The sequence below is a fragment of the Magallana gigas genome, chromosome 4 (genome assembly GCF_963853765.1).
Source record: "Magallana gigas chromosome 4, xbMagGiga1.1, whole genome shotgun sequence".
Classification (NCBI taxonomy): domain Eukaryota; kingdom Metazoa; phylum Mollusca; class Bivalvia; order Ostreida; family Ostreidae; genus Magallana; species Magallana gigas.
The window spans coordinates 14,796,181-14,918,076 of record NC_088856.1 but is presented as its reverse complement, the minus strand read 5'-3'; the positions used below and the strand labels follow the sequence as shown (position 1 = coordinate 14,918,076).

Sequence of the window (121,896 nt, the reverse complement as noted above, 5' to 3'; positions counted from 1 at the left end):
TTTCTTCTTCATTTTATTTGAATTTAAAAATGCAAAATCTAATCTTGAATTTTTGTACGCAGTATAATTATGACTTTGCAATAGAGAATTTGAAAAATAAACAATTAAGAACCGTTGCTATGGTAACTACATGTAGCTGAAAAATAAGTTGGTAACAAAGCTTATCGGATTGTTAATGAAATTTTAGGCATATGTTCCAACAAAAACAATCACTAAATTTTTCTAATATCAGGAATTACAGCATGTAAGTTGCATAGACATTTAAAAGGGTGTAAACATTTGAAAATATCCCATTTCGACTTATTAAAGAAATGTAAAAAAACCCGATTTTAAAAAATAGTTAATGGTTTCCATTTTAACATTGTAAAAGTATTGGTTTCTCGATTAATTTTGACAATAGGACAAAGGCTGTTGATGTCTTTGAAAGTTTATATTAGTTGATAAAGCCTCCTAATATGGCTTTGAGGTAGTATGGTTTGCTATGTTTCCACCTTTAGCCTCGATTACCATGGCACCCTAGCAACCAACGTTTAGTGTCTGTTTGCGTTTTACACCTAAGATTGTCTATGTATGAAATATGAAGAAAATTGGTGACTATGCGTGGCCAGAACTTATAAATAAATCAGTGATTTTTATAAAGAAATTGATGTTAGTTGTGACAATCAAATCATTGTTACATATCAGTTTTATGACGTCATAATACATGGCGTCACAATCATCAAATGTGTGAGATTCCAAGCATGCCGTTTGGAAATTGGCTAATTCGACGGATAAAGCAACCGTTTCAGTGCTGTTATAGGAAGAGCACGGCAAACGGTTCTGCTATCAATGTAAGTAATCAGCACTAATTACACATCTGTAACTTTTATTTGTCATAATGTTTAATTTTCAAAATTGAAGTTAGTGTGGAAAGGGACCAAAAAGTATTTAATGATTTCAAAGGTTATCTTTAGTGATCATTTCATTCATTAATTTTTTGTTTAAATTGTACTTTGATTTTTTTTATAACAATACTTTTTTCAATGTTTTGTTTGAATTCGAAGGTAATAGAAAAATACAGAAAATCTGGGAATATTTTGCTTGTGGAAAACGGTCATGGCGTAAGGAATATTTTGGTATTTCATAAAGAACTATACAGGAGTGAGAGGGGGCTTATTTACACCGGATATTGCGCCACAAATCGTGTTCCTGTGGCATTCAAGGTCGTACCCTTGACCCATCGCGACAACCTTATTGAAGAGTATATGATAATGCGGTTTCTTTGTCATGAGAACATTTTGAAAGTCTGGGCCCTAGATTTTAGCGTCCGTGGTCACAGTGCAGTCATGACTATGGATGTGGCTCGGTGCGATTTATACGCATTGATAAACTTAATTGATGAGTACGTACCTCTTCTACAGCTAGACAAATGGATGGAGGAGTTAATATCCGCGGTCAACTACGTTCACTCGAATGAATACGTTCATGGAGACTTGAATTACAAGAACGTTTTGATCACCGAAGGTTTATGTATCAAAATAGCCGATTTTGGTTCTGCCGACAAGAGATCTAATTTTAAGTTAACCCGCTACGACCCTCTGTTTGTTCCGCCGGAACTAAGCTGTCGACTATCCGAACCGATTCCGTATGGTTACGATCCGCGTCTCATAGACGTTTGGAGTATTGGGGTACTGATGTTCTATGCGCTGACCAAGCAGCCCCCCTTCACGGAAGTAGTGACTAAATCCGCCACGGACGTCCACGGAAACTGCCCGGGGGACACGCTCCTGTACCAAGAGGACCGGGAGCGCTGTAGTGTCCACTATTCCATTGTTTTGAGTAAGCTGATGGATTTCAACGTAAAGAGGCGACCTCAACTCATTCACGTCATTAACCAGAACTACTTCAACCAACCACTAATCCAGGACCAACTTGTTGCGGAGCAGATTTTTCAAATGTTTAGCTAGATTAACTGAGTTTGAAATTTTTCATTGTACTTCAATGCAAAAATTGATTCACACGTTAACTTTATAATTAAAAATTTCCCCTTGGCAATGCAGGCACGTGTTAACACAGGCACCAACACGATAAACGTTTTCATATATTACCTCACTGCCACTCTCTCTGTAGTAATTGCTACCCTCTCCCAAATTTACATCTAGGTTAACAATGAATTGTTTTATCACAGAAATATCTGGAAATTAATATGAATTGACATAAAGTAATGATTGTTTCTAATCATTTTTTTTTCATTTCGAAGCAGCTGTTGATATATATATATATATATATATATATATATATATATATATATATATATATATATATATATATATATATATATATATATATATATATATATATATATATATATATATATATATATATAGGCATAGTAATTCTGTTTATGAATAACAAGAATTACTCATATTTTTGTCAACATCTTTATTGATAAAAACAATGTAACATTTACTTGTGTTCTGTATTCTAGCTCTTACAAGCACTAGGAATATTCAATTAATGACTGAATATGTTGAAACAACATTGAAAAACAAACTGTTTGTAAAAATGTTATCCCAATCAACGTAAAACGTCATTTTAAAATGTTATTTATAAATGCAACGTAAACAATCATATCACTTTTTGACGTGTTAATACAACAAATTTACAAAATATTATATATATTGACAGCTGAATGTTGATGTTTACCCGAAATAAATATCTCAACGACATACTGATATTTCATCGCAAAATGTGTAAATGATGTCATATATGTAGCGAGTTGCGTCAAAAGTAACACACATACTTCAAAAGTTAAAACACACGCTCGCCGCTGTAATAACACATGTAAATGAACCCAAATTGAAAGAGGCGTATAAATGTAGAACTTCATGTAAATCAAGGGACATGTGTCTGTGTAAATCAAATAGCACACAAAATGAAAACACATACTTTTTTCTACTTTCATGGATCACACATTCAGCAAACTAAACCTTACACAAACATTTTCACACACGCATAATAAGAGCATGACTATTCTTAAAACATGTAAAATGTCACAGAACAAGTTTTTGTACACGTGAGTAACAAAAAAAATATGAAAGACCGGGTTTGCTTGGTTTACAGTTTAGGAGTATGAAAAAGGTTGGGAGCGATTCAGTGTGGGTGTGGCGCTGAGCCGATACTTTTGATCACATTATTCACGTCCTCGTAAAGTGGGTCACCGCTCTTCTCATTGTCCTCAAGCCTAAAAAATAATACAATCATATACTAAGACCAAACTAATACCAATTACAAAAAGTCACAGGGATATAACTATGTATGTAGAACTGGTCTACAGGAGGTTAGGTCATGTTACTTGGTAGAGCTCGCTTTTGAGCTTACTCTCACTTAGTATGCAAAAGGAATATACAGTGATATCAAAATTAAGTGAACTCGCGTGCAAGTTTTTTCGCCACAGGATCAGGTTTCTATCAATCATTTGCAATTAGATGAAAACAATAAATAAATGGACGAATCCTCGATAAAGTAGCAAAAAAAGGCAAAGGGGCAATAAACATTCATTTCATATATTGACATTTTATCACAGTTGTTGCTTAAAGAGGACTCGAGGGAAGTTGTCATTTAAATACTGTATTGAACACCTTCTAAAAGAAGAGCTTAATACATGTATATGAATATATAGGAATATACCCGAGTTTTAAAGGTTAATGAGTTTACTCAACAGTGTAAATTAGAGTTATAGCTGAACAATTCATATCTCAACATTTTAGGAAGATTCAATGGTGAATATTTTGACCATCCAGCCTCCTTAAAAACAACTTATCTTCACTCTAAGGGGTAGAGCCATTGGTTACTTTGTTCTTGCCTTAGTTTCTGGACTTACCATTTTTTACATGCGATGAGGAGCCATCTTTTAGCTTCTTGTAGGCCGTAATGATCGAATACCCGAACCATCTTTTTGAGGTAGTCTTTTTTCAATGATGCCTTTTCTCTACCCATAATGAATAACTGAACAACAAATAAAATTTAACTTAAATTACTCAGAAAGGCATTAAACGATTTTCTGAAAGTTATTTTTTTTTATCGAAACTGCGTCAGAATATATACATATACTCTCTGTGTTCACCAGGAATGATTTCAAAGAAGTCAAGTATCAACTGATTTTAATTCTCATTTTTCTTAAAAAGCGGAAACAGCTCTTTCTTTATTTTTTACCGAGGAAATTCACGGTTGCTAAATTTTTGTGGACTTTGTGGATACTCTTCGCCAACGAATTAACATTCCCAACGAGTTATGTCATAGAGTCTTTACATATACACATGTACATTACAAGTATTTATATGAAGATACGAAAATTTAAAGTAAATTGATGAAATTACACGCAAACACATTTAATGAAATTCACCATCCTCAAAAATTCAACACCACGAATTTAAACTATTCTAAAGCAATCAATCAACAATTTTGACTGTTACATTTAAGTTTAAATTAAATAAATAAAACTACACATTTTTTGGTTTTTCGGGGAGAACTAAAAAAGGGTCGTTACAAACCTTGAGCAGTTTCTCATCGAGCCCCTTGTAGCGGTTGCTCGCCATAACTCGCTCGACCTCTTTTTGAGTGAGACCTAGGGGCTCCATGATGTCCATCTGACTTTTGATCATGTCCACCAGTAGAACCAGGAACTGGTCAGAGAGAGGGGGTGGGTAGTCTACAGGTGAGACCAAAACCCTTAATAAATAAGCTAGTGAACCTAATTTGCGATGAACTATCAAATTTTTGTACAAAAAGAGAGCAATAACGAAAATTGTTTTGCTTAACATTAGATAATTTGAATCAAGTCCTCAGAATTAAAAAAAAATTTCAATTTCTTCTTAATTTTCTATTTTATACCAATTTTTTCTTCAAATATATTATTAGCGTAAATTACTGGCAAACAACCGATAGTCCATGCGTATATATTTTTTTATTTTTCAAATGTTTTATCTTGTGCACAAACTCTATTTACCCCCTGGGTTCATCAGGTCGGAATTATCAAAAGCTTTTATTGCCCATCTGTAGAACTTGGTCTTCTTATTGTCCTCATTAGATATCCTGTTATAAAAAAACAGAACTTACTAAACATTTTTATTATACTTAATCCACCCAAAAGGTGTCAAAGTTTAAAGCTATGAAAAGGAACGTCCTTGAGAGGGATATTTACCATTCCCGGAGGTCAAGGGTAATGACGGTACACAGATCCTTCCTCCCTCCCTTGGAGAGTGCAGTGACGAGAACCGGAAGTCCCAGGTCGTCTTTGGTTTTACACATGTTTCTCCACGACAACAGAAACTAAAATTTGAATGAATTGATGCATGTGTATTTGTGTTTTCTGAATGATAAGTATTAAGAATACGACCATTACTTATTTTTATTTCGAAAACCTGATATAATCCTTGATTTATGAATATTGTCGCATAAAGAACATCCCCCCCCCCCCCGAAATAAGAAAAAAAAACAAATAACACAAAAGTTTGCATTTAGGATACATGGGGGAATTGTTGCATGTGCCGAGTACTTACATGCCAGATAAGTTCGTCCTGGGAGGGACTATTTTCCGTGACCATCCGCTCTATATCGGCGTAGTTCCAGCCCATCAGTACAGCCACCTTATACCATTCCTCGTCCAGCTCCTTACAGAGTTCCCGCAGGAACTTGTCATCAGTGAAACCTAATCAAAACCATTGCAGAATAAATGAGATTATAGTTTAACACCGTTGGAGGAATGTTACAAAACTTTCTAAAATAAGAATTATTTCGAGAGATGCAAAACACACTTGTAAATTGAAAACGAATGCAATAATTAAACTCACGACATTGTATTATAACTTTCTTTTCAAAGTAGGTTCATTCCAATCTTCACTATGTGATTTAAAAAGAACAGATTTTTTGCTATTTTAATTATGTTTGGGGAATAGAATTTTTTGTGGTAAAGTTGATACTCCAACACTTAGCACGGAATCACCACCCATTTGTAAAAAAAAAACCTATAGTTATACAGTAACGACCAATTGTTTTAAAACGCACCTTTAAAAGAAGGGTCTCCTTTCTCACTTAAGGTAAAATCAAAGCTCTTCTGTTTCATGACGGCGATGGAGGTACGACTGGTGGGTTCACTCGGCCCGTCGTTCGGAATCAAGTTCCTGCTGGGGGTGATAGCTTTGGGTGCGGGTTTATGAGAAGGCTTGGGAGAAGATTTGGGAGGTTTCTGAGTCTCCACAGGGGGAAGAACTTCATGTACTTTCTCTTCCTCCTCTTCCATTTCTTCTTCTTCTTCACCACCTTCCACTTCCTTTGAAAGATTTATGGGTATATTTGTAATGCTTTTTGTTTTCCGTTTGACCTCTCCAAACTGATCCGGATCCGGGTTTGGAAGGATTTTCATCACTTGAACTTGTCCGGTTACTTTTTTAACTTGAGCGGAAGTTTCCACGGTAAAACATTGGAAGTTCCGCCGCCTGGCATGAAACTGGAACTGTATATCCTCCGAGTCTCTCACTAGCTTGAGATTTTTCACAAACAGAATGAACTGCTCTCTGGATTTGATTGTGTACGACTGGGATTTCTTGGGGCGCTGATCTTTAAACCCTTCGTTCAGCCAGAAACTTTTGCAATCATCAACTCTGTCTATCGTAGCACACTCTATGGCTACTTGGAAGGAATCGGATTCTTCCAGTCTTTTGGACATGGCGACAAACGCTACTGTGTGATCCCTCTTACGTGCCTTCTGAAACATGGAGTGAACCTGTGGTCGAAGAGTTTCAAAAGTAACATCCTTTTTTGTTTCAACTGCAACTTTCCTGAAACGAAATTGCAAAGAAAATTCAAAGTTAATTCTTTACAAAATAATTGTTAAATTTTGATTCCTTTCTGCCAAAAAACCCTTAATTTATGAAAGAAGTGCATGAGATTATTTCGAAAAACGAGTTTCATTTCAGATACTAGTAATTCAATAAAAAAATAGTTGAATCATAAAATAAATTCAAAACCCTTACAATGAAAACGTCCGTGAATCGAATGAAATAGCATCTTTGGTCACATTACATCTTGTATCTAAGAGAGTCCAACTGTTTTCACTGATGTCGTCTATTTCATATACGTTAGAGGTAAATATCTTAATGGTTCCGCCTACGCCGTACTCCTCCGGTAGAGGGAGCTGGAGTTGAACATCCTGTTTGGGACCCACGTGATTTTCCGCTTCCACCCGAACGAACGGTGTAATAGAGTACACATCCTTCATCTCCGAAGTCTCCAAGATATCGGCGTTTGGTGGTTCAGTAACCTTTACAAAATTAATTTGGTTGTTTAATCCATAATGCGCAAGTCAAGTTTTTTGTCAACTTAAAATCAAATGAGATTTATTAAACAAGTGCAGTTGCTTCAATTTTATATTTGCCCACAACAATTTACCCTATGAAATCAAATAAAAGGCATTGGGGAAAAAAATCCTTGGTTAAAGTTATATCTAAGCACTCTATGCTAATTGTACTAACTTGGAAAAATAGTTTTGTTGGGCCCTCAAACGTTCCCTTTGGTAAAATCAGCTTGACCTTATCATTGACCTCTGACGTAATCGTGACGTTATCACTGGTTGCTGTAAACGATTCTTGTTTTGTACGAGCCACAAAAACAAAGGCATTCAGTTCCGGAAGATCAAAAGGTACCTCACAGTAGAATACCTGTAATTCAATATCTATATATTTCATCATATCCAATATCAGTTAGTTTAAAAAAAATCTTTACTATAAGAACTTAAACCTTGTTTAAATTCACCAGAAACATTTTTAAAATTCCCATAAGGCTCAACAAAATCTCAACATACGCGTTTATGATTAAGAGCAATACAATATTCTGGCAAAAATACCCTATACACGGTAGTGCATCTCGGAAGAATCTTTCAAATTTTTATATGCAAACCAATTGCGTACCTTGTCCTTTTCAAATACTTTTGAAACAATTAAGGCGTGTCCCTCGTTGCTCTTTAGAATCACTTCCTCTGTGCTTAATGGCTTGCAATATATAGGCACCGTGAAAATACACAGAGTTTTGCGTCCCTTTCTCTGAACACGGTAAGTGATCACATCACTTATGACTTCCTCTGACGCGCCAAAATTAAAACTGACGTCACAAAAATCGATTGGTTGTCGTCTGCACATCATTGAGAACTTGTCCCCGACAGCACCCGAGTTGAAGTCGATCGTAATGTCTAGTCTATCACAATATGTCTTTGCACCTCCTATTATTTCAACTGTTTGTAGCATCATCTCTCTAGATTTGAAAGAAAAAGGATAAATGAAACGAACTGAGATAACATTGTCTCGTGAGTTTGCATTATTCCCTATTTTAACAGTATTTCGTCATTAAAATTTCTAAATGAAAATACCAAAATGTAGATAGATAATATGACGACAACCCTCTCTAAAATTTAATGAAGAAAAAAATGAGGTATATTGAAAAACAATTTTCAACTTTGGTAATGCTGTGAAAAAGCCCATTGATAATAGAACCATATTAACAAGAGCTTGGACTTTGGGTAGTTGTGTCAATCAGCAGTGTGACGTAGGCTTGTCTATTTCATTGTATCCCACTCAGCCATGGCTTTTTGAAATCAACAAGATTTGTCTGGCTTTTGAGCTAGGACTACCAGTCGGTGTGTATTTCGCTTGAAGCAAGCGTCATTTTCAACTTGTTTTGATGCAAGAAATAGATAGTTACGTCCTACTGAAAGTCCAAGGTCTTGTTAAAATGGTTCTATATTAAATTCCATGCATTAGCAATCATAACAGAGTTAAACAAATTTTAAAGGTGGCACACTCTGTAAAGATAAGATTGTTCTCACCCCATGGACACATTCGCTGCGGCCGAGCTGTTCATGGATAGCAAAGTACGCATCTCCTTAGAACGACACACGATGTGGGGCGTGCGTCCTTGCTGTGAAAAAACCCCCCAGAATACAACATAGATTAGATCTAAAAATTAGTAAAGAAACAACAACTTTTACTAAAGCTTTAGATTCTTCTTTAGTTAGATGATTCAGTTACGAAACTAGTGACAAAACCATAGCACATCATAAAAAACAGTAAATCTTACTTATTTTAAAAGCTTTGAATAGTTTGTACATATACTGTATTTACATGTATCAGAAAGAATTTCAGAACGCATACTTTGTTTTCTTGAGATTCGAAAGCGATATCAAAAACTTTGTTTTGTCAACATTAGAAAGATTGTCCTCGGGAAATACATGGGCTTTAATTGACCTTAGTAAGAAACTAGCTATACTTTTTAAAAGTCAAAACTCTAAGTAAACAGCCGGATATTAAACAAGGTCATTTGGAAAGACAGTTACAAACAATAAGTGTGTGATAGGAGGAAAACGGAGCGAAATGCCTACCTATCATTCTTACCTTGTCTTTAACATTCGAGTCAGCGCCGCTAAAAATCAGAATCTGAACACTGGACAGGAAGTTCTTGGCCACTGCGTAGTGAAGAGCCGTTTGGCCAGTTTTCTAATCAATAGAAACAATATAGACACAATCAAATTAATTGTTCGCGGTTTGCGAAAAAAAACTTTAGATGATATGCATTGCCTGTAAGTTCTTATCATGTTGTAGTTTTATTTTACGCTAATTGTCAGTTAACTAGTCTAAACCATCTTTTAGTGAAAATAATTAATCATGTGACTTACAGCATCCGGGTAATCTAGTAAGGCGCCATTGACAGCCAACATCTCAATGACCTCCACGGCGTCTTTCTTGGCGGCAATGTGTAACGGCGTCTGACCATTCTACAAACAAAAACAAAATCATGTTGAAAGTAATATCTTCAGAATGTTTCAGATCACACTGAATTCTGTAGTCTGAGATTTTACAGAGATTCTGTACCTTATCGATGGTGTTGGGTTGCGCCCCTCGTGACAGCAATGTGTCCGTGTTGCTAGCGTCGGCGTTGTTTGCACAGTGATGTAAAGCTGTTTTACCATTCTGTAAAATGACCAGATTCCAATGGTGTAAACGAATACACAAGGGTATTAACTTCTAACAGAAGGAAGGTATCATTGCACAAAAAATGTAGACCTTGCATGATTGGAATTCATCAGTTACAAGTAGAACATTAGGCGGCTCAATTTTACTAGTGTCTGTGTGTATCCCTTATTTACGAATTTTCATCCCCAACAAATTATGGAATTATCTGTATTAATTATTCAGTCATGCTTAAAAACAAAATCATATTTTAAAACCCTAGATGTACAATATTCATAACCCATGAGAGTTGGCCCCCGTAAATTAAAATGATTCTTCAGAATGAGTACTGACTTCATCTACAGCTGTGAGGTCCGCCTCGGGAAACTCCGCCAAAAGTCGGGATAACAATTCCGTGTCGTTCTTTTTTGCTGCTTGTAAAATCTTAAAAATAATACAACATTGTGTATTAAGGATTAATGTTTGAATGGAAGACAGAAAGAACGAAAATGAAAGATAGATAGATAGATAGATAGATAGATAGATAGATAGATAGATAGATAGATAGATAGATAGATAGATAGATAGATAGATAGATAGATAGATAGATAGATAGATGCTATGAAGGATTGACATTAAAATATTTTGATCTTTTTATTGTTTTAATAAAGCAACTGCTTTGTTAGTCATGAACAATTAGTCTACCAGTTGTCTGCTGAAAACGTCCTGATATTTTTCTCAACTCTTAACGAGATTTACACACTCACGCAAAATTAATCAAAATCAAGTCTAACAAATTAACAACATCATAATCAAAACGGAAATATGAAAACGAAGATGATTCAGTTGTATGAAATTTTAGGGAGGCATTGAACATTTCAATTCTTTCGTGATAAAAATTTTCAATTTGTTTTTCTTTCACATGTTTCTGGTCAAACAGCGTAGCGCTTTTGGTAAGACATGAAGTTTTGGTCTGTAAGTCAAGCTTTCCATAATTTTTTTTAATAATGTTGAAAATGGTAAAAATTGTAAAATGTTAATACCGTCGTTATTTTTTTCAAAAGATGTACTCATATCCAGATTGATATCTCTAAACGCCTCATGCCACCTTAAAATTTACATGTTCAACTTTACAACAGGATTTTTTTAAGTAATAAAACGTTAAAAAAACACACGCTACTACAAAAAGCAAAACTGAAATGAAATCATACAATATATGAACTACATATCAAGCAAAAACTTGAAATGACCACAGCAACCAGATACCAGTTTCGGGGCCAACAGCTGACGATTTGAGGACTTCTTTGAATCATTCTAAACGAATTTAGAATTAAATAACCTGTTTAATTTTTTACACATGCGTTTCATTCTTTTTACACCTGTTTGAATTATCACGGATACACAGATGCATTCTGTACCGGTAATCGAAGGTATTCTAATAAAAAAAGAAAATAAGGAGTGTGTGTTTTGGAAAAAAAAGTATCATTTTTAACACTATCTTACTTGATGGTAGCAATTTATTACATTTTTAATTCATCAATGCTACACGTAAGTTCCCTGTTTATATGATACATTACTGTTAAAATAAGACAAGTATTTTGGCCAATTTTTCAATACTAGACGAAAGCAAATTAAAAACGATAAACAAAAACAACTAAATAAAAAAGACTTCAAGCACATCCATCAAATGCAATTTTTCATTTATCAAACTAAAGTTTTACCATGTTTGAAAATCGGAATACAGTATTGTATGCAAAACTTTAAATATTTTCTTAAACACAGGCGGAAAAATTCAAGTAATACTTTAGACCAGTTCATTGTAAAAGTAAATGTTTGCTTTTTAAATATGGAGAATATAGACTCTGAATAGCTTATCATTTGAGAACTTTGATTAAAAAAATATCAAAAGGTGAATTAAAACGACTAGAAATCATCGCAGTCCTTCTTGTATAGTGTTCATAGTGGGAATTTTAAATGCTTTGAGATTTGATCGTTAAGAATGCTAATATAAATAGGCATTAATTTCGCCGACTTACATGGTTAAAAAAAAAGTCTGTGGTTATCATTGACTGACCAGGAACTTAGAATCAAATGTTTTGTTTTAACGAGAATCGTTTTTATATTAACTTAATCATGAAATACGATTCACGTTAACATGATCTATTTTTGAAAAGTGGCACATGTATATCCTCAAAAGAATTGCACAATCTAAAATAAATAGATAACACAATATGAGCAGTATACCATTTGAATAAAAAGTTTTAGGGAAATATATTTATCTCATCCAAAAATTTGTGAAAATGATACGTCAATAGAACGTCCTACAGTACATGTACTATGATGTAGTTGTACTGGCCCAAAATGATAACAGTAGAGATACATTATTGGTAAGTACTCTAAATCTTACCGTACCTTTTTCTTGACCTCCTTAGCGAGTGACGGGGATTCCGCTGCCCTCACCGGGGTTCCCCTGGCCGAGTCTATTTCCAGGTTAAAGCTGGACTGCATGGACAGCTGCGAGCCCTTGGCGATTGACGGGATCCGGGACAGACCCCCCACGGATGACCCCGAGACCGACGAGTCGCGGCGGGGTCCCATCTCCCCATTCTGTTGGACACTGAAATCCAGACACAAAAAATTACAAATCTTAGGTGACAAGGCCTTCTACATAATAATGTATATAACAACATGAGATCCTTATAATGTCAGAGGGTTTTCTGTTGCACTTTAATATACGATATATCACGAGAGGTGTTCAAACTAAAATGAATTTCTCAAGCACGTGAATACACAAGATCTAGAGGCTGTACAATTTTTACTTCTCCAGACTATTGCATTCGAAGAACCCCCTTTCTGGATAACAGTCCAAATTACTAAGGCGCCTCTAGTTTTAAACATGCTGAATAATAGAATATTATTCGAATTCGGTTCTTAGTATTCGTCTTTAGAGAGTGTGTGTGAGTAACAATGACCAAATCGAAAAATCGTTTATTTCCCTCTCTATTTGGCTGCACTATGTGCAGTGCATGTTTTGTTAGTCTATGGTATTATTTCTCGGGTGTTTAAATATTGTTGACATAATGAAGGGTTTTATCTCCAAAGAAAAAGTTGTTAAAGTTAAACATCAAGTGCCTTGTAAACACCATTCAGAATTAATGGTGTATCATTTATAGCTCTTGTTGGGTTAGAAGTTGTTCATTTTTTTTATGACTTTCATCGACTTCAACGTGAAATAAAAAGTCTTTGACAGGTGGGAATGGGCTAGCATACTTAAATATTGATATGTATGTTTCTGTGTTATATAGATGGAGTGTAGAGAATTGCAGTAGCAAACATTTCATATGTTTTAAGATAAATGTTACTGTATTTCAGAAAATTGTGAAATACGATATAATTTAATATTTTGTAAGATAAAAGAAGCTAACATAAGTCAGACTGGTAGATAAACAATATACACTACTAGAGCATACATAAGTAGTTGACCTGATCTTGTTGAGCACTGGACTTTGTCAAAATTGTTTACAAAACGTATTTTGTCGTGTGTATGTTAAATGTCCCCATTTGAGTCCTTAAAAGTATGTTTATTCAACATGTTATTTCGACACAAATAAGCACATAGCACGACATGTTTGCTCTGTATGTGTGTGTGTTTGAGAGAGAGAGAGAGAGAGAGTGAGAGAGTGAGAGAGAGAGAGAGGAGAGAGAGAAGAGAGAGAGAGAGAGATTTCCTACCTATTTGTACTAGGACTTGGACTGGGGCTCGGAATGGGAGTACCGCTGGGACTGGGGGATATTGCCAGTGACAGTGTTGTAGACTCTAGAGAGGCATGGCTCACAGACCGATCCCTGAAATAGTCCTCATGCTCAGAAGATCCGAAAGAACTCACAGGCCGTTCCCTGTCTTTAAATCTATTATTAGTTTTTGTCTTTTGCAAATACATGCTTCATTTCAGTAGATAAATCCGAGTTAAGACATTACATGCATTAAATCCGATTGTCTTAAAGCAACCACTGCAAAATACTTGCACAATTCCGTAGCACCAAGATTGTGTTATGAAGCCATCACAGGTAAACAGTGGGTTTAAACTTCATAATTCTTATGAAGTCGGATTTATTTAAAAACTTCAAATGGTTTTAAACTCCCACTATGACGTCAGGGCGACATTTCGCAAATTTTCTACACAATATACAGACAGTCGTGATTTTTCTTTGTAAGGAGCTATTTAAAAGGACGACTGCACGAATGTCTGAACAGAAGAAAGTACGATTTTCGTTGATTTTTTTAAAATAAAAAGCTCACATATTTACTGTAGAGGGTCCTTAGAACTATCAAAGTACAACTGTGAAAATATCGAAGATGATCCATTTTTACACCAGAGACTGGGGTTGAGATAAGGCTTATTATATATCATCACTTACATGATTACACTTGACAAAACAGTGACGTCAAAACTATAGAGATGTGCAGATGTTTAATACATTAAAATCGCCACCCCACGGGATTATTCAAACAAGGATCCGCCTAAACAACGTATTTAGAAGGTCGATCTTACAGACTGTCTCCGCTTTTTGACCCTCTACACCCGCTCTAAGTATTTACGCAATTAATGATCCCAAATAAGTATTATTAGTCAGGTCAGCTATGTTACGATTCAAATGGTTTATAATGAATGAACATGAATTATATACATGAGACTAGTAGGATTAGAGATTTTAACTAATGGAGTCAAGGTCCTACATTATGGTCAAATATTCAAGTAGCTAGCTTTGTACTGGAAAAAAAAATCTTACACGGGAAAAAAACCAATGTGCAAGATCAAGCATTGAACTGCCAATTTTGTTTCTCATAAATGTCAGTGTTTTTATTGTTTTTTTTTTGTTTTTTGTTTGTTTTTGTATTGGCAGCAAAATTTGTTTGTTAAATGTTGCCTCGTCCTATTGAGAGTTAAATATACCTGTCATCCTCCGTTCCCAATGACGAGTTATCTCCCGTCCCGTTCTGCATTTTGTCCAGGCTGTTCTGACTAGCACGGGAGTATCCTCTCTTCATAGACATTTCTGGTGATCTTGTTAAAAAACCAAAACAATAAACAAACCGTGTTTGTCAGAGAGAGAGAGAGAGAGAGAGAGAGAGAGAGAGAGAGAGAGAGAGAGAGAGAGAGAATTGTTTCCATTATTGTAACAGCTGTTTTTTCAAAAATAATTTTATGATAGTTTGTCTATTTATTCAGAATATACTTTTTTTAAAAACATTTTATTAAAATAAAACGTATTATTTATGATTTATTATACACAAAATGATATTGAAAACAAATGCAAAAATTTACAGCTTTTTTTCTTCATTTTTCTAATAAAACACTAAAGAATCGGATGTTGACGATAAAAATACATGTAAAAATAATCTAAAGCTTGCATTACATGTGAAAATATATTTCAGACGATACAAATGTAAAATGTAGTGAAGCACTCCATCTTATATTCATCGGTTTCTCAATATCAATATGAACAAAATACTGAGTTAAGGAGTATTCGAAAGAAAGGTCAAATGATTTAATGTCATAACGAATGTGATAATGTACAGACAGACATGTTTGAATTAACGCCTGTTTATTGAGATGACGACTGTCTGTTGGCTGATAAGATCTCGTTATGTTAAAAAATTAGCAATACAGTGGGACGAAAAACAGTTGAATCTCTAATTCCATTCGATACAATAGGACAATTAATGAAAAACACACTTAGGTGACTCTATGGACAATTGACAGATGTTTTAAAGTTTGTGTAATAATTAAAATAGGTATGGCATGGCATTAAATTGTACGTTACTAGATGAACTCACTTTGCATAAAAACATAATTTAATCGTATTCATTTTCAACAAAATACTTAGTATAAGAATGAAGAAAGAATGTGATAATGAACAGAAAAATATGTTGATTTCATATGCTTGTTTGTTGTGTTGACGACACCATTTGTATCACACATTGAATCGCTGCCATTAATCTTCTGGACAATGCACCGAAACAAATGTCTTCATTTGATAGATATCGTTTGAGTGGGAAAACATGTATTATGAACACCCAAATTAGAAAGAACAATGGGATGAAAAACAGTTCAAACTGTGACTTCGTATGATCCGATTGAACGAAAAATGAATAATACATGTTCTATTTCACAGGTGTTTCACAGGCACCTGACGTTATATAAGGAATAAGGAATCATTCTTTGAGTATTATGAGGTGATAATTTTGGTTGGGGCGTGATCAAATCCAATAAAGCCCGAAGGGCTTTATGATAGATTTGATCAAGCCCCGACCGAAATTATCACCTCATAATATTCAAAGAATGATTCCGTATTACTTATATTTATATAATTTTAAGCCATCGTACAATTAAATCTTTAACTATAAATAAGCAAACCCCGCCGGCGCCTCCATTTGGCGTCATTTGTATTATGGGTTATAAAGTACAAAATCGATACGTAGTGTTATCACAGACAAAGACAATGGACGATGTAAATATATATTTTTCACATAATAAAAATAAGTACCACATAACTAATAATACAAACGGTACCCATCAACGCCATCTTAGGTTTATTTCAAACTGTCACATCAGGTGGAATTTTTGCTTAAAACTCATGGGGAAAATTATTCTGCAGTAGATGCAATTGAGGGGCGATTTTTATTAATGACAGGTGTGGACGCATTTGATTGAATCGGTTGTAGGCTTAGATGTTGAATGACCGATCGGGAGACGGAGGGAATCGCAAAATAATTTTACCGATGAGTGTTTATCAAAAATTCCCTTGATGGACAGTTTGAAATAAATCCAAGATGGCGAAGATGGGTGCTGTGTATTATTAGTTATGGGGTATTTATTTTTATTATGAGAAAAAATATATAACGATAGGTGCATGTGTCGTGATACTATAAATAATTTATCGAATTTCTATTCATGCATTTATTACAGTTTAATTAACGGATTAACATTCATCAATATTGTTTTGCATTTACGGCTTACATTTATATAAAACAGATTTTAAGGTTTTCGCGAATTTCCTACATTAACTTTTTCTAGACTGGTTTAACGACCTCCGGTCGTCAGCCATGTTCGATAACTATAGCTAGATATGCGTTTTTTTTCTATTTGTACCATAATTTCTGTCTTTATATACACAAATTAATCAGTCTTCTACTGTTAATATTACGACCAGTCATTCAAAGAAATGCTTGGTTTACTGGTTCCACGGAGATCTACTACATATAGATAAAGATTTCGAGTCGCAGATAAGCACAGGTACAACTTTTTTAAAATTTGATATCATGATATCCATCACAGGCAAATTTGCAATTGCTCTGTAAAATGCACGGATACCGTCAATAAATTTCTTTTTAATTCTTTTCATCTATAAAGTTTGGTGGACAAATAATATTTTCATGTTAAAATTGGCTTTGAGGCTGAGTGTCATGTTGTAAATTTTGAATTTACTGGGTAGGTGTAAATATAAAATTTACAACATGACAAATTGCCATGTTGTGAATTGTATTTACACCCACCCAGTAAATTCAAAATTTACAACATGACATGAGGATAAAAAAAAACTTAAATCATTTTTAAAAAGTTAATTAACTAAATTCAACAAATTTTGATATGAAATTAACACTTTAAATGGGCTATCATTTTCAAAACTCTGATCAAGTATTACATTGCGTTATAAATCTATTGATTTTCTGTGTTGTTTTATCAGAATTGACCAGGTTTTAACACGAAGTTTTGAACTGTAAGGTTGAAATTAATAGATTTTTTAAAATAGCACTAATTAGGTCAATCGCGTGTGTGATATCGATATTCAATGACAAACAATGGTAGGTGGAGCGTGACATATTCTATATCATGCCCCGATCGGTTGGACCATGCTGACAAAATGCTTAATATGCCAGAGATGTCCATCAAAGCGCGAACAAAGCTCGATACGTTCTTAAAAGATTCTAAAAATTAGGGATAAAAAATGGGGTCGCAGAGTTCTGTTCAATGGTAACAACTATTATTTTGTCCACAATGTGGTTTTTTTTGGTGACGATTGTTACGTTTACACCGTGACGTCACCGGGTTGGATTGGGCAACTGTTACAAGTGACGACACAAGCTATTGCAAATCAATCATGCAGTTAAAATGATTTTGGACAAATATTTTTTTTTCAAAATATTTCTCAATATTAATGTTATAAATGTTAATATTATTTGCCTTTGTTTAATCATCTTATTCATTATAAGAATTGGTGTGAAATACTTCACAGTACAGTGGCGTCGGAAGCAAATTGAAAGTGTGTGTGTGTGTGGGGGGGGGGGGGCTAGACTAATATCATCAGAAATCTTGACAAGAATTCCCAAAATCATGAAAATCCTAATCCGTGCTGGGGGAGCGGGGGGGGGGGGGGGGGGGGAGGAGGAGTATACCTATAACTCAAATCTTACCTACCATATTTTCCCCCCAATATTATGAATTTCTTGATCCTTGGGGAGAGGGGGGGGGGGGGGGGGGGCTAGTGTTCCTTTGAATATAACTTCAATCTTACCTGCCAAAAACAAAATTCCAAATCATGAAATTCCTAATCCGTTGGGGGGGGGGGGGGGGGGACTACTATACCTATGACTCCAATTTTCTTTTTAAGGTAAATTTAAGAACTCTTTCGTTTGGTGCAAAAAATTAAGTGGGATGCTGAACCCTGCATGATGCTATATTTCTAATGGTTTGGTCTAACTTTGCACCCCCCGGTTCCAACGCCTATGCAGTATCTATATGGTAAGAATTTATTTTCTCAATGTTAGTCCTCCTAGAGATAAAATTTCCTACATCTTTAATTTGTGGGTTTTATCTTAATCATTGTACATGCAAACTTTTTTCGAGGAGAATATACTTTTATTAACCTTGCATTCAAAATGTAATATCATGGTTTAAATAACAAAACTGTAGAAATTTCAATTCTAAAATAAAAGAACGTTCATTTGGTGATTCATTTAAATACCCTATTGTAATGTCATATGACAGTGAAACGTGTCTAAAATCACGTCGCATCTATTAACAGAAAGAGGCTTGACATTTAACTTACCTTTCATAAAATGTGCGCGGAAAATGTTTTTATGGAGTTTCCATTATTTCAACACGTAAGCCCTTATACAACATAGAGATGATCAATTAGTGGCATTATCCCCCACACTTGGCCGAGACACTTCTCTACCTCTGTCTTTAGTTAGTAGCACAGTACCGTCGCTCTGTTAAACAAGTTCATTTGTTTCGCAATGGTGGCTTCAGTGATTCTTAAAAGAGCCCGCGTACATTGAAACTAACACTCGGTATTAATCTTCTGATACATATCCTATTTCATATCATTTAATGAGCAGTGGAGAAGAACAATTACTAGACTGTTATCTGATTGTAGGTCTGGAACATCTTTGAAGTATGTTAAAGGGCCAAACCTTGCGAGCGATTGAAGCCTCACGTTATTGGCGCTCAATTTGTCACCATCCAAAAAATGTTTAGCATGCATATTTTAACGATCAGTGGGTCATTCAATAGTTATCGTCCTTAATATTTCCATCAATTTTTAATGATGAAATATGTATCAAGCTAAAAGTTTTCTAAAAAAAAAACTTCGTAAAGAGAACAAGAAAGCGCAAACAAGCGCAACTTATTATTTTGAGAGAAAACAAAAACCTTCTAATCTCAACACACATTAATACCCATATGAACATTGGCATACGATCAACTATGCTATCAAACCATCTTCTCTATCTTCTACAAACGGCTTGGAGGTGGTCCATAAAACTTGGACCAATCTCAAATCATAAAAGCGGTAAAAAACAGTACATTTTGACCAAATCTGTTGCACATGATACTCAGTTTTAGTTTTAATTTTCCACGTAACTTAATATTCATTTTTTAAACTTTATTTGTATATCGTTTTCTGTCATTTGGATGTTTTCGCTAATGCGTGTTAGTCGGTTCCGATTTAGTCGAAAAAAAAACTTTTAACGGCAAATAATTATTATTTGGTCCAGCATGGTTTTTAATCATAAATAAAGTGTTTTGAGTCCGAAAAAAATGCTGGCCTTCATTAAAATGGCGTTAAGTAGGTAAAAATGGCGATTCAAAATTGCGGACAACCAAACATGATCATAATTTTCTCTTAAAGTCTTTTCATTATTAAAAAACAATAATGAATTGATTCAACAAAGTATTTATCATACCTAAAGTGTGCTAAGTATGCAAAAATATGCTGGTCTTCCCCAAAAGGCGTTAATTAGGTCAAAATGGCGATTCAAAATGGCGGATACCCAGATTTAATAATTTTTTCCTTGAGATTTTCAAATGGGAAAACTGCATAAGAGAAACAATAACAATTCCGCTCAGCAAAGTTTTTTTTTTGCATAATTAACTAAGTCTGAAAAATATGCTGGCTATGACAAAAATGGCGAATATTTGGTCAAAATGGCAGTCAAAATATTCGATCGACAGTCAACATTTATAATTCTCTTTTAAAGTCTTAAAAATTGCATGAGGAAACAAACGATTATAATTCTGTTCAACACAATATTTTATCATATCTAAGGTGCGCTTAGTCCAACAAAATGTTCTGATCTTTAGAAGATGGTGGTAAATCGGTAAAAATGGCGGACAGCCAAATATCATCACTCCCTCTAACAGTCTCTTAAATGGAAAAAAAAAATGACAATAAAAAATCATGAATTGGTCTGATGAAATGTGTTGGTCTTCAGGAAAATGGCGTTCATTTTGTCAAAATGGCAATTCAAATTGGTGTATAACCAAATTTTATTAATTTCTCTAAAGGTCTCTTAAACGGGAAAAATGTTTGAGTATCATAATTTCAATACTTAAATTGTAACTTACAATCAAATTTGAACAATTTTACCAAGAGAAAAAAAAATCCACTAGCTTTTTATTAAGAGGATGGTCGTGAGACTGTATTGATCTCCTTCAGAAAAAATATTTAAAAAAAAATTGCCTAAATTTAAAAGGTAAAAAATATGGATTTTTTTCTTTACTATATAAATAGTAACAGCGAAACAAATCATGTCTGAGAATTTTAATTGTTAATTTGTTGACCATTCATATACGTTAATTACACAATCTTTTTTTGAATGATGAGTTTGTGATTTGAAATTTGCAAATATCTATACACTGCAAGTTGGCACGTTTACATTCACACATAAAAGTCCTACAACCTGTGGGGCAGTTGCAAGCTATCAAATCTAAGAAAGCTTAAGGTATAAGATCATAGGTCATTATTTCCAGCAGCAAACAACTATCACTTTAATTAAACGGAGGCTGTATAACAGCCTCCGTATATTGTGATTGTCTTGCCAGTGACGTCAAATAATGAGGATTCCCTAAGCACCATCTAGCGGTGGACGAAATACTAAATAATTATGAGATTCATGCAATGAATAAACATGGTGTGCTTCTTCGTTTGTGTATTATCAATTAATCTCCCGCGGAGACGTATCTTTCTTTTCCACCCTCCCCCCCCCCCCCCCCCCCCCCCGCAAGTGATTTGGGAAGTCAGTGTGTTTTACCAAGCTGATAAGAGTGTTACGCGTGAAAAAAATAGATAGCATTGACATGAACTCTTTTATATGATACAAACAATAGCCATAATATATATCATTAAAACTGGTACCATGTAACTGAACTTGAGTTCTCTGCAAATTCAAAATAAATAGCAAAATTAAGTTCATGTGTTTATTGTGTCCATAGTCTTAACCAGAGAGAGAGAGAGAGAGAGAGAGAGAGAGAGAGAGAGAGAGAGAGAGAGAGAGAGAGAGAGAGAGAGAGAGAGAGAGATATTTCTGCTGAGAAAAAAGAAGTATACGAATTAAACTTTAAAAACACTGTATATATATATATCAATCTTTAATTTAAACATCACAAACCGTGTGTAGAATACTACATTGTTAGGCATGGTTCCTCTCTCTTTACTTGAAATCAAACATCACAAACAGTGTAGAATACTTTATTTTTCGCCATACTTTTCTCCTTACTTGAAATGAAAACTATTAGAACGAAACTTTCCCCCTTATTTTGGAAAGAATACGTTTTGCACCTCGCGCGTTGATTTGATTATAATTAACAGGAGTAACACGTGGACTCGGACCTAAACTGCATGCTAGATTCAATCACTCTGTACTGTATTCTTTTGTGGATACTAAATTTATGAATACATGTATATAATATTAGTATATTTCAAATGAATGTACGTAAAATTACGCCTAAACTATACCATGTTTTTAAAGTTTAATCTCTCTCTCTCTCTCTCTCTCTCTCTCTCTCTCTCTCTCTCTCTCTCTCTCTCTCTCTCTCTCTCTCTTAACGATCATAATAAGAGAATATCTGTATCGACGACACTCAGTAATCAAGATACCTCTTCTGTTATAAAAGGAAAGGGGGGGGTAGGGGTGGTTGTACGGTTAGACGAAGTAGTTTGCAATTTAGAGGCTATCTTTTGTCTTGAACAGGTGTGGGTTTGCAAGTCACTATACACAGGAAATATAATGATACTTAATCTAATTACACAAGAGTAATTCGAGTTGTATACATGTACAGTTTCTCATGTTGTTTTGTGATGCAAAATAATTTCCTCCATCCTTTTTTGTAAAAAATTAACACCTTTAAGTAGTAATGTAACAAACTTATAAGGTTAAAATAAGAGAACAATAGTTATTATTTTGATATTATTTACCTAACTCTGATGTCAGCCTTAAAAAAATATCCTCGCGCAATAATACTAAACTGCTTTGCGAATATTTTAACAATAAGCGATAAGCGCGCTGTTATTCCTTAAATAAAAAAAATCATTTATCCATAATTGATAATTTTCAAAATAGACCATTACTGCATATAGCATTATTCCACGCATATTCATGAAATAATTAACATCTATCTGCTCGAAATTGAACCACCTGAGCCCTTCATCTTTGTACAGTAAAACATCACGTAACAAATAGGTATGTTGCCATTTTTGTGACTTTATTGTTTAACCAAATTTGGTTTGAAATAATCAGGAAAATGACAATAGATGATTATATAACAATAATTAATAAGTTTATAAAATTAATCATAAAATTGTGAATATTTCATTCTTTATGCCATAATATTTTACAACTAAAATAATCCATAACTCCCATTACTGATGTAATCAATGATGTGATTGATTAGATAATTTATGCAAAACATAATCCTTGTGGTCTGAAAGCGCCATGTACTTGATTAATTCTTATTAAATCAAGTTCAGACCCCAAGGAGGGAGGGAGAACATTTTAAGTGGCAAAGTGCATTCGTATACCTTTAAATATGGACTAATATTTGCCAGGATATACATATGCCTTACCACATTATAAGTTATCAAGAAATATACAGTCATATGTTCCTGAATAACAGTGTCTATCCGTAAGTTCACAGTCAGTCCTTGCTCTTTCTATACTAGTTTAACTGGTCTAATATAACTTTTGAATGCATCTGATTTCCATCGACCTAAAAGTCTAATTTTGCTGTCACTCATGCCAATGTCCGCACAGTGAGACGCCATGCCTATCTGGAAAGAATGGCTAGTAATTCGGCTCATATCCAACTTTGCAAATGATAGACATTTTTTTGATACCCTCGAAAGTTTATCCCTAGAAACTGGAATATTTGGTATATAACAAAAAAGTGGCCCATTTTGTACTCCTCTTAACTTAATGTAGTCTTCTAGGCATTGAACTGGACAATACTTTTTGTTACTTGCAGAGTGAATAGTGAGAAAAATGGTTTGCCCATGTGATGTTTATATGTAACAAATTTGATAATTAAATGATCTTGCTGCCTGGAAATTTGATTAAACTGAATTAAATTTTTGTTAATTACCTTTTGACATGATGTTATTTCCCCGACTCTCAAGAATCCATTAAAGGCCAACAAAAACATTGCTCTAAACAAGGCCTTTTCAAATGCATTGGAAACTGTAACTGGTAAAAATTCACAAATTTGATGCAAAATAGTTTTTGTAATAGGTATTCTTACATCTTGTGAAGGTTTAAGTTTGCGTGTTGATAAGAGCAATTTTTGTATATTAAAAAGGACGAGCATGGATCCCCAAAACTGTTGAGCTTATGGATGTAACTAATAGCAGAGATGTATGATGAAATAGTTGTTGCAGCATAGTCCTTTGAAAATAGGTATGCAACATAGTACATGTATACTAATATGTGTTGCTTCACTGGAAACTCAATAATTAATTCGTATTTCTCGGCAAAATCTTTAAAAACTGTCCAAGCATGGGAGTACGAAGCTAATGAGGAATTAGTAAGGCTCGCATCAAATAGTCTTTGTATAAATGTCACCTCTTAATTTGGAAATGGCGGTAGTGGAGCCCCCAACAATTAGAATTACGTTACGAGGTTTTACTTTTTCAATAAAACTCGCATCCTCGCGGAGAATGCCCGAAATTGTGCGACCTCCCACTCCTCTATAAAATATCCTATAATTTGCTCTTAGAACAAGATCCTCACAGTACCTAACATCCTCATTACTTACTAGGAATTGTTGAAAGCGGCGCACAATAGACTGACCCAATATAAATACTTTATTGGGCTCCATCAGTAAAATAAAACAAAAATATAAACCTTACCGCTTTACAGTTTCAATGCTTAGCTATCGGCGTCCTGAAAGAAAGTAAGAACCCACGCTATTAAAATGAGGCTCCCAAAATTTTATCGCAGAATAAATTCATTGGTTACATCCGGCGATGTTGATTTTGTGTCCATATATGAAGATGCTGTATAACTTTGACAATACCGCAAGAAAGATAACTCTCGCGAACTTAACAGAAAAAAATATTTTAAAAATCATTTATTGTCATTAGTTTTATTTCCTCCAAAATGATGCCTCCGTCTGATAGTACTTTGATTTTTTATCTCATCTCGGCTGGGCATGACAATACAGGCATGCTTATATATGACTGTCTCCTATCATTACCTTGGTGTGCTTTTGTTTCATAAGCAACGTAAGGCATATCCTAATTTAGAGCATATTCTCGGGCTCTTTGATTTTAAAAAATAAAGGAAATTAAACCATGTCAGTGGACAATGTGTCTTGGTTATGCATATATAACTGAGGAACTTCTCGAATTCTTTGATTTTTTGGTCAGATATTTCCTCTTCTCTTACTTGTTTCTGCACACTTCATATGTCGATTTTCTCGATATGCTGTAGAAATAAGACGTTTTGTCACTCCATATCAGCGAATGAAATGAACCATATGCTAATTCGAAGTTCGAAGAGACTAGAAAAGGGAAACATTTTCTCTACAACAGGATGTTTATCGTCTTTAAAGAGCTTCGAACATCTATCAGCAAGCTTAGTTGTGAGGATATGTTGCAAATTGACACTGGTATGGTCTAGCATAAAAAAGAAGCCTCAACTTTTCCTCTGAATAATGACGCGCATTGCTTTTTATGTACTTCTATGCTTTCCTTAGCACATTTGGGCCAAACACATGTTGACAATTTTGCAAGAGGTTTAACGAAGAAATAGGCAGCTTGATTCCTTAATCAATTGTCCCTAATAATGTTAAAAAGAGTAAATTTCTTGGAGTTGCCCAAAAATATTGCGCATTCTTATTACTATATATAAAGCTGAACGATATGATGCTTTCGAGCTTATTTGAAACCCCCCAGAAAGGTTTAGGAATAATTCGAATATAGAAAAGGATAAACGAAGAATGTTTAAATAAGACATACGCCTTAATAAGACAACACTAAGAAAATTAACATTTTTTTAGTAAAAAGTTTTTTTTATTCGTCAAAGCGTTCAAGTCTAATTTGTCATGTGCATATGTGTATAATGTAATACTTACACATTTTACCCCTCTAAACGGCTTTAACAGAGAATTATGAAATCTGGCTGTTGGCCATTTTGAAACGCCATTTTGACCTAAATAACGCCATTTTCGAAAAGTTTAAGCATATATTTTCAAACTCAGTATACCCTAATTATGAATAAAAACTTTGTTGGACCGGACTATACTTGTTTTTTTTTTATGTTTTTTCCTTCTGAAATAGTGAAATAGAAAGTGAGGAAATCTGGCTGTCGGCCATTTTTTAACGCCATATTGACTTACATGTTTTTTTTTTACGCAATTTTCGTCATAGCCAGCATATTTCTTCAGACTTAGCATGCCTTAATTATCTTGATAAACTTTGCTGGACCAAATTATATTTGTTGGTTTCATGCTTTTTCCCCATTTAAGAAACTCTAAGAAAAAAATATGATATCTGGCTGCCTGCCATTTTGACATAAAAAGCACCGTTTTAGTGGAAACCAGCATAAATCTTTAGACTTAGCAGGCCTTTTTTATGATTTAAACATAGGTAATCATAGATTACTAAGCTCACCGAGACGGAGCATCACCCTTATGAGACATCACCTTCATAAGACCACCTTTATCATTTTATATGAAAATCATACTTTATGATCTTGGATATTCATGGATTCTGTTTTGACAAAATATCGTATATCATCTGATAAAATTTTTTATGATAATCATATGTTCATATGTTAATCAATACAATGATATAAAATGAAATATTGCATCATGTCATATTTATAATATATATCATATAATACAATAAAATACCGTAATAAACAATAATGAGATATGATATTGTAACGTATGATATGACATTGTATTGTGTTATACCTTATTGTATTTGATCACATAATACAATATCATAAAATATAATACAATATAGTATTATATTACAATATCATATTACATAATACAACATAACATTGAAACATGATATTATATTGTATAATATAGTATGATATTGTATTGAATGACACTGAAACATATTTGATACATTATATGATATTATATCATATAATACAATATAATTTGATTCCAACATTGTATCTTATCAAATGATACAATATTATGTGATAAAGTAAAATATTATAATTTAAAAATACATTATTATATTATACATATTGTATCATATGACACAATAATATATATTACAATATCATATAATACAATTTCATGTGATATGATAATATATCATATAAACCAATATCATATCATACAATATCGTATGATACAATATTATATAATATTACAATATCATATACAATTTCATGTGATATAATTCTATATTACTGAAACCAATATCATATCATACAATATTGTATGATACAATATTATAGAATATACAATATTGTATCATAGTATACAACATAATATTTTGCAATATCTTATGTAATTGTATCATGTGATAAAATAATAAATTAAAAATACAATATAATATTATACAATATTGTATCATAATATACAATACTATACATAACAATATCATGATACAATATCATATAAAATATCAAAAAAATTGATACAATATCATATCTTATCGTATAACTTTTTAAAATATAACATAAGATATCATATTGTATCATATCAAACAATATTGTTTCATATCATACAATACTATATCATAGGAATCATGTTATATCATTTATCAACAAACACATCTATCTATCGAGCTGGTTTGAGTGAGGTAGGAGATTTCTTTAGCATCCTTGATAATGGAGATCAGGCTCTGCATTTGAAGCAACCTCTGCATTTAATTTATAATAAAGTTAAATCAACTATGCAAGCTATCATCTATAAAACATGTGACCTGTTCCAAAAAACTAAACCTCATCCAGCATCCGAAACCTATGGCTCAGATTCAGCATTCAAGCCCATCAGGTGCATTGGTATCATAAGACGCATCATCCATGCAAGTTTGGTGAAGTTTGGACCAGTAATAACCAAGATATCATCATCAGAGGGCACTAGCAATTAAAACCTTAACTTCCTCCAGCATCCGCAACCTATGGCTCAGATTCAGCATCCATGCCTGTCAGGTGCATCTGTATCATAAGACACACCATCCATTAAAGTTTGGTGAAGTTAGGACCTGTAATAACTAAGATTTCTTTTTTAGCATCCTTGATAATGGAGATCAAGCTCTGCATCTGAAGCTTCCTCTGCGATTCATTCATATTACAGTTAAATCAACTATGCAAGTTTGAAATAGTACTATCATCTATAAAACATGTGACCTGTTCCTAAAAACTTAACTTTATCCAGCATCCGAAACCAGACTCAGCATCCAAGCCTGCCAGGTGCATCAGTATCATAAGACACACCATCCATGGAAGTCTGGTGAAGTAAGGACAAGTAATAACTAAGATATCATCATCAGAGGGCACCTGTTTCAAAAACTTTATTTAACCAGCTCTTAAAACCTTAACCTCCTCCAGCATCCGAAACCTATTGCTCAGATTCAGCATTCAAGCTTGTCAGGTGCATCAGTATCATAAGACGCACCATCCATACAAGTTTGGTGAAGTTAGGACCAGTAGTAACTAAGATATAATCATCAGAGGGCACCTGCAACAAAAACTTTAACCAGCTCTAAAAACCTTAACCTCTTCCAGCATCCGAAACCTATTGCTCAGATTCAGCATTCAAGCTTGTCAGGTGCATCAGTATCATAAGACGCATCATCCATACAAGTTTGATGAAGTTAGGACCAGTAGTAACTTAGATATTGCTATCAATGGGCACCCGCAACAAAAACTTTAACCTGCTCCAAAAACCTTAACCTCCTCCAGCATCCGAAACCTATAGCTCAGATTCAGCACTCAAGCCTGTCTGGTGCATCAGTATCATAAGGCACACCATCCATGCAAGTTTGGTGAAGTACGGACCAGCAGTAACTAAGATATTGCTATCAAAGGGCACCTGCAACAAAAACTTTAACCTGGTCCAACAACCTTAACCTCCTCCAGCATCTGAAATTTAGGACCCAGATTCAGCATCCAAGTCTTTCAAGTCCATAAGTAGGTCCAGATGCATCATCCATGCAAGTTTGGTGAAGATAGGACAAATAATAGCTTAGATACAGGACCTGCAACAAAAACTTTAACCAGGTCCGGACGCCGACGCCGACGCCGACGCCACCGCCGACGCCGACGCCGAGGGTATAGCATAAGCTCTCCTTGACTTCGTCTCGGTGAGCTAAAAATTTGATGAACAGACTTGTTTGTTTCTCGCTTTTTCTCCATTTACAAAACTAAAGAAAAAAATTATAAACACTGGATGTCCACCGTTATGAATCGCCATTTTTTAGATAATTTACGGCATTTTCTTGAAAACAGCATATTATTCCTGAATGATCACACCTAATTTATGATTAAAAAACTTTCCTTGACCGAATATTCATTGTTTGTCTCGCGCTTTTTGTCCATTTAAAAAATAAAGGAAGAATTTACAAAATTTTGTTATCCGCCATTTTGATCTAACCAACCTCATTTGTAAAAGTTCATATGTTCTAAGACTCGGCACAAATTGGATATGATGAAATACTATGCTAGACCAATTCATAAGTGTATGTAATTATTTTTTCCCATTGAAGAGACTTTAAGAGAAAAATTTTAAGATTGGGTGTCCGCTATTTTGAATCGCCATTTTGACTTACTTAACGCCATTTTCATGAAGGCCAGAATATTTTTTCAGACTCAGCATACTTTAATTATGATAAAAAACCATACTGGACCAAATACTAATCATTTGCCGTTAAAACGTATTTCTAGAGCCTTTTCTAGAAATCAGGACCAGACTATGTGGAGAGGAACAAAAAAGATATACTTTGGAATCATTTTTATTCGTGGGGGCCGATGTCCGTGGGTAGCCAACATTTTCGCTGGTAGTGTAATCGGGATAATTTTCATATGCATTAAACAAACGATTGTGCATATGTTCATGGGGATGTAAATTCGAAAGCCACAAACATTGGTCCCCTACGAACGATGATTCCACAGTATCCTCCTCTAACTTTAACAGGAATCGTCTTCTGCTTTCTCATTTATTTGCAAAATGTAAAAATTCCTCACAAATTCTAATTTTGATATCTATGTAGTCATTTGATTGAAAAAAAGATACAAATACAATCACGTACTGAACTAGCATCGAATTTATACATAAACGACCTTAAAAGATCAAGATATAAAGTTGAATTAAACCCAAGGTTTGAAAACCATACATTTAAACCCTCCACCTCCACTGTTCATGAATAACTTTATTTTGAACTTTACTTTTTAAAAAAAAATCTGCGAATTATTAATACAATTCAATAAAAGTAAAGGCAACGTAATTAATTTTCAAGCATTGATGTTGTACAATAAAAGACTGCATTTCAAAGTTTATTTGCTGGTGAACTTTGCATATTTTCTGCAACACATTTGATTGTGTTTGAATTAAGATGCAAATACGTGGTTGCAGAGTTGCAAACAAATAACAGAGGTGTACAAGAGCTTTTTCTCTCGCGATTGGATGCTTCACTCGGCCGTTCACTGGTTACATTGTGATTCATCAACATGCAGAAAAGGAAGGATAATTAATGAAAATACTTTGCTACAAATAAAATTAATTGATCAAAGTTAATTACAACGGCGTCATAAATTAACTATACCGATATCAAAACAGGAAATGACTTTGTTTAGGTCAGTAATCGGGTTCCTGATCAGCATGCGGGGTGTTTTTCTGTCGTTTCATTTAAACAAAAGAAAAAATAATTTTGCGTAAAATATCGGTTATGTTTAAAGAAATCTTTATTTATCTATTGAAAATATAATCTGGACATATATGCTATCATTAAAAAGACCACCCTCTTCCACGATATTATATCGTTTGAGCTGTTGAAAACTGATTTCCTTGCTGAAATAATCAAAGAAGAAACGGGTCATTTTGAAGAAAATATTCAATAGAAAAAAATGTAATGAATATTTAACATGGCCGTCAACGGGATGTAACTCCTGCAACTTACCGTGAAAACCATCTAATTCAATAGCCAAGTTAACATATATGCGGTTTTTGTCTCTTTTTAGACATCTTTACATTAGTTAACTATAACATTTTGATCGATCGATCGATCGAGAGAGAGAGAGAGAGAGAGAGAGAGAGGCTAGTTTATGCTTTAGGTTTATATTCATTTTTATAAGGAAAGTGCTTTGGTTGGTGCAGAAATGTTTGTAGCTTTGAAATCTACTAAATCTTTATAAAAATAGCAGCGGTTAGAATGTTTTGAACAAGCACGATTTCTTGAATCAAGAGAAGCAGCTTTATAAATAGCAAGATATCAGTTATCAAATTCTTTTCAAAGCTCTTGAAATCTGGTATCTTAATTGAATGAAGTGATAAGGAACTCCTTACTTTTGAATACATCATTAATCTTAAAGTGTTATCAATATGTAATGCAAGGAGTAATATAGCTTTCGTTGTGTTTTAAACACATGTACTAAAATAAATGTATAGAACGTGTAGAGGACATTGTACAACGACGAAAAACGTTAACAATAAGATTATACTTCATAAAAAAAAAACCAGGAAAAAAATCAACATTTACTGAACCTGCCAATTGTGTAATTATATTTATATATCGCAAACAAAAATACCAATTCGTTTTGGATTCATGATTATCAACTTAAACATATATAAATTATATTAAAAAAATTAAAACAAATTTGATTTCTGTATATGAACACCCTAAAATTGAATATATATCTTTAATAAAAAAAAAATGGTATTTGTGGGAGACCAAGAAAAATATACATCTCTTGTTACCTTATTTGTTTTCTTGGTAATAAAACAAATACTAATATAAAATTTAAGTCTTATTTCGAGTGTATGGCCTAATTTTTTTTCTATGTCTACTTACTAACCATTGTTAAATGCACGACATTAAATACAATGTAACTCAACTACCACAGTATGTCCTCTCGCAACATTAATCAAATTCTGTTAACTTTATTTTCAAAGACATCCATGAATACATTTTTGATATCTCTGACACAATTTCAAATAGTGTACATGCGGGTTATTAATCCAAATTAAAAAAAAACAACGTAACAGATTCTTTAATTAAATCATTAATGAAACAGTTGTTCAATGAAAGATCAAGTTTCAATATATATGTGCAGTAATCTTAATTAATTTTATCTATGTTTTCTGCAACGCATTTGATCTTGTTTGAATTTAGATGCATAAGCATGGTTGCTGAGTTTCAAACAAAAAGCAGAGGTGTATACCGAACACATGTTTGAACGTACAGTGAGTGTATACGTATTTCCTGTCGCGAGGGGATGCTCCACTCGGCTGTTCTCCTGTTACATACTGATTCATTAACTTGCAGAAAAGGAAACAAATAATTATACGTTGCTACAAATACCATCAAATTCTGTCTGATTAATTATAGTTAAGCAAATCAGCGTCTTTAAAAACAACCATGTCGTTATTAACACAGGAAACAGCTTTGTTTAGGTCAGCAAATTACAAAATTTGGTCGTTTGCAAAAAATAAAATTTATTTTCTCTTCAATTTTGGTTTTGATTCAACGGAAAACCTTTACCTGCAAAAATCTGAACTTAAATCATCATTTAAAAATAACCCTGTCTCTACCGGTATGTGGTAGTTTGAACTGCTGTAAACTAGTATCAGGTGACAATCAATAAAAAACATTAATTATCAATACATTTGTTTCTCTGTTTTGTTTTGTTTTTTTTGTAATTTTTGAAAACGTCTATATAACCCTTTCAATTGAAGTACATCAATTCTAAATAAATTCAATTATCAATTTGTCGCCATACTTTTTTAGCTAGCTATACAAAACTAAAGTCGCTCGGTTGGTGATAGGAGAGCCAGACGTAATCACATCACTACATATTTTCAGCGTAAACTTGTACTAAGACCACTTAAACAAACCCTCAGATATTGATGTAATATCTCGAGATATCTGACACCAGATCTCAAATAGTGTATGCTAATTATCAAAACAATTCAATAAACGAAAAAAATTATTTTTTAGGAATTGATGATACACAATGAGAGGCCGAATTTCAAATTATATGTGCGGGTAATTTTAGTGGCATTTTATTTAGTTAAATAGAACTTTGTAAATGCATGAACAAAGATAACAAATGGTAATGACATCAAACAAGAATGATTTATAGAAAATTTCTACGCAAAATAACAGGAAGAAAATACAAAGATTTTAAAACCTGCTAATGATTGGGATCATGCATGTCTTCACAGACTGCGGTGACTTCTCTTGACTAAGAAAGAACTACAACTCGTACAACCCTAGATACATTTTTAAAGTTGTTGTTCTTGATAAGAACAAAGATCATTTCGAGTGCATGGATAAGAATTGGTGTTGTATGTGTATCATCCAATATTTGTCCAACGCACGATTTGAATTGTTTCAATAGCCCTATACTGATCAAACACGAAAAACTAGATAAACTATGATAAATTCATCAGTGCAACCTGTCAAGTATATTTACTCAAGTAATGTGTTAGTTGATAGCTGGGACAGGGGAGATAGAACACAATGCAGTGGCAATGACAATCGAGGTCATTGGAGGTGAGAGGGATAGGACCATTGTTACAGTATTATGTGGAAGAAATGTGTAAAATATGAACCTTCGTTATGCCTGGGATGATATACATTCATACTGTCATCATATTACTTCATCTTCATTACCGCGTGAGTCTCGGGGAGCTTATGTGTGATTTGGAGTCAGCTTGTGATGGAATCAGAGTAAGAAACCTGAGATAAGAAAGAACGATGGACAGTTAGATATATTTACCGTTTGATTCCGTTAAGTTGTCTATGATTTCTTTTTATCTTTAGATATGCAGCAATTTCGTTCATTAAAGAATACAACTTAACATCATACACACAAAACTTAGACATAACTGTATCTTAAACTTCGACCTTTTCAGAAAAAATATTATTGAAAGCCCTAATTGCCAATGCGGATTGCCAGAAGATTCTTATCATTTGTTTTTTGGTTGTAAAAATTATATCAATGCACGAAATGAATTGTTTTCAAACCTTTTGAACTTAAATCAAATTAATATTATTAATTGTCATTTACTTTTGTGGGGAGACGAATCTCTGAGTGTCAATTTAAACCAACATATTTTTTTAGCTGTTCAAAGATTTATAAGAGATTGTGGCAGATTCGTGTAACTTCAATTTTACTGCCTAAACCAAATTCAACAGAACTTTTTATACATGTACGTTTGTTCAATAACTTAACTTTATTAGTAATATCCATTTCTATGTACTTTCCATTCTAAACTACTATACAGTTGTAAATTGTTATACTTGGTAAGAACCTCGTAAGTTGTAAGAACTTGTGTTCGAACCATTTGTATATGTTTATACAATAAAATATGTTCAAACCAGAATACAATCTACAGTTTTAATCCCGAGTTCAATATTGATAGGTTATCAAATTTTTATCGAGTCATCATTCACATGAACTCAACACTCTTACGGTTCACACACGTGATCTTTTTTTCCGATGAGATAAAATAACAAAATAGCAATCATAACTAATATTGTTTTTGCAGGAAATTACAACCTGTACAGTGACTGAAGATCAACCAAAACCCATAAAAGGTCTATCTATCTATCTATCTATCTATCTATCCATCCATCCATCCATCCATCTATCTATCTATCTATCTATCTATCTATCTATCTATCTATCCATCTATCTATCTATATATCCGAACCTCAGCCTCAAAGTTTTTTTCTCATTATAACAATGTTATTTATCCTTCAAACTTTATAAATAAAAAAAAAATAATAAAATGAAACGTTTTGTTGGTACCCATGCATTTTACGAAGTTATTGCAATGTTGGCCACGATGGATATAATGGAATAAATATACAAGAAGAGATCAAATTTAAAAAAAAACCCTTGGTGTAATATTAGCACTATAAGACTTATTAAATTTTTCTTTATAAAAGACTAATTAAAAAGGCACACTTATGGTACGAATAAAAAATTCCGGATAATTTTAGAGTGGGGATCGGAGATCGTTATCTCTTTACGGTAAGGACTTTATGAATTGATCATTTAAAACCTTTCTCCCACTACTAGACGTAAAAGAAACAAACTAAGTATATGGTTATGATGAGCAAGGGTACTTTTATGAAAGATGAAGAATTTAAAAACGCAACAGGGTTAGGGGTTGTGGCATTCAGATGGACCAAACACACTGTTCATGTCATAAACATGTAGTCAATAAACATTGTACATTTTTTAGACGTCTTCTCCTATGCAACTGGGCATATCGAAGGCAAAACAAGTGCATGGTTAGAATTTACACTGAAGTCTCAACCAAAATTGTGAAAATCAGGGCCCCTGATGTAGGATAAGCTTTGAGATTAATAAGACTTAAGTGGGTGGAATAATCGTGGTCATTATAAGACAAAATTAATCTCCTTTAAGAGGATCGCTGTAAAAATATGTAGAAACAAAGTATATTATAAAACTAAAATACTAGGAAATTTCCGTTACTTAAGAATTATGTATGGCATAAAAGACCATACCTAAAAGTTTAAGGAAGATCGGATGGTTGGAGATCGCGCACTTGAATTTTTAATTGAATGGCTATTTGTTTGTATTGAATCAGACATCACAGAGAAATTACTCCTTACGACATGAGTAAATTAAAAACCATATTCTTTACTTAAATTCATTTTAGTTTATGGTCTTTGAGTCTGATGTTAGAATAGGGCACAATTTGTCATATATAGTGAGCAATTTTTTAATTTTAAAATTAAAAATCTAAAAAATATCCATTAATATTCTAGTTGACATCTAACAGGCAAAGTATCTTCATTATAACGTTGAGCAATGTATTATTTATGGCCCGTGAACAATTGTTGTTGTGTTATAAAGATGCCTGAAACTACTTCTTTAGTACTTTAAAATAGGAAACGATGAGTCTGACCTACAATTTGTGTGAAGAAGTACTATGTAGAATTGATAAGATTAGTTTTGCCTTTTGATTTTTAGACATACCATACATCTATAGTGCTGGGACAAGAGTTGCTGAGCCAAGGTGTCAGGAATTATATTCAACATTTTCTTCTAATAAAGAAACGAGTTTCGTAATTAAATGGAAACCACCTCGTAAGTAAAACAACCTATAAAACACACTTTCATTTGATCCAAAAATTCTCGATTACGTGATTAATTAGTCATTTAAAATAGGCTAGCTTAATTACTGAAATAAAAAAAAAAATACCCAACCAGTCATGCATTTTAATTGCAAACATCAGGTTAATATCGGTGTTTGTATCCCCCAACACATCCGGACTAATTAAAGTTTTTAAAGGGTATGCTTTATATAGAAGTTGACAAATCATTGAGTCAAATTGTTACATATGCCCCATCCCTTTCCTCAGAAGTTGTTTGATGTACTAGTAATTCATCTTTACATTTTACACCGTTGATGCTAAAACGCATAGAGATTTATGTTGTTTAATACCCGTTTCGTTTAGGTTGACAATATTTTCAAACCTAATCCAACTATCATTACCCTTTTAAAGGTTCTTCATACCTGCAGGGCTTCTCTATCCAAATAGGGGACAGTCTGCACGGAACAAGGTTCAGGCAATATCGTATGGATCTCAGAACTGATCAGAAATGTTTGAAATATGAACTGCAGGTAATTCAAAGTAAAAGTATTTGTTCCCTCTTTTGTCTTTAAAGACACGCTTCTTTAAAATATGTGTCAAACCAAAATGTTGAGCTATGTCATCCACCCCCTCCCCTCCAAAACAACCCCCCCCCCTAAATCCAGGTCACTCGTTTATATATTGCGTTTGCATTTTGTCAATAAGTAACTAAATCTTTAAATTTATTGAATATAATATCAAATTTCTCTTTCGATATGAAGATCAATCTCTATCATTTTATTGTTGTTTTAATTCAATGCATTTACGAGTATAACGATTTGAATCATCTGCTGATTTGTCTTACAGAGTCGGACATTTGAGCTCCGCTGTAACTACACCGGGTATTCTCCACGTCTTGATGTTATTCTCACCAGCCTTCCAAGGTTGTACAATGTACAAGGATCAACAGATAATCTTATGTCTCTCATTCTTCCAGTTAGAGGTAGTTCTCTTAAGACTTTACTCGAAAGGTTAAAATTCAAGAATTTTTACTGCTTCTTCATATTATATGAACTTTCAGAAGCAATATTACAATACCACGTCTTTATCAAAATGAATTTTGTTATGTTTTGACACGTTTTCAGTTTACAAAAATCTTCATCAACAGTATTTATAAAAATTCAAATGATTCTGTTCATGTAATCTGCCCGAGTGTTCTTGGGTAATAATATTTTTCAAGTTTGACTTCGTGTTGTGGGAATTTTAACGTATCGTAGTGTTTGGTTTTTGTTTCAAAAATGCACATGTCTGAATAGAAAACAGGCAGAACTGTATTTATATTCAAATATGAGAATAGTTTTATTTTATTTTCAAGAATTAACGTTATTATTGTGTTGTAATGTGCAGAGATCATTGTTTACCATTAAATATCTATATCCAGGCGCAAATCAACAGTCCTTCTATCTGAACAAATCATGTGAATTGACTGTCGATGATTACCTGTATAAGATAGAGTTTGAGAAAGAATGTGGCACTACACTATCAGCAGAAACCAAAGTTTCAGCGGAGACAGAGAACCATTTACCGTATACACTTGGACTTGTATGCACGGCATTTGTCGTTGTCATCATCATCGTAACTTTCCTTGTCGTCAAGAAAAAAGTCGGTATGTTAATTTGTTAATTTGTCCATAAATGCAAACAAAAGAGAAAAAAGTAGAACAATTCTAATAGTAAATCATACTGAGTAAAAGAAATGTAACAAAATGCCATAAATGCTTAATAAAATAAAAATCCACAAGCAATAGTAATTTGAATATCGCTTGAAACCTTGGTTAACCCAGGAAGGACATATAAGTATAGTAATTTTCAAACTGAGGATGATGGAACTATTGTTGGGTTCTAGCAGGTGATTGAGTTTTGAATCTCTATTCAATGTAACGCATGTAAACACGTCTCCGCCCTCCCCAGCATTACCTTGCAATTATCTCATTTGATATAGTAATAGATATGGTTTGGGGTGCCTAAAATCTTACTAAAACAAAAAATTATAATCTAGTGACAAATAACTGTTGATGCAATTAATAGTGATAAGTCCTTTAACCAAGGGTCTGATATACAGGCGCAATTGAAGTAATTAGGCAATAAAAGTAAATGTTTAACACTTGCGAATTTAGAATTTTGTAAAAAAGAAGTAATACTTGAAAAATGAACGCGTCTGTTTGTGTTTACATTCATTCACTATAATGTATGCCTTGCGTAGAACACATATGCATTTTAATTTAAAAAATAAAGTCTTGGTACAAGGGTGTATATATATGTTTGCTCCATTTAAGGTTTCATTATGAACGTGTTTTCTACGAACACAGGTTTCCTGGAGAGCAATAAACATATACGCCAGAGTGACGGAAATACGTGTACACAAAGTTCCCTAAAAATACAGGATCAAGGTTTGAAAATATTTCCCTGTTTGTATTTATTTTTAAATGATAACATTTCATTAGCTATTTTCCCTAAATGTTCTACAGTTGTCACGATTTCACAAACAACAAGTAAATTGAACAAATTTTCACAATGACATGTAACTGGATCATCCCAAAAATAAAACTTCAGGATTGTGTAGGAATTATGACAAAAAGAAATAAATTCAAATAACATCCGTTGATGAGCAAGACAACTTTCTTTTGACATCGCTATCAGACAAATAATATATCGGTATTTTTAAACAAACTAAGCAAATGTATAATCTAAGTAACTAAACTTTAACAGAGAATGGGCTTAAATACAAATTTAAAAAATATATCAGATTGATCAATTAGGTATAGTAACTTTGATTGGATAAAAGCTGCACGGTTTTTAAAAGGTTCCAAAGTAAAAAAAAAACAAAACATCGCATCGTAGGATATAAAACACATGCTAAGTAGCAGTAACTGAATGTTGTCTTTCTTTTAATGGATGTCTTGCGCACTGACATTTGGTTTTTATATAACAAGATCAGTTCTGACACAATACTTTTTAAAAAAATGATATCGATGGATATTTATGGCACACAGTTTCAAGAAATTGTAAGAAGTTTGTGAACAGGACAGTTTACAATATTGGGATACTTGATGCAGACCTGCAGCGCTAAGATAAATGCTGCATGACAAGTCAACGACCCACAGTTTCCAAAACTCCAAGACCCACCATATGCAAAAAGTTTGCAAATTTGGCTAGTGCTCTACTTTTGGACGAATCATCATTTATGATTTCTCAAGCTGCACAAACTCACCATCATCATTAACGATAGAAATATTTGTTATCAAAAAATTCTTTGAATAGTGTAATACTGCTGTTTTATCTAACTTGTCTCTGAAATTCATGAAAAGATATTTTCACCATCCTAGCTTATAATGTGAAGTAGTGTGTATTGTTTAGGATAAATGATTTAAACATACTAAAACTTCAATGGCATTGATTAATCACTGAATGAAAGGATCGTTTAAACAAAATTGAAGCAGTATTTAACCATGCATTTCATTAAAAATGAGAAAAAAGCTTTATTTTTTATTTCTTTTTATTTTTTTTACAGAGTCTCTCAACAATGGTGAATGTCACTGGAACTCTTCAGGATTACAGCATACCAATCCAGAAAATACAGTGACCACTAAGACTTTACATAACGAGTTGCTTAGATCATCGGGTTCTCAGGCATCCATAGCAACACAAGACATCGAATATTCAATGATAGAGTTAAACTTTGGGAGTCCACTCAATAATCTGAACAAATAATATATCCAACTTATCGTGTTTTTCATCATTTTCATGTGTTAAGGTTGTAGACACCCGTCGATATTGACGTGGATTAAAGAACATTATAATCAAAAATTCTTTATCATTTTAGAATTTATAAAGGACTATCTAAAATGGGCCCCTAAAATGAACATTGGCATTTTACTGTAATTCTTTGTTTTATTTGTACAAATATACATCTAAAATTTTTTTCATAATTTTCATTTTGATTTTAGTGCCCACAATTTAAAAATATGACATCATAAAGTTTACCTTTTCCCGCAATTTTCTCATTTTTAGCATAAAACGGCTTGTTTTGAAGCAGATTTTCTTTAAGGAAACATTGAGCGACTGCTTGAACAAACAAAATATTTTCACCAAAGATGTATTTGTTCATTACTTATAAGTGACAAACAGTTCGTTCTTGTTCAAAGAGTCGCTCTATATTTCCCATTCGAAAAAAGATAAGAAAAATGTAAATTATTGATTGATTTTGATTGAATTATAGAAATAGTGTCATTTCTGACGTCATATACTGCAAGTGAGTGCATACAAATCAAATAAATAGGTGAAAAACATATTTCATGTCAACTCTTTTATAAATTAACACAACAAATTAATGTACCTGAATCATTTTAAAAATAGCTAATTATGGGGGCCAAATTTGACTAATATCATATATAGTTCTTTACAACCCATTACGCTACGCTGTTAGGTAACAATTTTGCAGGTAAACAAATAAACAAAGTTAAACTTGATTTTATTGTTAATTTCGATTACGTCACATCACATTATGGAGGTGTCCCCTACCACCTAAATTCTTGAGCGGCATTATTTCGCACAACATATAATCATTAAACTTTCTTTAAAGAAATAAACAAATAAACTCTACCTCAAACAAAGCAACGTACAACCTATAATATTATAGGTTTAAGTTGAACAATTGCTGTTAAATTTTGTCGGTAAACCGTCGGCTAATAAGTGCATATTTTTTAAAAAAGATTCTTGTAAAGTTACATGATATCCTGAGCCGATTGGTATATGATATCTTCCACATTGACGTCAAAATTATTCCTTCTCAGTAAATTTTAAAAATTATATTTCTGAATAATTTCAAAGCATTCTATTTAAATCTTTTGCTTATCTCCAAATAAAATGCGAATCTTAATAATTTTAAGACCAGTAGTAACCTCTTACAGAATTTTTTTTAATTTTTTAGTTTAATTAAAGGTCATGACGTGGATTCTAACAGGATTTCATATCCTCATGTCGATCGTTAAAGGTTTTATATTGCATGCTAATTAAGCGTTAATCGTTCTTTGCAATTGTTTTAACATTGGGGCAATTGTATAATAAATCGGTCTTGTGAACAAATAGTACAGATTGTTGTTATTACAAATATCAATGGATATACGTCTTCTCTAAATACACGCTTGGGTATAGATGTGTGTGTGTGTGTGTGTGTGTGTGAGAGAGAGAGAGAGAGAGAGAGAGAGAGAGAGAGAGAGAGAGAGTGTGTGTGTGTGTAATTTTCGAAAAATTAAACCACACAAAAACAAACGTTTGGTGACATAACTGTGTAGGCATAATGAGGAAATAGTTGTGTCCTTGTAGAAACAAGGAAGGTAAAAATTCAATTTATGAAGCAGTTGTGAAACATTATTTTGACATGTTCTTTTTTGAATCTAGCTCCACGAACTGTTTTGAGAATGATACATCTTAATGCTAGAAAAGGTACGTTTATTTTTGTTGTAAATTTTATGTAGTTTGAAAAGTTTTTACTCTTTGATAAGATTTTCCATAAATTGTAGATTCGAAGATGTAATGGTCATTTCGTTTTCGATGTTGCTTCATTTATTTTAGTTTTTTACTCCAGTCAATCCTATCAAAAACGAGCACAAACAGTACAAAGCAAATGTTGTTTAATCCTTGACCAGTTCAGGAGTTGGTCTTTGTGCCGTTTTATTTTCATATTGTTGCAGTCTCGAGCCATTTAAATGTATCAGTGCAACAGTTAGAGTCATTGACCATTATACATTTTATATAACAGTATTTATATAACCCAATCTTATGGCATTGACTATTGCAAGTAACTTCTAGATAAAATTAAATTGCAACGTTTGGTTAATCGTTTTATTTCTCGCTAGTCTATAATGATAGAATGGGAAGAAAACGCCCTAATATTATAATTTGTAACCAATCATTACAACTGAATATCGTAAGTTTGTTTAAGATAACAAATTAGTTTTTTGTTTGTTTGTGACTGAACCAATGCTATCTGAAAAACACCGAACAAACCGTATAAATTGCGTTGTATATTTATTTAGGATTTGCATGCAGCTAAACATAACTATTGAGTGACTCTTAATGATTGGTCAAATAAAAGAAATAAAATTGTCTTATCTGTTTGTGTGAAGAATTGAAGGATTCGTAGATAGGATCAATGTTAAGTTGCAACCTCAAAACAGCTAAATTGATATATTTTATACTAAGACAGGGGGTTACTGCACATGTTTTTTTTAAATAAAGAGATTTCATATCCGGTAATTCCTTATTTTTTTATAATGGCTACTTAAAACACTTGTGATTTGAAGTATATCACGCACTCTAATACGACACCAAACTATGTACTATTACGTAATTTGTAGAATTCCACTACAAATGCTAAATTGTAATTAAAAAAAATATATACAAGAGCCTCTCACATGGAAGAAATGTAAAGTATTTAAATGAAAACTCTAAATAAGCTTTATATATCAATGTCTTGAAATTTGTTTAGGTTGATTTAGATTGGACAAATCAAGAACTGTTTACCACATGATGGTCATGACAAGCATAATAAAGCGTATTTTTACTACTTCTGTACAAAATTTTAAATGGTTAAAAGTAAAGCCTAGAGTTAAAACCAAAATTTCTCAATATTTTCTTTGCACAATATTACACGATTTTATTCATAAAATAGCGGGAGGAAGAGTATTTCTTTGGTTGCGTGTCTATTTTTAGAATGTTGTAGAAGTACATCTGTTAAAATTGTAAGTAACTGATGTATTGTTTTAAATGTTTCATTTTTTTAGAATCTAAAATGAGATGAGATGGCAGCACAATTTCTAGTTACGTGTGAATATTGCGAACATCCTTCAGAATGTTTCTGTAACCCATGCCAGAAACAACTTTGCACAAACTGTGTTTCATTTCACATCCAACAAAAATCAGAGGATGGTCACGAAATCGTCTGTAACACAAAAAGAAAAAAGAATTATACGTTTCATAAGTGTAAGAACCACACTGGAGTCGAATGTCAAATGTTCTGCAAGACATGCGATGTTCCAATATGCCCAAAATGTGTTGCCGCCAAACACAAATCGCACGATTTGATTGATCTGGAGGAGAAGATAGATAACGTCTCTTACTGTCTGGATAAAGAACAAAATAATTTGAAATACTGTATTAAACCTTTGTATCAGAAAATGATTGAACAAATCAAGTATCGCATTACAACCGTTCGCGCTCATTTCAGGTCATTGTCTGATACCGTCACACAACTGGGAGCCAAGTGGCATCAAGTTGTTGAGGACGTTATTGTTGATATCAAGAATGACTTGATGCAGATGGAAATTGACCAGCTAAATCTGTTGGAGAAAGACAAACTTATGCTTCAAGAAATAGTAGAACAACTGGAAAGTACAATCAGAGAAAATTCGGATTTAGGCATATCAAAGAATAGAGCTAAATTATTGCATTACAATTCTGAAATGAAAAGGTACAGCACTATCCCTCCCATAAAGGACTTTACTGCAGTGGATTTTCAACCTAAACTACCTGAAAAAGACACGTTGAAAGACTTATTTGGAAGTGTAGAAAGATTCCGCATCCTTGATTTGCCAGAATACAGAGTACCATACGATGTCCCGCAGAAATTATCCAAATGTTTGCTCAAACACCCTATGCTGATATCTCTGATAGAGACGGGCTTTGGACCCGACGACCAAGGAAACAAAATATACGACCTTGTTGCTACAAGCCACGGGCGTTTCTGGGCAACAGGATACAGCCGAGTACTGAAATTGTTTGACACTAACGGTAACTTGATCGATTCAGTAACACTGAGTCACAAAAGTTCGTACATTGCAGGAATCTCAGATGGACTTCTCGCCTACAGCGACCAATCGGACAACACGATAAAAAGGATAGAGTCCGACGGAAGTGCGAGAACCTTTGTCAATGCTGGAGAGTGGGTTCCAAAAGGATTGGCTAGCTTCGATGGCAGAAGCGGTCCACAACTATTTGTATGTCTTCACAGAAAGGAACAACACAAGGTTGTCAAATACAACAAGGAGGGTCTCAGCGAGCAAGAGTTTCTCTACCCAGCAGAACACCACCCGCTCTACATAACGATAAACAAAAATGGAGACATAGGCACAACTGACCATCGCCAAAATTCAGTAGCTGTTTTGGATAAATTTGGACATCCCCGTTTCATGTATACAGGAAACAGGGAAGTGGGGAAGATGAAGTCGTTTCAACCCATCTCCATAGCTACGGATTGCTTCAGTAATTACCTTATTTCAGACTGGGCGAATCACGTCATCCACCTTTTGAACGGCGACGGCGTGTTTCTACGAGTGATAGCGTTAAAGCAAAGCCTAAAAGAACCACGTGGTCTCTGCATCATTGGTGAAGGATTGCTAAGCGTCGGGGAATGTGCAACTGGAGCGATTAAAGTGCTCAGATATTTGAAAACGAAATCTGATCAGTGATAAAGAGTGAGCAGCTGGAACAATGAGAGTGAACACGTGGTTTGTGATTTTGATCCACCTGTTGATTAAAAAGAGCAAATGCTAAATAATCAATGAAAAAAATAACCCCAACAAATATTGGTTTTATGAAACATGTTTTACAGAAAACTTGAAACAATCGATTTGCTTTATGACATAATATAAATGTGTCAACTAGTCGTTGATCTTCGAAAACAAATTTACAATGCTTACTTTATCACGGATATTTCAAATCATGATTGTATTTGTATCCCTAGAGTGCTTATTAAGGTGCTGTAATAACTTTGTAACAGTATCCCTTGTCTGACAGTATTTTTTTGGCAAGTCACTAAAGGTAAAAACGGGTACACTCGACAGATGGATGTATTTTTCTCTCAAGATCAGATGCACAGAATTGTTATTACTGAAGCGCACAAAAGCGCAGTTATTCCCCCTGTCACTCAAGAGATACAACATCCTGATTGCCACTTGTCCATCAGGGGCCGATAACTCCTCTTCGATTGGCGCCATTCTTGTATCCGGAACTATGATAAATGCGTCGTTGGAACGAAGTAAATTTTGGACATCACTTACATTCCTGTACAAGTTCTCAGCATTGTCAGAATTAACCACTGTTAATTGGCAGAAATTATCAAGTTGTGCTTTGAACATTTCCATTGTTAAAGAACTTGCTTTTGACAGGGGGTAAGATTCGTTCCCAGAGTTCATTGAGTCTTCTTCGGAAAGTTCCAATAAAACTACTCTCAAATCTATAAAAAGTGATGTTTTTTTTAATAATGATAATATATTTAAATATAATATGAATAATGTAAGCTTAAAAATTATCTGTATTCATCATTTTTAATGGTTTAGAAAAAAAACAAGACAAAACAAAGTAATGACATCGTGTCAATGAAGCTTTTATTAAGATTTGTTGTATACCTTGATGAGAAAATCTAACATTATTTGTATTTTAAGTAATATATGGTTTGTGAAAACTGATGTCTTTTTAAAAAAAAAAAATAACAAAAGTGAAAAAAAGTTCCAGTTTAGTATAGGTTTGTTGAAGTTTTAATTCAAAAAGCATTTTGATAAAACTAATATTTCATTAGTGAAATTCTTTGCTTAAACAATAAAACATTGTTTTTAAGAATAAAAACATACGGTATGATAAACAGATCAGAATAGAGCTTTATGAAATAAAAGTCATTGCGAACCCCCCCCCCCAAAAAAAAAAAATATTACAGGCTAAACTAAAACAGACTGTTCAAATATGAAATTAACCATCAAGAGGGCTCAATAGTCATGGCCATTTTTAGACTGTATAATTATATCTCCGTTTGATGAAGAGCTGTGTATAATTATATTAAAAGATACCCAATTTTAAAAGGTAAAAATGTAATTTTTAAATAGTTCATAACTAAACAAATCTCATATTAAAATTTCATGTAAATATTTTAGGTTTTTGTCGACCACTTAGCCTCCTAAACGTTTTTTTTAAATTAATTTTTTTTAGGTCATCACGAAGCACGTGGTGTAGTGGTTAAACATTATTTTTATTTGTATATGTAAGGAAAACATTCTATATATGTCGAACAATTATTCCGCATTTCTGTGTATTTAGATTTCACATCCGATTTACTCGCGAAACGTAGAGTAAAAAGGAATACAAACAGGTTGGGACCAGGCATAACGCGCCATCGGCTCAAGCTGATCGAGGACGCACACGGAAACACAGGCAATGTTATTAGCGCACATATAATATGGTACAATAGCTAAAGTTTAATTAAACATCCTTGCAGTCATCATCAAAGGCTTTTGAATCATATGATTTCTCTTTTGTTCTGGGGAAGTTAATTACATTAACATAAAAATCTAATCTAAACAAAAGCATCCGATTTTTCTCACGAGAAATATCTTAATTAAGCCATTGTACAATGTACAATAGCACGCGATATTTATGATCAACATCCGGATTTATTAGTATATCAGAACAGCCTGCAGTTTAATAAAAGATACAGGTATTAGCATTAATATTGATTTCTGTAGATAAAGGATACCACATATACCTGACATAACTTCCTTTGCGTTTCTTCTATGGCGCAACCGAGTCCTAACAATCCAAACCAATATAGCACAACAAACCACGATGCCGACGATGGATAAACCATACTCTAGCTGTTCATTGGGATATGAACCACCATCACCTGTTAGGACAGCAGGGGATGTTGTCAATGGCTCTGTGGGGAAGCACCTTTCGTAAGAATCTTTAAAGGACAGAAAATATGCTTCAGTATTTAGAACATCTTATGTATTAAACTTTGTGCACAGCCAACAAGATTTCTAGTTAAGAAAACGTCTTATGTTGAGTATTTTTGTTTTCTTTGTAAAATACATCATGGAATTTCTTGAAAAACTTGCAAAATGAATATACAACACTCACTTATCATCTGAGGCAAAATATGGTTTAAAAATCCCCACTTGAAATCAATATGCAAATGACCATGGCATCGGGTGGGGGAGGGGGGTGGCGGCAGAGGGCATGGCCCCACCACTGTTTTTGCAGCATTCATTTTACTTCAGTTTACAATTTAGTCATTAAATTTGGAGGGAGTTGCACCCCCATCCCACGGAATAGTATTTGGAACAATGGCGGATAATGTTTTTTCGGATAACTAATACTAGTACTTACGCAATTCCAAAACAGAACAAGGAAAACCTCCTGGGGATAGAAGAACCATTATTTCCTGTAAAAAGAGAGAAACAAATTGACATATACTATAAGTATCATTCTTGTCACCATGTAGCCTGATAATGCATTAAGATAATATGTACATTATACAATAATATACATATTAAAACGTACATGATTATTTTCAACAATTACTAATTTATTTTCAAATTACCAACAATCCATTTGTAACTGGATGACGCACTTGAACTTCTGTCTCGCACTTCTTCAATGATGTCTACAAAAAGATCAAACGTTTACGAACAACAAAAACTTTTTAAAAAAATGATAGATCAAAACAAACGATTCTCTCTCTCTCTCTCTCTCTCTCTCTCTCTCTCTCTCTCTCTCTCTCTCTCAGATTATTCATACTTGTAAACAACTGATGTCCCATTGTTGGTGTTGCGTTGTCCGAACTTCAAAGATGGCGGTTTGGTGGCCTAAGAGTTTCCAAAACTCGGTAGGGAATAGGAGCGTAATAGTAGCATTGGCGGTACAATTGGAATCAAAAGAGGCGTGTACATATCCTTTAAAGTCACAGACAGCTTGCAGATCTGTCAATTAAAAATGTAATGTTGCATAACGATAGTTTCTCCTCATACCGCTTTGAAAATATACATGTATGTACATAAAAGTGGTTATATCAGTCCGGTTTTTTATAAGGGGTAGTGCGAAGGTTGCTCAATATGTTCAATCATGTAAAGTGTATTTGTGGAGGGATAATGATACAAAGGGTCGCTTCTTTTTCGAGTTTAATAGCCGGAAATTTTTATACATTTATTTCTTATTATTGCTTGTAATATCCAGCTTGTTCAAAGCTTTTATTTCTTTACAATCGATAAAACGTCAAGAAAACTGAAAATTTGTATTGATTAATTGACATTTTAAAATATAAATAACTTCCAGCGGAGTCATACGAAGGGACGAACAGATGGAAAAATATATTTCATGCCATATCTTCTACCAGATTTAAACTATATCAATTGTTAGTTTTATTGTAAATATTTCTTATTTGTTTTAAAATACATAAAATTGTTAAATATCAACCTTCGAAAGTATCATTATTAGAAGAAAACGCATAATAATACAAACAAGTAGAGAGACATTATAATAGATACATAGTTTTGTTTCATATCAATATAATACAACTTACGAAAACAACAAAAGGTCAACATGCATTGACAGTCATAACCCTTAGATGAACATATCAGAAAGTCTCAAGTTTGCATTTTAAGCTTCATTTTGAAGTCTAAACCTAACGTAGAAACTCTTATGACTGTCGCCCCAGCTTTTATTATTTGATGTTTTAAAAAGATTATTCATAAAAATGGGGGGGGGGGGGGGGGGGGCAAGAGTCGGGTAAGTCTCGCATCATCTATACCCAAGCTCAAGATGCCTAAAAGTGTACACTTTTTAGTAAAAAGAGCCCCGTGGACCTTTAATGGTCAATCGTTTACAATATTCACAATTTTATTTACACATATACATGTTTAATATATACATCATACACAATTTATTTCTACACCTGAAGTATGAAATGCACAGGAAATAAAAGTAGAACATATATTTAATTTAATATTGCAAAGTAACAATTTGCCTTGTAGTTTTCAAAATGAAGTTAAAATTGTTTATGGACGACAAACAGCAATTAACCCTAAGAATGATACATTTTCACTATTCGGCCATAATTGTCCCATCCTCTTCCCAAATAAAAAAAGCCTCAACTTCTGCCCTATTGTCAGTATATTTTAGAATTAAAGAAAAGGACATTATGAACATACAATCATGCAATAAAATAATGCAATTATTTTATCTCCCACAACTGTGTTAGTACAAATATTATTTAATCAATTAATACCATATGTGGCCCCATTGCCTCTACCCAAGGGTCGGTAGCCCCTGCCCAATCGGTAATGAATTTCACAGTTTTGATAGAGAGCTTCATAAATATCATAATCTTGCATTCAGTTGTTTAACCACTAATGTGGAAGTGGAAAAGAAGATTGTCTAAGATTCAAAACATTTTCACTACGGCCTGAACCTCTAATACAGGGGCAATAAATTTCAAATTTAAGGTAGATGGCAATTGCTTGGAAATTTTTACTTTCAAATGCGCTTCAAAAATGAAATGCACCTGCGATATGCCAACAGCTTTTGTAGTATCACAAATCGTGTATATTCCATTGTTTCCCTGAATTTTGAGACATTTACTTTGAGTGTTATGGTCACAGATCAGCTTATTTTGCTGCAACTTTGACGCACTCTGTGCCAATCAGAATGTTTCCTCATCTAAGAACTATTTCAGATGATACCTCATCAGGCCCATAAACCCCTTACAAATTCAGTAAAAAAAAATCTAATTACCGAATAGCGGAGTTTCGTGCGTACTTTTAATTATTTATGCTCTAATTTCATCAATATTCTCAGCCAGTTTCACAACCATTTAACAGTGGTGAACCACTGGTTCTATTGAAATGAATTTAAGTTTAAAACTTTGTGGACCTGAAAGGTATTGAGTACTAGAGATATTCAGGAGTATCATCATCCACGAAATCGTACAAAGAGTTAATTGTCGCGCTGTCCTATAATAAAACACAGTACACATCGAACAGCCCTTGTATATGTATGACTATGCTTAGGAAACTCAACAATATGGTATATTTACATAATTTTACCAAAAAAGAGGCATATCTTTGTAAATTGACAAGCAGCATTTACACAAGATAATTTATGATCACAAAAGCATACATACAATGCACTGCGATTGGAACTATGTTCTAAGTAGATAATGTTTTAATTGGGAAGATCGGTCGGTCATAAGATATCACTTACCTTTATGTGGGAAAAAGTAGGTATTTGTGAATGTAAAAAGTAATGTCCAAAATAGAAGGATACATGGACATTTTATCACCATTTTAATTCTCTGACGTTAAATAAGTGCACATAATGTAGCAACATTTGAAATGTTAAACCCAAATTTATTGTTTTATCTAGCCAACCACCGAACTATTTGAGCCATGCATCTCTTTATTCAAAATCCTTTGTTCAAATTAAAAATCTTTTGGAAATCTTAAATGATTACAATGATTTAAAGGTCAGGACGCATATAGCTGTCACGTGTCGTACGGGTGTTACAATGTAATGCTTCTTCTGCATAAAAGTATCAGCGATCAGCTTGAGTGGATACCATTGCAGATGTTCTAAAGATAAACACTGCAATGGAATTAGGCTGAAGCATATCATTAGCAGTTCATTTGCAGCTCATTTATGGGTCAACTATTCTCCAAAGATACCTACCCTTAGTTTTTATTTGCTTCAAAACAAAATGTAAAAAACATTGCAATTTTTGTTGGGGCTTTTTTTGGGGGGGGTAAATATCATAGATGTCTTGTTTGTAATGCACGTTCAAATGTTTAACGTTGTACCGATTTTGAAATCGTACTTTTTTCCATTGTATCAGTAGTCGACGAATTTGACTTAAAAATGAATTTAGGTCATTTTGAACTGTAATGTTTCAGCCTCAGTATTCGCAATGGAGCGTTGTACAATTTCAATCAGCTTAACGGAGAACATTAATGGGCGAACACGTTACTGGAAAGTTAAAAATACCGCAGGGGTCATCAATGCTAATGATTTGTATAAAAAGTCGGGGTCCTGGAAACGCGAGCGTCCAGAAACTACTTTTTCAAAATGCTCAAACAACTGTCAAAAATACAGCGTGTAATCATTACTGTGGTTTCATCAATATTCGTTGAATACCAATTTTCGTGGATTTCGTTGTAACGTTGATCCACGAAATTTATTATACATTGAAGTGCAATTTCTATTAACATTTTCTATTGATAAGGTCATTTGCCACGAATTTACGTATCCTTGAAACTGTGATTTTCACTTTATCCACGAAAATTGGTACCCTTGAATAAACCACAGTATTTGATTTTTACCTCCGCGAAATTGTTCTCGCGGTAAAACTGATTTAATTTAAATTTCATAGTATTTAATATTATAATTCTTTAATATTATGATTATATGTGATTGTTCAGACGTATAAAAAATTAAAAAGAACAATTTAAATTCAGTCAGAATTTAAAGTGAACTAAGTGATTAAATCGATTTCAAATACATTTGCCCATCGTCAACACTTTGTACAAGTATCCTGATTGGGAGCGTAGCGGGAACGACAACTCTGAGTTAAGTAGTTATTCTTAAGAATATGCTTGTATCTAATTGGTGAAATATTTTGCTATGTAAAAAGCATCAAAAATATCAAATTGAAGGATAAAACCATTTTTGATCAGAGGCTTTAACCGTATGTGTTGTCCGCAACAAGTGTCAAGTAAAAACAGTGCCTATACAAAACACATAAACTATGGTATGTGTTTTATCGTATTACGCTTAGCAATATGAAACCCATATATTATAATTTATGAATTTTGTGTTGCTAAAAATCGCCATTTGATTTAACACTATAATAAACATCACATATATAATTAGATTGATTCTAGGCCATAAACAATCATATAAAGCAACAAAATATTCTATATGATATCTCACTGACCTAAATAGAATAACCAAAGGGATGTATGCACACGTCAAATCCAATGTAGCCAGGATCAAAGTTATATTGAAAGCAGGTGTACGCAATTTAACTCATTATATGCCTTATCGTGCATGCGGTATTAAACCACACATGTTGACCCCAGACCCATTAACTGAAAGGCACAGAGGAGACTAACAACACAGAAAACAACCCAACACTTTTTGTTTTTCATTCGGGGTCCTGGAAACACGAGCGTGCAGAAACCACTTTTTCAAAACACTCAAACAACTGTCAAAAATACAGCGTGTGATCATTATTTGATTTTTACCTCCGCGAAATTGTTATCGTGGTAAAACTGGTATGTGGCAACGCACTTTGAAAAAATTACGCACTTTGAAAAAAATTTTCAAAGTGCGTTAAATTTTGGACAAAATCAACGCACTTTGAAAATTTTTTTCAAAGTGCGTTAAATTTTGGACCAAGTTAACCCACTTTGAAAAATTTTTTCAAAGTGCGTTATGAAGGTACATCAACATTTTTTAGTATCGAGACACTTAACGCACTTTGAAAAAAATATGTATAAATCACAAATTGTGAAATTAAATTCTTAATTTGTTGATAGTATGATGATTTGTTACACAATTGAATCTAATTCACCGTCTTAAAAATCGGGGATAGGGGTGGGAGTGGGGGTTAGCCAAAGATACAGGTCAATTACCAGTGCTTCATTTCATTGATTACGTACAGGAAGGTCCCCTACCCCTCTTTTTTCCTTCCAAAACGTGTTTGATATTCAGCAACTTAGAGTAAATGTATAAAATTAAAAAAAGGAATACGCTTTGTTGTAAATTAAATACAGTGATATTTTGCAAAAAACGAGCTGGTCAAACAATTATTTCTCCAATGGTATGTCAAAGAATCTATAAGCGTTTCAACATAAACCCTCTTTTCTCTTTTCAAATTCTAATTAAATAAATCACTTCATTTAAAAAAAAAAACTCCATGAACATTGACAAACATTAAATTATAATAAACTTAAAAACTGATCCTCTAAAAGATCATGTTGTTTTTGATAACCATAACTAACGTATCCTTTTTTAAATCATGTTTGTTTATAAGCACATGTAATTGAAGACAGTTGAAATATGTTGTACATTATCTCCATTATCAATAAATAAATTAAATAATTTTCGTTTCTGGCACAGCACAATGTACCAGATAATTAGTAAGTTTGCTGCATACACAAAAAAGGAAAATGCAGTTGCTAAGCGATGCAGTTTATGTCATATTTGGATAATTCAGATCTCCCGAGTTGTTTTTTATGTAAATTGTCGAACGGCGTAAGCTTATGAAAAAAGGAAAAAAATTCTAATCTAAAAACTGTTAATCAAGTTAGCTGAGAATGCAGAGGGTTCTTTCTAAAGTATATCCCAATAAGCTACACAAGGTTAAAACAATTACTTATTGTATCTGAAATTAAATATTATTTCGACTAAACCCTGAACAATTTTTTTTCAAAGTGCGTTAATATCGACGATATCAACGCACTTTGAAAAAAAATAATTTTTTTTCAAAGTGCGTTGACTTTGTCCAAAAATTAACGCACTTTGAAAAAATTTTTCAAAGTGCGTAATTTTTCAAAGTGCGTTGTAACACTGGTATAATTTAAATTTCATAGTATTTATTATTATAACTCTTTAATATTATGATTATTTGTGCTTGTTCAAACGTATAAAAAAAATGAAATGAACAATTTATATTCAGTCAGAATTTAAAGTGAAGTAAGTGATTAAATCGATTTCAAATACATTTGCTAATCGTCAACACTTTGTACAAGTATCCTCATTGGGAGCGTAGAGGGAACGACAACTCTGAGGTAAGTATAGTTATTCTCAAGGATATACAGTGAAACTGTCCACATGTGTAAAATGAAAAACGCTTATTAAATATCTCCAAGTAAACAATGATTTGAGTTTTTGATGTGCACCTATGATAACATAGAAATCACAAATCTACTTGCAAGAATTTTAATGAATCTATGGTTTATGTAAAATGTATGACGTCACAGGAGGGTGGATTTACTTTAACATGTGTGAAATTGAACACTTTATATACATGTATGTGTGCTCTTTTTATGTGTTTTATCCGTGTAAAATATACTTGAACATATATGTTTATCACATGTGGACAGTTTCCCTGTATATGCTTGTAATCTAATTGGTGAAATATTTTGCTATGTAAAAAGCATAAAAAATATCAAATTGAAGGTTATAACTATTTTTAATCAGACAACGTTAATCGTATGTGTTGACCACAACGAATGTCAAGTAATTACAGTGCCTATACAAAACACATAACAAACTATGGTATGAGTTTCAATCTAATAAAGATTAGATCCTTCACGCTCTCGTATTTGATATGTCGCTGTGAGGTAACAAATACGAGAGCGTGAAGGATCTAATCTTAGTTAGATTGGTATGAGTTTAATCTTATTGTGCTTAGCAATATGAAACCCATTTAGTATAATTTATGGATTTTCTGTTGCTAAAAACATGCAGCCTATTATTAACTATGTAACAAAAATGCTTTTGAGTTGAAAATGCGAGAAGTGGATGTTACTGGCGTCATGCAAAAGAATGAAGCATGTCGTGTTTTAATTATGAGTAATTCGTTCTTTAAAGTAATTTTTTTTTGCAAACTAAATTTTTCAAAAAGATACATTACATTGTATCTCTGTCATGAAATGATCATCAATCGCCATTTGATTTTACACTATAGTGATTGAATATGAAAAATCATGATCACCTCTTTTAGATTGATTCTAGGCTATAAACTATCAACAAACTATCCTATATGATATCTCACTGACCTAAATACGATATGATAACCAAAGGGAGGCTTGCACACGTTAAATCCAATTTAGCCAGGATAAAGGTTATTGAAAGCAGGTGTACGTAATTAAACTCATTATATGCCTTATCGTGCGTGCGGTATTAAACCACACATATTGACCCCAGACACATTAATAATTGAAAGGAACAGAGAAGACTAAAATCACAGAACAAACCCAATTTTTGTGTTAATGTAGTAACTGCTCAGCAATGCCAGATAATAGCTGAATTTTTAAATTCTGAAAATCACTCGAACAACAGATGTTACATGTAACCCTCATTATTAGTTTCCTACCGGTTTTCACCAGAGGGGAATATAGCTTTCCTCTGCATCCGTCAGTCCGTCCTTCCGTCCGTCTGTCCGTCCGTCCGTCTGTCTGTCCCACTTCAGTTTTCCACACTTTTTTTCTTTATGCGTTTGAAGAATAATATGAAATTTGCTGAACAGCTTCAAAATGTCAAAATACAGATCAAGTTTACACTTTTGTAGCGTCTGGTTGACATATTTTCGAAAATATTAATTTTTTATATTCCAATTTTTTAATGTTCGGGTTTGTTATCGGGCTCAAATAAACGTGGAAAATCAATCGCAACTTCTTGGGCATTTCGAGCTCCTTGCCGGAAAGGCCCGAGAATTTGCGATTGGGGGAAAACATGAAATCGTAATAATGTTATTTTTCGCCAGCGGAAATGGCCGAGTAGTATGTGTTGTCAGTAACAATATCGTGCATTTCTTGGATCATTCCTTTTATTGTTTCTAACAAACAAATAAGTTCTGTAAAATAGTGATATATGTGTGTTTTGATTTGCTCTGCAACAACACGTAATATTTACATTTACTTTCTTTCCTCCTATTAAATTGCATTGGTAGATTTGAGTGATATTTACGCATAACACAGAAGACCTAATCACTAAATCTTCATTCAGAACATGACTGACTCTCCTCCCGACTTCAAACCGGATCTCGACCTGATATTATACGTGGAATGATTAATATTTCATGGATGTAAATATTTTGTTTAGATTTTAATGGATTCAATTGATTAATTTCTTAGTATACCAAAAATAAATTCATCAAATTACAGAATGAAAAATAAATTGTGTTATTAAAATTTAAAACGCTGTGCACTATATTTGTCAGCATAATTCGGCTGTTCCAATGGCTCTTCCGTTAATTGCGCATTACTCATTGAATAAGGCCGAGATTTTTTAAAAATAAATCATATTTGCGGAAAGAGAAAAATGTTTAATAACGTAAATATGAGCATTGAATCCTTATTTTTTGAAAGATGTGGTTTCATAACTGCAACGGTGTGTGCAAACAAATTTTCATAACGCGATAGCGCGCGTTATTCAATTTGTATGCACACACGGTTGCAGCTATGAGACCAAATCACAAAAAATAAGGATTCAATGCTTAAATATATTATACGTGTATTTATAAAAGCATTGAATTAATAGTGTAATTAAACTTGATTGCATTCACGGAAAGAGGAGTAACCCACTGCTGTCTAAATTTGCTAATTGAATAATACATGTATATGAAAAACCTTGTCCTCAAACTAGTCTATATATAAAGCAATTTATTGTAAAGGACTCTATTATACAACCCCTAGAGCAATTTCACGTTCCTCATGTGATTACATGCATGTGAGTACACGTGCTTGGATGCGGGGTTTTCCGCTCATTATGCATCATCATGATTGTAAACATTGTGCTCGAGAAATTTTCAGGGTCACTGCAATTGGTAAACCACACCCTTTTCCGTGGAAATGGGATATTTGGTCTTCTGTGATTCGGGGCCCTACTGAAAATACCTTTACTATAATTCATTGTCGGGCTCGTAAACCATCAAAGCCCTCCCCTCCACGTAACCTGGGACCTGACAGCACAGCATGACATTGTAAAAGATATGCATGAAATGACTGTACATAAAAGCAGATTATAGTCTCTATTGAGTGAAATCATATTGCAAGAAAAATTCTTTGTCTATCCATCAAATAAAACATTTGTGTGTCGAGGAACCTTGAATTAAAATATTAAAAGTGCTCAATGGGCGTGGCCAATTTTAGACTTTTTGAATCTCATAAGAAGAAGAGCTCTGTATAAAGATAAAGGAAAATTATTAATTTTAAAACTAAAAAGTTGAAGCAGAACCGATGGTTAATTTGTTGACCACTTAGTATTCTTAAGAACTCTGTTTAAGGTAAAACAATATACTTCAGTCCGTTCTACATGTACACGGTGATCACAGATGCACTGTGCTTACTTTTACCTAAAATTACTAAATTGAAATTATGTTAACGTAAAGAATGAAATCTTTGATATTAACTACATGTAAATGCTTTTTTTTTTTACCTTATCAACGCTTTTAGAAATATTTTTAAAAAAATAGATTCGATCATTGTTTATTATCTATTTAAGATATATAACTATAGTCAGGTACTCTTCACACAATTGCTTAGAAAAAATATAGTTCTAGATATTCTTGATCAGCTAATACACAATACAACAAATGATTAGAATATCGTTCTTCATGTAATACATGGGACAAAAACAAAATTAACGTAAAATGATTTTTGAAAAAAAATCACTTTACTCCAGAAATGTTAATAAGAAGTATTCATATTCCTACGCTACCTGCCTCCTTAGTCTTTTTCACGAAAATATAATTATGCCATTTTTGGATTGTCAATTTGTTCAGCAATGAATATTATACATGTATAATTATTACAACAATTATATATTAACATTCTCATGATTACTGTTCGTTAAGTAGGACACAATCTGCTCTGAAGGAAAATGCTAATCATTCATTTTTGTATGAATGTGTTTTCTTTTTCTGAAATTACGAAATGGTTATGCAACACCTGCGCAGTGCAACGCCATTTTCCCGCAACAGTAGACGAGATAAGAAAATCAATTTGTGTCAATGTAAGCTGATGTGTTTGCTACGGATATTGAAAAAAAAACTATACTCAGCGATACTCAGCCCCCCCCCCCTCCAAACTTTTCCCCGCAGTATCTAATTTTTTAAAATTTACATATAAAAAATTGAATTATCATGGAGTTGCCCGCCCCCCCCCCCCCGCCCACTTTTTGTGAGTATGTAAAAAATTGATATGAAAATAAGGAAATCAGGAGTGAAATTGAAGTTATATACTACGCCAGCCCCCCCCCCCCCCCCCCCCGAACCCTGTATGACGAAACCACTATTTTATAGAATGCCTGGCATTTTCTTTACTCCGCAACAAATTAATTGAAGAAAAATATTCAATAAATGTTAACACCAATAAATTGGGGAACCTTATGAATACCAGTGATATTGATTTATTAAAAAAATTGTCCATATTTATTAAAAAAAATATTAGCTCGATTCATTTAACTCTGTACTCTTCCTAACTTGACTCTGTATTTGTACATGTGTAAATATTTTTTTTTTGTCCCTCATGTACCATTGATATGGTTTGAGTGAAAAAAACATTCATTCATTCAAGAAAAAAACCCAGGTGAATTAAGAAAAAAAATTCTACATCGGGGCGGGGGGGGGGGGGGGTGGTCATTATTCTACGTCGTAATTTGGCCCCCGGTCATTATTCTACGGGGATCATTATTCTTTTTTACACTGGAAACTAATCGATCGGTCATTATGCGGGAAAATAACTGCTCAATTGTCGATCAATTTTCCTGTCGTTGCAATTGATTTAAACAACTGTTAATCTAAAACCAAACTAGCAACCCATTTCAGTTTATACCTTAAAGTCCTATTATCAATAAAAATATCAATAAAAAAAATTAGATAACTAGATTATATTATACCCCATTTTTCAGGCCGTGATTCTGGATACCGCGGGAATAAGACTGTCAATATCGTTTGTATTGCCCGTTGTATGGTTACACTTACATGTCCAGTATATTTTATTCTGTCACAATGCTCCATTCTTTATTCAATTCTCGTGTTTATAAATATTTATCCATTGTTCTCAGCACCTAAACAGAAATTACGTAGACAGCCATCTGTTGATTTTTCGCGAGGTCTAATATACCTTAAAAGAAATGAATATTTTGCAAGAATAGACGATTAAAACCTACTGCACTAAAGACTTAAATTAATTTGCAACAATGTTCTACAAACCTGATGTTGCCTTATCCGGCCAAATTTTTGACCCCCCCCCCCCCACCAGCCGGATTAAACAAGTTTAGTATTTGAACAGACATATGGAACGCCATAGCTGCCTTAAGGTCAATTTCATATTATATGAACTGGTATCTTATTTATATGCAATAGTAATATCATTATATCGATATTAAGGACAGAACTCTCTCTCTCTCTCTCTCTCTCTTCAAAACAAACGACAAGTTGACCAGGAAATGTGCATCGACACAATGAACGCGGCATCTTTTTCAAAATAAAACTGGACCTCTTCCCCATTAAAACTTTTCAGCGAGAACCAGTTTACAACCTCATCATAAAGAGTTACGACTGCATATAAAGAAGTTACCACTCCATATAATGAAATGATCACATCATGTAAAGAACTGACCTCATAATATAATGACTCAACAACGGCATATTATAAAATTGTCACATCATATAAAGGATTTACAATTGCATGTAAAGCTTTCACCACAATACATAAAGGTTTTACCACCATACATAATGGTTTTAATACACCATAACATGATGTTAGTACTGCATATAATGAACTTATCACCTAATGTCAAGAAGTTGCACTGCATAAAAGGATTTTGCAACTGCACATGAAGAGTGTACCATATAACATAACGATTGAACAATAGTTCATTATGAGTTTAGCTCTGTATGAAATGAGTTTATCATATCATATAAAGATTTATTCATAGCATATAATGAATAAACTACTGCACATAATGATCTTACGACATAACGTAATGATGTTACCACTTCATATAAAGATTTTACCCCTGAATATAATGGTGAAATAATAGTATATAATGATGTTAGCACTGCATATAATGATGTTAGCACTGCATATAATGATGTTAGCACTGCATATAATGATATTACTATTGCATATAAAAAATATACCAATTCATATAATATGAAATTTACCTTAAGGCAGCTATGGCATTCCATACAGACAGCTGGTGAGACTGCAGATGCAGATCATTTTTGTCGGCATACGCAATCGCTTGTTTTGTTCAACAAGACCGAGAAGTAGAGGAAGTTTTGATAAATTTGTACCTGATGAAGAAAACAAACATCATTTCAAACTCGGTTCTGTGTCGAGTCGGACTTTTGATACTGCTAGTGTGTGTCCTGATGACAAGCCATGGTAAGTAATGTGAATCTTGAGTTGATGACTCACATAATGTAAAACAATCGATTTGAAAACCGACATGATGCTCGAAGTAGGCAGGTCGTAACTCGCTCTTCTCTATTTTTATGTCTCTGACGTCATGCGTATTTTAAGCATGATGGGTTGTTGCCTAACGTACTGACGTCAAGGTTTGAAAGTTGCCTTCTCCGAAACAGTGCAGGTAATGGGAACAAGGAATATCAAGTTTTTTTTATGAAAAGATTAACCGATGAATCTTTAATTTGTCAACATTAATTTACATTCACAATTGATGAAAATGTTATATGGAATGCAATAACCAACAATGAGCAAGAGTTTTCAAGTAAAAGGGCTTTTCACTATGGACGTGTGTAATCCTGATTTAAAAATAGATTGCAATATTTGAACGGTCGAAAAGGGGTGGGGATGTCACTATTACAGTACAGTGTAACTAATAATTGGTGTTGGATTATCATCATTAACAAAGAATCATCAGTTTGGATTAATTAGAAAAATATATATTTATATTGGAAAATTTACTGGAGAAGCTATGTAATTCGCCGAAGCGGGGCGTAACCCGATTTTCGATCAACTGGGAGATTTCATTCATCAGGAAAAGGGTTTTGCTTGCGAGTCATACGTAAAAATATATTAAACAATTGCTAGGCAATTAAGTGTGTATGTTAATTCGATCGATTTCTTCTAATTCTATCGAAATTCCAATTCAATCCAAAGTATATAATATGTAGTTCTTAGTTGACACCCTCCCTATGGATCTATGACAATGGATCTATCTGAGATCTCAGCTGTTGCATGAATGGTAAAGTAGGATTTCGCGCCATAATATGTCTCATTGATTTCATAATTTTTGCTCGCCAATTAGTGAGCGAGTCCAAGCTTGGCCAGAGCACATGGTGTGTACACATCACAGCACGTAGCATCGGGGGTGGGGGTGGGGGTGGGGGGTAGGGGGAAGGTGGTCTTACCCACTTTTTTCGCAGCAGACATTTTCTTAACTTGACATATAAAAAATAGAAATATCATTCCAGTTTTGTCGGAGCATGTAATAAATGAAACCGAAAATAAGGAATTCTAATTAATTGAATTGAATTGAAGTTTAAATGAAAATACCCCCCCCCCCCACACACACACACACACGGATTAGGATTTTCTTTCATGATTTTCTGATCCTCCCATTCTTTAATTTGCTTGTCAAGATTTTTTGGATGAAGCTGCCCCCCCCCCACCCACCTATCCCCACTTTCAAAAAACGATGCAACATCTACGTGCTAGAATATCCTTTCCTTTTTCCTATGGTTGAAAAAAAAAAATGCCTTTGATTTTGCATCTTAATATAACAAATACAAAATGACTGTTTGAGATTATTTGATACTAGTTCATGTACATTCCTAAAATAATTTGAAATAATGAAATAATTTAATTTCCAGTGATATGTACATGCACTAGATCGAAGAAAAGGATTGAAATTGCTTCTAAAATCTGCACGTTCAGTTTATGAATTTATGATCCGCAGCGATTATTAAAATTCATTTCTTATATGATAGCCTAATTGATACATGTACATGCATGCTTCCATTAGATAAATTTGTTTTGTCAGGCAAGGTTTTTGGAATCTACGAATACGTACATGTACAATATGTTCCGAATGTTAAAGAAACCAGTTTACGAAATGATCCGAGTGCATGCCTTTCACTCTCACCCCCTGCGAATTTAAATTTTAGACCACGTGTTTTTATTTCAAATTGACCCTGTCAGTTTCGCAGTAAAAATCGTGCCTCGTGTTTATTATCTATTTCATAGAAACTAGGTACTTGTAGTCAAATATAAAATCCAGAGTTTTATTGATTTTAAACTTCATCTTCATTAATTGGTGGATAAAATGACTGTTCTAGAAATAAATGTGACCCCAAAAAATAGATTTTTTCTGTTGTTGCAACAATTAACATGCTTAGTAGAGACCCCCCTCCTAAGGGTTTATTTTCGATCAGCGCCTGACCTAGTAATAGCGTCAATAGTGAAACAGACTATACTATTTTATGCAGAATGTTCCTTGAAAATGGCTCGATATACTAAGTTTTTTATGCAAAACAGACAGCCATTATTTTTTTTAAAAAAACATGGTATTGCACACAACAAGCATCAAATATGGCTATGATTTTATTTAGCAACCCAATGTTTATATTTTCAACCACTCTACATGTGGTTGAACACGAACAATAACTCTGTTCTGAATATCGTTTTATTTAAATAACTGCAAGATGGTGAAATAAAACATACATCTTAAAAGATTGTCATGTTTTAACATAAATCAAAGTAGGATGTGATATGAAAATCGACCAGTACTTACGTATTTTGAGAATATTATTTGAACACATATACTTCCGCTCGAAATTTCACAGGAACTGAACAAATCTCGGTGAATTCTCGTGAACTTTCATTCGAGCCTCTCTGGATTTATTATATACTTAGCAACGATAAAGAAAACATTCAGAACACATTCGCAGGGGTGACTCTACTTCTGGAGAAACACGTGTCTTAACCAAGGAAAAATAAGTTGAAAGAGAGCGATAAGTGTGGGTTTTTTTTAATGCAAAGGCATCCTTTTAACTATGATAGATAAAATATATTATAATACTTTATGTTGTTAATTAGCTGATCGGAATGCCGAACCCAATCTTATTAACATGTACTACGTTCCTCCCCATTTTAGTAAAAGCACACCATTTGGCACAAATCAGAATATCCGACTTAATGCCAAAATCTTAAAAATCAAATGTTATATATTACACATTTATTTACAATTAAAAACCACTATACACAATTATAAAAAGCAACATAATCTTCCTAGACATTTCTTATCGTCCTCTAATAAAATGTCTTTTTTTATTAATATGCATTTTCTTCTTTTCTCCCTCCCAGCCATCAATTCTACCCAAAAATCTCATGGATAAAACTTCCGAAAAAAATCAAAATTGTATTTTCAAATTTTTTAGCAAACAAACTTATATCAGTTTTCATTTTCTTGATAAGAGGTAGTGGGCTACAAAAAGAAATATCATTGGATCCCAAGTGAATGACAATGATATCAGGACTATTGTCCTCTGCTAGAGGATTAACAGTTTTGACAAGGGAAAACCATTTCATTCCTCTCATTTCATGCCAAGTAATATGAGCATTTTTTAGACCAAGATCTGAGAAAATTAGCATTGTTGCTCTTTGATGTGCCCAATAAATAAATGAAGAACTCACAATAAGTATTTTCTTGGTTTTCTGAAGATTGTTATTTTTTCAAATGAACTGTATTAATTTTAGTCATGTCTAAAAGAATGCCCAGTATTTTCGAATGAAATATACTTGTGAAATTTTAAGCTGGGTAAGGTATTTTCGTCAAAGGGAAATATTGTTTTGTCTCGTTCAAATAATATAAGATTTGTTCAAGATCCTCCTCTTGCTAGATCGCTCCTTGACAGGACATGAATCGTTCATTAGTGTTGATGAAAGATAGCGATTTGATCTTTGAACCCATCTTTGACCATGAATGTTAATATCATATCTGCAATCTGTGGAATCATCAAATGTTCTTTTTCCAAATGTAATCTTAAAAACCTTTCCTGGACAAACCCTAGTTCGCATTTCCAGAAAAATGTTCTAGGATACATAAACCAGGGAATATGTTCTTGAATGACATGTCTTCTTATATGAGTAAATCTTGAACTACATACAGGACACTTTTATCCCTTTTTACCTAGTGTAGAACCTTTTATATGGTCTGAGAGACAATCTTCTTCACAATCTGGTTCAAAGTTACTCTCCCTTAAATCAGACATTTCTAAAAGAATTGTTATTTACAATTACAGTACTGTAACTTAACACTAGTTAAGTTAAATAAGGTTTAAGCGTGCAAAAAGAAAGCATTATGCCTTTTATTTTTTAAATATAATGGATGTCATTCTGTTAAGTTTGTCCTGCACATACTCAGGAGCTTCTTTCTCTGGATTGTTCAAGTCACACGAACCTAAAATTAAATCAAGGAACATAAAATTGGGTGAGAATTCAGTCTGTCTTTTTTTGTTGCTCTAATAGCACCTGCAATCTGTTGCAAATGAAGATCCCATTCATGTTGTTTGTTCTTAAGATAGCATCGGATTGCTTGTAATACTGAGTGATTATATCTTTTCACTTTACCATTAGATTGCAGGTGGAAGGGTGTTGTTCGCGTTTTAGCTATTTGTAACAGATGGCACAGTTTTTGCATAAGTACATCATCTTCATTCTTGGTGCTGGTATTATTAATACACTGTATGATAATTATGACAATTGTATTTACTCTTTATCACTGACCAGAGATCTAGCTGATCACCCAAAATCGACTGAAAATTTTCATTTCATTGTTTTTTATAATTAATAAAATTGTATGTTTAATGAAAATTTCACACTGGATATTGTTGTTTTATCAATTCTCTTGAGTTTTGTACTAAAAAAAATCTTAGTGGTTTAAAGGTATGAAAATGAAGGTGACATTTTATATGTAAAAATTCAATTGTTAATGTTAAAAGACTTAGTGCAAACTTCAAAACTACTTTAAAAAGAAACAATGTTGGAATTTTTCAAAAGCAATGCATTTTTAAGCTTTATAGCAGGTAACAGAATTGAAATGCACAACGATTTTAATCTCATAATACCATTTTAAAATTGGCTTGGCTTGCCTACTCGAAGGCAACACGTTTTGTTTTGATTTCATTCACCCCTCATACGTGAAAGTCCCAACGTTTTTGCTTAGTCTATATATCAATAAACAAAGTATATTAAATATTTTTATTTCTCCCATCAACTCTAATTGGTATACAAAAGGCAAGACTCGAGACATAAAATCTTCAATAAATAATTATTTATGTCTTTGATGATAAAATCTAAGTTGATTCATTTGTTGTTAATGTTCGGCGTATCTGGGATTAAAGTCATCGTATACATTTATAATCACTAAATTAACTAAAAAAACCCAGATACAAGCAATTTATTAGATAGAGGAAAATGTATATATTAGTTTTCGATGATTTTTATTCAATAGTTAACTATTAAGGATTTTATTTTCATATGAATAATTTTTAACAAGTTGTTCAAAATGAACAAAAAATCCACCGAACATTTTTTTAACATGATATTATTAAGTTATTTCGTTGTACATCTAATGTGTAACTCAAATACCATGCTGCCCTATATACTGTGACCCGATTAGCGAAGTATGTGTTCAACGGAAACACATGTGCGTCAGAAAAAAGATGCTTTAACAGTCAACGGGAGATAATCTTTCTTGTTGATTCCTGATCTTATACCTGAATGTTGGATGCTCAAATAACCACCTTAAATATGGTGGAAGCGACAACCTACAGTTGTATACAATTAGTAATGAAATCAAATGATTTTTATAGATAAATAGATGAAGCGAAAACATAACAGATATTATATAATAGTTTACGTTATTTTGATAGTTTTTAAACAAATCTTCATTAAAGCTCTAAACAATAGGATCATTCTTATATTAGAGATTTCACATGTAAATCTTATTTAAAAGAAACAAAAATATGTGTATATTATTTATTCTTTTATCTAGGACTGAATATTTTCTTTTATATTTTATAAAATGATCTGTGAACATATTGAGCATACAAATTTACAATATCAGAATATATGACTGTATTTTTTTTGATGGATTTGTACAATTAATGTATATTCCATAATGTATATTTCATAATTTTAAGCAATTCAACATAATGTTTACAAAATAAATACTAATTAACAAGTACGAATTATATAAACTAGTACTGTGTGATTCGAGTAACTTTGTATAGACAAAATATTTTTTTTGAGAATATGAAGGTTCAAAAAGACGTGATAGTTACCATGCTATTCAAATTTCAATAATAAACTAGATACGATCTCGTTACGAGTAACGAGTAGGTCTTCCGATCAATTTTTTAAACGATACCATTAAAATATCAATGAAATTTCAGAATTTCCACTCAACCCTCCCTTTTAGATAATGTATACGATTGTCAATATCTTTTAAAATGATTAAACAAAACCTTTTGCTTTTTCACATACAAAACATTAAAGATTTAAGATTTTACGAGTCTCTTGGCCCCTAATTAAAGGGACCAGCCCCTTTTTCTTGAGGTCATTCAAAAGGTCCCACTAACATTTTTTGTTCTTACAACCATCTAAAATTGTTGTATATTTTTTCGATACAAATGATTGACTATTTTAGGGGCCAGCCCTCTAGATCCTTAATGGGGACAGACATTGGTGTTTTGATTAATGAAATCGATTAGAATCATCAATGCTAACATTTTCTCTTCTACAATGCTTTACAAAATATGTCTCCTTTTCTAGATTTCTAGATATGCGTCATAGTTTAAGTACTTTGGCCCCTAAAAATCCCTAATTGCATAATAAATCGGCGTGGCAATGACTTTTTCTGATAGATATTGTTACGATCAACAACTTTGCCTCTATAATGCATGACAAAATCTTTATGGGTTTTAAGTTATTTGTAATAGAGTTTACGAGTGTCTTGGCCCTTAAAAAAAGGGACCAGCCCCTTTTTCTTGATTTCTTAAAAATAGGTCTTAAGAATACAAACTTTTTTTGTTCTTACACTCATCTAAAATTGTTGATCATTTTTGAGATACAAATGATTGAATATTACAGGGGCCATCCCTCTAGATTCTTAATGGGGACAGACATTGGTGTTTTGATCAATGGAATCAATTAGACTCATCAATGCAAACATTTGATTTTCTACAATGCTTTACAAAATATCTCTCCTTATCTAGATATATTTTTTAAGGGGTTAATGTTTAAGTACTTTGGCCCCTCAAAATCCCTAATTACGTAATAAATGGGCGTGGCAATGATTTTACCTGATAGATATTGTAACGATTAACAACTTTGCTTCTATAATGCATTACGAGATCGTTATCGTATTTAAGTTATTTGTAATAGAGTTTACGAGTGTCTTGGCCCCTAATTTAAGGGGCCAGCCCCTATTTCTTGGTTTTGTTTGAAAAAACTTTTAATTCTCTACCACTTTTATTATATATGTCTTAGGAAAATATAAACTCATAAAAAGATACAGATCAAAACGTATGAAAATTTTGATTCAAAATTCGTATCGAATTTTCGAGCCCAGGCGAGCTCCTAAACTTTGCGCCACTAGCGTAAAAAAACTGCATTGTGCACAACTTCAAACTATGGTCTACCAATCCTGAAAATGATAGTCTCTGAGTTTATGTCTGCACAAAATTGGTCGTAAACATTTACAAAATCGGCCGTAAATCGGAACCGGAAGTGACGATTTCAAAATTTCAAAAAACTTCTAGAATTATGACCACTGCCAATCATCTGTGAAAAAATAGTTGACATCGGCCGAATAGTTTTCGAGATATCGCGTGCACAAAATTTGTGGAAAAAAACTAGAAACGATCTCGTTACGAGTAACGAGTAGGTCTTCCGTTCAATTTTTAAACGATACGATTAAGATATCAATGAAATTTCAGAATTTCCCCCTCAACCACTCCCTTTCAGATAATGCATACGATTGTCAATATCCCTTGAAATGTTTAACAAAGAATTTTACTTTTTCACGTAAGCACATTAAAGATTTAAGATTTTAGTCCCCTAAAATCCCTAATGACGTAATCAATTGATTTGGCAAAGAGTTTTACAAACTGATATTGTTACGACCAACAACTTTGTTTCTGTAATGCATTACAAAATCTTAATCTTTTTAAGGTGTGTGTAATAGAGTTTACAAGTGTCTTGGCCCCTAATTTGAGGGGCCAGCCCCTTTTTCTTGAGTTCATTCGAAAGGTCTCACGAATAATAACTTTTTTTGTTCTTACACTTATCTAGAATTGTTGTTCATTTTTTAGATACAAATGATTGAATAGTTAAGAGGGCCAGCCCTCTAGATCCTTAATGGGGACAGACAGTGGTGTTTTGATAAATGGAATCGATTAGAATCATAAATGCAAACATTTTCTCTTCTATAATGCTTAACAAAATATGTCTCCTTTTCTAAATATATTGCGTCAAAGTTTAAGTACTTTGGCCCCTAAAAATCCCTTATTACGTAATAAAGGGGCGTGGCAATGATTTTACCTGATATATATTGTTTCGATCAACAACTTTGCTTCTATAATGCATTACAAAATCTTTATCTTTTTAAGGTATGTGTAATAGACTTTACGAGTGTCTTGGCCCCTAATTTAAAGGGCCAGCCCCTTTTTCTTGAGTTCATTCGAAAGGTCTCACGAATAATAACATTTTTTGTTCTTACAGTTATCTAGAATTGTTGTTCATTTTTTAAGATACAAATGATTGAATAGTGAAGGGGCCAGCCCTCTAGATCCTTAATGGGGACAGACAGTGGTGTTTTGATAAATGGAATCGATTAGAATTATAAATGCAAACATTTTCTCTTCTACAATACTTAACAAAATATGTCTCCTTTTCTAGATATATTGCGTCAAAGTTTAAGTACTTTGGCCCTTAAAAATCCCTAATTACGTCATAAATGGGCGTGGCTTTGATTTATTCTGATTGATATTGTTACGATCAACAACTTTGCCTCTATAATGCATTACAACATTTTTATCGTTTTTAAGTTATTTGTAATAGAGTTTACAAGTGTCTTGGCCCTGAAAAAAAGGGGCCAGCCCCTTTTTCTTGATTTTGTTGGAAAGAACTTTTGATTATCTACTACTTTTGTTATATATGTCCTAACAAAATATTAACTGATAAAAAGATACAGATCAATACGTTTGAAAATTTTGAATAAAAATTCGTACCAAATTTTCGTGCCCAGACGAGCTCCAAGAAATAGCGCCATTGGCGTAAAACAACATAATATTGCACAACTTCAAACTATCGACTACCTATCCTAAAAATTTCATAGTCATATCTCTGATAGTTTCTGAGATCAGCTCTGCACAAAATAGGTCGTAAAAATTGACAAAATGGCCGATAAATCGGTACCGGAAGTGACGACAGGAAAAATCTTAAAAAAGTATTAAGTTAACATCAAGTCCTATCTTCTGTGAAAAACTAGTTGAAATCGGTTGAACAGTTTTCGAGAAATCTCGTGCACAAAATTTGGAGAAAAAAAATAAGAAGAAACAGTACGAAAACTATAAGGTCTTCCGTTGGAAACGGAAGACCTTAATAATAATAAGAAGAAACAGTACGAAAACTATAAGGTCTTCCGTTGGAAACGGAAGACCTTAATAAATTTATACAGAAATACCGGTAATGTACATGTATGTATGGTGCTACATGTATTATACATTTTGAATCCTAATTATGCAAATCATACATGTAATTGCAAGGGACGATACCACTAAGCCGTAATGTAGTTAAATGTTTTGAGGAAAGTTTGGTTTAGATCGGGGTAACAGCGTACAAAAGTTATAATCAGCTCGAAATTTTGTTTCACACCACGAACTGCTATGTACATGAAGTGGTGTAAAACTTTTTTTCTATTTCGAACGCTGATTAACATTATGCAGAAAGAATAATAAAAGGATATCATAATATAAATAGTACCTGTTTGGGAGGGTAACTGTTGAAATTGACACCCCGAGAAAACCATTGTCAACCGACGCGAAGCTGAGGTTGACAATGGTTTTCAAGGGGTGTCAATTTCAACAGTTACCCCTCCCAAACAGGCGCTATTTATTTTATCATACTGAATGTCTTAATTTTAAAGAAAATTTTACTGCTTTTATACAGAAACTAGAGCCGAGCTCGTTGCAAAGCAACGAGTAGGTCTTCCGTCGCAACTTCCTGTCGCGAAAGGATTGTCCATCAGTCTGATTAAAACCACCTCCTTCTCACACTTGTCAGAGCCTGACAGACCCTGTATTGATAAAAGGTCATCTTTACATGACCATTTTTTCTAACCAATTAGAGCTTTAGAAAAGTGAATGGAACTCTTCAAATGGAGACAAACAAATAAATTATAATAATGCATTTTTTTCTGTAACTTTTAGACTGAGTATTGAAAAGTTGCGCCACTCATTAATGATTAAAGGCATATCTTCGGTTATTAGAAGTATATTTAGATTATATGCAAATGTGGAGGTCAAGTGGAACTGATCTGTTATTGTTACAGGTCTATCAGACCCTGACGAGTGTAAGGAGAAGGGAAATGGTTTAAATGAGACTGGATTATCAATATGATAATAATAAGTTCAAAAAAAAAAAATCCAAAACGAGACTCAATTTCAAAGTATTTTTTTATACCAGCAAGTTCTCGGTTAATTTACTTCACGTTTAGAATAACTTTAAAAAAAGAACATCATATATGTATATGTATATAATTAATTTAATTATAATAAAATATGTGTGTGGCGGTGGGGGGAGGGGGGTGCCCCTAAAATCAATTTTCTAAACGTTAACTTAAGGGAAATTTTGGTTGCAAGAAAGGGGGCGGGGGCAGTGCTCCCACTGGACCATCTAAAAGGTACTGTTAGCAAGCTCACAAATGATACCCCCGCTAAGAAAAAAATCAGAACTCAGGTATTTTTCTATTATAGAATAATGGATGCATCTTTTTCTTATAGTAAGTCAGACAAGACAGCTAGGGTATATTTACAGGTCACAAGCAATTTTTATGTCAAACTTTAGCTTTTACTCATTTCCATTAATACAAGATATGACACAGACAGGAATAAAGCATTTTATTATATGACTTTGAACTTGCGCAACTGACCCTGGATCAAGTTCATGACACATCATTGGTCATAAGGAAGCTTTTCTTTATATGAAATAGAAACTCCCGATGTTTCTCCTTAAATGACTTAGGGACAAATCATTATATACTCTCAGGTGGTCATAAGCAATCTTTGTGTGAAGTAAGAAATTCAAAGGTAGCCCGGAAACAAATTTTTCACTTTTACTGCCAGTGACCTTGTCCTTGTCCTAATGACCTTGGGTTAATGTCATGACGGTAATAAGGTAATAAGTAATATTTTTTATGAAGTATTAACTTCCAATGTTTCTCTATCAGAAAGATATAGACCGGACACGAACGGACACAGACGGACGGACAATGTGATTTTTATTTTACCCCGCCCAAAATTAATTTTCGTGGGGTATAAAAATCATTTTGGCCCGTTTTGTGCGGCACAAAAACGACCTATATATTTCACCCCGCCCCAAATTAATTTTCGTGGGGTATAAAAATCCTTTTCGCCCGTTTTGTGTGGCACAAAAACGACCTATATATTTCAATTTTTTCTATCATATCACATATAGATATTTATGTAAATGTATGATTTGTATGCACATTTGAGTTCTTCTCATCATCGTCGGAAAGGATAGGAAACCCTTGGATTCCAATGATGTCTCTTCATTGGCATTTGTCAATTTGCATCACTAAATGATTTCCAAGTGGTAAGGTATCAAAGCTTTTAAGAAGTTAGATACTGAATTTCTATAGATCTAAATTTTAGGTTAAGAAAAATAACAATTTTATATAGTGAATCAAAATCTTAAATAGCTTTATGTACTCGTACACATAAATAAGAAGATGTTGCGAAAGCCATAAAGACTTTATTTCTTCTGTTCTAGACTTTTTCAGAGTTAACAAGCTACAAGTTAACAATCTCTCATTTCAACAAGCCATATTTATAATAAAATATTCAGCTGAGTTTTAAGTCAATTAATTTGCATTACAACCTCATACTACACAACTTTAATGATTTTTTATCAATGTGCATAAAACAGTTAGTATTATCCCCAAGAACACATATCTATCGCAATTAAGTGCATACATTTTTGGGAGGCAAAAAGTCTGCAAGTCAATTGAACTATGGTCTTTCAAAGAAATAACAAACTGTCGACACTTGCAGTACTCTGATGATTTTTAGACGACCAACTTCATTGCATAATGTAGTCGTATATCATTACGTATATCATTACTTCTAATCCTGAGAACAAATTTTATTTAAAACTTTTAACTTATAATATCAGAGACATGAATAACTTATTAAAAGTTATTTATGATTCTGATAATAATATTGATATATTTTTTCTGTTCATAACTGTAGAAGTTTAGCGTGTTCAACAGGTTAATTTTTAGCCACATTCTCAGTTGACGATATCACACCTTTAATGCGACGATGATTGACATCCAGTATTTAGATACTTATTGTTTAACAATTGACCACTGCAGTGAAAGCACCTTTCCATATGTTACTCAATTATATAACAATTGCTGATCTGCAGCCCGGGGCAATATTCTGAGCTCATGTGCGCTGAAGCGACACGAGATTTTCGGTCGCACGTGGAGCGGGTTGAATAAGCGTAGACTGTCCAAATAAACACACGGATGGGAAAGTGACACACATTGCGGAGTACACATGTTAGGTAGTCGCCAAAAATTGATTTTTGCCACATTTTGAAAAAATATTAAGCCCTTGCACTGTGATAACAACCGATAAAATCTAAACAAAAGTTATTTAAAAACTCATGTGAACATTCTTAAAATAATCACTGAATCCCTCAATCCGGACAATGCTTTTATCGTGGCAGCCTCTATCGCATGTGTTAATTCGATATTTGATTTGATAAACGCCTGGAGGGTGTTTTATTTTCTAAATTCTGCTTCCAATGTTGATCATTCTCTCTCTCTCTCTCTCTCTCTCTCTCTCTCTCTCTCTCTCTCTCTCTCTCTCTCTCTCATTTTGTGCAACCCTTTGAAAACGTCAAATTATAATCTACTTTCTACGATGTCTGTAAAACCTCTCAGCAGTATTAAGCGGAAATATTCGTGGGTATATAAAAAAAATCTAAGTTGAAACACAAGTCAGTCTTACATGTACCGGTCAAAATCTCGAATAAACAAAATAGTTTAGATCGTGCAAAAGTTTAGATCGTACAAAATATCAATAAACATGCACGTGTGATAACGTACATGTAGAAGAACATGAAGCTACCGCAGATCACTTGTCAGCTCGCGCAGGATCTCCTTGGCTATGTGCGAGGGGCGATCATCATTTAAAGCTATACACGCTATAATTTGCGTCAATTTTGAATAAAGGGGAAAATCTATGTGTTTCATTACTAATAAAAGTTACCTTTATGCTGTTAATTATAATGCTCAATTCGATCACGTAACAAATATATCAAATATTAAACAATAAAAAATATTTATTTTCCTGCCAGGAAAGTAATGCCTCCTCGTGAATATCAATCTATCACGTGATATCGACCGCTAAATTTAGTCTATCATACCACAACTGGAGAAGGGTCAACATCTTCATAATTGTGATAGTTTCACAAAGGAAAGGATATTTTCAGTAAAGCATAAATTTGTCCGATATACGAGTACAAACAAAAGAAAAAATACAAGCCTGTGAGTAGATATAAATACTTCCTTTAAAAAAAATGACGTAGACCTGTGTTTTTCCCCTATGTGCTATTTATAGATCCTATACGTTTTAATGCAGAAGTAAGGGTATCGTGAGTGACAAACGTATTTTACTCATTATACATGTATGTATTTCAAATTAACAACTGTTAAGCATATTAAAAATCAAGTTGAATATTTAATTAGGCAAACAATAACGACCACCTAGTTCTCCGCGGACATGCGCAATGAGGTCGGTTTCCCTCTTCCTTCATCAATATTCATGAATAGGTCTATTTTCCTGGCAGGAAAATAAACAATAAAAAATCTATATCTTTGTAACGAGATGGAATTCACCATTGTAATTTACAGATTAAGGATAACTTTTATAAGAAGACAAACACATGCGTTTTCAACGTCATTCAAAATTGACGTAAATTATAGCTTGTATAGCTTTAAAGGTTTAATCTTTGTGGTTTTTCGTTGTTTATCTAAAACATTATTAGTATGAATTGTAAAACATTTTAGACTTAAAAATACACCATTGATTTACGTCTGACGATGTTTCTGATTTGGAATAATATCGCTTTTATCTAGTTTTAGAACGACTCCTAAATTTATTTTTTCTATATGTTTAATTAAATAAATTGAAGATGAACAAACTTTTAGATCATAAAATAAAAACAGCTTTTGTATATAAACTCAAACAAGTCTTGTTATTAGATAACTGCTGACCTCTAGGTAATGCGGCCGCGACCGATCTCCTCGGCCGCGGACGAGGGATTGGATAGCTTACGTAAAGGTAAAACACACATAGAGAGCTCGGAACCCAGCAAAGTTTAAAACGTTTGCAGTATGACGACTAAACTCTAATAAATAAAGTTTTTTCCCTTAAATCCCGCAGTTGATCTACCTGTCTGAGAGTCGCATTGCTTTTATAAATTAACAGAGCGATTTCTTAATTGACACTCTATCGTTAAATTCAAATTAAGAAGTGTAAGCTTTAATGTGTAGTCAATATTAAAACGATTCTTGTGTTTGCGGCTAAATAAAATCACATATGACAGACGCGACTCTTGTGTATTAGATACCCGCTGACCGCTAGGTAGTCCAGCCGCGACCATGGCGACCGATTTTCTCGGCCGCGGGCGAGGGATGAGTTACGTAATGACGCACACAACTAAGAATTGAGGTCGATTTAAAATGCTTGCAGCAAAATGACCCAAATCTATTCATGGAAGTTATTTTTTTAAAATCCATTTTATGTATCTTACTAGATAAGAAAAGGAACGTTTATATTTACTCGTTTTTGTTTTTCTTAACGGTTGTCCACTATAAGAAGTTAACAGAGGTGACTCCAAAAAAAAGTCTGTAAGAAAAACATGTACACATATACTTTTAAGACACTTTTTCTAATGAATGAAAGTACCCCGTATATGCTTGTGCACTTCCAGCTGTTAATTTATGTCCGTTATACGCACGAAGACTATTCACTTACTTTCCAAATGAAAACAGGTACATGTTAACAAGACAAGCTTTTTACACTCATATTATGCATTACCGGTACAAACTAATTTTATAACGACATTGATAACACCATAATAAACAACTTTTCTATCGACAGCTATAACAAAATATCAACCATTTTTGAGTTATAAAGCGAAGACTTTTAAGGGCTCTAGACCCCTAATTTAAAGGGCCAGCCCTTTTTCAATGGTGTCAAGTGAAAGCCCTCGATATTTTGCACATATTTTGTTCTGTATGTGTTCAGAGAAAATTTTAAACTGAAGAGCTACGAGACAAAAACACAACCAAAAATCATCATTTTTGAAGCACAAAATTCAAATTAATTTTTTGAAACTTTAAAGGGGGAAAATTGTAAATATAAAACTCGGAGGACAACGTTCAAAGTATCTATTTGCAGGATTTGTGACTTTGTAACACATGCTATTGGCGGTTTCAGAGCTTATGCGTGCACAGGAATGCCTATATTTTCTTGAAAAAGGGGAATAACTCGGTACCGGAAGTGTTGATTTCAACGATTTTTTCTAGATATTGAGAAGTAGTAACTACCAATAAGCCCTGAAAATTTGAACTTTATGGAACAACAAGCAAGCAAGATATTCGAGTTTTAAAAAACGTCTAGAAGAAAAAAAAGAATAAAAAGAATTATCAACAGAATCAGTACAAGGTCTTCCGTTGAAAACGGAAGACCTTAATAAAGTGAATTCTACGGCGAACCGTACGCGCATGTAACAATTCGTTGTGTTACCCGTTGCCAAGTATGTTGCTAACGCTGAGGGTAATAGAACGGATTACCAACTGCGTCTAAACCAATCAGATCTCAGTATTTAACATGAAAGTATATAAAATACAATTTGGTAAACAAATTCTCTTGGAATTCAAGTTAACAGTTGTTTGTGAGAGAAAACGATTGCAATTTACGAAAGAGGTATACAACACGTACATGTAATTTGGAATTAGATGCAGTATGTTACATTTACGATTATATAGTTTAATATAAAAGTGGCTTCACCGGAAATACCTACAGTGTAGCTTTCTTTTATCATACCACATTGTTCGTTATATAATGAAATGGCGCCTTCCAGATATGGATGGACATCTTCTTAATGATTAATTAAAATCTAGAAACGAAATATTACATGTAAATTATTAAATTTTGATTATTTAAATAGCATCAAAAATTAAAATAAACTTTTATCTCAAAATATGTTTTTACTGATGTAAAAGGTAGTTTATTCTGAAGTTAAAAGTAAACTAATATAATATATCAAGTATGACATTTTTTTTATTGCAGCCTATGCCAATATATCGATCCAAGTTACCCACAATGTGATCAAATATGGAAAGACAGACATCGACATTCTTTGTATTGTCAATGGAACATCACTCAAAAAAACGGATGGTATCCAGCTAAAGAAATCAAATACAAGCATTGTGTCAATTTCAAAGTTTGGTATTTTTTGGCAAGATAAGATTCTAGAGACTCGAAGCAAGATAAACGCCTCCATAGAAAATGTCCAGTTATCATACCTGCATCTGGCAATTTTTGCTTGTAATGTTGAGCGAACAGATGAGGCAATCTATTTTTGTGACATCAGTGCCACCAGAGAAGATTTTACCTCACACCAGCCGAAATCTGCAGAAATATATTTGAATATAACGGGTAAGGTTCCATGCATTGAATTTAACTATATTCAAGCTATATACTGTGGAATCATTTAAATTCGTTGGGGCCAATTTTCGTGGATAATGACTTTTTTGCTGATTCGTGGGGATGTAATTTCGTGGATGCGTCGGTTACTGTTTCAGCAACAAAGATAACTTTTTCAAAAATTGTTTTCGTTGAGGATTTAAATTCGTGGGGTAGGGCCACCCACGAATACCACGTAAATTGAGCCACCACGAATTCTTATGATTCCACGGTATATAAATCCTACACAGTCAATCTTATCACCTCGGTGGAATCTCACTATCCCACAATCGTGAAAATGAATGATTCTTTTAGTCTCACATCATCAATTGATATTCAAACCACAAGAATCATCAAGTTTTCCCGCCGAGTTTAGTATATATAAAAAGCACGAAGCTTAACAACATAGCAGAGGGCATCCGACGTTCGTGATATTTTAAAGTAAATTGAGGCCAGGCATTCATTTCAAAGCCTTTTTTCTCAGCCTAACCACGTACAAGTTTGTGGAAAAAACAAAAGACGTATTATATATTTAGAAAACTCATGTACAAATAAGAAGTTTGTATATCATTAGGCTGGTACTTAAGAAATGAAAATTGTGTGAAAATTTCAAGGTTTTTCCTGTAGCAATCGAGTGTGATAACCTGCGTGACCTATGTTGAAACCACGTATGAAATAATTATTTCAAAACGTCGCGTGGGTTTTATCTAGGTAGACATTTGTCAGATGTGCTCACTGTAAAACACTGACATGTTTTAAATAGCATTCCATTGACTTTGTATGGTCAGGAATGTTTGTTTGATCAATATAGTAATATGCAACTTTAAAGCTTTATTCGATTTTTTTCCAGACATAAAATAACGCAAATAGTATAATTCAGCGAAGGCGCAAATCGATCCACCAACAGTATAGTGTCGATTTAAAAGTCTTACTCCTCTGATTTTAATAGACACAATTCAAATAGGTTCTTTACGATTTTTCCGGATTTAAATTATCTATAGGCATTAAAGGGACATGGTCACGATTTTGGTGAAAAAATAGTTTTCCGATTTTCATATTTACAATGCTTCAGAAAGGGATCTTTAATAGGCAACCTAATTTTGATTGTCATTTGTTGAGTTATAAGCGAGTTACAGAGCTTAAAATTCTTCGCTATGTAAACAAAGCGTTTGTTTACATTTTGTACGTTGAAGTAAAAATTTCAGTTTTAAACCTAAAACGAATGTTTTAAACGTTAGGAACTGTTTATCTATGCACAAAATAAAAAAATGATAGAAAAAAGCTTTAAAAAGATTTTTACTGGTATATTGAACCTATGTAAACAAAACAGGGCAGAGCCTTGTTTACACGATAAAGAATTGTGAGTCCTGTATCCTGTAATGCATTTCTAAAGTATAGAAAATAATAAAAACATCAAAATTAAATTGGACCAAAATTGTGACCATGTCCCCAATTGTTTAAATTATACGCTAATTTCGTTTAAGTTAAGCGCGCATTTAAATCAGAAGTATCCATCTGTGATAAATTATTACGGATACATGCAATTTGGTGATATTTTCTACATCAAAACGGCACCGAAAAAGGTCCCTTTCTCTATTGATATATTTGAGGATAAGATTGTACACATTTCATCAACTGGCTTGTATCTGCACATAGCTTGCGAAAAGTGTTGCCAAAAGATAAAAAAGCAAAAAATATAAGGTTCTCCGGGTTGTTGTTTGTGCAAATTATGCATACAAGTTTAAAACAATGCGTTTTTAATCACTCAGAAGAGCTGTCAAACTGCGCAGCTGCAGACTTATTTTAAAGATTTAAATATCTGAAAAATATGAAGATGGTTCATTAATGTTCTGATTTTTGCACATTAATGTTGTAACTTTGCCTCAAAAAAGGGTACCCTATTTTTATAAGTCAGCATGGGATTATTTTTTGAACAAGAAGAATCCAGTCTACACTTAGAGATTCTGTGTCTATGGAGACACATTTTCGTTACATTTTCTTAGAAAAAAAATTAATGTCAATTTAAATTAATTTGTGTTGAAAGCGTCAGACATCACCTAATTTTGTTTTTTGGTTGTTTTTTTTTCAGTTCTATATGTAAAATAATTTAAGTAAATTAAAGTCATTATAATTAATGATTGATGTTTGTGGTAAATGTGAGTTAACCTACTACCAGTGTACTTTTGGGTCATTTTTTTTGGTAAGTAAGTAAGTAAAGTAAGTAAATAATTTATTATAGTGACATGTGTATATAGCATGATTACAAAATTCATTTTACAAATGTAACACAATACACCCGGCCCAACGGACCTATAAGTCACTTTCAAACTGTTACAATATGAATAAGTTTTACATGTTTTGGGAACTTTGGTACTCAAAGATAAAAACAAATGAAATAGAAAACAGAAAATACGATTACGGGACGATACAAGAAATTTTGACAAGAAGATAAATTCTTCTTTCTGTTACGATTTCATTCATCTTCGACATATACCTTTAAAGCAAGTTTGTGTAACGGTATTTTTACACAGGCACTTGTTTCTGAGAAAAAATTACCCTATAGTGTAATGATAACACAAGGTTTCTAACTTCGAATGAGGTAAACCACCCCTTCCCGTGTGTTGCAGTCGTTTTCGCTTTTATACGAAATGCAATGCAAAAGTGTTTAGTACCATTTTCTTTTACAATAAATTATCTAAACAACCATATATAGCATGCTTACTTTTGTTGTATTCTAATGTGCATAATCTGCGTCAAATCATGATAGACTCCAATTGAACCGTAGGCACTGACATGATAGTATCGCAGAGAATAGTAAATCGGATTCTATTTGGCAAGGAGTCTGTTTCTAAAATTACACAGGAAAACTGAACAAGTTATTCATAACCTTGAAGGAAAAACATGGATGCCAAACAAGTCGCGGCCGTAGAAGTTGACATAGTACATGAATTTGATTGTTGGCTTTTATAGAGATGTACTTATTAAAGTAATAAAATTATAGTGAACCATTTGAATTTTTTTTTTAAGTTGTGTTTCATTTGTAATTTATTGACTATTTAACTTAAACATTGGAGGCACAGTCACTTGTTTTCAATAACAAGTGCCTATAAGTATAATTATCGGTAAGATCATTCATTTCATATTTTGAATTTTTTCCAGGTTCTGTTGATGGAAAGACAGATAAATGTGGTAAGTGTACATCTACTTTGATCGTTGTAATACTCGTATGTTTATTTGTATGTGTTATAATATTATGATTTATAGAAAATTGATTCTAATATTGTCATTTTAATGATTTTCAAAAATCATATGACACTATTTAATTCCACAATTCCAAGAAAGCAGATATTATTTTTTTATATTATTGATCGGTTCTTTTTATAACTTTAATAATGTAGCCATCCCCGAGTTCTTTTTTACCGGACGTTTGTTTAGAGGTTGCTACAGTTCCATAAGATCTTTCATATTTTGCATTTTTTTTTAAATTTCAGTTGTATACGGGTTTGTAATGTCGCTTTTATAAAAGACTTTCGGCAGATAAGATATGTGTGTTTAATGATACACCATGAGACTCAGAACTGCCCATATAATTGCTAAGCATTCTTTTTCTACAACAGCATAATGTTTACCTGATAGACTAAATTTCAGCAAACACTTCCTCTGATACTGCATCTTCACCTTTTACACTTGCAACAATGCGCAAAAAAGATCGACTGAAATCTTGACTTTTTAGAACTGGGTCTGACAGTAACTTACCTTTTAATTTTTGGATCAAGATCCCTAGTCCAATTGATCTTGTTAGATGTTCTCTTGCTCACCAGGGGCTCGTTTCATAAAGGGTCGTACGCCCAGACTTAACGTTGCGCCGGTGTAAATACCGGACCATTTCGAATATTTGCGTTTCATTAAAGAGCCAATCTTTACGTCCGAATAAAGTTAAGCCATAATTTTACGTCCACTCATAGGTAGGCGTAAGCTCGGACGTTAAAAAAAGTAAGCATATATATTATGAAACGACGACTGTATTTTATTACTACTGCGATTTAAGTTACATGTATTGTTACATTCAGATACTGAGAAAGAACGATTTATTTGATTGCCATGGGTGTTTCTCCGGAATAGATGTGCACACGGGGGTTTCTCACGAATAAATGTAAGAGAGAGAGAGAGAGAGAGAGAGAGAGAGAGAGAGAGAGAGAGAAGAATTCATATAAAAAAGGTGTCCTTTTCTAAATTTTCGACATATCTCTCACAAAGCATGTTACATGTCATCAAAGGCCTTCATAATAAATATATATGTGTTGCATTTTATAAACTGACATTATATTTTGTTCTAAACCATTTTTGTTCTTTCTTCAACATTTACCATGAACAAGTTTACATCGCATTTAGTAATAACTTTATCTTTTTAAAATCTTTCATTAAAATTGCTTCCCGAGAAAATAGCTAATATTAATATTTTTTGTAATTGAAATATGAACAGTATATTTTTATAATATACAATGTATGTACCTGAAGATGCAAATAATGCTGAAAAATCGAAGCTGATTAAACTCGTTGATGCCAATGCACAATCATAAACTTATTTGTGATTCTCTTTTTAAAATGAAGATATGTTATAAAAAAACTTATTGATACAGGGTTTTTAACTACAAGAATGATGACACATTAGGGTTTAGTCTGCAATTCTAACTGATTTGATAAGTTCAAACTATTATTTCTGAATACTGGATACAGAGATTGTAACTCAATATAATACATGTACATGTATAATAAATCATTATATTTCACTGAAATACACGAAATGATTGAAAACAAAAATACAATAATTTTGTTTTATAACCCCTGAAATTCATTTCAATTGAAATGCGCAATGACAAAGAGCGACAAAGGTAAGGAAATTGGATTTAAACATACAATTTACAATATGACAACTTGTAAATTTACACCGACCCAGTAAATGCAAAATTTTCAATATGATAAAAGTGATAAAATAATACATATATTTTGGATTACCTAATTACTTAAAACGATATATTGATAATTCTATTGAGCACATTACACAATTTAATTGTTGACTTCAACCAAAATGATGCCGAGTAAGCCTGCTGTGAATTTAACATCATACATGAACATGTATTATAATACGGATAATTCATTTAAGATTTCCATGTGTTTTTGACACTAAATAATACTACTTGCGATGGTATTCCAAAAATTATATACACTTTACCATTTTTGGGTTTCCGTTTAATGTTTTATCTATTTGTATAATTTAATTTTGATATTATGAGCTTTTTGTTCGGTCAATTGTTGAAAGATAATTAAGAAATATTATTCATAAATTTTAACCTTTTTAACAGAAACCATTTTATGCATGTGCGGCGCTGCGTTGTCAAGGACTTATGCCAAAGCTATAGTCTAAAGTTACGCAAATTACACCCGACTAAGTTTCGGTGTAAGTCCTCGAACTTGACTTAAGTTAGGCCCAAAATTTAGGCATATTTATGAAACGAGCCCCTGGGGCCCGTTTCACTAAAAGGCGTACGCCCGGCGTAGCTTTACGCCTGGTGTAAATCCGGACTTAAAGGGACTTGGACACGATTTGAGATCAAAAATTTTATTTTTATTTTTTATGTATAAAATGGTTTATTGGTGCATTTAAAATGATTGACCAAAATATTGAATGTTAAAGTCAAGTTACAAGTGAGATACAGAGGTAAGAATTGGTTGTTATGTAAACAAAGCTCGAGTTTTATAGTTGTTTACAAAATATGTAAAGTAGAGATTAACCATTTCTTAGACAAAATGACATGTAAAAAACAATTAAAACTAACTCAATATCTTCATAAATACTAGTATCACAAAAGAAAATTACATTTGATTGAAACTTACACCAATACAACACATATGTAAAAATGACAACATTCGGGCTTTGTTTACAAAACAAAAAATTGTGAACTCTGTGTCTTGCTTATAACTTAATATTTGACTTTCAAATTTTGACAAAGCATTATAAACTTTTATATTTATCAGTATAAACACTGAAAATGGAAAAAATAAAATTTGAAAATTTTAAGTCAAATCGTGTCCAAGTCCCTTTAAGTCAAATATTCGGACTAAGGTCCGTTTCACTTAAATGCGTAACTTTGCGCCCGGCCTAAGTTAAGCCAAAAATCTACGCCTAGCCAAGGGTAGTCGTGACTTTCGGCGTAAACATAAAATAATTGCTAATTCTATTGCAGGGACTATCGTTGCTGACCATAATGTTAAATTGTACAATTTGTGATGTAAATTTGATTAAAATTAATTCATATGAAATTAAGAAAATAGAGAGTTTTGATAAGTGGTATCAATTCCCGCATAGAAACTTTCTTACTATGAATTATACACATTATATTTGCCTTTGCCTAGTGCACGTTAAAACGGTGTATTTAGCCTATCAGTCGATAGTTTTCATTCGATTATACATGTAATTTGTATTCAATAATTTGATTTACGTTTCATATGTTTTTAGTATATTGAGTAATTAGTAACGCAGAAAATATACATACACGATGTACATATAACATATGTGTAACATTTCAAGCATTTCATCCCCCCCCCAAATTTTAAACTCACTAAATGAACTTATTTGCTTTCCTTTTTTTATTTCATTTTAGATGAGTGAAAGGTGTCATGCTTAGGTAGTTAATGCTAGGTAAAATATGATGAAAGCTCCAACTGTGTTTCAGACATGTCAAAAGTCTTTGATTTTTTTTTAAAGGAAGTGAACATGAAAAAAATTAATTGTTGCTTAATAAATTTTAAAAGCCTTTTGAAACTTAAAAATGAGGCATGTAACCTTTTTGTTTAATTCTATCAAGAGATTTTATCAATTTAACACTCTCGGTGAAAGGTTTATGGAGGTAATCCATTTCCCCCAGCATGCATCTGTTCTATGACGTAGATAAGCCACATTACTGCTGGTGACTGGGTCAATGTTGGAACTAAGCCAGTATTTATGGACAGAGTTGATAAAAGTTACGAAGAAAAAATATGCCTGGATGTGAAGAAAAATGTTGTAAATACATAAATAAAATGCCGTTTGTAGATTTCAGTTTAAATTACATTTGTGATATAAAAATGTGTAATTTCATTTTCTTTGTGGGGTTTCTTACCATTACTTTTTATTTAAATGCCCTGAAATTTTTCTGATGTTTTTATCTTTTTTGATAGATAAGATCTTGATGATATGTATACGCCGGTTCTGTTTATGCTGTCAGAAGAATAACAGAACTAAGTCATTTTTTAAAAATCAGGATGCTGAAAAATGCACCTTGTGTGCTCATTTATGTAGCACACATAATGTTCAAAGTCCTAAACAAGAATTTCCCGAGCGGAAGAAAAAATAGGTCACAATAACACTGATCCACGGACATTCCATTCTAGTTACATATCACATTAACTGCTGGTGGGAATGCATCATTCTGAGATCCAAAATCTTCCTCCATAAATATTGTTTAAAAACGATAACTCTTTACATCCATTTCAAGTGTCAATTCACATTTTGGTGATGGTATTTTATCTCTGTTACTAAACGTGTGTAAAAATGCAATGCGTCTCACTGACGTCAGCATCAGTGTTGCCCCCTCTTAGTAATCTGCGATTCCTCTGACTCTAACCCCCGCTTTTATATTAGGACGTGCGGGGGAGAGTCAGAGGAATCTCGGATTATCTCTTAGATGCTTAGAGATAACCCAGCAGGGAGGTAATGATTTTAACAATAATGCAGTGCTCATGGATTGCAAGAATTAGTTATTCTTAGTGGTATATCTTCTTACTGTGGAAAGCTCTGTCTAAACGGTTTTCAGATATCATTATACACATCAAGCAGACAAGTTGTAGCCCTTGATAATTTCATCATGTTCACTTCATTTTAAATACTAGATAATGTAATTAGCATACAGTTAAATGCAAAACACTGACTCAAGTTTCATAAGAATTGTTTTGGAGGGTTACATATACCTCCGCTATACTAACTTAAAGTCTATATGAAGCCATATTCAATACACTAAATATACATAAATGTGCACATGGGCAGTTTATGTAGAGTTCACTATACATCGGAAATATACGTCTTTACCTTGGTTCGGACAACTTTGGTTAAACATTTACAAATAAACGTGCATATACTTTTGTTTTGTTTCATTTATTCCTGAATTAAAACTGATAAAAACTTATTATCTAGAATTGTATATAAAGCTACTGTATTAATTACTGCAGTAATTCACTTTATTTTCTTTGTTTTAACACATTCGATCACTGATCTTTTTTCACTGATTAAGCATGAGAAAACCAGAAAATCATTAAAAAAAATCGTTATACTCGGTCCATAATCGACGCATGATCAAAATAAATTCCAAGGTACATGATGAAAACACCCTAGATATCAATAACATAAATAACTCTGTTAAATTAATAATTAATAATAATAATATAAAGAGAGAAATTTGTATAAAGTACATAATCTTTTAATTCTAATAATAAAACAATACATATTTGTAAGTAGATATAAAGAAGTTCCAAAGCTGAATTTTGGTGCACTCGAAAATATAATGAAAAACAGAATATCCGTGGAGAAATATATTTTGCATAAAAATTGTAGATTCTCAGAGTTTGAAAGGCACTGGCAAAAAATATGTGACTTATTATTATGATATACTAGCTATATTTATCAGATTCAATAGGTTATATAATGTACTACCCCCCCCCCCCCCTCGCACACAAACACTTTTCTTTCATCTTATTCTCACTAACTTCCTTTTTCAAGTAGTATACAGGTACATTTGTAAAGAGTTATATGCATAATATATAGACATACATTATGTTCTTACTCTTTAAGAGACAAGCTATTACATTGTGAGATATGTGTACTTGTATCCTTTGTATCTTTTTCTGCTGTCTTCGTCTTTGTCAAATAAATCTTTAAAAAAAAATAATTTTGAACATATCCTATTAGCTCAAGATGATTTATATTCTTCAAATAGAACATTTCAGCAAGTTTTGTTGTGTGATTTTGTCACTAAACAGGATTAGATTATAACAGCAATATACTGAAATCAATGTGCCTAAATACTCTCTCTCTCTCTGATTCAATCACAACAATCACAAAAATCAAATGGTAAATTCTATCTTTCTATCTATCTAAATACACTTATCTCTCTATCTTGTACCCATTTATATCTTTATAATTTGTATGAGCATGTACATAAGCTCGTTGTCAAGGACGTAGGTCTGGCCTTAACTTATTCCGATAATATTATTTACGGCCAGGCGTACGCCTCATAGTGAAACGCAATTTACGCCGGACTAAATTTTTGCGTTTGCCCCGAGGCCTAACTTAAGTTTCGTCGTATCTTACGCCTTTTAATGAAACGGGCCCAAGGTTTGTTAGCGGAAGTGCTTTTGTGGCGAAATTGTGAAGGAAATTCTGGTAAAAAACAATCAAACCTATGAATGAATTTTTGCATATTCAATGGATTCTACTTTTGACATCATCAGCTTAATATTTCCACTTACTACAGTAGGACCAAAAAATCATCATTGAAACCCTACTCAAATTTAGAAGTTCGTGCTCTAAGTTTGCTTTTCTTACCGCTTGAAATACTTTTTTTTAATGCTCAAGATCTTCTTTCAATGTGTTGCTGTAAATGCCAATGTCCAATAAGAGCCTCTAAGAAATCCTCCTGCCGTGCAAAAACCTTACTTACCAGTCTAAAGAAAGTGGCTGATGCCTTCTCCACTACGAATGACATTATAAAACTTAAATGTCCAAATGGGGTTACAAATGCACTTTTCTATTTTGCGTCCTCGTTTATTGGAACATGCTAATAGCTTTAAGTTAAGTCTAATTTGCTTATGAACGTAGCTTTGGTGATATTAATCAAAATATCATCTATTCTATGCATTCCTCGGGTCCAAAACAGTTATCTTACTAAATTCCCTGATCACGAAGTCTCAAATTGTCGTGTTTTTTTATGAAGATGACTGGTGCAGAACACGGAATGTCCGTTTCCTCTATGATACCAAGATCGATCATTTGTTGTAACTCGCGCTTCTCTTGATCGGGTAATGCAAAGGGAATTGGATTTGGTTTCATCTAGATAGGCACATCCGTTGAAGTTTTGTGTTTTGTCAAAGGGGTTCTCTAAGGAACTTCTGTAAAAATATCACCAGACTCTTCCACTTATATCTGTTCCTCTTGTTCTATGGGGAGGTCCTTTGAATATTGTACGTTGGCTTGCGATTTAGTCTGTTGGAGAGTCGGGACTTTGTCGGACACCACATCGTCTTTTGAGTGAACATCATTATTGGCTAAACTGGAAATAACATTCAAACATGCCATAATTTCTCTCTCAAACCATTTCTTCAACATATTTACGTGGTAAACGGTCTCTTTGTTTTTGGACAGCCTGACCTTGAAATCAACAGGGTTTACTCATATGAACCGTAGTTTCGAAGTTCTTGTAGGCAACAACACAAGATCTTAATGACCTACTTAAAAATATCTTCTCCTGGTGTTTTTGTCATATTATCTATTCTGGTTTTTCATCGCCTCTGCCTCTGTCAAGATCTGACAAACTGTCTTTATTCTTTCTCGAGCGTTCATCAGATTACTTAAGACTGACGCTTGTTCATCGGTCGGCTCCTCCTCGCACTCTTCCTTTTGGGTATCCGATCCACAATAGCCTCAGATTAGCTTAATACTCAGTATCCTTGGACATAATTTTCCTATTTAAGTATCAATATGTCAGTGTGGAATGTGTCCTAATTAGTGACCCTTTCCTTGTTTTTGAAGAGTTGTCTCCCTTTGCTTTTATTCTATCAAATTAATTCTAAAATAATCTACACGGTATGAAATTTATTTTCAATAGTTTTTGTATTCCTAATGATCACATACATCTTTCCACTGAAATTTTTTGATATTCCTAGTAATTACCTTTTAATCCTAAAAAATGTGCTTGTACCAATAGACTTTGATGCAATCTTCATTAATCAATTACTGCTTAATTAATAATATTTTTGAAATTACTCTCGGTTAATCTTTTTCTACTCTTAAATGCTTTGATTAAATATCAAAGTATTAAATACATGATGGATATTCAAGGTTGAAAAAATTTGGTCCTAATATAGATCGGATACCTTAAGATGTACATGAACAGTGGACCTCTGACATAAAGAAGTTCAACAGGAGTGAAGCAGATTGTTTCGTTTTGGACCTCTCTGTATGCAAAAAGTACACGTTGTAAATGAAACAGCCCTTTTTAATTATTCTTTAACTGCATATGCTCTCAATATATGTTTTAAAGTTTTATTAAATCGTTTTACCAACCTGTATGCTTGAGGATGATAAGAAGTTGCTGACAGTTTGCGAATTTTAAGCATTTTGCAAAACTCTTATATAAGGGAAGACATAAGTTCCCTGATCTGACAACATTTCTTACTTTTGAATGCCTCTAGAAATCATATTACAAAGTCCATATATACCAGAATGCACCTGTTTTACTTTTCTTTCATTTGTAAAAGTAAAAAAAACCCGATCGCTTAACTGGAAAATGGAACATCAATGTCCAAAATTTGCTTTTGGCGTTCTCCCTTTCCCAACAAACTTGTAAGATTTCAGAAATCCAAGAAAATTTGCCCCACACGAAATTAAATGATTCTACAGTAAGTTACGAGAGTTCTACCTGATAGCATGGAAACTAAACGTACTGCAGACTATAAGATTTATCTTAAGTCTGTAAACACGCAATTTTTTCAAGAGATTGCAGAAAAAACAGCAGGTTCTTGACCTTCTTCAAATGTTAACTCTACAATATGCATCTGTACTGAAAATGACCAGTAATTTTTCTCTCCAACTCTTTTCCCACAGAGCCAACTCTTTCAACTTAATCTTTTTTTCAGCCTTCCATTTATCTATCTCGTTTAGGTTGACGCTCCTCTCTGTCATGAGCTAACCTTATTTTCTCAAATTCCGCTCAGCTTCTTTCTCTGCCCTCATCGCCTCTCTTTCAGCCCTAGGAGACTCTCTCTCTCTCTCTCTCTCTCTCTCTCTCTCTCTCTCTCTCTCTCATTGCCTCCTGCTCCTGACGCCACACATCTAAACAGTCCTTGACCTTTCTCGATAAGCTCGGTCATCCATTTTGGCTGCAAAATACAAAACACAAGCTCATATATATTCCACCAGTGCCACCAATGGTGAGTATGTGCGTTATACACCCTGATGAACTTGCATAAATTAGGAGATCAAAAATAATATTAACAAATTTTTTAATAATTTTAAAAAAATTTACAGAAAGAAATTATTTCAATAAACTTTACATAAAACAAATTAAATTTATAGGAAAATGTTTCTTTTTGAAGCCCTCTATCGGCGCCGTACACTCGGGTAAGCAAGTTTTTTTGAAATGCAATCAGGTACATGCATATTAGGCAGCAGCCAGATCCAAGTTGGTTTACTAAAATTATCGCATGCTACACGGGTCTTCAAGTACCAAAGCTGCATTAAACGAACTTGGTTTTTTATTGGTGACCGCCTTGTACTCGCCGATTGGAACTTTCTTTCAATAGACTCAACATGCAGAATGTAAGTTTTCAAATGACAGAAATTATATAATTAATAAAATTAAACTTTCACAATGTTAAATAATTAATTCAAAAGTTATAACATAATATAAAATATTATCTGAATTGGTAATAACAGACTTGTAAAATTTCGCGGATCACCGTTCAGTATAAACTCACAACTGGTTTTTAGAGATGTCCCGATAGTTCACTCATTTACTGCAGAACAGCCCTCTCTCTAAATATATCCCACAGAAAATGGAAACGGCTACTTAAATAATACTTAAGCCGGTAATTATTCAGCACCAAAAAACCCCCGTTCCCTATATTAAAAATATTCTGAAGCCAGGCTTCTGGGGCCCGTTTCTCAAAAAGGCCTACGTCCAGGCGTAAGCTTAGTCCGGACTAAATCAGGGACTAGACCTCAAAACCAGACTAAGTTGCGTTTCACAAAAAGGCGTAAACTTAGTCGGGACTAAATTTGAGTTTAAATCTACGCCTGCTAATGGGTAGGCGTAAGTTCTTAGTCTGTGCAAAAAAAATGGCGAGTGTTTTGTTTTTCTAAGGCAAAATATACAGATAATTGTATTTTTTGGTTTGTTTTATGTGTTATTTGTACATGTGCATATAACTTTAAGAAATACCTATTACTCGATAACTGTCTCTATTTCTAAAAAAAATAAGATTAAATCAATTTGATAAATAATGGGCTCACCTTATTAAACGTATGTAATATACATTACTACTCGTAATGAAATTTACCTAAAGTGTGAAGAATGGGTTTACCCCACTAAATGATATAAACACAATTATTCAAAAAATGCTTTATTTCTAAATTAAACATTTATTCCCCAAGAAGATAGATGTATATAAGTACAAATAGATTATTGATTTTTTTTATCAATTCTCAGTAAGCATGAACAAGAATTTAATGTTTCTAATCAAATTTGAACCTGTGAAACGAAACTGATTTCAAAATTATGAATAGGAGCAACTCAAAACGTTTACATTTGTAATTTGTCCTTGTGTGTGGTTGTTTGTTCTTTACATATACATGTATTACTGAAAACTTTACAACACGTATGCATTATCTTTTTCATTTTTTTTTTGCTCCTAGTATCTTTACAAAACCGTATGAAAGCTACATGTATTTTGGAATGTTTATGAACTCGCATTTAGATACAATCAATTTTTGTTTGTTAAAATATTACTTAAAAATAATTTTTAGAAGCGTGCAGAGTGTGCATCAATTTTAGATCTGTTGACAAGCGTTTGTCAAGGTTATCGATTATTATTAAATTTCACATGCACACCTTGAATTTTTGGAAATCAAATTCATTAATCTTATAAATTCTAGGATGAAGTGATCAATTGCGTTCATATTTAACATCGATCGTAATTCTTTTTAAAAAAAAGTATGGGGCACATGTACTATCAATGATATCCGTGCATATTCATATGCATTGTTTATTTGTACTCATTTAATTGAATTGATCTTTAGTTACTTGAATTCATGATAGTTTTGTTTCATCACATTTAAGATGTACGTATATCAAGGGATTTTTCTTTATTTCGAAGTTGTCGACTTGCAATACAAAAGCGTTGTTTTAGCAGTTTTACAACAGTGTGCATTATTTACAAATTTAACTAGCTTGCATTTGTCATACTTATTATATAAACAATTGTAAACACCCAATCCCAATAAGCTAAAGCAGATAGGGAAAAAGTAAAACTCACATGCACTTATTAAAACCGCAAAGATGCCAAATGTCTTATCAGGAAGGGGATAGGGGATTTTTTAGATAAGGCATCTAAAAAAATTCCCTATCCCCTTCCGGATAAGACATTTTGCATTTTCCATTAAACTTGTAAAAACCTTTTATTTATAAAACTTTCTTTAAAAAGGAAGAAAGTAAAACTCACATGCACTTGTTAAAATCGCAAAGATGCAAAATGTCTTATCCGGAAGGGGATAGGGGAATTTTTAGATGCCTTTTCCATTAAACTTGTAAAAGCCTTTTATTTTTAAAACTTTCTTTAAATAGGAAGGGTGTTCTTAGATAAGTGCTTTTATATCTTTATTTTAATCAAGATACTGTATACAGGGTTATATTTCCGTCCTTCTACACTTACAAACAGTTTCACTCGGTCGTGACTTCGCCAAGTCACAGCTGTTACCTAAGTTACTTAATATTAGATATTGAAAATCAACATAAATTTGCCCGCTGACAACGAGGGTGAAATGATTGAAAATGAAACAGGGCGAATTATTCCCTGTTTATGGATGGTGTATCATACTTTCACCCCCCCCCAAAAAAAAAAAATCGATCGATTTAAACCCAAAACAGGAAAGGGAGTTGGGGAGACCCCGGCCTCAAATGTTGATAATTCCTGTCTTGTTAATTGTTGATATTAATATCTTTCAAAACTATTATCATTTGAATCGCAGAAAATCAAGAATCGTTTCCATGTCATTGTCTACATTCTTTCAATATTGGAACAGAAGATGGACAAGGTTCATGTAATATTATTTATACAGTAGATATTTTCGATTTCAGTTGGTTGCTGTTATACTCATGGTCATATTATTTTCTATAAATGATATAGTGAATTGATAAAAAAGAATCAAGCCTTATCCCAGCATCTGAAAATATCTAAAGATCTACAGTGTCTATGAAACATACTTCTCATTCTGCAGACGTAGTGGGGCATATCCACTGTACCTTGTCCATGTATTCTATAAATATTTGAAGTTTCGTTCAATCAATATGTAAGATTGTGCCTCAATATCATCTACAATGCATTTAATTGTCACATATTTGGTTTCTGAAACCTCTTGTACTACATGTACTATGAATTGGAAAATTGATCCACCACATATAACCATAGCCTCAAAGCAAAACAAAATACGATATGCGCATGCTTAGTACTCAGTTTTTCGACATTTAAACCCTAACTTACGCCTTTTTCAGAAACGCAACTTAGACCCGACTAAATATTGGCGTAACTTTGTTAGTCGGACTAACTTCAGCCCAGATTTACGCCTTTTTGAGAAACGGGCCCCTGGTAGTACAAGACAGGTTGACGACCATGTCTCTCCGCTAAGATTTTTTACCAGGTACTACACTACGCAGGCTTTTTCTTTACTATTTAAGGTGTACAATGTAAACGAGAGGCTCCCTATTGGGTAATTACTTGCGTAGCCGTAACTGGTCCAGGGGCTCGTTTCATAAAAAGGCCTAAATTTTGGGCCTAACTTTAGTCTAGTCCGAGGACTTACACCGAAACTTAGTCGGGCGTATTTTGCATTTTATAAAGCGGCGTAACTAGAGGCGCAAACTTTAGACTATAGCTTTAGCATAACTCCTTGACAACGCAGCACTGCACATGCATAACATTGTTTTTATTACTCTGTTATATATAGGTGTATGTAGCATGTGAAAATATGATCAATTTTAGAGGAACTAGCAATTGTAATAATTTTTATTTAAAAATATATAAGATTTGATAATTTCTTGTTTCACACAAAGGTTAAATTTTGTGATAATATTCCTTTACCTTCAACAATTTATCGGCCACACATATCAAAATTAAATTATACAAATTGATGAAACATTAAACGGACACCAAAAATTGGTGAAGTGTATATGATTTTCTGAAATACCAGCGCAGGGAGTATTATTTAGTGTCAAAAACACATGGAAATCTTAAATAAATTATCCGTATAATACATGTATAATGTTTAATTTAAAGCGGGCTTACTCGGTATTATTTTGGTCGAAGTACATGTACATAGAATTATCACTACGTCACTTTAAGATATCAGTTAGTCATTTTATTACTTTTATCATATTGAAAATTTTGAATTTACTGGGTCGGTGTAAATTTACAAGTTGTCATATTGATGTCTACATCCAATTTTCTGATCTTGTCGCTCTTTGTGATTGTGCATTTAAATTGAAATGAATTTTAGGGGTTATAAAACAAAATAAACGCATTTTTGTTTTCAATCATATCCCGGTGTTTTGCATTTTAGCGCAATATAATGTATTTTATACCTTTACATGTATTTTGATAAGTTATACTTTCTGTATCCAGTATTTAGAAATAAAAATTTATATTAATCAAATCAGTTTGATTTGCAGACTTGTCTAAACTCTAATGTGTCATCATTTTTGTAGTTAAAAACCGTGTATCAATAACATATCTTCACTTTAAAAAGAGAATCACAAATTAAGTTTATGATTGTGCATTAGTATCGTGAGTTTAATCGGCTTCGATTTTCAGTATTATTTGCACTCAATATTAAAGCATCTACAGGTCTATACACCGTAGGTTATAAAATTATATACTGTTCATATATAAATTACAAAAAAAAAATATCAGCTATTTTCTCGGGAATCAATTTTAATGAAAGATTTTTAAAAGGTAAAGTTATTTATAAAAGTGATGTAAACTTGTTCATGGTAATTATTGTAGAAAGAAATAAAATGGTTTAGAAAAAATATAATGTAAGTTTATAAAATTCAACACATAAAATTCAAATTGGGGCACGGTTTTTTATATAAATATCTCACATTGCACATTAAAATTATAAATCGATCTTTTCCGGTATCTGAATGTGACAATACATGTAACTTAAATCGCATTAGTGATAAAATACAATCGTTTTTTCATAATATATATGCTTACTTATGTTTACGTCCGCACTTACGCCTACCTATGAGTGGACGTAAAATTTGGGCTTAACTTTAGTCGGATGTAAAGATGCGCCCTTTAATGAAACGAAAATATTTAAACTAGTTCCGTATTTACACCGGTGCAGCGCTTAATATGGACGTACGACCTTTTATGAAACGAGCCCCAGGGCTTTTGGTAGAACCAAGAGAAATCAGTAAATAAATCAACGAATAATTTTAGTTTGTTACACAGACTGGCGAATGGACGACAAAAATCACTTGAACCTTTGGTTCAGGTGAACCAATGAAAATAATAGTAATAGATTTAAATGAAATATTAATAAATAACATAACAATTTTTGGATTAGTTTCGCCAATTAATAATAAAAGCATGTTATACATAGTTTTATTAACTTTGTAATTCGCTCTAGGTTTGTATACCATTAAGCTCATTTTTAGCTCACCTGGGCTGAAAGCTTAAGTGAGCTATTCTGATCGCATTTTGTCCGTCTGTCCGTCCGTCTGTAAACCTTTTTACATTTTGAACGTCTTCTCTAAAACCACTTATACAATTTCAACCAAATTTGGCACACATCCTTATGGTAAGGCAAATATAAATTGTAGAAATGAAAGACCTATCTTTATTCAAAGCTGAGAAAACCTCGAAACTGTAGAAAAAGGGGATGCATTTTTAAAAATCTTCTTCTCAAGAACTACTGAGTCAAATTCAACGTAGTTTAGCATAAAGTATCCTTATGGGAAGGAAAATATAAATTGCAAAAATTAAGGGCTAATTCTGTTTCAAATTTGAGTTATTAACGAAAATGATAATAAGACAGAGAGAAAAAGTGTCAATCAGTTTAACTTCGGGTTCGGTATTCCATATCTCAAAACTCTTTTTCAAACAAAGAAGCGACCATTTTGAACGTATAAGAAATGGGTCAATCTGACAAAGATGAATTTGGTTGTTGTGGAATAGTTTGCGTGCGAAAGGAATATTTGAAACGTGCAAGATACATTAATGCCGATTTTGTGAAGTAAATTGAGATTGAATATTCCAATGCGTTGACATTTTCACCTTTGACAGTGGTTTTAGCTTGTTTTGATTTTCGTTTCGTTTTCATGAATTACGGTTTATAACTTAGGGGAACTATCGCCTGTATTTTGTAATTTTTACGTATCAATCAAATATTGACATCGGAAAGTAAGACAGCTGACTGTTACTTGCGGAAAATAAGATACATTAACAGGCACGGTACTTTAACAACTAAAATACAAATTATAATGGTAATACGGTATGGTCTTTGCGTAATAGTTGATTACTGCAATGTGTTTTAGGCTTGTTGTAAGTATTGTCTCGTCTATTCAGTCTAAACGGAGATTAATATTGCTGATGGAAATACTAAGTGTGTGTACATGTAGCAGAAACATAAATAATTGTTAGCTCACCTGAGGTGAAATATACAGAGAAACATCTTTAAAAATATTCTTCTCAATAACCAATCGGCCAGAAAAGCTGTAACTTGTGTGGAAGCATCCTCAAGTAGTGTAGATTCAAGCTTTTCCAAATCATGATCCCCGGAGGTCACGGTGGGGCTCCAATGGGGGATCAAATTTGTAGATACAAATGTATAGAGATAAATCATTAAACTCTTCTTTGCAAAAACCAGTTAGCCAGAAAAGCTGGAACTGTGGAAGCATCTTCAGGTAGTGTAGATTCATTTTTTTTCAAATCACGATCCCCGGGGGTAAGATGGGGCCACAATGGGGGTCGAAATTTTTACATAGGAAATCTTCTCAACAAAAACCAGTATGCTACAAAAGCTGTAACTTGTTTGGAAGCATCCTCAGGTAGTGTAGATTCAAATTTGTTCAAACCATGATCCCCGAGGTAGGGTGCGGCCACAGTGGGTTGGTCGAATTTTACATAGGAATACATAGCGAAAAATCTTTAGAAAATTTCCTTATCAAAAACCAATTGGCCAGAAAAGCTGTAACTTGAGTGGAAGCATCCTCAGGTAGTGTTGATTCATTCTAGTTTTTTCAAACCAAGATTTCAGTTTATCCAGCTTGATGAATTTGGTGTTAATCTGCCATTTACCACTGTACTTGGATTAAAAAAAGTCATTTGTCTACATATTAATGACAACTATTATGCACATAAGCAATTTCCTCTCCTACCAGAATCTATAAATATTTTACAAAAAAATAACAAAGAAGTGTATAATGTGTTTATTCAAGATATCTATTTTTGTGCTAAACATGAACATAAATGGGGAACTTTACTTGAGTTAGATGATACATTTAGTTGGAAATCAAAGTATAATGCACTTTTTAATTGTACAAAAGACAGTAAACTATTATGGTTGGAATATAGGATATTCCATAGAATTCTAGGAACAAACAAATATTTATTTAATTGCAAAATTACATGCAATAACAAATGCAATCTTTGTACAAAAGAACCTGAGTCAGTCAATTGAACATTTGTTTTTTTATTGTCATAGGAGTAAACAATTATGGGTGCGATTAGAGCATTTTTTGTCATTTTATTGTCATTTTGATATAAACTTCTCATTAAGTGAAGTAATATTTGGCTATACAAGAGAAAAAAATGATATTGTTAATATTTTGATATTATTAACAAAACAATATATTTTTTACAAATCAAGGAAAAGTTTTGATCTGCATATTAGCGAATTATTGAAATCAATATTGGCATATTATTTGGTAGAGAAAAAGTTGTTTGCAATAAAAATGAGACGTGATGAATTTATTACTAGGTGGAAAACTATTGAGAATCTTATTGCAAACATTCATGTTTAATTATTTTTAATCATCTCCATATGCTTACTTGCTATAATGGACATTACACATATATCTATATCAACATGTAATTTTGACATGCATCATATACTGTAGTAACCCCTTAGTAACCGTGGTAACTGTACATTTAGAATGCGTGTGAGAGTGAAAGTTTGTGTTATGTCTTTTTGATGTGTTTGTCTTTATATATAGAACTATTGTATTAATAGAAATAAATCATGGAAAAAAAAAAGATTTCAGGGTATAGGGTGGGGCCACCATGGGTCAAATTACGGGGGTGCGTGTAATTCGGTATTATCTCTACGTAATAGTTGATGCAACATGTTCTATTATGATGTTCAGCAATTTCAATCTAAACGGAGATTATTCTCGCTGCTAGAAATATATAACTAAAGTATATATATATATGATGAAAAATAAATTGAGTTTTCTCTTTGCTTTAGTGCAGTTTTCTCTTGTTTTAATTGTTTACATATCCTATAATTTTACTAACCTGAGAGTCATGCTTCGAGTTATAATCAAGATATAAAGCTTTGCGCACAATGCTACTATATGTTTGTACACAAAGCTGAGGTCATGCTTTAGTTTGTTTATATTTTAAATGCAGCTATGCCGAATAGGAAATACCAAGTTTAAAACTCTTAAGCTGAATGTAATAAACTCATGTGAACAAAACATGACTCAAACCAAGCGGTGAATCTTGCTTATGATTCTACGATTGACACTGAAATTTTGGTTGATCAATAGAAATGTCTTGCTAAAAGGATGATATGCTGTAATTACTTTCTGTTGCCCCTTTTTCAACGATGAATTGCATAAAATCGACACAAATTGTTGATAGTTTTTCGAACACAATTAAATGAAAATAATGCCTTTTAAACAGTTTCCATAGGCCTGACACTTTATTATTATGAGGATAAAAGCATTGTCGGTGTTCTTAAAAAATTATTGCAATGGAAAATCGTCTTTGTTTGTACACATTTGTTGTTTTTTTAATAAAGATGAAAATAATGAAAGGGCCTTGGTGCAATAAAGCGACATGCCTGCCAATACATTAATTTGTATTATAGCCCTTTAACATATATCATGATATATGACAACATTTTCATTTAAGTTTATTTTCTTCAATCAAGTGAGTAACCCCTGCGAGATGAAATTCATGATTTTAAGAACTTTAATGAACCGTTCATGAAGTTTCATGATGTATTCATGACTGGTTCATAAAGGTGGTTCATGAATTTTATTCATGAATATATTCTTAAAATGTAATTCATGAACAAATTATGAATATACAAGAATACAGGAAATGCCTGGGTATTCAATAGTTCTAGGTATTGAACATTCATGAATTTTCATGAAGTTCTAATTTACGAAATATATAATTAATTTCAAATACTTTTATAAATAACATAGTTTACTCTAGTATTCAGAACACTATCTTTTTAAAAAAAAATTATACATCTTAAAATATTAATATTAATACACAGTCTTCATGAACATTCATGAATATTCATGCAAACACCTATATAAATGTGGCATCTTTAATTTTGAAAAGGAAAGATGTGATATATTATAGTTACTTTATTAATTCAATTCTAAGAAACATGTAAATTCATTGACAACAGCGAAGGTCTCAGACATCATGATCAAATGCTCATTACTAGATCCTAAATTTGACGCTTAATTTCTTCATTGTTCAATTTATATTTTTTTTAAAAATGACATAATTTATTAGTGAATGATCAGTCTTTGCAGATGATACATTATGGCTGTTTTATGTTGTTAAAAATCTTGTAAACTAAACTGAAAAAGTGAAATAATTTAAAACTTTGCATATTTCTTTGGAAAAAAGATTTAGTATACGTTGAATTCCAACTTGTTTGAAGTACATTGTATATCAAGTTTATTAAAGACGTGGTAGGTTGTCAGTCTATCATAAAAGCATAAATACACACAAGACGAGGTGCGTCTGTTCCTGGGAGAACGACAGAGAAAATGTTCCGAGCACAATCGGTTGAAATTTGGACCCCGTCGAGTTTAGAACCTTTGCGGTTTCTTTGTATGAGGCATTACTGTTGCACACATTTGAAAGCGATTCATTCTAAGAAGTAACAAATCCGTTATGTGAATATTCCGTTGAGAACTTCCAACAATTCATTTATGATTAGCTGTTTAAACTCAGACAACTACCGTTACTACACTCCGAGTTTCGAGAAGTCCGCCATTGTTTATGAGGTGTCATGTCGATTCGCCTCCGTTACAAAAACACACTGAACTTCAATTTGTCAATTAACTTAATGATAAGCAATAATGAAAATATTACTTTAAAACATTAATGCAAATTATAGAAATAAAGTATGAAAGAATATTTAATTGAGTGTAAATTATTTTTTAAGTTCCAAAACCTTGAGGGTTCAAAAACGAAGGGGGTTGAAGTTTAACAGACACAACTTGTGTAAACCGAACGATATTAAATCGTACGTTTCTTCAATCTCTGAAAATATAATAATGAAAACTTAAGCATTTTATAAGTAATTTCATTTAAAGATATTTTTTGATTATTATTAACATATGTTAAAAAAATTATTTAACTAAATGAAAGAGTCTCAGAATACACAGTCAGCGAGTTGTTTTGATTCTATTACGTCACTTCCGCCCAGTGATTACGCGTTTTGAATGAAAGCAGACGGATCTTCAACATGAGCGATGGATTAATTAAGCATGGAACATGCAAGAAGATAATGCAGCAGATGTAGTTCAAAGTAATGGTATTAAAGGGGCATGGTCACGATTTTGGTCAAATTCTATTTTTATATTTTTATTATTTACAATGCTTAAGAAATGCATTTCTAATGATCAAATAAAATTTGAGAGTCATTCGTAGCGTTATAAGCAAGATACAGGGCTCACAACTCTTAATCATATAAACAAGGCTCGTGCTCTGTTTTTGTTTACATAGGTTCAATATACCAGTAAAAAATACTTTTCTTGCTTATTTATCTATCTTTTTATTTATTTCAAACATAGATAAACAGTTCCTAACGTTTAAAACATACGTTTTAGGTTTAAAACTGAAACTTTTACTTCACCGTTCAAAATGTAAACAAACGCTTTGTTTACATAGCAAAGAATTTCAAGCTCTGTAACTCGCTTATAACTCAACATATGACATTCAAATTTCGGTTGCCAATTAAATATGCCTTTCTGAAGCATTGTGATTATTAAAATCGGAAAAACAATTTTTAACCAAAATCGTGACCATGCCCCTTTAAAGGTAATATAGTATGTATACATGTATATTGAAATAACTTTTATGAGGGAGTCAAAACGTAAGATTAAGTTTTGTTCATTTTTTCAAACATTTCAAAATAGCGGTTTTTAATTTGTAGTGAAATTTTTTTTGACTAACTTATAAGGTTTTAACTACATAATTGATAATAAATTACACATTTGATATACCTAAATCGGTGCAATTACAAGGTAAAGTTATATGCTGATGTCATTTGAGTTAATACAATTTTTTTTTTACTCTAGAATTATGCAGTGAAACCAGAATATTGGACAGACCTAAAGATAGTGATCATTGAACATAAATTTCAGTAAGTAATAAATAAATGCTATTGCAAGTAATTGAACATTTCTAATAGAATGGCCAGTATCATTTACAAATTTGAAAACAGTTATAGTTTCATCGTAATAAATTAAAGAAGTATTTTATTCGAGTATATAGATACATTGAAATGGATTGAACAGCAGGCATAATGCCTATTTATGTTTTCTCCTGAATTTTTCATCTTGTTTCATCTTGAGTTGTTTTATTTTTCTGCGATATCGCTTTTTCTAGGGTAGGCACTCTCATTCTAGTGCAATTTCAGCATTATCATTTGATAAAAATATTTGAAATAAGAATTAAATGAGATGATTGAATGATTAGTTGATGTTCCAAATGTTTTAACAACATGTCATAATTATACTGTTATTTGTCATATTATTTTTGTACAGTACAGAGGTACAACTCTTCTGCCACCGAAGGGGCTATATGTGAAGCCTGAAGAATTGCCACCAAGAAGTATTGTCACCAAGACACTCTGGGTTTGTAGAAAATAATCATTGAAAGGATGGAGCATTTTACCTACCATGCAGTAAATGCACATTGCAATATATGGAATACAAGTGAAATCAAAATGAGCAGAGGCAAGGAAGATGCAACAAAGGAAGATTTCATAAAGAACATATTGATAGTTATCATCTAGTAATCATATTCTAATGTCGCTTATATTTCAAATCATTGCATATTGGTATGTCAATTCTAATATTGTAACATTCCTTTAAAGCTAATGAGTTAGTATTGATATCATTACCTGTTGTTTTTTAAAACAACTTTATTAAACTTGCTGATTATTTAAAGTGATAGTCAGTACATAAGAATTATGTGATACTTAAGATATTGTCTCATTATTCTTCAATTTATTATAATAAAGTATTTCATATTTGATTTTTAGGAGATTTTACCTTTTTATATACAAAATGTAGAAGGTAAGAATTTTCATGAATAGTTCATGAATTTTATTTATGAATTATTCATGAATAAAATTCATAATGATATTAATGAACAGTTCATGAAGATTCATTAAACTTATTCATGAACAGTTCATGAAGATCCGATGAACTTATTATTGGACATTCATCAAATGATGAAGCTTCATGAATATAACTGTTCATGAATTATTCATGAAAAATTATATTCATGCATATTCATCAACATTTTTTCATGAACAAAAATTCATTACTTTAAAATGTCCAATAATAAGTTCATGGGATCCTCATGAACTGTTCATGAACATTTCATGAATATAATTCATGAATCATTTAAGGGAAAATCATGAATTGTTCATGATCATCTCGCAGGGGAAGGATAAAAAAGGTCATACGAAATGAATTCATGCCTGGTAAATGATAATCGTCTATAATGGAGAAGGCCAATTAAATTTTTCAATGTTTTTAATTTGAGAAATTGAGCGCATTCATTCTGGTGCATTGAGGTACACTTTTCTTCTTTCACATATAGAATGTTTTAAAATACAATAATTAGCAAGTAGTGGAGGGATAAAATGTACCTTTATGCTCTCATGTATTTAAATCGTTTTATAAAGGGATTGGGGGGGGCTTAAATAAAGGGAACTGGTAGTTACACTGTAACCATGAACACCAACTGAAAAGTTAGTTATTTATATTGCATATGATCTTATTTTCGGTAAAAATGGTATTCATGAAGGTAAATATGTCAAAGATTAAGTATATGTAAAAATAAGTGAAAATTCGGATATTCAGTTTTGGTTAATCTACCGAGGGGCCACATGGCACAATATCCTTCGAACGCCCATTTAAAGCCAGTGTTGCTCAGGTGAGCGATGTGGCCCATTGGGCCTCTTGTTTTTATATACAGGTCTATCTAGTCACGCAACATTTGTTAAAGGGTCAGGATGTGTATTGATTCTCATTGCCATGGTAATTAAAGTACTGAATTAACGTTCGTTGAGGATTATGCTGAATGAAGTTGTGGGGATGTCAAAGACATGCACATTACATTCGTTTCTTATGAAATATAATACACATTAAGGATTTCTATTATTCAATCTCAACAACAAACTCCAAAAAGATATCTTAGTGAAATGTTTCCTCGCTGGATATAAAGTACGAAATACCATCTGTGTGGGAAAGAACGCTTGTCAAATTCCCTGCAACGAGGATGTAAAAAAAATGAAGACTACAAAGTCATGTCATATAGATACAAATCTTACAGTTATTTGAAGATGTGAACTTAAGCACCTGTTTTAAAGAACTACATTGTCAAACATACAATCATTTATACCAAGTTGTGTTTCATTTATACGACTTTTTTCATAATATGATCTATAACTATCTTAAACATGTTATTATATATATATATATATATATATATATATATATATATATATATATATATATATATATATATATGATAAGGTTTATTTTTAAAGAGCCCGACTATAGTTTACACTTCGCATGTTTTTACGTAATTTGTTTTAGTAGAATACGGTGTATTTATACCTTTTATCAATTGTTATGATGTCATTTATTAAATTTAACATTATAAACAAAATACACATTAAAATATTTCTTTAAATGATTTTTTAAAGGAGTTTTTCGTTGTTCAGTAGATATGCGTTGCTATCGTTTTATGACGTTACGTTAAAATGAAGCTTTGTAGGAGTACTGATTAACAAAATAGTAAAAAGTGTTTGTCTTTGAAATTTAACATATAGAATATTCTTACACTCATGACTATTTTTATTTATTTTTTGTATCTGAAAGATCAAGTGAGATTTTCTTATCACTTTTTGTCATGCATCCGTCTGTATGTCCATTTGTCTATCTGTCCGAAGACGTTTTATTTTTTTTAACTCAATTCTTCTCAAGAACTACTGAATTAATTAGAAAAAAACCTGACACAAAGCATTACTGGGGAAAGAGAATTCAAGTTTTTTAAAATGAAGGGCCATGTCTCCTTTTTAGAAGAAATAATTAAAAATTATTGAAAGTTAGTTGGTAATTTGAAATAAATCTTCTAAAAACCCGTTTGGCAAGAACAGCTGTAAATTGTGTGGAATCCCTCTCAGGTAATATAGATTCAAGTTTGTCGTAATCATGATCCATTGGGGTAAGATTTGCCATAATAAGGTGGCCAAATTTTTAACCTAGGAATATATAGAAATAAATCTTTATATCATATATCATATAAAAACCATTTGACTATGAAAGCTGTGACTTTAGTAAAAACAACCTCAGATAGTGCAGATTAAGTGTGTTAAAACCAAAATCTTAGGGATTAGGATTTGGCAACTTTTAGGGGTAAACTTTTCATCCAATGTTGAATAGGAAAAACTGTTCAATTAGGTGTTGGATGAGGGGTGGGGGGTCGATTCGACTACATTGTCCAAATACTTCGCATATGACCCCATAAATGGCTTTTGTTCCACAGGTGAGCAATGTAGCCCATAGGTCTCTCGTAGTGTTTCTTACATGCGCACAAGTTATATAGAAATAAATCTCTATATCATATATCATATAAAAACCATTTGACTATGAAAGCTGTGACTTTAGTAAAAACAACCTCAGATAGTGCAGATTAAGTGTGTTTAAACCAAAATCTTAGGGATTAGGATTTGGCAACTTTTAGGGGTAAACTTTTCATCCAATGTTGAATAGGAAAAACTGTTCAATTAGGTGTTGGATGGGGGGTGGGGGGTCGATTCGACTACATTGTCCAAATACTTCGCATATGACCCCATAAATGGCTTTTGTTCCACAGGTGAGCAATGTAGCCCATAGGTCTCTCGTAGTGTTTCTTACATGCGCACAAGTTATATCAGTTTTGTGGCTGGGAGACCCTTTTGTTCTATACTACTGTGTTTTGTGTTTCTAGTCAACTGTTGGTTGGTCGTCCAGTCACCATTGTATATCATTTTTGTAGTTCTATAGCATGTCTACTAGTTATAGCATTTTTTGTGTCTGGAAGACCCCTTTTGTTCTACACTAATTTGTTTATCTAGTCAACTGTTTTGTAAACATCAACAAAATGATGTTTTTTTAACTCCTTTGTTAACACTTTTATTATGTCTTATCTCTGTTTATTTTGAAAGTCACTGTTTTATACATTGCAAAATCATATTAAAACTGACATGAATTCATAAATATGCATCATTTCCCTTTATCTCCGACCACCGCCATATTAGTTGCCGATTTCTATTGTTCTGTTCATCGCTACACAGCCCCTAAAGGCAATATCCATGCTTCATCACATTTAGGAATTTCCTTTCCATGAACACGTTATAGTTGACGAAAAGACTTGTAAAAATGTGTTTTGAACAGATATGATGACAACCACTGCACTGGTAAGGTGTCATTCACATTACCCAGCGATTGGGTAAACGATGTGCTACCGATGCGTTTTTATATGAAAAGGGTGTTGATGCCGACCGGACAATCATAGTGATCGGACGGTGACTGAGGTCATTGGGCACATTGGTGGAAATCATCGTAAGAAAATAAGTTGTAGTTAATAAACCACCGATGGTCCATCGGTTCTCATCGGCAATACATAAATAACACATCATTAAGCATCGGCCGATGTATGGCCAATCATTGTACGATGCCGTCTGAGTCTGAGGTTAGAGGTGTTTAACAAACATCGGCAGATTATCGACCTAACATTTGCCAATACTGTGGTTCTTCAATATTCGTTGAATACCAATTTATGTTGATTTCGTTGATACTGTAAACCAATTTTTATTCGCGGCGACTTTATTTCGCGATAAACTGATTCGCGACGACTAATATTCGCGACCAAGACTTATCCAGACCTGTGTTGTTATTAAAACTAGTATATACACAGGATTGGTTCACGGCGAGAAATAATTACGACGACAAGGCTCTCGCTAACCTCGCGCAAATTTCTCGAAATTACTCCTTGGAATAAAAGTTGGTTTACGGAAAGTGGATACACGAAATTAAAGGTTCATTAAAGTGCAATTTCTATTAACATTTTGTAATGATTAGATCATTGGTCACGAATTTACGTATCCTTCGAACTGTGATTTTCACTTTATCCACGAAAATCGATGCCCTTGAATATTAATGAAACCACAGTAGTCGGCCGATATACTGTCGATATACGTACGGTGTTCCCTAATGTACGAACAATGTTAAAAACATCGACAGATTACCGCTTGAATAACCGTATATGTTTAGCGATGCATCGCTTGGCCTTTGTTTGGCTTGAACGAGTTGTTGCTGCAACATGGCCAATCTCAGATGTTTCGGTGCCAAAGCCATTATAGTTTATTGACCTTGCAATGTATGGAAATTACTTTATAATTCTTCGGCCGACCATCATCCAGGTATACTACAATATGTGTAAGATGGCTTGGCAATAATCGTATAATGTTTGATTCACTGTCCAGCCACCAGTCGAGCATTGTAGGATGATCGGTAAAGACTGTCCAATATTTGTCCGATTTTCGGCCGGTAATCGGTATTACGGCGGTCATAAGTAAATTCCTTTAGAGTCACTCGCCGTAATATCTTGCATACACGGCTCCTGTTCGATGCCTGTTGCTGTGAAGATGTGTTCACGACTACTTGGCTGATGAGGACCGATGTTGGTGTATAGCTCACATCACCGATTACCACCGGTCTACGGCGACCGTCCGAAAAATGCGACTAAGGCATAAGGAATATCTAATGAAGAGAAACTCGGAGAATAGTACAGAGTACAGAGAAAAACAATACCGAGCAAATTGGCAAGTGTTATGTTTTTAATTAACGGGGCTTCTGTCAAAAAAGGCCTTGCCCCAATAAACACCAATGTCTCCGCTGCTCACTCAACCACCCCTCCACCAAATGCCAGCTTTTAAAGCCTCCCACTAACTCTTTTGCCTCCAGGTCAAACGTACAACAGTCATCGAGCAGAGTCTTCTCACCACCAGCCACCAACACCCCAAAACCAATCCAGTCATGTAGACGTCAATAAAATAGCATCTACTCCCATTAATATATCACAGCTACAGAATTATTTACAATTTTATCCTGACCAAAACATAGCAGCCGAATTAATACATGGGTTCTCGCAAGGGTTTTATCTATCTGATGATGGTCCAAGACATGCAACAGATTGTCGTAATCTTAAGTCATTATTGGGCTCTGAAAATGTAGCAATTGAACTTATAACTAAAGAAATAAACATAGGTAGGGTGGCCGGTCTATTCACCACTAGTCCCTTACCTAACCTTAGATTGTCACCAATTGGGTTAGTACCCAAAAAGATGGTTCGTTTAGGCTAATCCATCATCTATCATATCCAGCAGGATTAAGTGTTAACGACTTCATCAGCACCAATCATTGTTCAGTAAATTACACATCCTTTGAGACTGCACTTGATATGCTAGCTACATGTAAGTTGGGAAGGGGGGCTTTAGTTGCACGCCTGGACATTAAAAGTGCATTTAGACTTTTACCAATAAACCCCTCTGATTTTGACTTGTTAGGTTTCAAAGTTTACATAAATATGTGTCTACCATTTGGATGTGCTAGCCCTTGTGCCAAGTTTGAGAAATTTTCATCCTTTTTGTCCCCACGCGGAGCGGGGACATAAAAATGCCGGGCGTCCGTCCGTGGGTCCGTGTTTCCGTCCGTCACACTTTTTTGTAAGCGCTCTCATGCCTACAAATTTTGACGGATTTTCATTAAATTCATACCAAATGTTTATACCACTATTACCTTGGTCAAGTTCGAAAATCAGCATTGGTCGATACTTTTTGTTGGAGTTATGGGACTTTGACCACAATAATGACCCCGTTTTATCCAAAAATTGACCTTGTAAGCGCTCTCATGCCTACAAATTTTGACGGATTTTCAGTAAATTTATACCAAATGTTAATACCACTATTACCTTGGTCAAATTCGAAATCAGCATTGGTCGATATATTTTGTTGGAGTTATGGGACTTTGACCACAATAATGACTCCGTTTTATCCAAAAATTGACCTTGTAAGCGCTCTCATGCCTACACATTTTGACGGATTTTCAGTAAATTTATACCAAATGTTAATACCACTAATACCTTGGACAAGTTTCTAAATCAGCCTTGGTCGATACTAGTATACTACTTGACCGGCGGGGGACCCAGGAATTCTATTCTTGTTAGAATGGGCACTTAGGGAACTGTCGGGAAGTAGCAATGCTATACATTACTTAGATGATTTCTTACAGGCCGGCAGGCCAGGGACATTGGATTGTACAACTCTCATGTCAGGCTTTATTTCCATCTGTGCAGACTTGGGGGTTCCTTTAGCTCGGGAGAAAACAATAGGCCCCACAACAGTTTTGACCTTTCTTGGGTTAGAAATTAATACTAACAACATGACTGTTCAGATTCCTCATGACAAATTATTTCAGCTCAAGGCAGAGTTGGTATCTATGCTGAATAAAAACAAAGTAACACTCAAGCAATTGCAAAAACTTACAGGGTTGTTAAATTTTTGTATTAGGGCTATTTCTTCTGGTAGGGCATTTGTTCGCCGACTCTATGACGCCACACATGGCCTAACGAAACCACACCATCATCGCAGAGTAACAGTCGAGATGAAGAAAGACATTCACACTTGGCTCTTTTTTTTTTAGATTTCGTTAATGGGGTGACGTCATACCAGATAGTTGACTGGACAAGAGACTTTGAGATGCAGTTATTTACTGACAGTGCAGGTTGTTCAGACATGGGTTGTGGTGCAATATTTCAGACTCACTGGGCTTACATTTTATGGCCACAAGAATGGAAATACTCCAATATTTTCAAACAGGTTACATTTTTAGAGTTAGTACCTATTGTTATGGCTTTCTCCATTTGGGGCACTGAATTTCAAGGTAAAAAAGTTATATTGCACACTGACAAAAAGGCTTTGGTATCAATTTTGAATTCAAAAACATCCAAATCAAAGCAAATTATGCATTTACGTAGACCTTTAGTCCAGCAATCTCTATTACATAATGTATTATTTAGGGGGGAGCACATAGAGGGCATTCAACATGTTAAAGCAGACTCTTTTTCCCGGCAGCAATAATCAAGGTTCAGAGAGTCATTTCAAGGGGCCGACGAGCAGCAAAGGTGCCCATTTCATTTCACAAGATTATCTGCAACATAGATCTCAAGCACTGCTGAACTTCGCCTTAGCCAATAATTCTAAGAAATTGTACTCTGCAAGTATTCGTATGTTTAATGCATTCAGAACTTTGTACAACCATCGAATCATATGGCCTCCCACGCCATACCAGCTCATACAATTCATTGCCTACTTGGCGATTCACAAATATAGCCCCAGCACAGCCAAGTCATACCTAGCAGGTGTAACGTGCAAGGGGGTCACTGCCTGTGATCCCCGCGGGCCCGTACCCGAGATAGAATCGGATAGCCCTGATTGCTGCCAATATTTACAAGTGCAGACTTTAATCACCGCTCCTGCACATATAAAGGGACTCAACGTTACGCAGGCAGGGATGACCGCACACCTACGCAACTGAACAGGTACCAACGTTAACGCAAGCAGGGATGACCGCACACTTACGCCAACAGTTCAACCTAACGCAAGCAGGGAGTGCCGCACACTTGCGCTAGAAAGGCCAGAACACCAGCAGGGATGACCACACACTAGTGCTCCGCCGCAACCACCACCAATACAAGCAGGGATGACCGCACACTTGTATTGATGCGATACAAAGCAGGGATGACCGCACACTCTGTATCGTAGGTTAGAACACACGAAGAATAGATAGAGCAGGGAAGTCCACACACTCAATCTAGCCGTACCTGTTCAAGTTTTACCCCAAACAGTCGTTTTTGTAACGCAATTGACACTGTCCCTATATATGTGCCGGCCTAAAATAATTCATAGTATCTAAAAATTATAAATTAAAAATAAACAAACTAATCCAACCTAATCCAAAAAATTACTTATACATTGGATATTTATTATTGTATAAAAAATAATCATCACACTTATTGATAATTATTGGAAACAATAATTAAATCATCAAAAATCAATAAATTAAAGGGGAATAACTCTAACCAAAAATACATTAGTAAGCTGCCCGCTTCACAGGTATCTCATTTTATTGTAAAATCTCTGATGTCTCGGACACAACTCAATCCTTTATAGTGAAAAAACACTGTTGGGCTATTGCCGCTCCAAAGTACAGACAGATAATCGTAAACCCATAACTTTGGACATATTGCGGAAAATCATAGTTGCATTACCATCTGTTTGTACATCACACTATGAGGCTTCACTTTTCTCTGCTATCTTTACCACAGCATTTCTTGGTTATTTTAGAATAGGATAACTTGTTCAAAACACTAGTAAGGAAGTTGGCCATGCCATCCAGACAAGTATTGTTAGATACATTGCATCAAACAACACCATTCATACCTCGCTCAAACACTCAAAAACTGATCAGGAGGGGAAGGGATCACTCATAAACTTGCTACCCACAGACAGCATCATTTGCCCGGTGACATCGCTCAAGTCATTCATGTCAGCCAGACCTCATTGTCCCGGTACCTTCTTTTGTCATGCTAGGGGCACGCCAGTCACTAGATATCTGGTTATGTTAGTTTTCTCTATGCTTATCGCAAAATTGGGTTTAGATACCAAAAGGTACAAAACACATTCATTTCGCATAGGGGCAGCCACAAATGCCTGGGTCCAGGGCAGGAGTGAGGATCAGATCGCAGCAGGGGCCGGTGGAAGTCCAGGTGTTTACAAAGATACATTAGATGCTAAACCAGCCACAAGTTTGTGTCACAATAGGCTGTATTAGTTTAATAGTATTTTTGTGCCTTTTTTAATTTTTTTATTTCTTTGGACTAGCTGCTTTAAGACTTATTATTTGCAAAACATACTGGTATCATTGTACGTCACAAAAGAGTTTGGATTTTAGGATCATCATTAATTAAGCATGCGTTCTTGCATGCCAGATCCTCCTCATTTGGGGCAAATCTCCAGTTGCACAGACTCAACGCTTCAGTGTTTTGGCAGGGGAAGGGGGGTATGAGATGGAAGCAAGTCTGCCCCAAGGTACGGTCTTTATTGGAGGTTGAAGATCCGCCCCATTATTTGTTAGTCCATTGTAGGGGAAATGATATTGGTCAGGAAGACAAGTGTGTAGTGCTTCGCGAAAATATAAAGAAGGGTCTCGATAAATTGCAAAACTTGCTGCCTAATACCACATTGATTTGGTCACAGGTTCTACCTAGGTTACAATGGCGGGGGGAAGTAGATCATTTAGCCTTAGAGAGAGCTAGAGTGAGACTTAATAGCTGTATAGCTACTTACATTCTCGAGTTACAGAGCAAATATATCAGATATCTAGAACTTTAGGAGTCAAGCCCTTACTTGTTTAGGGATAAGGTCCATCTAAATTCCTTGGGCAATAGCATTTTCCTGCATAGAATTCAGCAGTCCTTTCAGGATTTCCTGGCTGATGACAGAGTAGTGGTGACTCCAAAAGCTGGCGACCATGGGCCATGGCTGCAATATGCTTGATTAGCTCTTATAGCAACTACCCGGTTTATTTTGGGATGTAAATACCTTGCCTTTTTCACTTTTTATCAGCTCTGTGGAGTTACAAAGTTATTGATGTATTTATGTGCTCAAAGCTGTTCACATGGTTTATGCCATGATAATTTTCACCTTCGATTTTATGTCACCACACCCCCCCTTTTTCCATTCATTTACCCCTTGGTCTTGGTGCTCAATTATTGATGATGTGACTCAAATTTTTGCTCGGGATGCCCAATAGCAAATTGTGCTGGCTCCCCATTTACTTTTTAACCGGGTTTTCCAACGGAAAAATCCGGTTATCAAAATGGTGAAAATGGCGGGCGGGCGGCTGCCAAAAGGGTACCCTCATTGTACGGATAACTCCTCCTACAGTTTTCAAGATAGGAACTTGTTCTTTTGCAGATCGATGGTACATATATCAGAGGTGTGCATATTGCAAGGATTTTGATTTCCGATAATTTATCGACAAAATACCAGGTTTTGAACTTAGTCATTTTTTGGCAAAATTTTGCATATAGGGTACCCTCATTGTACGGATAACTCCTCCTACAGTTTTTAAGATAGGAAGTTGTTCTTTTGCAGATCAATTGTACATATATCAGAGGTGTGCATATTGCTAGGATTTTGATTTCCGATAATTTATGAAAAAAATACCAGCTTTTGAACTTAGTCATTTTTTGGCAAAATATTGCATATAGGGTACCCTCATTGTACGGATAACTCCTCCTACACTACAGTTTTTAAGATAGGAAGTTGTTCTTTTGCAGATCAATTGTACATATATCAGAGGTGTGCATATTGCTAGGATTTTGATTTCTGATAATTTATGAAAAAAATACTAGCTTTTGAACTTAGTCATTTTTTGGCAAAATGTTGCATATAGGGTACTCCATTTCACTGGATACGTGTTGATAGGATTATGGATACAGTTCACATAAAAGAAAACCCGGTTTGCTGTCACATTGACAGCTTTTCTCTTGTATACTTTGTTATTTTGAGGGTGCTCACTGATTGATGACGTGACCCCAAATTTTTTTGCCTGGGATGCCCAATAGCAAATTGTGTTGGCTCCCCATTGTTTTTATTCATTGTTGTTTTGTGGGTGCTCACTGATTTACGATGTGACCCCAATATTTGCTTGGGATGCCCAATAGCAAATTATGCTGGCTCCCCTTTGCTTCTTTTTGAGGGTGCTAATTGATTGATGATGTGACTCGCAACTGTTTTTATTTATTTTGTTGATTTTGAGGGTGCTCACTGACTGACGACGTGGCCCCCAACATTTTCTCGTGACTCTACCTAACTTGCGCTAAGTAGTTTTTTGCTTATAGGTGGTCACTGGTTCTTGCGAAACTTGGTATCAATTTGTTTTTGTACTTTTTGTGTTTATTGGTTTTAGTGGGATAGCTCCCAGTAGTGCTCAAATGGACTTTTAATGGGGTTAATATGATATGTTTAAGTATTAATGAATAAGGTATAATTTTACGGGTAAACAGCTGATCACAGGGTTCACATTGTATTCTGTATTCATTTTAATATCAAGCAGCCGTGGCCATTATCGCCAATAAATCCATAAAACTCACATTTAGTATTTTGTTGTTTAATTTTTTGATCATTTGACATCTACGTTAGGAATGTTTTGTCTTTGACAATTGGATTTAACTCATCGAAGTTAAATCGGTTTATCAACGCTAAATATTTGTACCATAATAATAACCCTCCAACCCTTGGGGACCTTTACGCATATTTAAAAGCTGGTCATCGCGTGCACTTTGGAATATTAGCTTGAACTTGTGACGTCACAGACTCCCTGCAGAACATCCCATCAGTCGCTGCTTTGAATTTGACCCTCCCACCTCTCCCCTTCATATATCCAGTGGCCCTTTTGGATTTTATGTTATTTATATTGAATACAATTTCATAGTTCGATGTTTTCTGCCTCTGTGGATTAAATTTTTCAGGATGAAGCTGTCACCATAAGAGTCGACCCCATCCGTCACGGCTACCTAATCCGTGGGGACAAATGATGAGCTTGCCAGCGAATATTTCAGCTTACCAGTAGTGCTCACATGGACCTTAAATGGTTTATATGATATGTTTAAATATTAATGAATCAGGTTTAATTTTTAACGGGTGAACAGCTGATCTCAGGTTTCACCTTGTATTCTGTATTCATATTAATATCAAGAAGCCGTGGCCATTATCGCCGATAAATCCATTAAACTCACATATATTGTTGTTTAATTTTTTGATCATTTGACATCTACGTTAGCAATATTTTGTCTTTGATAAATAAATTAATACAATAAATACTTTGTGCGAGGTGTTGGTGTACAAAATCGCCTGACCCACAGTCAAACAGAATCAACAGTTACCGGGTTTTATAATAATAGAAATGATCTGATTCGATGATACTAACCAATTAGAACAACCCATGGGAACAACGGAATGGAATATTAAAGAAAGTGTTCACCAACTCAATCCACCTGCGCACAAGAACTAGCGTAACTTAATTCATAATTAGATATTGTAAATTTGAAACCATATGCATTTGAAAGTAACAAATTTTGCTGTATAATAAATAATTGATATATATTAGATCTTCCCATATAAATAATTGGTGTTGGATTATCATTATTACTATTATTATTATTATTAATATTTGAATTTCATGTGACATAATTATATGTACATGTTCTAGATCGAAGAAAAGACTGACATTTCGTCTTAAATTTGCACGTTTCATTTATAAATTTATGGTCAGCAGCGAAAATTAAAATTCTTTTCTAATAGATAGCCTAATTGATACATGCATACGTCCATTGAATAATTTTGTTTAGTCAGGCAAGCTTTTTGGAAAGCTATTACTAGTATTACTTTTATTGTCACGTTATGGGTTCAACTTCATGATGTATTGAAATCACAGCTAAATAATAGCTCAAACTATAAATATTTGTTTGATTTCTTAAAACTTTTAATTTCCATGCCAAATTTTATCATTATTTTCAGGAAAAATGTCATTTTTGTTTGGGGCAAAATATTTCCAAAAAAAAAAAAACAAAAACAAAACGGCATTTAACATAGGTAACAAATAAAATAAATGAACATCTTAGGTCCCCATGTCAACATGGTGTGTAAATCAAAGCCTTTGGGTAGGACAAGAGGGACCGGCAACTATTGGTCTGAGTTTTAAGTCTCCAGGTTGTGGTAATTTGATATAACTCGAATTTATTTCTTCTATCCCATCTTTCAGTTCTGTAATAATATTGATTTTGTATTTTGAGATTGCCTCTGTTACGTCACATTGGTCATGTGATGATTTATGTGAACCCCGTATCTTGTAATAGTACTTCCGAGTGTTTCAATAAAGACACACGTGTTTGAGGAACTCGGCGTTCTTATTATATATATTTTCCAACGCCCGAAAATATTACATGGTGTCAGATTCGGGATAGAAGGAATACCACCATCTGTGATGGACTGGGAGTCCACAAACCTGCCGGAGGCCTGGAGGAAATTCCAGCAGCACGCTCAACTGATTTTCGGTGGCCCCCTCAACGGTAAAAAGTAGAAGGAAAAATGTTCGTACTAACTTCTCTGGGTCGGAGACAAGGGAAGGGACATATTTAATTCATGGGATATTTCTGCTGAAGACAGTAACAAATTAGACAGTTTTTATGAACATTTTAAAAATCACGTGCAACCAAAGTTAAACCCCGTGTTCGCCCGTTATAAGTTCAGGGCAACACGACTTTCGATCAGTTTGTCACCAAACTTAAAATTCTGAGCAAAGATTGCTCCTACACAAATGCGGAAGAGATGATCCGGGACCGCATAGTGTTCGGCGCAGCATCCCCCAAGATAAGGGAAAAGCTCATCAACGTAGGCAGAGACCTTACGCTTGACAAAGCCATTGAGATCGGCCAGAATTTTGAATACTCCCAGGAGCAACTAAAGTCCATGGGAAACAACTCGCCCGAGGTACAAGCCATCCACGCTAACAGACGACCTGCATCCGGACCGGCTCACGAAGCCAGTCGCCACAACCCTCCGAAGGCAAATCCCGGATCCACCCAACAAAATTCAGGGGACAGCGCAAGAAGCGATTTCAGCAAAGATCCTCAAGAGCGCGAATGAGAAATGCGGGAACTGTGGCAGATTACACGATGAACAATAGACTTGTCCTGCTAAAGGCAAAAGATGTGACACTTATATAGGTGGAATCACTTTGCGGCTATGTGCCGATGTACCTTAAATGTTAATGAGGTAACCACACAACCAAATCAAGGGGGTGGGGTCGAAAGTGAAGATATAGATAGCATAGACATCTGCGCACAATCCCTGCGAAACCATAGACCAGGCATTCATATACTTAGACTTAGGCCCGGGAAGGGTTCCCATTAAATTCAAACTTGATACTGGGTCACAGGTCAACATATTACCCGTAAGGTTATTTAAGGGTATTGGTTCTTTAAGTAGTCTGAAGCAGCCATCAAAACATCTGTATGATTACAGCAAGTCCCGGTTAGAAACCCTGGGTGAGCAAAAAATCCGATGCACGCACGGCAATCGGGTAAGAGAGGTCAACTTTTTCATTGTAGAAACTGATTCCATACCCATACTTGGTCTGAAATCATGCGTTGATTTAGAGTTTATTAAGCTGGTCATGGCAATCGAGTCCCCCTCTCCGACAAGGCCGACATCTTCAACGCGCAAACATTTAGACAATAAATCTGTTTTATCAGAGTTCAAGGACGTATTCGAGGGCATCGGGCTTTTTCCGGGCGAATGCGAAATTCGCATAGACGAAAATGCAACTCCCGTAGTAAATGCCCCGCGACGAATCTCGTTCGCGTTACGCGAGCAACTGCAGATAGAACTTGAGCGCATGGAGGAAAGTAAAGTTATCACTAGGGTCACTGAGCCGACTAAATTGGTCAACTATCTTGCCATTACTGAAAAACCTGGTTCTGCGTGCTGCGAGTATGCCTTGATCATCGCGATCTCAATCAAGCAATTTTACGTCCTTAGACACTACCCTATGAAAACCTTAGAGGATATAATTCCGAACTTAACTGGCGCTCGATACTTCTCAAAACTTGACGCACGTTCGGGTTATTGGGCTATTAAATTAACTAAAAAATCCTCTCATTTGACTACTTTTAACACGCCTTTCGGTAGATACCGATTTCTGCGCATGCCCTTTGGCATCAGATCTGCCCAAGACGAATTTCAGCGCAAAATAGAAGAGATATACGAAGGATTGCAGGGAGTCACAACACTGGTCGATGATATTCTAGTTTATGGCAAAACGCGCGAGGAGCACGACGAAAATTTACAGAATGTCTTGTCGCGATCTCATGAAAAAGGGGTCAAGCTAAATTCCGACAAACTCGCTGTTGGACTAACCGAAGTTCCATATTTCGGACACATACTGTCTGCAGACGGTCTAAAGCCGGATCCCGGCAAAATCGCCGCTATTCGCGATATGGAACACCCTCGCGACCGCAAAGAGCTTGAGACAGTTCTTGGAATGATTAAATATCTAGCGAAATTTTCTCCAAACCTATCCGAGATCACGCATCCGATGCGGCAGCTTTTGCACAACACTTCTGAGTTCATATGGGATGAACCACAAGCTAGCGCATTTCAGAAAGTCAAGGAGATCTTGACGAGATCCCCTGGTCCGGTACTAGCGTACTATGATCCTAAAAAAAAACCGTCGCACTGCAAGTCAATGCATCTAAATACGGACTTGGCGTAATTTTACTACCAGACTCTAGACCCGTCGCATACGCGTCTAAAACTCTGACCTCAAGCGAAATTAACTACGCGAAAATAGAAAAGGAAATGTTGTAGACTTTACATTTGTCAATTTGTATCATGTCAGATGAGCTATTGCCGAGCAGCCTGAAGTTACAAATGCAGAAAATACGGATTGAATGTGTGCAAAGTTGAAGGTTTAATTAACTAATATACATAAAAAAAGTTGCAAAATGTGCATAATGCGAAGGAACTGAGCTACATCGATACGACATCGATATTGTTCACAAAGCCGGCAAGGACATACCGGTAGCTGATGCGCTTTCGCGTAAATGTCTTAGTGATACTTACCCAGAGCTCTCTGATAGCATAGACGCATTAGTACACAGTGTCATGTCGAGCATTCCGATCAACGACACGCGATTAGATGAAACGCGTGCCATCATGTCCGCAGATCCGCAGAGTCTCAAGCTGAAGCTCACCATTATGATTGGCTGGCCAGATAATCAACGCGACTGTTCACCGTTAGTCAAGGAATTTTGGAACTTTCGCGACGAGCTAAGTGTAGCTAATGACCTGATAGTTAAGGGCAACCGTATTTTTGTTCCGAAGGGACAAAGGCAGACTATGCTTGAACGCATACACACTGGTCACATGGGTGTAACGAAATGCACCAAAAGAGCGCGCGATATTCTGTTTTTCCCAAAAATGTCCTCGGACATTGAGGTAATGGTCCTCATGTGTAATACATGTCTTGAAAAGCGCAATGCTAACCCCAAGGAACCTCTTATGCCTCATGTGGTCCCTGAGCGTCCTTGGCAAGAAGTAGCCACTGACTTGTTTAGTTGGGATGGACAAGATTTTGTTACTGTAGCTGACTATTACAGTCGATACTTTGAGGTATACCCTCTTCAAAATACTCTAGCAGGTACAGTCATTCAACAAATAAAAGTCGCATTCTCCCATCATGGGATACCAGAGAAACGTGTATCTGATAACGGCCCCCAGTATTCTTGCGATGAGTTTGCGAAGTTCAGTAAACAGTACGGATTTATTCACGCGACGTCGAGTCCGACTCACGCGCAGTCTAATGGTCTCGCCGAGAAAACGGTACAAACCGTCAAACACATATTTGGTAAATGTAAGGCTGACCGTAAGGACCCTTATTCGGGTATCCTTGAATACTTAAACACTCCATTAGAATGTAATACTTCCCTTGCGCAAGCTTTGATGAGTCGACGCCTTCGATCCATCATACCATTACCTCACGAACAGTTGCAACCGAAACCTGTCAATCATGAGCGATTTCGGAACCAGCTCGTCCTTAGTCGACAAAAACAAAGTGAGTACTATTCGAGACAATTCTCAGCACTTAAACCTCTCGAAATAGGTGAAACAGTCAGAATTAGAAAACAAGGCACTTGGGTTCCGTCAACTGTAAGTGGTCAAGTTGATCCTCGGCCATACACCGTAAGAACAACTGATGGCCGAGAGTACCGTCGGAATAGGCGCGATTGATAAAATCCCGCGAGGCTACCCTACCGGAATTTGAACCACCTACCATACTGAGTCGTGCCCATGAAACTGCTACCCCGTTAGCCATTAAGCAGAGCCCTACTAAGGTCTTTGGCCCACCTTTGGCAATTCCCACTATAAATTCAGACTATTCGTCTACGGGTGACCCAAAATCTAAAACTTCAGATAGTGTCCCAGCAAGTACTGGTAAATCTGAACCCTATGTGACTCGGTCTGGTCGTGTGGTGAAGCCTCGTTCTATCCTGTCTTTGTAAACTGTGTATTTATATATGTATGTGCTTGATTGTGTTTCTTTCAGCATGACCCCGCATTCTTTTAAAAAAGGGGAGATGTAATAATATTGATTTTGTATTTTGAGATTGCCCCTGTTACGTCACATTGGTCATGCGATGTTTTATGTGAATCCCGTATCTTGTAGAATAGTACTTCCGAGTGTTTCAATAAAGACACACATGTTTGAGGAACTCAGCATTCTTATTATATATATTTTCCAACGCCCGAAAATATTACAAGTTCCTTTGACTTGTGAATTTTAGGAAGTCCATAAAAATTACTATTCTTTGTTTCAAAGTTGAGCAGATAATCCATTTCTTTTTCGGTCAAGTGATTTTCAAAATTTTTCGTGAATCGTTTAATTTTGTTCATGGTTTTACTGACTTCACGCTCCTCAACTCAGACCAATAGTTGCCGGACCCTCTTGTCCTACCCAAAAACTAAGTAACCTGATTGATATAATTCTAAAGCCACTTATAATACAATACCCAGTTTTATCCGCGACTATATGGACTTTCTAAATCATTTACCAAAAACAGTGGAAAACAACACCACTTTAGTAAGCTTTGATGTACCTAGTCTCTATACGAACATTCCGCACAACTTAGGGCTAGAAGCAATTTCTTTCTGGATGGACAAGCAAGGTCACCAAATTGATCAAAGATTTCCAAAAGAGTTTATATTGGAAGGATTACAACTCATTCTTGAAAACAATCATTTCTTTTTTGACGATAAATACTATTTACAAATCAAAGGAACGACAATGGGCACTAAAGTTGCACCAACATATGCAACTTTGGTATAAGGCTTTCTTGAGGAAAAAATGTATGCTGAAACCCATGAAATATTTGAAGATGAATTTGTAAATATCATAAAAAAATCAATGGAAGCGTTACCTGGACGACTGTTTTATTTTTTGGAACAGATCACACGACGATTTATTAAAATTTCACAAGTTACTCAATGATCTGCATGAAAACATTCAATTCACGATCGAAACCAATGAGAAAGAGCTCCCTTTCTTGGACGTTTTAATAATTAAGGAAAATACTAATATTTCTACTTAATTGTTGCTTAGTTTCCAGGACACTCTTTGAATTCTCCTTTGTCACCATTTTCAGTCTCACCAATCATTAAGTTCCCAAATCTATCATAAATTGACAATTTATGATAAATTTGGGAAAATCCTCCTTAAAGATGAAATTTAATTCTTCACAATTACTGTGAGGAATTAAATTTAATCTTTGAAGATGGTTATTAACTATTCCACAGAAAATTTTTGTTAACTATCCAAGATATATATTTACACTTGTTACAGTTCAATGTTTTTTACTCTTCCAGCAGTCCGACCATCAGTCCTGCTTCCTTTTAGCTCACCTGAACCGATGGTTCATGTGAGCTTTTCTGATCACCTGTTGTCCGTCATCCGTCTGTCCGTCTTCACTAGAACCATTGGGCCAAATTTAACTAAACTTGGTACAAAGCATCCTTATGGTAAGAGGATTCAAAATTTTTAAAATAAAGGGCGTTACCTTTTTTGAAAAAAAAAGATAATTGCAAAAAAGTGAGTAAAAATCTTCTTCTCAAGAACCAGTGCACCAGAAATGCCAATATTTACACAAAACTTGTATATATAGTGAAGATTCTAAATTGTAAAAATTGTGATCCTTAGACTGGCCAAAACTGGGACCCTAAGAAAGGTTCATAGTTTAACATAAAAATATATATTATGGAAAATGTTTTTTAACATTTTAAAAGAGAAATAGCATATGCTACGAAATAGAATGTTACAAGGAACTAAGTTCAGGTGAGCGAAGTGGCACATGGGCCTCTTGTTTGTTATTTGTTTTGTTAATTCCCTAACATGACTTCTCTTAAACCACTACATGTCACAGAATTTATTGAAACTTGTAGGGATTTAGGACATAATGTGTAGATGGGCATATATCAAGGAAGTTTTTAATTTTTTTACTCTTTTGAATTTAGAATTATTTGTTGTTAAAGACAAATTGTACATGTTTTGTGTATGTTTTGTGTAGGTAAGGTATTCAATTTGTAGCATTCTCAAGTTATAGCAAGGGAGCACATGGTTTGTAAGCTTGCTTGTAAACCAATTTTATAGTATATGTTTTTTTGAACAACTCTTCATATTAATGAACAGATAATGGATTTAAAAAAAGTAAATCTAATTGAATGCTGCTTAATATCATCATGCACACTCTGTTGCTGTACACATACAAATTTGCAAGATTGTTGAAAGTTTTAATTATTTAATTCCAACCTAATTCATACTTCATAGCTTTGAATGAGAGAGGGAGAGACAGAGAAAATGTGTTTTTTTTCCATATGATTGCCAGTATTAAACATGTCTGTATTACATGTATTTATTATTAAACATTTTTTAAATTGCATTGATATGATTGTCAAACAGCAGATATATTTTTGTTCTGCAATAATCAATTATGTGTTTATGTTATATCTAATTATTTTATGATTAATGACTAAATTAGTATTATCATACCATTATTAAGTAAGCAATTTTTACTTTGTCACTTATTGATCTCTGATCCTCAGCAATGTTGGACAACTCTAAATTATCCGGAATTTGTTTATTCACACCATAAATTTGCCTTTCATATACCGGTAGACAAAGGACGAGTGCACTTATGGGCCCCGGTAAAGTGAAAAAATGAAGAATCAAATTAAGCATATTTTTCCCCTAACATTATCTATTGATATCTATTCCATAAGAATTAACAAGTTTTAGCGCTGAATTTATTGTTTATAAAAAGCACGAAGCTTTAAAACATAGTAGGGGTCAGCAGACATTCTTGATTTTGTATAGTAAATCGAGGACAGGCATTCATTTTAAAGCCTTTGTTTACTGTCAGCCTAACCGAGTACAAACGTGTGGAAAAGACAAAATACACATTATACATTTAAAAAACTACTGTGAAAGTAAGAAGTTTGTACTCGGTTAGGCTGGTACCTAAAAAATGAAAAACGTATGAAAATTTCAAGGTTTTTCCTATAGCAAGCGAAAGCTATTACCTGCGTGACCCATGTTTGAACTCACGCATGGAATAAATTATTTCAAACAATCACGTGGTTTCTATCCAGGTAAACGTTTGTCAAATGTGCTCACTGTAAAACATTGACACGTTTTAGATCGCTTTCCATCATCTTTTAGGTCAGGAATGTTTGTTTGTCACTATGGAAATATGCAACTTCAAAGCTTCATTCGATTTTTTTTCAGACGTAAAATAATACATAAAGTATAATTCAGCAAACGCGCCAATCGATCCACCAACAGAGCAATGTTGATTTAAATGTCTCATCCCTCTGATTTAAATA

At 33.8% G+C, this 121,896-nt stretch overlaps 6 protein-coding genes across 7 annotated transcripts; 4 read left to right on the top strand and 2 right to left on the bottom strand.

The window, feature by feature from the left end:
- Positions 1-698: 698 nt before the first annotated feature.
- LOC105333416 (uncharacterized) lies at positions 699-1,989 on the top strand. Its single transcript, XM_011436371.4, has 2 exons — positions 699-830; positions 1,044-1,989. Exons 1-2 carry the CDS (start codon positions 723-725, stop codon positions 1,944-1,946), a joined length of 1,011 nt encoding a protein of 336 aa, XP_011434673.2. The 5' UTR covers positions 699-722; the 3' UTR covers positions 1,947-1,989.
- Positions 1,990-2,958: 969 nt separating this feature from the next.
- LOC105333417 (uncharacterized) lies at positions 2,959-19,394 on the bottom strand. 2 transcript variants are annotated; one of them, XM_034451743.2, is made up of 20 exons: positions 19,089-19,394; positions 14,933-15,043; positions 13,710-13,823; positions 12,390-12,594; positions 11,244-11,291; positions 10,332-10,421; positions 9,900-9,998; positions 9,704-9,802; positions 9,423-9,524; positions 8,858-8,949; positions 7,947-8,286; positions 7,512-7,697; positions 7,014-7,300; positions 6,046-6,818; positions 5,541-5,689; positions 5,183-5,310; positions 4,988-5,073; positions 4,533-4,690; positions 3,863-3,987; positions 2,959-3,223 (listed from the first exon to the last, which is right to left on the bottom strand). In XM_034451743.2, exons 2-20 carry the CDS (start codon positions 15,031-15,033, stop codon positions 3,133-3,135), a joined length of 3,273 nt encoding a protein of 1,090 aa, XP_034307634.2. In that variant the 5' UTR covers positions 15,034-15,043; positions 19,089-19,394; the 3' UTR covers positions 2,959-3,132. The 2 variants fall into 2 exon arrangements, with proteins under 2 accessions (XP_034307634.2, XP_034307635.2); XM_034451744.2 differs by lacking the exon at positions 11,244-11,291 and having other exon boundaries at positions 19,089-19,393.
- Positions 19,395-33,461: 14,067 nt separating this feature from the next.
- LOC105323963 (uncharacterized) lies at positions 33,462-40,949 on the top strand. The gene is made up of 8 exons (XM_066081417.1): positions 33,462-33,674; positions 34,496-34,544; positions 35,953-36,069; positions 36,489-36,607; positions 36,924-37,059; positions 37,498-37,722; positions 38,425-38,505; positions 39,627-40,949. Exons 1-8 carry the CDS (start codon positions 33,564-33,566, stop codon positions 39,824-39,826), a joined length of 1,038 nt encoding a protein of 345 aa, XP_065937489.1. The 5' UTR covers positions 33,462-33,563; the 3' UTR covers positions 39,827-40,949.
- Positions 40,950-41,413: 464 nt separating this feature from the next.
- LOC109618901 (Tripartite motif-containing protein 2) lies at positions 41,414-45,769 on the top strand. The gene is made up of 2 exons (XM_020067744.3): positions 41,414-41,560; positions 42,901-45,769. Exon 2 carries the CDS (start codon positions 42,919-42,921, stop codon positions 44,581-44,583), a length of 1,665 nt encoding a protein of 554 aa, XP_019923303.3. The 5' UTR covers positions 41,414-41,560; positions 42,901-42,918; the 3' UTR covers positions 44,584-45,769.
- Positions 44,320-50,301, bottom strand: LOC105329497 (uncharacterized). Its single transcript, XM_034451749.2, has 7 exons — positions 50,144-50,301; positions 47,684-47,865; positions 47,487-47,549; positions 47,273-47,327; positions 46,650-46,847; positions 44,815-45,350; positions 44,320-44,641 (listed from the first exon to the last, which is right to left on the bottom strand). The coding sequence occupies exons 1-6, from the start codon at positions 50,223-50,225 to the stop codon at positions 44,830-44,832; spliced, it is 1,101 nt and encodes a 366-aa protein (XP_034307640.2). The 5' UTR covers positions 50,226-50,301; the 3' UTR covers positions 44,320-44,641; positions 44,815-44,829.
- Positions 50,302-59,868: 9,567 nt separating this feature from the next.
- On the top strand, positions 59,869-89,140 carry LOC117682650 (uncharacterized). Its single transcript, XM_066082410.1, has 4 exons — positions 59,869-60,057; positions 76,311-76,679; positions 79,866-79,895; positions 89,112-89,140. Exons 1-4 carry the CDS (start codon positions 59,970-59,972, stop codon positions 89,138-89,140), a joined length of 516 nt encoding a protein of 171 aa, XP_065938482.1. The 5' UTR covers positions 59,869-59,969.
- Positions 89,141-121,896: the final 32,756 nt, after the last annotated feature.

Coding starts and splice junctions, on each gene's coding strand:
- LOC117682650 (XM_066082410.1), top strand. CDS start 59,970: ATGAAGAAAACAAACATCATTTCAAACTCGGTTCTGTGTCGAGTCGGA. Junction 76,680..79,865: donor AATATATTTGAATATAACGG/GTAAGGTTCCAT, acceptor AATTTTTTCCAG/GTTCTGTTGATGGAAAGACA. Junction 79,896..89,111: donor TGGAAAGACAGATAAATGTG/GTAAGTGTACAT, acceptor TTCTTTTTGAAG/CCCTCTATCGGCGCCGTACA.
- LOC105333417 (XM_034451743.2), bottom strand. CDS start 15,033: ATGTCTATGAAGAGAGGATACTCCCGTGCTAGTCAGAACAGCCTGGAC. Junction 12,595..13,709: donor CCAAGTCCTAGTACAAATAG/GTAGGAAATCTC, acceptor TCTGGATTTCAG/TGTCCAACAGAATGGGGAGA. Junction 7,301..7,511: donor CAACAAAACTATTTTTCCAA/GTTAGTACAATT, acceptor AATTTTGTAAAG/GTTACTGAACCACCAAACGC.
- LOC105323963 (XM_066081417.1), top strand. CDS start 33,564: ATGCCTGGGATGATATACATTCATACTGTCATCATATTACTTCATCTT. Junction 34,545..35,952: donor TCAACCAAAACCCATAAAAG/GTCTATCTATCT, acceptor TTTGATTTTTAG/ACATACCATACATCTATAGT. Junction 36,070..36,488: donor AATTAAATGGAAACCACCTC/GTAAGTAAAACA, acceptor ACCCTTTTAAAG/GTTCTTCATACCTGCAGGGC.
- LOC105333416 (XM_011436371.4), top strand. CDS start 723: ATGTGTGAGATTCCAAGCATGCCGTTTGGAAATTGGCTAATTCGACGG. Junction 831..1,043: donor CAAACGGTTCTGCTATCAAT/GTAAGTAATCAG, acceptor TTGAATTCGAAG/GTAATAGAAAAATACAGAAA.
- LOC105329497 (XM_034451749.2), bottom strand. CDS start 50,225: ATGGTGATAAAATGTCCATGTATCCTTCTATTTTGGACATTACTTTTT. Junction 47,550..47,683: donor GGGACATCAGTTGTTTACAA/GTATGAATAATC, acceptor ATCTTTTTGTAG/ACATCATTGAAGAAGTGCGA. Junction 46,848..47,272: donor TTGTTCTGTTTTGGAATTGC/GTAAGTACTAGT, acceptor TGTCCTTTAAAG/ATTCTTACGAAAGGTGCTTC.
- LOC109618901 (XM_020067744.3), top strand. CDS start 42,919: ATGGCAGCACAATTTCTAGTTACGTGTGAATATTGCGAACATCCTTCA.